The sequence below is a fragment of the Enhydra lutris genome, unplaced genomic scaffold, assembly GCF_002288905.1.
Source record: "Enhydra lutris kenyoni isolate GAN:26980312 unplaced genomic scaffold, ASM228890v2 scaffoldscaffold2, whole genome shotgun sequence".
In the NCBI taxonomy this organism is placed as follows: Eukaryota; Metazoa; Chordata; class Mammalia; order Carnivora; family Mustelidae; genus Enhydra; species Enhydra lutris.
The window spans coordinates 46,664,877-46,797,886 of NW_019154086.1; the positions used below are offsets into that span (position 1 = coordinate 46,664,877).

Below are 133,010 nucleotides of genomic sequence, written 5' to 3' on the forward strand. Positions count from 1 at the left end.
TAAAACAATAAATAGCATGATACTCAGAGGATCCATCCAACTTCATAGATGGATTTCACCAGGTGTCTCTAACGTTTGATTTAACCCGGCAGGATATCTACATTATTGTAACACATTGTTGTGCCCCAGAAGAAAAGGCCTGATTTGGACTGGGGCACAGGAATGTGCAGATGGGCTGGCAACTAGGGATAGAAATCGTTATCCAGTAGGAGGAGATGCTGTTCCAAATGCCGAGGCTCACTGGAACTCCCAACAGGACAGACCTGTCAGGGAAAGATGGGACCATATGGTCACCTGTTTACTGGGGGGAATGAAAAGAGGATTTTCTAAACCTGTCAATTTTTATAAAATTAAGGAAGTGACCAAGGAAAATGTTGAAACCCTAGCTTTACTTCAGGGGCGTTTAATAGAAGCAATATATAAATATACAAATATAGACCCAACCGCACCAGAAGGGATGCTATCCTGAACATACATTTTATGAACCAGTCAGCACCAGGCATTCACTGTAAACTGGAAAAGATGGCCCTAGGCCCTCAAACTCCAACCCAATGGCTGCTGCAAATGGCCCCTGGAGTCTTTAAAAACAGAGATACGGCTCTAAAACAGGAGAAGGACTGCAGGGCAAAAACACGGGCAGAATGAAGGCTCAAACACTGGCTGCTGCTACTGCAGATCCCCCATAAGGCCAGGCTAACCAGGGGCAGCCAAAGAAGCTGGTATCAGATGGAAGTTCAGGTAAGACCCCATGTTATAGGTGCAGCCAAACTGGACACTGGAGTAAAGAATGTCTGAATAAATGCTCTCAACCAGGGACACTTCCGGTCTGCAAGGCAAAGGGACATTGGAAAAGAGACAGTCCTGGTCTCCAGAGAGAGAGAGGGAGAGGAAGACAGGAACTCATTTCCCAACCCAAGAGCAACAACCTGAAGAGATGGCATGATAGGGCTGAGGCTGGTCTGGCTCCGCTGAACATCAAGATGGCCAAGCCTCAGATGTGGGAGGTAAATTCGCTGATTTTCTTATTGATATGGGAGCCACTCACTCTGTCCTTGTTCAGCACTCCAGCCTGACCTTTCTAAAATTACTGGAATAGAAGCAGAACCTAAATCGTGTTTACAAACATCTCCTTTAACTTGCCAACATGAAAACCAATTAATTACCCACTCTTTTCTTGTTTTCTGTTCCTGTCCCACTCCCCTACTGCAAAAGGACTTCATGTTTAAGTTGGGAAGCCAGTTCAAACTAACTGGACAGGAGGATGGTCTCTTCTCCCTGAGGGTCAAAGAAAAACCAGGCATTCATCCTTGAATTCTCCCTAATGTTTTAGGAACAAGTAGATGGATAAGCTTGGAAATGTGATATCCCAGAGAAGGCAATACAGGTCCATCCCATCAAAATAGGCCTAAAGGATCTTGCTACTATTCTACATAAAAAACAATACCCTCTTAACACAAAAGCCAGGACTGGACTCGTCCCTTGGATAAGCCAAATCCTTATACTATACTGACTCCAGTTCTGGGCAATACAGAAAGGTTTACAGTGCCTTCTTTTGTATCCCCTTAAGCAAAAAGGCCCAGCCTCTATCTGCCTTGGAATTGACTCCACTGGGAGAACATCAACCATTCCAGCTTACATAGACTGTCCCCCCACAGGGATTTAGAGATAGTCCCCATTTGTTTGGCAATGCACTCAGTAGAGAACTTAGAGCTCTCACAAGGCCTCAGGGGACAATAGCACAATATGTTGATGATATTTTAATATGTTGCCTCATGAAATAGGCCTCAGACTATAATTTTATTGTATTAAACAGAGGATACTGAGTGTCATCCAAAAAGGCTCAAATTTCCAAACAGAAGGTACAATACTTAGGATATGAATTAACTCCTGGACATCGTTTCCTGTCAATTGAGAGAAAAAGAGCAATAACAGAATGGGACCTCCTGCCATAAAGAACCAACTCCGAACCTTAGGAAAGGCTGCATTTTGCTGCCTATGGATTCCAGGGTTCTGAGTCTTAGCCACTAGGGGGCAAATGAAGAGCCTTTAAAATGGACAAAGAACAAGAGGACTTTTAACAACTAAAAACGAAACTATTCTCAGCCAGGCTCTGGCTCTACGGAACTAGAAAAGCCATTGTACCCTACTCTGGGCAGGAAAAGCAGGACCAACCTCTAGGAGTACGAACACAAAAACTAGGGCATGAGTTGAGACCTGTAGAATGTTTTTCCAAAGCTACTGACAGGGTAGCACAAAGATGGCCAGCATGCCTCTGAGCAGCAGTACTAGTAGAAGCATCTAGACTTTTAATGGGAGAGCCATTGACAGGGATGACTCATCAGGTTCAAGGAGATTTAGAAAGTAAAGGACCTCATGGATGACAGGGGGACGACTGACTAAATATCAAGCTCTACTTTTGGACTCCAGTGATACTGTTCTCCAAACTTGTCAAACCCTAAACCCGGCATGCCTCATGCCTGGACCAGACCACGCTACTATTGTGTGTGAACATGGCTGTAAAGAGGTAATAGAATTAGTATATTCCAGGGGCGCCTGGGTGGCTCAGTGGGTTAAAGCCTCTGCCTTCGGCTCAGGTCATGATCCCAGAGTCCTGGGATCGAGCCCTGCGTCGGGCTCTCTGCTCTGCGGGGAGCCTGCTTCCTCCTCTCTCTCTCTGCCTACTTGAAATCTCTGTCTTTCAAAAAAAAAAAAAAAATCTTAAAAAAAAAAAAAAAAAGAATTAGTATATTCCAGCTACCTGGATCTGAGAGATCAAGTCACAGACAATGCCACCAATAGCTGGTTTATAGATGGTAGTAGTTTTTGTTTGTTTGTTTGTTTGTTTTGTTTTTTTTTTTTAAGATTTCATTTATGTATTTGACAGAGAGATCACAAGTAGGCAGAGAGGCAGGCGGCGGGGGGGTGGAGGTGGGGGTGGGAACAGGCTCACTGCTGAGCAGAGAGAATGATTCGGGGCTTGATCCCAGGACCCTGAGATCATGACCTGAGCTGAAGGCAGAGGCTTAACCCACTGAGCCACCCAGGTGCCCCAGATGGTAGTAGTTTTACAGAAGGACAGGAAAGGCTGCCTATACAATTGTTAGTTTAACGAAAACTACCGAAGCCACCTCGTTACCGACCAATAATTCAGCTCCAAAGGCAAAACTGATAGCTCTCACTCAAGGTCTTTGGTTAGTGAAAGGCCTAAGAGTCAGTATAAATACAGATACAAAATATGTCTTCCTTGTTCCTCATACACATGGTGCCACCTGGAAGGAGAAGAGGATATTAACCAGTCATAATTCCCCTATTAAATACAGACCCGAAATCGTAACTCTATCACAGGCGTTCATCTCCCTGAAGAAGTTGCTGTGATCCATCTTAGAGGACATCACAAGGGAAAAAAATTAGAATCTAAAGGAAATAATTTAGACGATGAGGCAGCAAAACTGTCTGCTCCAACTAGCTATGAGTCTTATACCAGTGCTTAAATCCCTTAAGCACTGTTGTTCCCACTTTTACTATGGAGGAGAACAATGGGGCGCTTGGGAAGGATATACTAAAAATGCTAAGGGATGGTATAAAAATGATAATGGAGAAATCTTTGGCCCTAAGGAAAAACAAAAGAAATTAGCAACAGGCCTGCACCAGGCTACTCATATTGGAAGAGAAACTTTATGGAATTTCACCAAACCCTTATTTGATGGAATAGGAATTAGAGCCATCTTACAAAAGGCACATAAATCTTGTGCAATACATGCCCAGGTTAACCCTGAAGATGCGCTCTGACCACCCCCTCTTTTAACACCTGTCCAAAGATGAGGAACATACCCCGGGGAAGACTGGCAAATTGATTTCACACAAATGCACCTTACAAGGATATAAATATTTATTCGTCTAGATAGTTACTTCTACTGGATGGGTGGATGCCTTCCCATGTAAGGCAGAAAAGGCTACTTAAGTAACAAAGACTTTATTAAGGGAAATCATCCCTGGGTATGGGTTCCTTCAATCTCTTCAAAGTGATAATGGCTCCTCCTTTACAGTGCAAATAACTCAACAGGCAGCCCAATCCCTTAAAATTAAATATTTTGTATATCCAGCCTGACATCTTCAATCATCAGGCAAAGTTGAAAAGGCTAATCATAATTTATTTTTTTAAAAGGTTTATTTATTTTAGAGAGAGAGTGAGCAGGGGCAGGGCAGAAGGAGACAGAGGAGAAGGAGAGAAGCAGACAACCCACTGAACGTAGAGCCTAAAGTGCGTCTCCATCTCATGACCCTGAGATCATGACCTGAGCCAAAATCAAGAATCGGAGGCTTAACCGACTACACCACCCAGGTGCCCAAGGCTAACCATAATTTAAAAAGACCTCTCACTAAGATAAGCATAGAAACACAAGAAAACTGAGTAACTTTTTACCAATAGGTGTCTTAAGCATAAGAACCACCCCACAGAAAAGATTAGGGGTAAACCCTTTTGAATTAATATATGGTAGGCCCTTCCTTAACTATTAACTTAACCTCGAACCCAGATTATAATAATCTGTTACCTTTTTCATTAGAAGCTGGATTAATCCATAAAACTCTTAACATATATGCCAATAAGGTACTGCCAAAACCGGACCCAAAGGAAATTCAAAATCCTTTGCAGAGAACTAGTCTATTTAAAATATTGGAGGGCAAACAATTCAGGAAAACTAATTCCTAAATGGGAAGGACCTTACAGGATCATATTAAGCACTCCCACTATGGCAAATCTACAAGGTCACTTGACATGGAGTCTCATTTCTAGAATTAAATTTATATCCCTTTCAACAAGAATGACAATGAACTGGACAATGTGTCCTCATATTCCTGTGACCAGCAAAAGAGCTCAAATTCCTCTCAAACAAGGAGATAAGCAAAAACAAACGTCTTTTTTCTTTTACTTGCTATCTCCACACCATAACCAAGTGGTGAGTATTTTCTACAATGGGTACAATGTTGGGCTAAGCTACAAAACCAATCTTCATGCTGAATTTGTGGCTTATGGTCCATATCAAGCACTTCAGGCCTCTGTTGGTGGGTTTTTCCATTACAAAGTACAGATTGGCATTATTTACATCAATACATAGCCAATACGATACATCACCCCAATACCAGCACATATAGAGATATTTCTAATACTGAAAAGGATGTTTCTTCCCGGCCTATGGTAAATGTTACATGTGACTCTCCAGGCCATATGAGGCCTTTCTCTTATCCTCAAACTACCAAAATTTTAACTGAATATGTGAATCTACAGATTGGGGCTTACAACAACGAATTCCCCAACTACTAGTCCTTCCTATTGACAAACCGGGAAGGATTATATCAAATATGGAATAAATATATGTGGCTTACTCCCACAGTAGGACAACTAAGCCCTTCCATGCTGGGAACAGAAAGAACCATATCCTTGATTTACGCCCAATGGTACTCACCAAATCAGATGGCTCTTCCCAGAAGCCTGTGACCATACCATTACTTTATAGGCAACTGGTTTGCTAGTGACTAGACTAGGTGACCAGGCTTCACACATCTAGCACCTAATGAAACACAATGGTTATGTGGGCCAAATTTGAGGCCATGGCTTCCACCACGCTGGACTGGAAGATGTACTGTAGGCTATGCCCGAATGCATGGGCATTGCACTACAAGTATCACAAGTTCAGCTAATCTTCCACAACTAAAACAATGATGGACAAGATCTGTGTTCCATTGGCATGACCATTTGATGTCTACTGTTCTTCCATCAGTAGGTTTAGAAGATGTCATTTAGCACATGGAGGCCCCTGATAAATCCACAATTAAGGCCTTAAATGACTCCTGAAATAGGATTATGGTATTAAACACTAAAATAACTCAAGTGTGTAAAGCAGTTCTACAAAACAGAATGGCATTAGATGTTGTAACAGCAGCACAAGGAGGAACATGTGCGATGATTAAAGTGGAATGCTGCCTCTGCGTTCAAGATTATGACCAAAATGTAACAAGATTACTTACTGATATGAATAATCAAATTGGTGCTCTTAAAAACCTTACATTGCCACTTAAGGACTGGCTACATTCCTGGTCAGGAGGGGGACTAAGGCTCACATTAAAGGGTCTTCTCATTGCTTTTCTTATTTTCATTATAATAATCCTAATGTGTTTTGTCACTTTGTTCTCTATTGTTGAAATATATGCAAGCAATTCCTGACTCCTTTGCCCAGCTGGCAGATGACCCATACTACTTGAAACAAATATTTCCCAATATCTTCTGGGGACTCTATAGCAATGGCCTTCCACAGCAGTTACTTGTAGGGACAGATAGTTAGCAATTTTGGTCCATAGGTAGGGACATCTCTATAAATCCTGTGAGCTTGAAGAAGTCACAGAAGATGAGGCCTTCACCCTTCAACAACCCTAAAGATTTAAGGACGGCACATTGGTCAGGGGGGAAATGATAAGGGATAAAAGCAGAAAAACATTCACTTTTGGCTCAAAAGGCTGGCCTATAGCCTGCATCCTTCCAATAAGGGTCACATATGCGCTGGTTGCTACATTCTTAAAAGGTCTCATGACTACCTGTATATCTCACTGATCGTTAATATTGAACTGAAAGATAAGCACCAGAGAAATCTTGCAAAAGGTAGTTTTACGAGTAGAAATTCGAAGAAAACATTTATAATCTAATACTCCCTGCACCCCCACCCCCAGCACTAAGCATACAAACACCAGCTTCATACAGCAAAAAATGAAGCACTTTCTGCCCATGGGTCCAGTCTCTATGTTACTTAAATAAAATTACTAAGTTGCATCATACAAAGTTTCAAGAATTCTTTCTTGACCCTTGTGTTTGAAGACTCCATTAACATACCTAGGAACTTTTAAGGCCCTGTAAGAGCAAGCTCCACGTTTCCGGAACAAAAAGTAAATATGTGTGTGGGAGTGCAGCAAGGGATTCTTCCATACTCAAAGGAATTGCTTCCAAATAATTCCCAGCAATAGTTAACTGGAGGACTTGAATTAATTTTTATTTTCCGAGGCCACTGAAGGACCCTGGGTTCGTTTTCTAGGGATGGCATGACAAAAAACCACAGACAAGTCTGTCTAAACAGCAAGTGTTCATTTTCTCACAGTTCTGGAGGATGTTAATCCAGGATCAAGATACCAGCAAGGGTTGGTGTCCTCTGAGGCCTGTCTCCTTGGTTTGCAGGTGGCTGCCCTCCTGCGGTATCCTTACATGGCCTTTTCTCTGTGTGTGCAAATCCCTGGTGGGTTTTTGTGTGTGTCCAAATTTACTATTCATATAAGGAGAGCAGTCAGATTGGATTAGGGTCCACCTAAAATGGTCTCATTTTAACTTAAACACTTTAAAGGCCCTATCTCCAAATACAGTCATATTTAAGTATGACTTTTTAGGGACAAAAATCAGCCCTTTACAGACCTCTCCCTTTGTTGATTCTTGCTGTCTGGATGCCCTGTGATTCACTGTGTGGAAAACAGCATGAACCACAGAGAGAGCCAGTGACCTCTACTTCCTCAAAGAATGCTTGCCTCAAACCAAGAGAGAAATGGAAGAGTCTTGGGATCTGTACCCCTTTATGGATACTTGCCCTCTATTAGAGACCCATCATTCATGCACTCCCAGGATTTAGGGGATTTCCCTGCATTTTCAGGGGTGACTAAGTTTCTGCTTGAAGCAGCTGAAATATCTATTTTGTACCTGAGGATCACTCGAGAAAAGAACACGCCACTCAACATCAGAGGTTTCAGACTCAGGAGTCTTTAAAATCTCAGGTTGCTTTTGGAAACAAACTACAATTTGGTAACAGAGCCAAGATGAGAGGAAGTAAAAGAACTCTGCAAGGCACAGTTAGTAGCACTCTGAAAGTCAGTGTTTCCTGTTTGCTAGCAAACCTCATTCTTCCACAGGGGCCTTTTTGCATGTTAGTAAGTGTTGTAATGCCAGTGGCTGAGGTCAACTCATTGAAGGGCGGGTGTTTCCATTTTACCTTCCTAATCCCTGCCTGTCCCTCTCATCAAGTTTCTTCCTTTCTAATCCCTCTTAATCCTCCTCCTGCCATTTGTTCTCACTTCCTCCCCCATCCTCTCAAGTGCCTCAGTTCCTCCAAACCTTGGTCCCTTCCCCTATCAATCCCAGTCCTTCTACATCACTCCCCACTCTACAGATCCCTCCCTTCACAGCCCAGTCATTTACCCTTTCCTTTTACGCCTGTTACGCCAGCTCCGTTCATTAGGCCTAGTCCTCTAGCTCCTCCCATTCCGCCTAGCCCCTCCTCCTGCCCCACCTCCCCATCTGCTCCTCCCCACCTCAAAGGGAATGCAGACATTTTAATAGTAATATACAGCTCAGTTGCCTACGGAAAAACAGTGTACCAATTTACTCACGTCAGTGCTGAATTCTATGAACGGGCTTTATATCAGAAACCCTATGACTCTTTTTAACTATTTGATAGCTTTTTTTTTGGTGAAAACAAACATCTTACTCCTGTCTTATCTTGTATTTTGATTACTAGTAAATCTTAAAGCTGTTTTTTTTTGTCGTTGTTGTTAAGTGTATTTCTGATTCTGTTAATTGCCTGTTCTTATCTTTGTCCGTTTTTCAATTGAGGTGCCTTTGTCTTACTGATTTATATTTGGATTATTAGTCTTTTATGTATCTCACGAATCTTTTCGCTGTCCCTTGTCTTCTAACTGGGCTGAGACGGACTGCATATTCCTTAAAATGCTGTTATGTAGATACAACGGGATACTGACCAACTAAGATTTTGCAGAAATGGTCAACGTTGTTAAAAGAATTCCATCCAGTCTGAATTCCCAGCGGCAGACAGGCAATGCACGGAACAGAGAGTATCCGGGGCTGCATAGCTGTGGGCCTCTAGCTTCAGAAACGCCCGGAGGTGGGCACCGAGTGTGGAGCCGCAGCAGGCCGGCCAAGCCCAAACAGGCCGGGAAAGCGCCCTGCGGAGACCGGAGGGCAGAAGGACCGCAACACTGCAGAGAGAAGCGCGGCAAGGCTGTGGCCAGGTCCTTTTCCCCCAAAGTCCCGGTTTCTCCGACTCAAGAACGACCTCTGGAGGTAAATACTCTACGAAACTCCGCTCCGTACTACCCATTATGAAACCACCTCCACAGCCTGGCTCGCCCCTCCCTTTTCGCTTCCGAGAAGACTCGCAGTTCCGGGGCGGGGACCCCACGGGCCTTTCTGGAAAATGAGGTCTCTCAGGAGGATTCTGGGAATCGTAGTTCCAACCCTCACTTTGCGCAAGCGCACTTCTGTTTTCACCTTGCGGTTCTTGCTCTGCCCACCGCGGTTAAGAGACGAGTGCGCGTGTGTTTCGCTGGCCTTCGAACTGAGTTTTCTTCGGCTCCTTGTCCCATGGGGTCCCGGGTTAGAACGGGCTTGGGTCTTCTGTCACTTTTAATTGCAAACTGTAATTGGGCAATTACAGCGGTTTGTGAGAATCTCCAAGATGCTAGATGCTGGGGCAGTGCATTAGGGCATGGAGGGAGAGGCATCAGAGCCAAAACCTTGGGGTGTGATTTAGGACTAGAACGAGGCCATACGTCCAAATACTGGGGCCTCGAAAGCCCAGAGACCCCAATGATCACGGCAACGACCTTGAAAGGACCCTTGAGTTACTGAGGAGATGGTGTTGTCCTCTGACAGTCTATAGGTGTTCTCCCTTTCAGGCAGCCGTGCGCTGCGTCCCTTATTTTATTTATGTCACTTGTGGCTGTGGTTGGGAAGGGTCGCCAAGAGAGTGTATTGCGGACCAAGCTATGTCCAGGGAGATGTGATAAGAGCTCTTGGTGGAGACGCCTGGTGGCTCGGTTGGTTAAGCGTCTGCCATCTGCTCAGGTCATGATCCCAGGGTCCTGGGATCAGTCCCATATCCCGTTCCTTGCTCAGCGGGGAGCCTGGTTTTTCTGCCTGCCACTCCCCTTGCTTGTGCTCTCTCTCTGTGACAAGTAAATAATCTTTTTTTTTTTTTTTTTTAAAGCTCATGGTGGCAGTGGTAGTCTGGACTGAAGTGGATGATAAGGGTTCAGGGTGAGGGAGGAGTTGAGGATTCCCAGATTTTGGTGTGGGCTGCTGTCATGTCTGCAGATGATTTCGCTTTGTGAAATTCTTACTCCTAATCTGTTTCAACTCCAAAAAAACACTCAAGGAGTCCTCGACTGAGCACATGTGCAAATTTATTGTCAAAACAATTCAGATGCATGCTTTGACCCAAAGGACATTCATTCACATACTCACACAGCTCTGTTAGACCCACCCTTTTGAGCACACTTGATGTGAAAATACACACAGTTATATAGTTACCCATGATCATATACTCACATATACTACATGACCCAGACAAGGGCCCTGGTAAATGCCCAAGATGCCCTGCCATCTTGGGCTATGTGTGGCCTCCAGACCAAACGGACACACAATGATTCTTTGTGCTTCTCTGGAAACTTCACACTGCTCTGTCTTTATCCTTCCTACTACATCATGTCCTTTTCCTAGTTATCTTCCTGCCACCCTGGCCTGGTAGGAGGGATAAATGGGGTTTTGAATTCAGGTAAGGGTTTTGCTTATCTGAATGTTTGCTGAAGCTTTTCCCAGAGCAGTAATTCTAAACATGTCTGTGTGAGCTGGACTGTTAAGATTCCGATGAAATCTGTGAATTCTCTTCTTAGATAAACACAGCTATATATCCATACTATTTTGAGAACAAAATTGAGACCCATCTATTAATCCCTGGTTAAGAACCTCACTAGAGGTAGATCAGAAGGTCAGTTTTCCTCTCTGTAGTTTTCAAGCAGTGCTAGAGGGGAGAAAAGTAGGACCCCAAGCCTCTAAAGGAGTCAGGGTATGAGGAAGGGGCAGCCTCTCTTCCCATCTTTCTGTTACCCTTAGTTATGGAGTTACACTGTCAGTCTGCAAGTTCTCTGCTGGGCTGTCATTCAGCTGGTTAGTGGAAGAGTCAGCAGGCAGCTAGTTCAAGCCTATCAGATGTTTGGTTATTTAGTGTTAGTAGGTCATTTAAAAAGCCAGTAGGTCAGTCAAATGATTTGTGGTTTAGAAACTTAATCAGCCAACTGGCCAGTCATTTAGGGGTAGTTTTTCAGATGGACAGTAGTCCATCAGTATCCATCAGTTGAAGGTCGATTTAATGATCAGCCCATTCATCAGGGAGCCAGTTGTTGAGAATGCCAAACAGCTGGGTCGCCAGTGGGACAAAAGGGCAGCTGGGGTGAAACCATCTGGATGCAAAGTGTGTTTCTATTTGCTACATCCTGATGACGACATTACAGTAACACACACACCCCTGTGTTTGCCATTTTGCTTTGCATGGTTTCAGCTACCTGTGGTTGTGGTCTGTGGTTGGGAAGCATATGATCCTTCTTCTGGGTTATCATCAGGAGGTCAGTAGTAGCCTGACACTACATCACAGTGCCTACATTGTTCACTCACTTCATCTCATCATGTCGGCATTTTATGATCTCACATCATCATAAGGAGGAGGGTGAGTGCAGTACAAGAAGATATTTTGAGGGAAGAAGAGGTGAGGGAGAGAGACCTCATTCACAGAACTTCTATTATAGTATATTGTCATAATTGTTCTGTTTCATCATTAATATTGTTAATTCTTACTGTGCCTAATTTATTAATTAAACTCTGCCATAGGTTCCTATGTATAGGAAAAAACATCATCTATGTAATGTTCGATACTACCTGCATTTTGAGGCGTGCACTGGGGGTCTTGGAATGTTCCCTCAAGGTTAAGTGTAGACTCCTGTATAGGCAAGCGGAGAGAAGAGTTGACTCCGAGGCCACCAGAGGGAGCTTTAGGTCTCTGGGAAGGAGGCGTCCTTTGGTGTGGGGAGCGGGGAAAGAAAAAGCTGTAGGACAAGGGCCATGCCGAGTTGCCAGTAGAGGGCAGTGTGGTTCCCCAGTCACGTCCACACTAGGCCCCCTTCAGAGCTAAACTTCAGGCTTGTGGGAGTCCAATCTCTGGCCAGCAGGCTCCTGAAAGGATTTCTCCCCCAGGAAGTGCTCAACCAAGATATGCTTGACTCCTGAGCTAAGAGAAAGCCGGGCAGCTGCTGACTAGGAGGACTTGCCAATCCCAGGCCCTGCTGCCAGGAGCATACCAGCCATGGCGGAGGAGGGAGAATGGAGGAGAAACCCCTTTCCCCTCTCTCTCCCAGAGTACAGAGGGGAGCAACTCCCCAAAGCTGAGGGCAGGATCTGTCTTCTGTCCAGGTGCATTTCACTTCCTGGGCTGCTTCTTCAGCTTCTCTAGGGGCCCAGGAGGGGCTAGGCCAACGGACCTAAGCCAGTGACTCCCATTTCTTTGCTGGGCTCCCTGACAGCGGCTGCTTCTGCAATGGCCAGTAACTAAGACACAGAGATGGAGGTTAGATATAGACAATGAAGGCAATGTGGGGAAAGGATGAGCTATGAGCTTGATTTCCCCTTGGGAATGGCTGAGATGTTTATATAAAGTGTCAGATATGGCCCTGGGTACCAAGGCAGGGCTCAGAAGATTGGAGTTCTTTTCTCCCCCAAAGGGAAGTGCATGGGCCCAGGTAGTTGTGTCTCCTGGTTATGCATGGAGCATGAGGTTATGCCCTGAGATGGGCTTCCTGGGTTAATGGGCAAGGGCATAGTCTGGCTGCAGCTGGTTTGCTTGTCAGAGCAGTTAAAAGAGAGAATAACTCGGGGACAGTAGTGACGGTAGAGGTGTCCTGTGTGCCTGGTGCTTTATGTACACTCTCCCAGGAGGTGTACACTTTACAGATGGGGCATCTGAGGTCTCACAGCTGGGAAGTGGTGTGGAACTGCTTTTGAACTCAGTCTATGTGGTTCCACGTCTCTTTCCCTTTCTGGGAAACCCAACTCCAGATACAATTGGGGAAGGAGAAGAAAGTGAAAGACTGGGAGGTTGTTAGGTCCTGAGGAAGATTTGCTGGGGGTGGGGATGGGCTCTGGACAGGAGAGGACTGTCCCCTTCAGAGATTCTGCAAACCTGGCCACCCACATAGTGACATTAAAACCCTTTTCCTCTCTCCCAGGCACACACAAAATGTGTCAACAATGGCAGTCTGGGCACAACCACTTCGGCCTTGCAAGTAACAAAGCTGGTGAGGTAAGTGGGAGTCAGACCATGAAAGGCCTCGTGAGTCACCTTAAGGAGCTTGGATTTCATCTAGAAGGTAGAGGAGGACAAGGGGTTTTAACAAGGAGGGGCACAGTTTGATCTGTGCAGTCCAGACGTCAGAGAGGAATCCTGAGTAAGGAGTTAGTGTGTGAGTAAGCACTCACACATACTTTATATTGGACCTGGGGGGAATGTTTACTATGATGGTGTCGTGATGAGGAGCAAGGGCTTGGGAATCAGCTGCTTTGACTCCTACTTCTGCCACTTCCCTGCTGTGGGGCCTTGGTGGGGGACCTCTCCTCTCGATTTCTTTCTCCATCTGAAAACTGGGAGACAGTAAGGATGACTTCCAAGTCACAGTATGGTTTTGAGGCTGAAACAAGGTTTTGCTTCTAAAGCACAGCGCAGTGCCTAAGACGCTAAGGCCTGTTAGGTCCGTGGTCAAAGGAACGAGACTGATACAAAGCGAAGGTCAAGCAAAGCTTTATTTCACGCCAAGCATCGAGAATCAAACTGACCATTCAGGGCTGCCTCTTACAGAGAGAGCGACCACCCCCAACCTCACAGACTAACTTTTATAGAGCAAAGGCCATGTGGTTAAGCCTGGCCACACACAGGTGACCAGTGAGATTGTAACACACAGAGAAAGCTGCACAGTCGTGCTAGGTCACACACGAGTGGCCAACTGGATTACAGTTCACCCCATAGTAGCTATTTGAACTAGCCTATCACCTTGGTCAGAACTGGCGCCCAAAACGCGCCCAAAGGCGGGGCCCACACTCCTTGGTAGCTAGGGAGTCAGTATGCGTGCTGCACTGATTGGATGTCTCCACCTGGCCCAGCTCATCCCCGGATTCTGGCTCTGTTGTCTCCACCTGACCTGACCCGCCCTTGTATTTGGGCTCTGTTATCGGGGACTGGTCGACCACATTCTACTGGTTTCCCGGACTTGCTTTTAAGTAAGTTCCCCGGGGTTGGGGGTGCAGGGTCAATTTAAGTTTTACTGCATAAACAACAAAATCACTGTTTAACTGGATGGAATCGCTCTGGCTAAACAGGCCCTTACAAGGCCCTCAGTGAATGCCGACTCACCCTCACATCAAACACATCCCCTGCTCCACTCCCTATCCTCTTGGCCTTGTGTCTTTGTGGGCCACTGTTGCAGTGACTGGGCCCAGGACCTGACAGGATCTCATTCTCTTGATTTCCACCCCAGGGGTTCTCAGATGCCAGAGAGCCCAGGTGAGCCCTCTGCCCTGATGCATGTTCAACCCAGTGTGTGGGGTAGAGAGCACAGGATGGGAGTGAGGGATAAATATCCCCCCCTTCCCCAGTCTTCCTCCAGGTGAACCATTCAGGTGTGTCTCAGGTTTCTTAGGCGGTCCTGACTAGAACAACCAGTCACCGTATCAGCTCAGTATGCAGCTTCCCTGTAGCTTTCCCTCTCCCCTTTGTCCCCTTCCCTGTAGCTTTCCCTCTCCCCTTTGTCCCCTTCCCTGTCTTTTGCTTCTGCTCCTTGGGACCACATTCCCTGATAAACATCTACACTTAAGATTTTGTTCTCAGGCAGCTTTCAGAACCCAGGCTAAAACAACCCACTGTAAGGTGATCCTACTTCCTTGGAAGTGTTGCATTAGAAAAAAGTGGGAAGAGGGGTACCTGGGTGGCTCAGTTGGTTAAGCATCTGCCTTCAGCTCAGGTCATGATTTCAGGGTCCTGGGATTGAGTCCCAGTTTGGGGTCCCTGCTCAGTGGGGAGTCTGCTTCTCCCTTTCCCTCTTCCCTCCCTCCTGCTCATGCGCTCTCTCTCTCTCTCTCTCTCAAATAAATACAGTCTTTATTAAAAATGGGAAGAGAAAGGAAAGGAGCTAGAAAGATGAATGTAGCAGAGATCATTCCCTGGGCTAGGGTCCACTCTGCTATATCCCCCGTTTCAGGTTCTGCTAATTTGCCCTTTTCTTTTTGAACTCATTGAGTTGTTGTTGTTTTTAAAGATTTTATTTATTTATTTAAACAAACAGGCAGAATGGTAGGCAGAGGCAGAGAGAGAAGCAGGGTCCCCGCTGAGCAAGGAGCCCAGTGTGGGACTCGATCCCAGGACCCTGGGATCATGACCTGAGCCAAGGGCAGAGGCTTAACCAACTAAGCCACCCAGGTGTCCCTGCTAATTTGCTTTTATAAGGGTGGTGGAGTAAGGGGGCAGAGGAAGCGGTGCGCCAGGGAGCTGGAAGGACTTTGTAGTCTGGGATGAGCCATGTTCCAGCCCTGGATCTGCCACCTTCTACTGACTGTGGGATCCTGGGCAGATGTCCTCCTCTGAGCCTCAGTCTCCTCACCAACACAGTGAAGATAAAAAATGCTTACACATCTTGTAAGACATAAAGTCTAGGTCAGTTGAGTGCTTATTTAGCCCAGTGTCCAGCCCCTGGTGTGTGTTCAGTAAATGGGAAATCTTGGTATAACAGCTCTCTGTAATCAGTTTTGGGCTGTTCAGGATCAAGTTTCTCCTACCGCTTCTTGTGTGCTTACTTAACTTCCACAATAAAATAAGCCCCTCAAAGGCAGTGATAGAAGAAATTTGTAATCAGTAGATATGTTATCCCTTTCAAGTAAATGACACTAGTTTTTCTGCCCTGACTTGCAGAGGCCTCAGGCCCTAGGATTTGCTTGCCCTCTGCTGCAAGTTGTTTCCCAGGAGCAGACTCAGATAGGGATGGGTGTGGGAAGTGTACCAGGGAATGTTCTTGGGGCCAACACTGCGGAGGAATGGAAGACAGCAGGGGAGGCAGAAGTGCACTGTGCTGACCCTGTGGGGAACACTGAAGTTGGGGTGGCCCTTCAGGGTTCTCCCTGGGCCGGATTGGAGACAGCAATGTGCCCAACAAAAATACTTTCCTAGATTCCTTTGCAGTGGAGGTGGGCCAAGGGACACTCTCCTGGCCAGTAAGATGTAAACAGCAGTCTGGTTTCCTGATGAAATGGTAGGGCCACTGGAGAAAACGAAAGGCTTAGTTTGCTTAACTACTGTATTCAGGTTTCTGTCGCATGGAACCCCAGAGTCCTAAATAGTTCTGAGAGCCACCGTCAAGTCCTGCTTAAGAACATGGACAGTAGCTTTGGAGTCCCATCCCCGGCGCACACTCGCTAGGCACGGGAAACCTTGGCTGAGTCACTCCGTCAGACTTAACCTGTCTCTCAGAATTGGGAATGGTGGTACTTCCTAAAACGCGTCTCATGTCACACCACGCAACCAGCCCATCCCAGTGTGCCTGGATCTTGCTTGGTTTTAGCAAGGAGAGTCCTGCATGCTGAGACACTCATCAGTCCCAGGCAAACAGCTGGCCTCCCTATTAAAACACAGCCCCAAACTACCCTATCTCCTTTATAGATACCAGACTGGGTCCTGAAGGCTAAAAATGATGTTTCATGCTATCTCCTAAAGGCTGAATATAATACAGCATCACAGCCAAAATTAGTTTTACATTATATAAGTGGTTTTTTCTTAACAAAAACAGCAACCACAGATGGTCAGGGGCACCTTTGGAATAGTCTCCTGTTCATTTAGATTTAAATTTATAACAGTTGTAACCCCACTCTGTTTTAGTACTACTTGATATTCATCAGCAAAGATGGTATCTTGTAGGGTGGTTAGGAGGATTAAATTAGTCTAAGAAAAGCTCCGGTGGGTCACGCAGCACACACACTGTCAAATTCATGGGGGTCATAGACGCTTGGGTTAGTTAGCCTCTAGGCTTTGAGTTTTCCTTTGGAAAAGTGACTTCATCCCCTGCCCCCCTCTCACCAACTTCAGCCTCTTTCCTCATTTGTATGAGGGGTAATAGGAACTTCTGGAGAGGGTTGTTGGGACTGATAAAGAAATGCTTGTGGGGCCCCTCAAGGGAAGCAGAGCCCACAGCAGTGCTGTTATTCAGATGCCAGGCCTCAGGCTGCCCCCATGCTGAGGGGCTCTGCAGCTCTGGGTGGAGCCAAGCTGACCCTCCAGGGCCACCCGCTGCTCCTCAAGGCCAGGCTCAGCTGGCAGATGGACTGTAGAGGCCAGGAAAGCCTGAGCAGACTCTAGGCATTCAGTGGGTTCCTCTTAAGCAGAAGCTGTTATTATTCATGAGACGGTCACAGGACAGACAGTATACAGGGGTGCAAGCCCAGCATTTAGTCCAGTGGCTTTGGGCAATGGCGGCTAACTGGCGCCCGGGCTAGAACTCTGGCCACTGTCCAAGCCAGAACCGCACTAAAAACCCTGGCTGTTCTTGGCTTTCGACTTGTGGCTATGTTTAAACACACAGGGCTACACCCACACTAGCTGGGCTGCTGCATCCGTGCAGGCTTCCTGAAGATGGAAGCACGCATCCCCGCCTCTCCTGTCTCAGTATAGGGGTCCTAGAGAGAGGAATCAGTCACATCTTTCCAAAGCCCAATTCTGCTGTGGCTTCAAAGACCCTCAAGCAGGCTTAATAGCAGTATAGAGTTCTTCAATTCTGTTTATAAGTGAAAGTGGACAAATAATACTCTAGTATATTAATAATTATCTCGCAGTACTGAAAAAGGGTTAACTACTCAGTTGGGCTACAAAATTAACACACATAGCTGCTAGCTTCTGCTCCTTCTGTGTACCTCAAAAGCATGTGGCCCCATTCTAGTACCTTGGTTTTAAGTTTCAGTTTCACTCATTTTTAATGATATTTAAAGATTTATTTACTTGAGAGAAAGGGAGAGAGTCTTAAGCAGACTCCACCCTAAGCTTGGAGCCTGATGCCGAACTCAATCTCACATCTGCGTGGAAAATTTCTGGAGGAATATCTGTCAAATATCCCACAGTGTTGTCTCTGGAGGTGGGAATAGAAGAGAACTTCACTTTTGAAGTTGTTTTCAGTATAGTCTGATTGTTTTCCAGTGTGCGTGTATTAATTTTAATCATAAAAACAAGAAAGCTGAATGTGCACATGTACACACCCACACCTGCCATGAACTAAGCCATCAAGACCACTGTCCAGAAACCAAGAACTGGATGCATTAATCTCAGCTCAGTGATCAGTGTTTGTTTATGGAGTGAGAGGTCTTGGAACTTAATACTGAGGAAGATATGTAAATGATGTGCACACCTGAGGTCTTGGGAGGCGAAACCTTTAGCTACGCTTTTAATATCCAACATATTTACCTTTACCAATAGCTGTTTCAAACGGATTCTTTTTTTTTTTTTTTTTTAAGATTTATTTATTTGACAGACAGAGATCACAAGCAGGCAGACAGACAGGCAGAAAGAGAGGGGGAAGCAGGCTCCCCGCTGAGCAGAGAGCTCGACGCAGGGCTCAATCCCAGGACCCTGGGATCATCACCTGAGCTGAGAGCAGAGGCTTTAACCCACTGAGCCACCCAGGTGCCCCCAAACTGATTCTTTTTAAAGATTTATTTGAGAGACAGCGAGTGAGAGAGGGGTCCTCCTCCCACAAGAGCAGGGGGTGGGGTAGGGAAAGGATGGTGGGGGCGGGTGGGAGAGAATCTCAAGCAGACTCCCTGCTGAACCCAGGGCCTGAGAGCCTGATGTACATGGCAGGGCTCCATCTCACAACTCTTGAGATCATGACCTGGGCCAAAACCAAGAGGCAGATGCTTAACTGACTGAGCCACCCAGGTGCCCCTCAATCTGATTTTTAAAATATCTTCTGATCCACTTTTAGTTTTACATTTTCAAGCTGTGTTTAGCAGTTCTAATTCGGATATACTGAGAGTGGGATCAAAAAACAACAGTTTTAACTATTCAAGAGACAACACGTGATTTTCAGCAATAAAAGGAAGAGTTAAGATAGATTTTAAACCACGCCAAGGCTGCTATCTGTGCACGGCCTCCCAACCCACGGAGCCCGGATGCTGCTGTCAGAGCTGGAAGCCCTGGCCCTCCAGGCCCAACACTGCTGTCCCTTTCCTCCATCTCTGGTGGGCCAGCATGGCCTGGCCTCCCTTTTCCACGCATACCAGGGAGTTCTTTAATTTAAACATTTTTACTTATACTAAATAAATAAATAAATAAGTTTCTAAAATTTGGGAACTTACTTGAAGAGAACTAGAATGCCTTGTAGGTACAAACCATGACTTACATGTACGAGTATTCTTCAAAAATTTATTTATAGAAACAGACGTATCCAAAGGCAACATTAGACAAAAACAAAGAGGAAAGTATGGAATACCAAAGACACTTCAGAATCTCACTTGCACTTTACATTTCTTCACATGGAACTAGCACCATTTTAGTTCAGAAACCACAGATTTAATTACAATTGCTTCTAATATATAAAATATCTTAGAAAGATTATTTAGCTATCTATAACAAAGTTCTCCCAAAAGCTTATTTAAAAATCAATTAGAATTTACCATTTGAAATTGATGCAGACGGTTTAAAAATTGATCCAATTCTACAGCTTGTCAGAGGGAATAAGCCATAATTAGTTTTATTGGAAGAAAGTGCCTGAATTCAGCTTCTAGCTTCCTTCTAACCACCAAGCAGGTATGGTAAATTGAATTTTACCTAGGACTAAGAGCACATCTAAAACCGGTCTTAGAAAATAGTTCCCTAGACTATAAAAATACTAAATGGAATACAAAAATTTCAGCCTATACAGCAAATAGACTACAGCAGACAGATATTTAAAACATAACTACCATAATCATCGTGAACATCAAGTATTATTCTAATAATTTTTCTACGATTCATTCTGATTTTATTTCCCCTCAAGTTTTGTTATCACACCAGCTACAGAGCAAATTCGGTGTTTCTCGCAGAAGTTCTTGGAGGCACCACTGAATAATTTTTTGTACTCAACTGGTTCTCAAAGTGCTGGAAGTGCAAATGTAGCTGAGCCTGTGTTCTGAGCTAGGGGTCAGCAAACTCGGGCTGTGAATATAGCCACACTCGTTTGTTTCCATGCTGTCTATGGTTGCTTTCACGTCACATGACTGTATGTGGCCTCTGGGACCCCAGAGTCCACAGTCTTTACTATGGGGCCCTGTACGGGAAAAATGTACCAACCCCTATTTATAGATAAATCACTTTGGGAATGGTTTTGCTGAACAGGAACAAGGCAAAACCACCCCAAATGAAGAAAATTTTGGTTGAGGTTTGCTGGTTCCATCATATGCTACCCCTGCAGATCGAAATACTACACATATGGACTGGCAGCTCTGGGTATTGACATACCCTGTGGCATCATGAGCAAAGTCAGGCTACGACGGAAGTACCTTCCTCTTTCTATGAACTGGCCGTGATGTACCAAGTAACCCACGAACCCAATTATAGCAATGTGCTTCCCGTTCAACCCAATCATCCACATGGCTCAAACATGATTTCTAGCCTTTATAAATCAATAGTCTTATACCCTTGACAATGGACAGATCTAGAAGTGGACCCTTCCCATCCCTCTGTATTGGCATAGATTCTATCAGCCCTGCACTGCCTCCCTTCTAGAATCCTTCCCTGTGACATGCGTCGTAATAATTAGTACTACCGCTACTCCCCAGGGCCACAAACATGTCCCGCTTGACAAAGCGGACTAAGTTTTCGAGGGGGCACATGGGCTTGGAGGAATGCTTGTGGTGGTCCTGGCAAAAAGAGGTGTGGAATGTGACATCGACGCCATTATAAAGAATCCGGACAGAATGCTCACTTGGCTTTTCTCGGTCTTGCCAGAGCTCCAAGATCAACCTAGCTGCAAACCTTGGGAATCTGGCTTCCATCAGGCCCAAGGCGCTAAGAACCGGTGACAGAGTGACATCATGAGCAGAGTAGAGGGCAAAGACCTCCTCTCTCCTGCCCTCCGCGGCACGCTGCATCCGGTTGACAGTCTGGTTCAGGATGGGGTGGGCGCCCAGGAGCGCATAGCCCAAATAGAGCTTCTTCTCCCGCCTCTCTCTCTCATCCTCTATCTGATGCGTCTTGATCACCTTGAAGTGCTCCATGTCGATACAGCCGTTCCTCGTGCATGGGAAGCTGACGTTGTGGCAGAAGCGGCACAGCATGGAGTCTATGGGGTTGGCAGCGCGAAGTTGCTTGGTGGGGACGTCCACGATCCTGGCCATGTCCTCGTAGGTCCTCTCCAGCTGGCTGTTTTTCAGACGTAAGAGGTACTGCCGACGCTGCTCCTTTTCCAGGTACTGGTTTCTCATGGGGCAATAGCAGTTTCCGGAGCAGAACAGAGCGCTTGGCTGATGCCTGAAATGAATCCTCTTCCAGTCAAAATCTGGGAGAAAGCCATAAAGCAAGGCCAGCCCACTTTGTAGGGTCCGGCTTTTCCCAGTGGTCTCCAAGTAGAGGTGGTCTGGGGACCAGTCACTCGGCAGGAGTTTGTGTTTCTTTAGATAGATGTCCCTCAGCAGCTGGCCGTTCTGCAAATGCTGCACAACTCCTGAAACACAGGGACACAAACTGTCCTCACTACCAGCTCAGCAGGAGCAGTAGCAAAGGGAGACCGAGTCAGGGGCCGACTCTGCAGTGCTTTCCATTGTGCATGGGAATATAATCAAAACCAGCATGTGGAAGCTACAGGAATGGGTTTGTGTGAACTCACGAGGGGAGCCCCTTGGGATTATCCAGGAAGGAATGAGCAGAGGGGAGCACTAGAACCATCTGCTCAATCCCTCCCTTCCCTGGGAGGAGGCGTTGTGACCGGGGGACCTCAGACGGCAGCTGTTGAGCCTCCTGGCAGATGTCAAGGCTGTAACTGGCATGGGCTTAAGAAGAGCTTTCTTCCTCCTCCCCAGGGACACAGTATTCTTCAGTGTGCAGGAAGGGCCCACAGAAATCAGAGAGCTAAAGAGAAAAAGGTGCTGCTGGCTGCTTAGTCCTCTCACTGTTGGGGGGTTCTCTCCTTTGCCTCATTCTCCATACTCTCCCAAGTGAAGGCTTGCTGCTAACCTTCTAGGTACATTCTGCCTAAGCCTCCTGGGGCATTACCTGCTCATCAAGGACATTCTGTCTGTGGAGATATGGAATGCTCTTTCAGACTCCTGGATAGAGTATTTGGGAAAAACAAAGTGCAGAATAGTACATTTATTATACTCCTTTTAAATAAAAATGAGGGACAAATAAGAATGTGTATTTGCAGTTGTTTGTGTTTTACATAAAGAAACTTTGGAAGGATGCATAAGAAACTGGTATTACCTGGGGAGATAGGGGTACAGAAATGGCAAATAGAACATGGATAGGAACAAGAATTTTAAATTTACCTGCCAACTAAAAGTTTAAAAAGTTTTAGTCTTGAACTACCCCAGTATGGTAACAAATTATCTTGGGGAAACAAAAAAAAAAAAAAAAGAAAGAAAGAAAGAAAGAAAAACCTTATCTGCAAGTAGGAGAAGGCAATCCCAGATGAAAGCAAGCTTACCCTCCAGGCAGCAGGATGTGGGGGATGGAATCCCAGTAACAGATCTGCATTCTCTGAGGGTCAACCACACACAGCCCCCAACCCCGACCAGGTCATGACCAATGTTGCTTATTCAGATGTCCAAACTGTGTGAAAACCCAGGACAACTCGAGGCTGAGATGTGTGAGACAGAAGGCACGGCACTGGCCCAGGAAGGGGAACAGCTCAGGAAAACATTACAAAGGACGTCTGCATCCCATTCTGAAGGAAGTTTATCGAGCACAGAATTCCTTCAGAGATCTGGGCCGACACAGGTCTTACGCATTTCCAAAATGGTTTGCAAAAAGAGACAAAACCTGATGACAAACATTAAGAATCTATGTCTGGCCCCCATTGGCCTCTGGGCCTGCCTTATATCTCCAGGTTGCATATCTTAGGGTTGAGTGCTTCCCATGTTCAGACCTTTTTCCATTCAACCTCATAAAAACCCAATAAAGTAGGCATATTATTATTTCTATTTTCTTTATTTTACAGCCAAGGAAACCGAGGCCCTGAGCCAATCACTGTTAAGAGGTCGCAGAGCTGGCACTCAGCACCATGTGGGCCCAACATTGCCCTCCTAGTCCCTGCTCGTAGCACCTTCTCCCCTGTCTTTTCAGGCAGAAATATAAAGTTCTAGCCATTTTGGGCCTCTTGATGTCTCCAAACCCAGCCTGCATCTTTAGGACCTTGGTCATGCCCTTCGCCTTTCTCAGCTTAGAGAAATCCTTACCTGGTGCCTGGCTCCAATATGGGCCTGCTCTGTGGCCTTCCTTCTTCCTCCCCCAGGTCAGACCAAGAATTCCTTCCTGTTCCGGTTCCACGGGCTCTCCAGGACTTGGGCTGTGAATGCCCAGCCCAGCACATGCTAGCACCATGACAGGCACTTGACACACGCTAATCTCACTCACCACCAGCCCTGGGGGGAGGGGGCATCTGCAGTCCGTCCCATGGGCCCCTTCTACTCCACAGCCTGGGTTTCTTCCACAGGCCTGCAGTAGCATGATGAGTCGCCTCCACCTCCATGCCCGCTGTCCCGCAGCAGCTGCGTGCGGGCTCCTTTGGGACAAGGCGGGGAGCATCTGTTCATCCCGCCGCTCCCCACCCCTCCACACTCAGCAGCTGCCAAAGCATCTTGAATAAGAGTAGGCACTAATGATCAGGCCTCCACAGTTACTGCGGGGCGCCAAAAGTGTTTCAGTTATAAATGGTTATTCTAACAGCTATGCATTTTTAATGAAATTTAAAATAGAAGATAAAAGTGAGCATTAAAAGAGAATTAGGGAACAGGAGCAAATAGTACCGTGAAAGTGATTTCTTGAGTAATGTTGATTTAGAAAGCGATGTAGATAATAGAATGACTGAGAAGGTAGGAATGAATGAGCGTCTCTAAATGTGTGAGGGCCAGCTTCCCCCAACTCTTCTCGGGGAACAGCCCCTGGATTGAGAGGCTGGGTAGGCCCCCACTGCTCAGTGCACAGTCCCCATGACCTCTGAGCCAGCTGATGGACACTGACCCCTGAAGGACCCTGCCAGATTTTCTTTCTCTCACTGTCTCTCAAGAATTTGGACTTGCCGTTCGTTTCTAGGTAAGGCTAGGACGGTCCGACTGTAGAGAGACACAAAGCAAAACTACAGGGCTGGGACAGACAGATTTCTTATTCCTGGTTCCAGTCTCTGGAGGCCTGGTCATATTCTTGCCTTTAGAGTCTGGAGTCACCCTGAATCCATATAATAAATGTCCATCTTTTGCTGGAGTTGGTTTCTGTCGCTTGCTACCAGAGGGTCTAACCAGTGGTTCTCAACCAGCGTGGCTCTGCTGTCAGGGAGGGTTTGGGGTTGAGTTGTCACAGTGATACAGGGAGGAACATTCCGAACACCTACTGGGTGGGGGCCACGGAGCTAGACAGTCTCCCCAAAGAACTGTTTTCTGACCCACTTTTGACAGTACTACAAGATATTACCACATGTGAAAAACCTGTTTAAATACTTTAGCCTAGAACTTGTGTCATAAATACAAAATCATTTTTACACAACATTAACGCCCACTGATTTTTTTCCAGAAATACAAGAGAAATTAAGGGACATCTGTATTTTATTTTGATCAGAACTTGTCAAAAAAATCATGTCCCCAAATGTGGTGTTAGAGTCCCCAATATAATATCCCTTGGTCTGCATTTGTAATAGTCACAGTTGTTAATCTACATTTAAGCATAAACAACCAACTGTGTCATTTTGTTTCCTACTGAGAGTGTGCTCAAACTTCTATACTGAAACATACAGCATTGTATAATAAATTCATTTCCTTTTGTTTCTCCTTTATATTATAGTTAGAGTACCTGATATAACTGCTCTTCTTTACAATTTTGTAACTAGAAAGGTTCTAATTATATTTGAATTTCACTTCAGGAGGGTTAAGGGAGCACCACAAGATACTTGTTACAGAACGGGGGTGGTTGGTCTGGTTGGATGCAAAACTCCTGTTTTAAACTACTGCAGACCTTGAGCACCTGGAACTGATAATCAAAAGCTTTTGACAAAACTCCTTATTCAAGGCTAGTCTTCCAGAGCCTTCAGTTCAGCCCAGTCTGTCACCATATTCTCCCCAATAATAATGGCTTCTAAAACATGGCAAAACTCTGCAGGGCCAACTACAGAACACAGACCTCCCTTTCATCGGAGCTGAGGTCCCATGGTACTGGTGGGACGAGGAAACAACATGGCCAATAGGTCCTCCCGATTCTCCCAAAAAGGCTGGTGACCACACAAAGGTCCTTTGAGGTCCCAGACTGAAGTAGGAAGAAGCTAGGACCTACTGGGGGCCTCCCAGTTCCTTCTCTTCCTAACGGAGGCAGCCCCACGGTTAACTTGCCAACCTGCCCCGACAGGGGACTGGCTGTGTGAGGGTACGAGCAGGGCTGCAGAGGGAAAGCTGGGCTTCTGGGAGGGACACACTCAGCCCAACTCTATGCTCACTAGGGATCCACCCCACGCGTTTGCTTCTGAGATCTTGCACACGAAAACTTATCAGGTCATTTTCTTTGGAGTTTCTAAGAACATGGGATTGGTTATATCAATTATAGTCCAGCAATAATGGGATAATTAATATGTAGACCCCAGAAATGATGCTGTTAACCAATGTTTATCAATAGGGAAAGATGATCAGAATGTACTGTTTAATGAAAAAGTGGGTTATCAAAGAGTGTGCTTAGTAAAATGCTACTGTGTGTGCATGTGTGCATGCACATAAATGAAAAAGGATGACTGATTTCTTCAGTGGATTGGGATTATGGGTACTTTAAGCTCTTCTTCCTTTTGCTCAACTGTCTCCTAATTTCTCTTCCATGGCCATATACTGCTCTTGCACTAAGAAAAAGGGTTATTTTTAATTTTTAGAAATTGGAGGTTTACTTAGATACCTTGGTGGACTCAGGTGCTTGACTCTGGCCTGAGGTGCCAGTCCTCAGTTGTCCCTGTAAGCCCACAGTGCCTTGCCCAGGAGCATTCACTCCAATGTATGCCACATGGAGGAGGGCACAGGAGACAGGGTAAGCCGAGGCTGTCACACGTACCTGTCTGAGTGAGCTCTCCCATCTCACACAGTGGATGATTGGGGTAAAGAGGCAGGGAGTGTAAGGGGCTTTCGAAAGAGGCTCCAGATCCTTTCGACATGTGACTAACGAAAGCTTCCAGTTTCGGGTGATACGGTTTCCTACAGAGAGAACACAGAGAATCATTGGTCACTATGCTTCCAAACAGCCCACAAGGATTTCCACTTCAGCCAGTAGAAACCCTGCTCATCCATAACAACAGGTCCTGGCTCGGTCACTTTGATTTTTTTTTTTTTTAAGATTTTATTTATTTATTTTGAGAAAGAGCATGCACAGGAGCAGGGGGAGAGACAGAGGGAGAGGAAGGAGAGCAGCAGATCCCCTGCTGAGCACAGAGCCTGCCAGGCCAGCGCCACCAGGCTGGATCTCAGGACCCCAAGGTCATGACATGAGCCAAAATTAAGAGTCTGAAGCTTAACTGACTGACTCACCCAGGCGCCCTTGGCACAATCACCTTTTTTTTTTTTTAAAAGGCCTTATTTATTTGTGTGTGAGAGAGTGCGCAAGTCAGCACACAAGCTGGGGGAGTGACAGGCAGAAGGAAAGGGAGAAGCAGGCTTCCCGATGAACAGGGAGCCTGATGTGGGGCTTGATCCTGGGACTATGACCTGAGCTGAAGGCAGACACTTAACCAACTGAGCCACTCAGGAACCCTTGAAATTCCAGTATCAATACTGCCCGACCCCTGACATTCGATGGGGCCAACATGGGCCTCTAACCTCTGCTACAGCATCCATCATCCTGGGTGCTGGGGGAGTCAGCTTTGCCCTCCACCTCCCACATCCCCAACCTGCACCCCCTCCTGTTTTTCCCTCCTCGGGAGGCTACCCACTGCCCCCAGACAGTCACGCCCAGGCCGGGAGTCCTCCTTGATTTCTCCCTCCCCTGCTCCCACGCATGCCATCTGCCACCCAATCTTGTAGCTGTGTCCTCCTGGGGCTTCTCTGCCCCTCTCTCCTGCACCCCTGCAGCCACTGCCCGGGTTCTGGCACAGGCAGCTTTTGTCTGGAAGGCATGGGCTCCTTTCTGGCCTACCTGTGGCCTAATCTTGCCTTCTCCACAGCCTGACATCTACCTAAAAGCCAGGCCGGCTCTCCCTGCTCCTGTGCACCGCCCCCTGCTCCCAGGACTGGTGCGTGGCCTAGTACTCTGTCCTGGCCCCACCTCACTTTGAGGCTAGGGACCCCCTCCCTTTCCTTTCTAATGTTGGGCTCTAGTCCCACATAACCAAGTGCCTTCTGTCCCCCCAACACACCTTATTCTTTATTGTGTCCAAGACTTTCCCCACGCTGCCCCTTCCTCCTAGCAAACCCACCTCAGACTTCACCCTCAGGAATTTTTAACTCACCTCGGAGAAATCTCCTTTGAAGAAAACTGTGAACCAAGATCTCTACAGCTCTCTACAGTTCACTCTGCTTTTTGCACATACAGTATCTCATTTTATGTGGGGTGGTAACAAAGATGTAACAAAGATGTAAAAAAAACTTTAATAATACCTATTAAATACCTATTAAAAATAATACTTATATTTCTGCCATGAAATACAGGGGGTAAATCAAGATTTAATTCATCTTTCTGATTGCTAATATACACTTTCCCTGAATAATGAAATGACTTATAAATACGTACACATTTTCTCCAAATAATGAGATGACCTATGAATATACACACCTTTTCTTTGAATAATGAAATGGCCTATGATGAATGTATACACATTTTCCAGCTGAACAGAAGTGAGCAGATAAGATGAGTTCCCAGGTAAGCTAAATCAGCATGAAAAGAAGCTAAGACTAATTGTTCTAATGGCAGACCTCTCCTGTTTGAAAGCCCGGTTAACTCTGGCTGCTAAAATGCTCTATCTTTCCAAAACATAATGCTAAAAAAGAGCCCATCTTTAAAAAAAAAATGTTTTAAAATTAGAGAATGCTTACCCGGACACAGTGTAGTCTAATCATCCTGGATTGCTGCAGGGCACTGGTTCTCTCCATAAAAACAGAGGGTCTGTTATTATTCCTGGGGCTAAATCACATAAATATTTGCAAACTGGGGACTAAGAGTTCCAGACTGACAATGAGGCTGCCAATATGAATCCACGTTAACAAAGCTATCTATCAATAGGAGTCAAATGTTCTGCTCCAGGCCATTATTTCAGGTTGGTGATTTTTGAGGCTCTGAGAAGGCTTTGCTGCCAATTTCAGGAATGAAATTTCACTACAGGAAGTGTTTGCTGAGCTATTCCAGCTTTTCAGCACATCTGACTGCTTAATGATATGCTAACATCTAACTGTATATATGACAATTTGGTTTTGGTCTGGAAAGATGGTGATTCATGGAAGAAAAACTTCACTTACAGGAGAGAGCAAATGGCCGGATCTTTTTAACAAGAAGAGGACGAGGTAACCTGAGTCCCTGGGCCTGTCCTGGATCGAAATGACCAGGTCCTACCTGCCGAGTCCTCAGCTCCACCCCCCAGCCAAGAGGGTACGGGGCACAAGGCAGATAATCCAAAAACACGTGTGAATGAATTCGACTGGGAAGTACCCCATCCTAAGATGCTTCACGAAAAGGCCAAGCTTCCCATAGCAGTGAATATGGCAAGGTCCTATCCTGGTTTATTAGAATATTCATATTTCAATGGAAATATGAACAGAACTGCTAATTGTGACAAAGACTCTCTTTGAGTAAACTATAGTTAGGCTCCTCTGAACCCTCTTTCCAACTAGGCTTCAACCTTTGGACTTTCATATTCTTTGGACTTGTGCACTTGGTTTTAGCAAAAATCCTGCTAAGTGGGAGTTAGCCAGAATCTCTCGCTCTTGGTATCTGATCTTCATCTAAAGAAAAAAATTCCTCATCCCCCAGGTGGGATCTGCTCACCCCGGCCTGCCTTTAGCAATCTCCTCACCCTTGAGGTCTCCTCTCCGTCATTTTCCATCCACTGACCTCCACCCTGCTCCTTGGCTATAAATTCCCACCGCCCATGTTGTATTTGGAATTGAGCCCAGTTCTACACGCAGATCTCTTTTCCCCTACTGCATTAGTTCCTGAATACAATCTGTTTTGACTGCTACTAACTACTGTCCAGCTCTGGTTTTTCTTTAACAGTGGTATGCTAAAATCTATTCTCCTCTGGGGCGCCCGGGTGATTCAGTTGGTTAAGCATGTGACCCTTGATTTCGGCTCAAGTCATGATCTCAGGGTCCTGAGATGGAGCCTCATGTTGGGCTGCATGCTCAGTGGAGAATCTACTGGAGATTCTCTTCCTCTCCCCTCTGCCCCCCTCCACTTGCGTGTGCTTTCCCTCTTTCAAATAAATAAATCTTAAAAAAAGAATCTATTCTCTTCTTGGGAAATGGGTTAGATCCCACTTCTGAGGCCCTACATGGTATCACTAATAGAATGGAAGGATGTATCCCTCTACTAGGTTTAGGATTTCAGGTCACGGGGTGCCCCATGCATTCTTTTCCCTCCCAGTGCCTACTAGGTAGACATAGCAGCAATCAGGTTCAGTCATGTAGACATCCCTAGGGCATGATGGAAGCCATGACTGGAAGGGACCTGGGGACCAAAACGACCAAGTGGAGCCACTTCATATGACCTGGATCACTCATCTCAGACCCTCACACAAGGCAAAGATAAACTTTGTTATTTGAGGCAATGTGTTCTTCAGTCTCTTTGTTACCAAAGGCTAGCCTTAGTCTGACTAACACAGATGATCATGTCTGTCATGATGATTTTTTTTTTCCAGGAAAAATTCATGTCATTGCAGCCTCATTGGAAATCCACTTGCCTACTGAACATTGAAAGAATTAAAGGTGCTACTATCTTAAGGCTTCATACAATTCACTTCCAGAGTTTTTATTTACATTTTTGTACACATCATTTACATCCCTCTGTGCCACGAAGCTTGACACAGAACCCCGGGGCTAATCTATACAAACATGAGAAAATTTACTGTGCTTTAGCTATAACCGGAGCAATTACTGAGTCCTGCCAGAACATTAAAACAGAGAAGAGGTATAACACCAGTGATACTCTTATCAGAAGACACAATTCAAAAAAGCTTACATGGCTGGAAACTGGAATGAGTTCATACCATACATTTTTAGAATTTATGTGAAAGAATTTACTTTATATTATTAATGAAATGAAATTCTAAAAAGATCAGCTCAATATACCTTTCTTGGTCGTTGGCTTTCTGGACCTCTGTGCACTACCTTAGATTAATTGCCCCTCATCCTTTCTTCAAACTTTTTCCTTTCTTAACTCTCCTAACATTGCCTCCTGTTTGCAAAGTCACCGTGTCTCCTCCTGGGATCCTCCTTTCTCTCTGTGCTACGTTCTAGGTTGGTGCTTGCCAGGACCCTGTTTTAGCCTTCCCTTGCTCCATAGGCTCTATGATACCAGTCACCCATGGCATCAGCTGCCATGGACACGTGACCTCTCAAATGAACCCCTATCTCCAAGCAGGACAATGTATCTGAAATCAGGACCTGAGCGAAAGGCAGAGGCTTAACCCACTGAACTACCCAGGCGCCCAGGAACAGCCTCTCTTGTATGAATCTTTAGCCTCCTGCTCTCCCACTTCCTCCTCCCATCTGGTTACATACTGGGGTCCTACTGTTCTCATACTGAGCAGCTCTTCCAGCCCCAGGATCTTTGCACTTGCCGTTCCCTCTATCTGGAACACTCTTCCACCAGATCTGTACAGGGCAGGCTCCTTCATTTTTTTTTTTTTTTTTAAGATTTTATTTATTTGACAGTGAGAGAGAGGGTCACAAGTAGGCAGAGAGGCAGGCGGGGGACAGGGGGAAGCAGGCTCCCCGCTGACCAGAGAGCCCGACGCGGGGCTCGATCCCAGGACCCTGAGATCATGACCTGAGCTGAAGGCAGAGGCTTCACCCACTGAGCCACACAGGTGCCCCCAGGCTCCTTCATTTTATTTAGGTGCTGGCCCACATCCCATCTCCTGGTATGTGGGCCCACCACGTCACAATACCTGATGCATAACAGGTGTTTGAAAATAAAACATATTGAATAAATAGGGACTGAAGTGAATATTCTTTTCTTCCTTGGATGTAGAAAAGAGTATCTAATTCATATCCGTGAATGTAAATTTTATTTTTTACATTTAATAAACACGGTGTATCTATGACTAATAACCTTACTGCTGGCTAAATGCCGTTCTAGGAAAGTGAAAATCGCACCCTTGTCATGAGGCACAAGGCATTCAAAGTCTTCCACTGCAAAGACTTGGGAGAGCCACGGAACGTGTCACCGTGAAGGGAAACACCGGGGCCACCAACCTGCATGGGTGTCAGCTCCTATATTCTCAGCTCACTGAAAACCTGCCTGCTGGCTCAGATACCCCCTCTCACTAGATTAGCGCAGCAGGCACAATCTAGGACCCATGGCCTTTCAGAGGTCATAAAAATTAATGATTAGTGAAGCTGAACTAGTAACTGGGAAGGCAGCAGGTGCGGCTAGTGACCAAGACCCCACAGTCCCAGGGGATTCAGGAGCCCAAAGTGGCGCCACGTCCTGGGAGTCCTGCTCACTCTAAGTGTGCATTTATAAGGACAAGTCAACTTCATGCTTTTAAAGATGGACTAAAGGACAATAATTAATTAAACAAGCATACTCTTTCCTCTTTCCACCGATGTCTTCAAGCAGCTCCTAAAGACACAGAATGTGCAGTAAAATAGAAGTAGGTCAAAAGATCAAGGCCAGGGAAAATGAGGGCAGAGGTAGCCAGAGCAGCTGGTCCCTGCAGGAACTGTGTCTCTCAAATGGGAACTCCAAAAATGGCCATGTCAGGGGATCCTGCCATGGCTGTGATGGAATAAGGGGCCCTGGGACCTGGCCTCATGACCGCGACCTTGCAGGGGAGAAAGGAGGCCGGGCCCAGCAAGCCTGCAGGCCACTGTAGGAAATGAAACACCATCACGGGTCCACCTCTCAGTATGACCAGCTCAGTGCTTCAGTCCTTCCCCTTAGTTCGACTTCACAAGGCTGTGATCAGGGATGGACTACTTTCCCCACATTCCAGGATAGAGTACTGAGGCTCACAAAGGTGAAGGGATTTGCCTTCTATCAGAAATGTTACGAGGGCCTCAGAGGGTTCCACAGCAGAGGCTGAAATCTATCATGAGGCACCTGATTGGTTATTTTGACTCATGATTTACACGAAGGTCCTGAATTCACTCTGCAACCAAGCTAGCCCAACAACTATTTCATGCCAGGGCACCATTGATAAGGGAGCAAGACGCAATGCCCTTGAGGAGCCTCTTGGTGTGGGAAGGGCAGAAGCGATCATGCTAGAAGACACACTGCAAAGAATGGAAGTGCACAGGGGAGGCCCTGCATGCTGGCGGGCAGCCGTCCCCAATGGGCGCCTTCTCTAGGAACAGCTAGGGTAACCTCCAGAGCCTCGAAGTGCTCAGGGACACGACTGGTCTGAGGACAGACCCCCGGTCGGAACCAAGCCACCGGAATTCTCACATCTGGGAATGGGAAGCCCAGTGAGAGAAAGGGGAGAGAAGCCACGAGCCGCCAGGGCTAACACATGGTACTGTCCACAGAGTCCTTGAGGTTGCCCCGAGTCTGGCCAACCAAGAGGCCTTTTGGCCTATCCATTCCTGGGCAGTTCAAAGGGCAGATACCCACAGTCTGTGCTGGTGGAGCAAAGCCACTTCTCTGAGCTGCCTTCCCTGCACCCCACCCCATGTCCTCCTGCCATCCCGGACACTCCGGACCATCCCCCGATCCAGCCACCAGAGGATTAATCCCCAGCACAGCAAGGAGCCTCCATCCTTGCTCATCCTAAAGCCAGTTCAGGACTGGTCATTAAATATTTTGTTCTGAGACCCTTGCCGTAATCTCCCTTATTAGTGGCAGTGCCTGATACAACCAGAGAAGCCATCCTCACACACCAGGAGAGGTTCCCCGAGGCGGCAATATCTCAGGGGAGTGTCTGAGGAGCTGTAGGAGTGGGTCACGTGGGGATGGGGCGAGCAAGCTAAACAGCAGGGGCAAAGGCCTGAAGGGGTAGGCGGCTGGCGAGAAGGGCCAGAGCAGGAGTAGAAGGTCCCAGCAGGAAGGCAGGCACAGAAGGCTAGAGGTCAGAGGAAGAAAGCCAGTGTCTGTGTGGCCTTCGACCCAGAGGCTTTTCTGACCCATGGGACACTGGGACATGTGCCCAGGCTTCCTAAATATAGACAGGACACAAGTACCCAGACTGTGAGCTCTGTGACCTCCAGCAGGAAAGGAGCACAGGAAAGCCTACAGTCAGACGCTAGTTCAGGATGTGTTTCTATTCATGGGTTCACTTTCTCTTCTCCATAATCCTGGATGGTGAGAAGCCTAGAGATGCTAAGAGTCACTCTGAGACCCCTTCCCTGGGGTTCACACCGCCATCCACTAGAAGGAACAGACCTTGGCAACAGGAAGGCAACCCACGGTTCCCCCAGACTGGCTCTGCGCGGAGCAGGCTGGCATCCAGAAGCATTCCATCTGCATGATGTCTTCCTCACTGAGCACTCCCCTCCGTCTCCTCCGCTCATTCATTCTGCCCTGTGAAGGGTGTTAGGTGCTCCCAGACATGGCGCTGAGGCTTGGCCCGTCATTTCAGTGCCAACCCTGCCTCTCGTTTTAAAACTGTACCTTTTCCATATGCAATCTGTTGAATTATTTTTCATCCTAAGGGCTCTCAACCAAGAACGTGCTATTCCTACCCCACGAAAAATGAAAAGGTGGAATTCCATGTATATGACTCTGCAGCTGGTGTGCACGCTCTCCTCTATCATTTCACTCCCTCCTGACCCAGCACCGGTCCATGGCAGCATCCCCGCGGCAGAGATGAGGGAGGAGGCCCAGAGACTGAGAGACCTCCCTGCTGCCCCAAACCCCACAGCTGCCCCAGGGTCTGAGGACATCTGGCCCAGTGTTCACTGCACCATGTCACAGCTCTTTCTCAGACTGTAGAACACAGGAGGGGACAGGAGACCTCACGCTGGCCTGGACCCAAATCTCACTTTCTCTGCTGTGTGGCCTTACACAGCTGTCCTTGCTTCTCTGGGCCTCCTCTTTCTCCACTGGGAAATGACAATTAACATGCAGGATTGTTCTGAAGATCAGGCTCCCAGCAAACAGGATGCGCTCGACAAGTGGCTCAGTCCCCTTTTCTGTTATTCTCCAGCCAGTGTTTTGACTGGGACACAGAAAACAGATTCTTAAAAACAACTTGTAGAAAAAGTGCAATTTACCTGTTGGCCACCAGAGTGCAGTCAATTTCTGGTCGCTTGGTTTTGGGAATGACATACAGTGGGTACCTGTCCCCATGTCGAATGAACACATGCACCGAGACCAGCTTAAAATGATGTGGAGCGTGACCTGTAGGAGAGGAGCAGATTGCCTGGTTAGCATTCAGGAGGTGTGGACCCTGTCCACTCTGCAGAAGAGCACGGATGAGCGTGGCAGCAGGGTGCCATGGAGGGGGGTGCTCACAAGGAAGGTTGAGGAAGGGAGACAGGGCCAGTTAGGTCTCAGACACCCCCACCCCCAAAGTAACAGGGAGGCTCTGGGAGTGTAGCTGGGAGCTGGCGGCCAGTAAAATGGGGACCCGATGATTCATGCAGCCCCTCTCACACCCACAGCCTGGGGGAGGCCTACGAAGGGCTGGAAACAATGACTTCTGCTTTGAAGCTCCATGAAACAGGGGCTCCTAACTGGCTCAGTCGACAGCATGCAACTCTTAATCTCAGGGTTGTGAGTTCAAGCCCCACATTGGGTGTGGAGCCTACTTAAAAAAATAAAATAAAGCTCCATAAAACAAATCAGGGCACAATATGATAAAAATATTCAATATCATTCTTTGATACATTTAAAGAAAAAAAACAGAAGTCAACACAGAAATCCTATTTTCCTACACCTTTACTGCAAGATACCAACAGAGCAGCCTGCATCCTGTGGATGTCCAAAGCCCTGAGAAAGTGTACTGGAAAGGGGGGTGGACAAGGGTGATGCCCTTGAGTCCATAAAGCCTGCCTTTCCATCTCTGGTATCTCAACAGAAACCATGATGGCGAATGTGTGCAGAGTCTCTCTCGTGAGCCATGTGTTATTCCAGAGTGGTTATGGAAGCCTCTGGGCAGCCTTGTGAGTAAGGACTGCTACTTATGCCCATTTCACAGATGAGGAAGCTAAGACCTGGGAACTCATTCAAGGGCACAGCCTACAGGGTGTGAGCAGCTACAGGATGTGAGCCCAGGCCACCTGCTCCTTCCTACCACGCTGTGCTGCTTGAAGAACTACTAGAACTACCAGTCCCCAGGTGCCACACTGGGCGGCGCAGGCAGGCCTACCTTCCATGCTGCGCTCAGCCACGCTGGGAATGTTGCAGTACAAGAGAGCTTCGTAAATGGGGTCCGTCACGGGGGGCTCAGTCACCGGCTCAGGCATGACTCTCTTTCGACTCTTGCTACTCACTCCATTTTTAGCTGTGGACACTGGGGTCAGGTGGACTGCAAGGGAAGCAAAGCAGGTCATGACACGTGCAGTCACGGCGGGGTGGGGTACCAGGCCAGCCCCAGGGGCCCAGAGCACAGCTGGATTTTCACTGAGTAACTCTTCTCCCTCAGCACTGGGGTGGACTTCAGTCCAGCCAGAGGTCAGCTTCTCATCAAGAACTGTTTCTTGAGCCCCCACTTTGCCCTGTCTCTTTCTCAAGGCCATTACCTCTTCCCGACCAGTAATGAGCTGTGCAAAGGCAGGTGGGCCACCCTGGAGAAAGGGGCTTTGCTCCGATGGTAAAGGAAGAACTTCGTGCAGCCTGGTTACCTTATTCTTAACACCCTTTGAATTCTAGTAAATACCAGAGAGGAAAACTATCACCTCTTGAGTGCCTAGGAAGTACCAGATGTGCTGACAGATCTCATTTGGTATCACTGGCTTTGTACCTTGAGGTCCCCAGGAGCCCGATGACAGGCATCACTCATTAATCCTCACAAGACCACTTTACAGAGGAGGGAGCCTGGTACTAAGTGGGAAGTTGAGGCAGCCGCCCAAGGCGGAGGTGGTGGACAAAGCCCCATGCCAAGCTCATTCCTCTGCCTCCAGGCCAGGTTTTCCCCACCAGTCTTCCGGATGTCATGTGTGGGCCCTGCAATCTATCTGTCATCTAGCACCCCTCTTTTTGTGGGTGAACCGCTCCTTCCGCATGTCCCTGTCCCCAGCTGTGGATGGACATGTGACCAAGTCAATGAGGACAGTGATGGGGCAATTAGTTTCCTTTTGCTTGACAGAGGCACTGTGCACACACTAGAAAAGGGTCTCTTTTGTATACCGATCTCTAAGAACAGAAACCCGGGGCTGCCCCAGCTACCTGTCCCTCCTCAGAGAGCCTCTGTCTGCAGTGGGAGAAAATGATGCTGAGTAGAGACAAGGCAGACCAAGACATGCAGAGACTTAATCAGAGAGAGAGAGAGAGCTGAGGACATCTATTCTTGGAGACCTTGAGTTCAGATGTGGCTGAAGCCAGACCTCTCTTAGATGTCCCAGTTATAAACATTGTATATAACCCTTGTTGCTTAAGCTAGTTTGAATTGGGCTTTAGTTACTTTCAACCAAATGAGTCCTGACTAATAGACTTTATCAATTACTTATAAGCAGATGTAAGTCCATCTTCTGGGTCAATGGTCCCCAACTTTTCCATGTATGGGGGACCTCTTTGCAGCATCGCAGATTTTCTGGAACTCTCTACACAATGATAGTTGTATTTTTAGTATCCACCAGCTGAGGAAATGTACAGAAATCGTTGTGCCCATGTATCATTTAATTTCTAAAAGATTTATTAACCACCAGAATATACATGCATACATTTGAACGATAGCTAAAACAGGGCCCAACCACCAGTTTAAATCCATTTAAATTCCCTAATTCCTTCTACAGATTTTTCCAAATAAGTACTTAAGACTTCCCTTGGGCAAACAGATGTCATAAAAAAAGGTAAAAGACAAACAGTCCACTCACTGAAAGGAAAATATTTGCAACCTACATAACAGACAAATTATTAATATCCAAAATACATATGGGATCCTACAACTAAAAAATTGGCAGGGGACATGAGCAGGCTGATTACAGAAAAACAAATGCCAGTGGCAATGAACATACAAAAAGATATCCAACGTTATTCATACTTAAATGCAGTTTCTGATCCCGCCTATCAGACTAGAATATCATGTTTTAATAATAATAGCAGTACTGACAAGGGTGTGAAAACCCACTTCCACACCACAGGTAAGAGTAGAAATAGAAACCATCCATAAACATTTGGCAGTATCTACTAAATGTTCTATGTGCGTTATCCCCGATTCCATTACTCCGCATTTTGGAATTTACTCATCGGACATCAAACCCAATCACAAAGCTGTGTGGCCAAGGAGATTCGCTGTAAGGCTACTTGTAGTAACGGAAAAAGGGCAACGACTAAATATCCCTCGTTAACAGAACAGAACATTACATTCATTTTGGGAATATTCTGCTACAGTTAAAGAGAATGGAAAAGAATCAAAGATAAATGAAACAAGGTGAAAATACCAAGTTATTGGATAAGAAAAAAACAAACTATAAATATACGCATATATAAGCATCAGTTTATTATGTAAGTGCATAGAAAAATGTCTATAAGGACATCCATTATAATGCAGCAGTGGTTTCCTCGGGGAAATGGGTGGAACAGGGTATGAACAAGTATTTTTATTGTTTTTCTCCGAAATATCTATATTGTTTTACAGATCTACATACACATTTACGGTAAGCACGTGTTACATACCTCCTCTACGTATAGACATAAACGTGTCTTTCCATAACATCTAGATACACTTCTCTTATCAGCACATTTTCATTCCTTACTTGTATTAAAACAACCATCATAGAGCTATAGAACTGGTCCTTCACCAATTCAAATTAGTCTTTTGGTTGGCCCTACAGCCACTTTCTTCCCAGCAGCTGGAAATGGCCAGAACTGCTAAAACACAAGCTCAGGTGTCCAGAGGTAATTTACCATTGTGGGGTTTGGGCCAGAGCAAGGGAAGGAGAAAAGGATATGGCTGAAGGCAGCATCTTAATGACCCAGCAATTCTGGCCGTGTGGTAACCCTCAGTTCTAAACTCTGCTCTTTCATGAAATGTACCAGATTCTGGCCCCTTGGCCATGCCTGTGGGCACATTTCCTTTGAGTCTGGGCCAGGCAGAGGTGAAGCTAAGGACATGTGAACGTATGAGGGACACAGGAACACTGGGACACAGGTTTGCAAGCTTACCCATAAGCACGTGGGGTAAGGCCTATGGGGGCCACCACTTGGGAACTGCTAGACTGAATGTGTCCCCCTAAAATTCACATGCTGAAACCCTAACCCTCAATGTGATAGTATTGGGAGGGGAGGCCTTTGGAAGATGATTAGGTCAAATGGGATTAGCATCCCCATAACTGAGACCCCAAAGAGTAACCCCCCTGCCTGGCCTTCCACCATATGAGTTTACAGAGAAAAGATACCTTCTGAGAAGTGGGTCTTCACAGACATTGAATCTTTGGGTGCTTTGATCCAGGACTTCCCAGTCTTTAGAATGGAAAAAAATAAATTTCTGTTGTTTATAAGCTACCTCATTAATGGTATTTTTATTAAGCTGCCCAGTGGAATAGGGAGGAACGATGGTGGTTGTGCGACCCAAGGAAGCAGTGGTTTGAAAGACACAGATAGAGACTGGGTGATAATCAGAGGCCTTCGGTCCAGAAAGATTTCATCTACTACTTTCCCGGCATCTGGACCTATCAGCCTCACCCATGCTACTGAGATCACCCCATGCTGTTTGCACCCTCCTGAGTCACCAGAATGCAGGGTGGGTCCACACAGGGCCCTTCAGTAGGCCCTCCAGATGCTAGACATTTGGGGGAGCTTCTGATGCACAGAAGCCAGGGGGCGAGACGTCTCCTCCAGATCCACCCTCCTACCTCCTCACCCCCAACTTAGTTTTCACTGTCCTGAACTGCTCGGAGCTGCCCCCACTGCCACATGGTGTTTCTTCTCCACACCCCTCCTTTTGTGTTTAACTACCCTCATTCCACCACTGTTCCCCAAATCTGGCCAACTCCATTATGATCCTGGTGTCACCGCTCTGGGAAGCCCATTTCAACATCCCTCTTCCATTGGCCCCCCTGACTCCTGGTCCTTGCTGCCATCTTGGCTCACAACACAGTACCCATAAACAGGGTTGTCCACAGTTGCTCAACAGGCCACCCCAAATATCGAGGGAGTCAGGGCTGTATCTTTTTCATCTTTATATTCCCTGTCCGACCAGCACAGGGCAGGTGCCCTACATGGCTTGGCTTGTTGAACTGGAGGCCCATTCTGAGCCAGGCGCTGGGCTCCACGCTTTTGAGGAAGTGTTTCACTGGACAGAGAAAAGACGGGCAAGGGCCTGGGTCAGGAGCAGATTGTTACTTAACAGCACAGGCCCCTGGGCCATAAGCTCCTGTGTGGCCTTGGGCCTCAGGCCACCTCAGTTACTTGGACAGACTCAGTGACCCACAGGATCAGCAGGTGGTCCTACAGCCAGGTGTCTGCTGCCAGCTCATTACCAGGGAGGCTCTGACTTGCACACGACAAGTTAGAGTCCCTCCACTAGGTGTGGGCTCGAAGCCCATGCCCATGGTCTCTAGCTCATCTCCCCATATCAGGGCTCTGGTCAAGGACAGACGACACACATCTACCTGCACACCTGGCTTTCCTCCACTAGCTTTAGCCTGTATGCAAGCCCTTCACAGGTGCCTCAAATCTGACTTGCCTGAGCGTTGTGGGGGCTCCCATCCCGGGGTCAGATCACCGCCCCTCCCTTCCTTCTCTGGAGGGGCACTCCCTGCCCCCACCCCATGCCAACACTGTGGCCAGGTAGGGGGCTGCCATGCTGCTCCTCTAAGATCCCACCCATGCCTTACTGACAGGGACCTGAGTCTAGCCACTTGTGCCAACGAGGGCCCTTTCGAGGAAAGAAAAGCAGCAATTTCATAAGAAGTGAGGTGGCCTCCTGCCATCCCTACCTGAGGCTATAGGCCACTTCCTATTGTCCCTGCGCCTATGTGGTTCAGTTGTCAGCTCCTCCTCTCCTTACATTGATATCCTGGCAGATCCAAATCACGTGTTAGGGATCCACAGGTATCCTGGTGAAGGCAAACACGACAGGCAAAAGTGTTGGCTCACCTAGCCATTGCTGGCTCAGCTGCCTGAGTCACATCACTGACCATGCCAGCAAAGACCCTCATGGGGCCAAAGGCACGGCCCCACCATGTGCCTTTTACCTTCCTCGCTCCAGGGCCTACCTCACCCTCAGCACTGGGCTGGTCATCTTCCCAGGGGACGGTAGTAACCTCTTGGGACTTGTCATTTCTGGGGCCGCTAAAGTCTGTCCTCCGTCATGTGTGCTGCCATGGCTGACCATGGTTCTGAATGCAGGGAGGTGGTAGGGAGCTGCGGGCTACTGAGTCACAAATGTGGGTTCAAGCCCCGACTTTGTTACTTCCCAGCTGCATGACCTTGGGCAAATCCTCCTGCCTCACTATGCTTCATGCCCTTCCCCTATAAAACGAAGATGATGGCATCTCCACCAGACTGGGGTCGTGGATGGCCCAAGACATCCCCTGTAGGACACTGAGCTGTGCCTGCTGTGTAGTTAGGGATAAAGAAGTGCTATTTGCATGGGGTGCCTGGGTGGCTCAGTGGGTTAAGCCTCTGCCTTCGGCTCAGTGGGTTAAGCCTCTGCCTTCAGCTCAGGTCATGATCTCAGGGTCCTGGGATTGAGCCCCACATCGGACTCTCTGCTCAGCAGGGAGCCTGCTTCCTCCTCTCTCTATGCCTGCCTCTCTGCCTACTTGTGATCTCTGTCAAATAAATAAAATCTTAAAAAAAAGAAGTGCTATTTGCACGTCTGTCCCCTTGAGTGATTATTCTGGCTACTTCCAGGCTCTCAGAAGGTGCTCCCTTCAACTCGGGATCTGGAAGGGATGCTGCCCCTCTGTGTCCACACCTTTCACAGAAACACAATGAACCAGTCTCCTGTCCCCTCTCAACCACCCAATTTTAGCAGCTTTTCTGACTCCTTTAAATACATCCAGCTTATCTAAGATGGCACCTTTTTTTTTTAAGCTCCACACCCAGTGAGGGCTCGATCTCAGGACCCTGATATCAAGAGTCACATGCTCTACTGACTGAGCCCATAAGATGCCCCCAAGATGCCACCTTCTTATAAGCTAAAATACCCCTAGTTCTAGTATCCCCCAATAATCCAAAGGCTCTTGAATTCTGTCTCCTTCACTGGCCTGCCAAAGAATAATGATTTGCTCTACAGGCAGTTCCCACAATTCCTTCAGTGCCCCTCCACCCACCGAGTTGTCTTAAAGGTCCATCGTGCCTCTGCCCTGCACTGAATATAAAAATGTCTGTGAGTAATTCTCAAATATAAACCAAATGGAGACCCATTCTGTTATTGCCTTTGGCCATGTGCTTTTAGAGGCAGGAGGAGAAATCACGCTTAGGGGTGCAAGGCGGAAATCAAGTCCATCTTTGCATACTTTGAGAAACTTGGTTTTACATGGGCAAGATTGATCAAACAGCTGAATCTACCCTTTCTGAACCATCCACTTTGGACCACAAAACAATACCAACCTTTCCTGTTCTCCTTGTTCTCAACTATTCTTCATTCCTTATTCTTGTTGCCTCATGGTGAACCACTATTAGGTAAGAATCTAGTAAGTGCTTTTGGTGCCAGTGATAAGCCTGGTCCCATTTAGGGAGCCAGCAAACCACAGGAGGTATGGCTCATGGGGCTGGGACTCAGTACATAGAACAGGCTGGAGGTTTTGACCTGGGCTATTCCCAAGCTCTTATCTCCCCTGTGTCTGACCTTCCCTGTGTCTGACCCTCCCTCTGACGTTAGCCACTGAGCCATCAGTGCAAGGACTGCCAGAACATAGGGCCAGGGTTCCCACGGTGGCCTGAGCTTGAGCCCAGCTGTGGCCTCCCAGAGGGGACAGGAAACCTCACTGTCTTCTTAAGCAACTGATAACTGGCCTGGCCCAAACAGAGTCCTTTGGATTAGATGACAGAAGTCCCAAGGACTCCAAATAATTACAGAAACTAGAAATCAGAGAGAAATCCAAGGACAGGCCCCCAGAAAGAATTGAGAGAAGAACCTCAGCCATCCTTAACCACTTAGAGAACCTTAACCACTTGAAAGAACCTTAGCCATCCTTAACTCGTAGCCTGAATCCCCTCTGCCTCCCCTTTGGGAATCTGACAAAAGTTACTGCTCCTCAACCCTGAAAACGGGCTGCACACACAAGCTTCTGAATTTGCATTCTGAGGGTTCACAGGAACCCCCAAAGCCACACGAGATGATGCTGACAGCTGTGGACTCAGGATAACAACCCAATGTGCCTGGAAATAGGTTTCTGATTTTGACACCCTTGATAGATTTTTTTTTCCCAAAATGAAAAGGGAGCTTTACAACTCACATAAACATGTGTTCATCCTAAAATAGTCATTCAACACTAAGGTATAAAAAGAAGTGAAAATCACCCATAATCTTATCACCCGGAACAACCCACAGTCTATATTTTAGTGCATACGTATGGCTGGATGTCCTGCCCGAGGTGTCTGTGCTTCTGTCCCTGCTCTGAGGAGAGTCACTAAGGCCCAAGAGCATCATTTCCCTTCCCCTCAAGAAACAAGTAAGTTTTCCGGGTCTCAAAGGCCTATCTTTTGGGAGCACTAAACCCCACGGAGCCACCAAACCAACTGCCCAGGAAGGCGGCTGGTCATCTGCCTTCTGCGGAAAGGATCATGAGGAAGAGACAGCCAGGAATGAGGGTGCACTTTCGGGAAGCCCCCGCACTGAAAGACAATGCTGAGGGGGGGCACTCACCCTCAGGTGCCTGGATGGACCGGCCAGCCCACCCTCCAGTGGATGCCTAGGGTGGGGGAGAGGCAGAGCTCTGGTTGGCTTCCAGGTTCCCCAGAGGACACCCCCGGGGAGTGGGGTTCCACCCCTTAGATGACACAGGAAAGCCAGCGAGGGAGGCAGGCAGGGGCATGAGGTGATGCTGCGGCCCAGGCCCGACAGGTCAGAGGGTCCATGGGTCGTGGTGACTCCTGGTCCCTTCCGCCCAGAGGCAGCCTGGGTCTGCGGGGCGCATGAGGCACTGGCTGAAGACAGGGCTCTGTCTGGGTGTGGCCTGGCTCCCTCAGATTCCAGATTCAGATTCGGCCCTCCAGACCTCATTTCTGGTAGTTTCAGGAACCCCCGGGCCACCCTCCCCTCGGGGCGGAGCCGCTCCTAAGACCAGGGGCTCCACCTCTGATTACCACTGACCTCAAGTCAAGGTGGACCTTCTCAGGTTTTTTGTTTTTTAATGTCATCCAGCTTGGAGCAGGTGCGCTGTTGCCAAGACAACCCATCGAGGGGGGGGCAAGTTCATCAGTGCAGTTGGAGCAAATTCCCTCCACCTGGGCAAACTCCCACTGTGTCCTTGGCTCCCCTCCACAGTGGTTAATCCAATGTAAACATCCTCCCGCTTTCTCTCCTATTTTGTCCCTCTCCTCACACAGTCTTGGCATAGGCAGATGCTCTCCCTGAGTTCACTGGCTACTTTTACTAACATTCTCTTGTTTTACTAACTAGCCCCGATAGTCTCCTCTTCTCTAAAATGGGAGATTTCCTTCTTGCCGATACTGTTGACATACACACGAGTCTTCCCGTGTAAAATACCGTATGTACTTTTAGTTCCTCCATTATGGACAACCTTGCAGGTGACTACAGATAGGTCTGTGTAACCAGAGCATAGTGGCTGCAAGAGGATTTACTGTTGGACGCTCTGGCTGCCTTCCCCCCTTTTGCCTCTTGTAAGCAATGCTGCACTAAATACCTTTAAACATACATTTCTATCCTCTCGTCTAATTATCCTTCGGAGAAATTCTCTAAGATCAGAAACTGGGAAGGAAGGAAAGAAGGAGGGACGGAGAGAGAGAGGAAGGGGAAAGAGAGAGAGGAGAGAAACAATGTCCTCCCCATCCCCAAGGGATATTAGAAAGTCCATTTTTAGCTCATGGAAGGGCCTGCTACATGATACTCTGCCCCCCGCAACAAGGTAACTAAGACATAAACTTAAGACATAGGATGAGGGGCGTCTGGGTGGCTCAGTGGGTTAAAGCCTCTGCCTCCAGCTCTGGTCGTGATCCCAGGGTCCTCGGATCGGGCCCCGCATCGGGTTCTCTGCTCAGCGGGGAGCTTGCTTCCCTTCCTCTCTCTCTCTCTCTCTCTCTCTGCCTGCCTCTCTGCCTATTTGTGATCTCTGTCAAATAAGTTTAAAAAAAAAAAATCTAAAAAAAAAAGACATAGGATGAAAGCTGATCTGTCACACTTAATTTTGACACCTACAGAATATTTTCACTCACAGATATTTATTTAACTCTATGGGGTAGTTGGACAGGAAGGATTCAGAGAAAAAGCAAAATTAAAACTCTCAGAAATCAGGGGCGCCTGCGTGGTTCAGCTGTTAAGTATCTGCCTTCGGCTCAGGTCATGATCCCAGGGTCCTGGGATCGAGTCCCACACTGGGTTACCTGCTCAGTGGGAAGCCTGCTTCTCCCTCTCCCTCTGCAGCTCCCCTTGCTTGTGTTCCCTCTCTCACTATATCTATCTCTGTCAAATAAATAAAAATCTTAAAAAGAAAAACAAAAAACTCTCAGAAATCAAACAGAAAATAAACCTCCAAGAAAAGAACTGAAATAAAAACAAAATACTAAATGTAAAACTTAAGTGATAATGATGAGATTAGGATATTATATACAGAACTTCTTGGGTTAAAAATGCAAGCCATCATGGGGCATCTGGGTGGCTCAGTGGGTTAAGCCTCTGCCTTCAGCTCAGGTCATGATCTCAGGGTCCTGAGATCGAGTCCTGCATCTGGCTCTCTGCTCAGCAGGGAGCCTGCTTCCCCCTCTCTCTCTGCCTGCCTCTCTGCCTACTTGTGATCTCTCTGTCTATCAAATAAATAAATAAAAATCTTTAAAAAATTTTTAAAAATGCAAGCCATCATATTTAATTCCTCATTTTTAAAGAAGATTTTATTTATTTGATAGAAAGAGATAGCCAGAGAGGGAACACAAGCAGGGGGAGTGGGAGAGGGACAAGCAGGCTCCCTGCTGAGCCCGGAGCCCGATGCAGGACTCAGTCCTAGGACCCTGGGATCATGACCTGGGCTGAAGGCAGCTGCTTAAGGACTGAGCCATCCAGGTGCCCTAATTCCTCATTCTTTCTGACTCCAATTCACCAAAATAAAATCCCAGGAGGAATCTTACCATGGCTTTTAAAATAGAGTACACTGGGATGCCTGGGTAGCTCAGTTAGTTGGGCATCCGACTCTTGGTTTCAGCTCAGGTCATGATCTCAGGGTCCTGAGATAGAGCCCCACTTCACTGTGTTTGGCTCTGTGTTCAGCAGGGAGTCTGCTTGAGTTTCTCTCTCCCTCTGCCCCTCTCCCTGCTTGTGCACTATTTCTCTCTCTAAAATAAATAAATAAAAGTTTTTAAAAAAAACAAATAATAGAGTACACAGTACTCAAGACCTTTGGCATTCTAAGAGTTGCATCCCCAAACCTTTGCCATGAAAACATTAAAATCTTCGTGAATCCCCAGTTCACACATACCCCTGGGGTACCTGCTTTTCTCCATAAAACAGACACAGAATAAAGAGCAGGAGTGACAAAACACCCTGGCTGGCTGCCAGGGCCAGGCCTGCCCAGCAGCCAGGACCTCACTCCCGGCTGTTAGTATCCAAATTTGTGCCTCAGCAAAATCCCTGGCGCCATCTACCACGGAGTTAGGGCGGCTGCAGAGAGTGGGAGCCGTGAATGCCAACAGCCAACTACGGAGAGTAGGCTGAAGCCAAGGTCTGAATGACCACAGCGAATGTGACAACACCCACATCTTTCTTGCACCCACATCTTGCTTGCACATCTTTCAGGGGCTCCTCACTCTCCTTCTCAGAGGCAATTTTCTTCTAATTTACACACTGTTCTACCAAAGCTTGGTTATGCTCCTTCTCAGAGGACAAGGGATCCAAAGCAGCATATAAGGGGGGGGGTGCTGTGGGGGCTGCAGGAAAATGCTGGCTCTGTGGGAAGGGAGATACCAGGGAAACTACTAAAGACACACACACACCACTCATACACCACTCACACGTACCACATACACACCACTCACATACTCCATTACATGCACCACACATATCACATACACACACTGCCACTCATACACACTAAACACACCCACCACTCACATATCACATACGTACAACTCACACACACTAAGGTGGTTCAGCTGGGGTGCCTATCGAACATACACACACACCACACCCATACTACCTTTCACACACTAATTTGGCCCCGATGGGTTACCTACTGAACACACACGGCACTCATACCACATACACAACACCACCACTCACACCACATAAACACAACTCACACAGGCTGGGTTGGCTGGGGTGCCTACTGAACACACTCACAGACACACATAGAGAGAGCTGATTAAGCTGAGGCTCCTCGGGGCCTACCTGTTTCCCTCGCCTTTGGGGCCCCACCTCTCTGCTGCCATTCTGTCTCCTTCATGGCCTCCCTCCCCTGGTCTGCCAAGATCTCATCCTTCCTTTGTCCTCTTCTTCCTCCAACCTGTACCAGGGGTACAAACTCCCAAGGTGACAGGGTTCAGCAAGCAGAGACCACGGAGAAAGGAAGAGCTTGCACTCCCCTCAACGGGGGCAGCCAGAACCCAGCTGCTGGCTCCAGGCACTGTCCCTGAAGGGACCATGGGTCTTGGCATGCTGGACAGTCTGGTTTTTGTTTTGTTTTTTTCAAGAGGGGCTTGAAGTTTACATGAAACTGCCTAAGTTCCAAAACACTGGTAAATAAATACAAAAATGTGAAAACACTGGTTGGGCCAAATAAAACCGTTGGTCTGGAGTGGCTTCCACATGCTGCTGGGAGACCTGGTCTCCCCAGGTCATGGCTTCAGGAAGAGTGAACACAAAGTCCTCCAGCAGGGTCTTTCTTAGGCTCAGATCCTGAAACCACTTTCCAGCATGACACGGTACTGAGAGAGCCCTCAGATACCTCATCGGCACCTCCAACCCCTTGTCCTGCTCTACACCTGGCTTGTCCACGTGCTGGGGCCTTATCCAGACCCAGGGAGCCATCAACCCCACACGGTTACCTCCCAGGCCATGTTCTGGGCATTTCCTTTAGCCTTTGGTATATTTTACCCCGGTGGAGATGAGACGTTTATGTGAATGAGGCATCTGCTGAACTACCCACGCCAGACTCCTCTGTGTGTCATGATGAGGTATTCCCCTCCTCTTTTCACCCCGGCCCACTCTACCACCCAGTTGGCTCAGAGTCCCACAGCATCCTCTGCCACTTTGGCTGCACAGATCCTTCTTCCAGGGCCAATACCTTCAAGGTGCCCCCTCAGCCTTTTATGGAGGGAAACCTGCCTGAGTTGCCACCCAGCTTCACCCTGCCATCAGCCTCTGAACAGGGAGTGCCCAGGATTTGTGCTTATCAGACTCGCCCAGGGAGTATGTCAAAAGTGCAGATTTCTGGGTCCCCACGCCTGCCAAGATTCTGGTTCTATAGGGAGGGGCACAAAATGAGCTCTTTTTTAGTTGTGGAGCAGGCATTCTTTACAAGTTTCCAGAGCCACTCTCCTCAAGGTGCTCAGGAGACCACACATGGCAGACTTTGTCCTGGTCTATGGTCCTTCCAAGCCATCCGTCTTCTGGTGTGTTCCCTGCTTCCAGTGGCTCCCCATAGCCTTCAGGATATAATGTAGAGATGGAGGTGGCCCCAGCATTTGTCCACCTTAATAGCTACAGGCAGGTGACTACCAGGGTCCTACTCTCTTTCACTCTGTCTCTGCACACCCATGTCATTCTGCAGGAATGCCCCTCCCACTTTCCTTCACGGCCAACTCCTACTCACCCCTCAAGGACGAAGCTCAGATGTTACCTCTGCTGGGGAGTCTTCCGTGAATTCTCAGACTAGATTGGCTTCTTGTCCTCTTTCCTCCCATATCACCCTGCTGTAAAGGATCCCTAAATCATTTTAGTTAACTAACACTCCTACAGAGATCACTACATGCCAGACATTGTTCTGGGTGTCTTGAAATAAGAGCTCACCAAATCCTTTACTAACCCTGTGAAATAGGGACTATCGTTATCCCCATTCTACAGATGAGTAAACTGAGGCAGGGAGAGGGTAAATAACATGGGTGAGGTCACCTAGCTGCTAAGTGGCAGGACAAGGATTCAATCCAAGCAGTCTAGGTTTTCCTTAGAGCCATGTTCTCCACCCCCCCCACCCCCACCTTACATGCTATCCTCTCTTACCTGTCCTAGCACATCACACACTGTATTCGAAGGGTCGCTCATGATTTTCCTCCAGTAAGACAGACAGCTCCTGTAGTCTTTGAGGGGTTGAACTCCCAGCCCAGGACCTAACCTATGGTGGAAACTCGGGAAACATTTACTGAAGGACAAAGCTGTACATACTCATGGCACTGGGTTAACAAGAAAAGATAAAATTCCTAAAACCTCAGACTTTGAAGATACTTTAAATGGAATCAGGCCCAATGACCTGCCTAAAATTCTGCCCTTCACAGAGCAACGCTCCCGAGTTTGCATGCCACGCTTTCCACCTCTGCACAACACTGACTTTTAGGACGCTCCACCTTATGCTTCACTGGACTGTGTCCCCACAGTCACCTGGGCCACAGAGAACAAGTCTGACCCCTGCAGAAAGGGCTCTTCAGATCCTGAAGACAACCCTGGTTTTCACTGCTGGAGGGTAACCTTCCCTCTTCCGCCTGGGGATCTGAACCCCCGTCCATCTTTGGTACTTTCCTTAGAAGCTGCTCTGGTCAACTGGGGCCCTGCCCAGGAATATCACCCCCAGATACAGAGCCACGTGCACAGTATAGACTGACCACTTTCATGGCCAATGAACTCTGATCAGAAACAAATAAAAGTATGATATATTTCAGAAACCTCCTCCCTGACAAGTGGCTGAAGGAACACAAGCCTCGGCAGCCTTTGGGACCCCAAGAGCCCTCGTTTCTTAGGACGGTAGCCGGTGAGGGCATCTGTGCTGTTGCTTACTAGGTTTACACGGACTATATTTCCACAAGCCAAGGGCTTTCCCACAAGGTTCCTGTTCTCACACCAACGCTGGAGCAGCCACAGCTCGTTCCACTTTCTAGAAGAAGAAACACAGAGGTCTGACTTGCCCCAGGGTACACAGCTGGCAAGTGGCAGAGCAGCATTCACACCCAAGGCTGTCATTCCAGGGCCTGTGCGCTCCTGAGCGCCGCCATTTTGGGAATGCTGGTTGGAACATGGTGAAAGGAGCACAAAATACGCATTAAGGAAAGGCTGGGTTGAAGGTAGTTGCATGGGCAATTACAAAAAAACAGAAAAAGCTGCACAACAACTAATCCAGTCTTGACATACTGTTGGTCTTTGTCCTGTTGCCCTAAAGCAGTCCCTTAATCTGAGAAGTAATTTTTACACACATACACATTTTAACTAGAATAACTAAAGATAGCCATGTCTTACTTGTTCCCTTCTACAATTTGAACACCAGGAATTTCAGCGTTTCCCTATTTCCAAACTCAAAAATATCCAGGACTTAAAAATACAAAATGAATGATTTTCATTAAAGGCTGTTAGCCTAGAGCAAGTCATTAGTACCACTTAAAATAAACATATTTTGAGAAACTATGAACTGTATCTTAACCTTTTTTACATCCTTTCCCTCCACCTCCACCCTGACACTAGAAAAATGCCCGACACACATATGCACTTAATGAATATATATGGGTTCACAGACCCACTTTCTGTACCAAGGAGAAATGCTTCCTTAAATTACAACCTGGTTTTTAAATTATAAGCCGGGTCATAACTTTCTCATATTCAAAACATCATAAAAAGCCAACAAGACAAAATAAAATACATGATCGTTGCAGAAAGCAAATAGAACTATACTGGTTTACTTAAAGCCTGAGAAAAACCAAGTTATATTGGATCGCCTCACATATATTACCTAAAGTAATTACATGTGCTAATCTGGTATTTATTCAAAAATTAGTCAAAAGAAATGATGAAAAAAAAGCCCATATATTTTAGGGTAAGAATGAAAACACAAATGTTAGTTAAATGTATACTTTTGTATTACCAATTAGTGCAATGCCTTACACTGTAATAACTAGCAAGCCACAATGCAATTAAATAAATAAAGCAATTAAACTCCACATCTACAGAAATGGGTAAGTTCCAAAGTTACAGTTTACCTAGAAGTAGAAGAGCAGTAAGGACATCCATATCTTAATAGCTTTCCGAACTCCAACGTATCCAAGAATAAAGAGCTCCAACCCAGGCAGGCTAATTTACCCTGCAAAATTTTCCTTAAAAAAAAGTATGGCTGAAAATTGGCTCTCCTAAAACAGAAGGTACTTTCAGAGGAGTTATATAAGCAAAACACACTGGCCAATTCAGTGACGTGGAAACCACCTCATGCAAGAGAAACGCAGCAAACACAAGTAACCCACATTCACGTCTCAGATCCTGTCAGCTTCACAGAAGAAAAAACCAAGGTTGACTGTAACCTCCGACCTCCCCAGTCAAAGGATGGAAAATTTTTAATGAAAAATTATTAATTATTTTAAACTATTAAACTACCGAAAGTCCTAACACACTTTTTGGAAAGGATTCGTATTTTATGGTTCATTAACCATCTGGAGTATCTTTAAATTTCCTATGCCCACCTACTCTTGACCTAGTTTCCTATTCTGGAGGGATAAAATGAGTATTTTTAATTGTCTTTCGTATTAGAAACAGCCTTTCATGGGTACCAGACGTGTGCACGGAGTATGTCACAAACTGGAGGTGTACCAGGGGAAATATGCTCAAAGCCTCCTCTCTTCAAACCACTTATTCCAGAAGCCAAGTCTTTCCCACATTCCTCAGCGCTCACAGAACCTCCCTCTTGCTGAGCCACCTGCTCTTCTTTCCATCACTCAAACTGTGACAGAAGTGTCACGTCCTCACAGAGCTGTTCTATGCAGTGACGGGTGCCAACCGCGTACTTCCCATCCATCAGGGTGTGGTGGTAAAATGGAGGGAAGGCCGGTGACAGCAAAGCCAAAGTTCCCAGTGTCATACAGATACTCTCGACTTCGGGTATACAGCACCAGAAGGAGAGGGAATTTTGGGTCAGCCTGCTTTTCACAACAGGTGGAGATTCATTCATTCATTTAATAAACAGTCATGAAACCCCTACTGTGTGGTAGGCAGTGCAGTTCCCAGGACAGGGAGGGAAACAGAACATGGTCCCTGGTCTCGGAGAACAGTGTGATGGGAGGAAGAGACATGAGAACTGAACATTAGAATACTACATGGTTAGTGTGAGGAGGGGAATGGGTTTAGGGCATTCTGGAAGTACAACAAAGAAGCATCAGATCTGGCTGAAGGGTAGGTGGGGGGAGTTCTGGAAGGCTCCTAGAGGAGGAGAAGACTGAGTGATGCACGTGGAGGAAAGGATGGGAGGGACATGAGGAGGATGGCGCTCTAGGCAGAGGGGCCGGTGGGATCTGGGCACAGAGAAGAGGGTAAATGTATAGAGAACACCAAGCAATTTAGAGTGAGACAGGGACCACTGGAGGACAGAGAGCCTCCCCCGGACACCATGGGCCACCCCTGTAAGGTCACAACCAAGGAGCTGCCAGGGCCAGATCTGTGTTTGAGAATGGCCACTCTTGGGGGAGCAGTGGGGCATGCAGCTCGGGGACCGAACCTGAACACAGGCGCCAAGTGGAGGACAAAGTGCTGGGCGGTGAGATCTGTGGACTGGCTTCATCGGCCTGCCCTTGCCTCACCAGACAAGAAACCCTGTGCATGGTCCTCACTGCCCAGGAAACAGAGTTTGGTACCTAGTCCCCCTACCCTCCCAACGACTGCAGCCCCATAGCTCACTGAACAGAAAACAGACACCAACCCTCAAAGAACGAACCAGCAGGCTGAACACCCCAGCCCCTGCTGGGCCACTCGGTGTCTCCCCCAGGGGAATCCAAGAATCTGGGAATAACCAGGCCAGTCAGGAATCTCTGCGGAAGCCAGAAACGTTTCAGGAGGCCTGGTGAGCACTCTTGTTCCTTATGGCCGAAAAAGACACTCAGCACAAAGCTCAGCGGTTTTAGGATCTGTACGCACAACCGTCTACTCTCAGTACCAATAATAAAAACACTCAGTTGTTTTAAAACTGCCTTGTTCATTTGAAAAACAAAGGCTTTGGGGCCTGCTTGTTTCCTCCCCACAAGGGCCCTCTCTCTCAGGAGGAAGGCTCCCCCCCCCCCCAACCCCCTGTCCCAGCGGCGCCAGGCGACACTCACAGAACTGCAGGCTGAGGCTCACGAAGGCCAGCACGGCAGCCAGGGCCAGCAGCAGCAAGAAGCGACTGCGGAAAAGCATTATTATTTGCTCTATTTTCTCTTCATGGTTTCACCTCCGAACAGGAACACATCCTGTGAACAAAACAGAGGCAATAAACATGTGTTCCGAGGTGGAAAACTGAGTTTGTCAACTGAAAAGAATCCAATTAGCCCGGTCTTCCAGCAGGGGAGCGTGAATCCTGGTCGCAGAACAATCGTGGGTTATGGCATTGCCCCCAGACAAGCCCAAATGAGAATGTTCCCTTCAACTTAAGAAGAAGGGACCGGTTCCAGAATGCTTCGTTTATCTGACATCCACACAGAAAGAGACACTTCCCAGCAGGACCTTTCCAAAGAAAAATGTAAGGAGCTTCATCCAGTGCTAGACAATGAAGTCTTTCCAGACCAGCTCGTGCTCAGCCCATTCTGACAAGCAACTTCCTCACCTTCAGCGTTCTCTGGTGAATATTTTGCGGATACAATTCTGGTCTTTTAAAAATGTTCATCATTCACCTGAATGCCAATCCCTGCCACGTGTCCCACAGTCATGCCTTTAGGGATGGCTGGAGTATGCCAGGGGATCTGTCTCTACACTCAGTGGCCCCATCTGCTAACTGAAGACCTTCTCCCATCTGGACTGGTGACCCTATTTCTGCTGTGTCCACTGGTCTTCCTCTCACCATTCTCATTTCCTTTCACCATGTTAGAGCTGCGCAGAAGGATTTCAGAAATGCTGAATGAGGCCCTTCTGGGAGAAAACTGAATGGCTGCTCGACGGTGTAACCTATCAGCCAAGTTTCTCTCCTGGTTCTCTCTGGGGCTTGAACTAGAACTTGAAGACCACTCTCTCCTCAGAAAAGGTCCAACCTGTGACAGTATGAGGACAACAATAATTTCAGACCTGATTTTAGTAGTGGCATCTTTTCCTCCTTCAAATACAATCACCTTCAGAGCCCCAACAGACAATCAGACAAAAGCTCATTTGCTCACATGGTGAGGGTTAGAGCTGCCCAACTTTGTGAATACATATACCAGAGGCTGTATACCAGAGGCACCTGGGTGGCTCCGTGGGGTAAGTGCCTGGCCCTTGATTTCACCTCAGGTCTTGATCTCAGTGTCGTGAGATCGAGTCCCACTGCAGGCTCTGAGCTCAGCGTGGAGTCCGCTTGGGATTCTCTCCTTTCCCTCTGCCCCTTCCCACCCTGTGTATGCACATGCACTCTCAAATAAGTAGGTAAATAAATAAATCTTTAAGAGATTTTGAATTGTGCACTTTGGGTGAACTGGATGGTATGAGAATTCTATCTTATATCATCTTTTTTTTTTTTTTTTAAACCTATCTATACGGAATGAAGCAGGACCCGGAGCCTAGAGTCCCTTGTTTCCCAGTCCTTAACCCCAGAAGGACCCTGAAAGGGAGTTTGAGAAGCATTCCTTTAAAGGGATTTGTCAGACTGTCTACAAATAGAGAACATTTGCTGAAAGACTAACAAAAGTGTATTTGTACCTCACAATGGCACCTGTACACTGGCCACCAGTGTCTCTGTCGACAAACAGATCCCAAATTCACACCTTCAAATACTCACTGCTTCTGTCCCTTCAGTCACCACCCCTAAGCAGGGACCAGTGCCTAGTGTCCCAAGATGGCCTGTGACTGTTCCTGTGGACACCCTCCTTGCCCTGGGAAGGGCACTTGCTAGCCTGGCAAGCTCTCTAGCATCCTGGCCAAGACAGCATACCACCCTCCCACCCAGGACTTCATGTATTTGGGATCCCAAACAAATGTTTTGTTTCCAAAATTCCAATTCCTCATAAGCTCCAGTTGGAAGTGTTTGAAAAGACACACACACATATCTGAAAGCAGATCAGCAGACTCTGTGCTTGAAGAGGGACAATGGCTTCTACACTGAGCACCCAAGGAGGCTGAGGTCACAGTTTGAGACAGAACATGGGTCCACCAGACAGTGGCACTGTAGGTCAACCCTTCTGTGCTGACAGTGAAGGTGAACCTTGATGCTGATAAACCCGATCCCAGATACAAAATGCTAAACCTGGGTGGCTCTGGGCCACCTTGACCTTGGGGGTGTCCTTGGTAATGCTCATCTGATGGCTCAACAGTAAACCTCCCCCTAGGGACCAAACAACCTAAGTAAAATCCAGGTCACAGTTGCTTTCTTTTCTTTTCCTTCTTTTTTTCTTTCAGATTTTACTCATTTATTTGAGAGAGAGAGAGAAAGAACAGGACCTTGGAGGAGAAGCAGAAGCAGGACCCACTGAGCAGGGAGCCTGACAAGGGGCTCCATCCCAGGACCCTGGGATCATGAACTGAGCTGAAGGCAGATGCTTAACCAACCAAGCCACCCAGCCTCCCGGAGTCACAGTTTCTGTCCTCCACCCTAGACAGCCTCTACTGCCTGGCTCAGCTCCCCAGGGGATGAGCATGGAAGGCAACAATATTCACTTGTGAACACTGGCCACAGTGCTTTCAAAACATACCCAACTTGGGCAGAGTAACAATGCTCAGCTACCCCCGCACCTCCCCTTGGCAGCTTTCTTTTTTTTCTTTTTTTAAAGATTTTATTTATTTATTTGACAGACAGAGATCACAAGTAGGCAGAGAGGCAGGCAGAGAGAGTGTGGGGAAGCAGGCATCCCGCTGAGCAGAGAGCCTGATGTGGGGCTCGATCCCAGGATCCTGAGATCATGACCTGAGCAGAAGGCAGAGGCTTAACCCACTGAGCCACCCAGGCGCCCCCCCCCCGCCCTTGGCAGCTTTCTACTTTTGCTCTGCTTCTCCAGGGAACAGGAACTTCTAACTGCTCAAAACCATCATTCCCAAGGTTTCCATTCACAGAGTGCAGTGTAAACCAGCCCCCATGCGGGGTCCTTGACACAACCTCTTTCACGCTCTGCAGGGCAGACATGTGCATCTCTAATATGCAGGCAGAAAACCAAAACTCAAGAGCACAGGTTATGAAGTCATGGTGACAAGATACAAAACAGGATCTCTGTGCCTCTACAGTTGGTTTTTCCATGTTGTGGTGGTGTCTCCCCGACAGGTCTGCATGCTGACTCTAGCTCCAAGCTGTGGATCAACAAAGAACAAGTTAGCTCTTGGCATGTGCCAGTTTCTTAGGTACTAGAAGACGGCTGACAGCTCCTCGCTAGATAGCCTTTGGGTTTCAGAAGCCTCTCATTACCTAGGTCATTCTTTTTTTTTTTTTTTTTTTTAAGATTTTTATTTATTTGACAGAGAGAGATCACAAGTAGGCAGAGAGGAAGGCAGAGAGAGAGGAAGAGAAGCAGGCTCCCTGCTGAGAAAGCCCGATGCGGAGCTCGATCCCAGGACCCCGGGATCATGACCTGAGCCGAAGGCAGAGGCTTAAACCACTGAGCCACCCAGGCGCCCCTACCTAGGTCATTCTTGATTGAATTTATTCTACTTTATCAATGACCTCCTTACTGAGTGGAGTGTGTGGGTAGAGACTGGGTCACAGAATGGGGAGGGGGTTCAGTGGCTATGTCTCCTTTGGGGTATCTCTCTTTCTTAAAAATTTTATTTGACAGAGAGAGTAAGCACAAGCAGGAAGAGTGGCAGAAGGAGAGGGAGAAGTAGGCTCCCTGCTGAGCAAAGAGCCTGGCACAGGGCTCGATCCCAGGACCCTGGGATCATGCCCTCAGCTGAAAGCAGATGCTTAACCAACTGAGCCACCCATGTGACCCTCCTTTGGGGTATCTCTGTACTCCAGATGAAAAAAAGTGATGGGTTTTTTCTTTATGCCTTCCTCACCTTTCTGTCACCCTGCCACCATCTGAGGCTGCCATCTTTTTATCATGAACATTTTCCAGTGTTCCTGCCTGGGAGATGGCTTTTTGGGTCCTTGAGAACTCTCCTGTTAGGAGGGCTCTGCAGTCCTTGCTACCTGAAGATGCTTTCTTGCGGACCACATCAGCAGCACGGTGGGGAAAAGACAGAAGCAGCCCTATGGAAGCAGACAGGCCTGGGCCAGAACATTGAGCTCAGTGACATAGGTCCAGTTCCTTAACCTCTCTGAGACTCAGTTTCCTCATCTGTAAATTGGAGCTAGTCACCGCAGGATGCTGTGAGGACTAAAAGTCTACATACCATCCCCAGCACATGACAGACATTCAAAAGACAAAGGTTGTTACTAGCATTATTCCCTCCTCATCTTCTCTCAGTTCTCTTTGCCAATTCTTCCCTCCTCCTGGGAGACAGGAAGAGTTTCTTCACCTGTTTGTAGGTTTCTCCAGGTAGGCAAATACTGAAGATTCACATGTTATTGCTCACCTCTCCCTCTCCAGCTCAAGTGCTGTCTTCAGCCTCTGTCTCCCTCAGGGCATGGGAAACAATCTTGCTGCCTCTGGGAAGTCACCCACCTCTGACTTCTAAGCCCAGCGGTGTCTTTTGCTTCAGTATGTCAGAGAGCAGACCTGCCACTTGGTTGCTCTGTGTTTGGGTTTGGGAGGTGAGGATCTTTCTTCTCGTCTGGCTCTTCAACTGCTTCCTGCCTCCGGCCTCTTGGGGCATTTTCCACCATACTTACTGGCAGGTGAGGCCACCAGAACAACGACCACGTTCTCTGCCTATGGTTTTAGCTGACACTGCCTTTTTACACAAGGATGAACCACAAGACTGTTCAGGGTCGTCTTCTGTGGGGGTGGAAACAACTACTACTTACTGAGTTAGACCTCAGGCTTATAGCATGGCGGATCTGTAGTCTTTCTGTATCCAGAGCCTGTGTAGTTTCCTCCCACATGGACTCTAAGTTTGGACAAGGTATTGACCTTGTCTTATGGGGACAACAGTAGCTGAGCAGAGGCTTGAAAAATACTTATGCATTGGGGCCTGTCCTCCTCTGCTGCTTCTGGAACACTGAGACCACCATGGGAAGACACCCAAGCTAGCTGGCGAAGGATGGGAGACCACACGGAGCCAAAGCAAGCAGTCCCTGCTGAGGCTCTCATTAGCCAGTCTGCCCATCACCACACATGTGAGCAAGGCCATCCCAGACCATTCCAGCCCGGTCATGCCACCAGCAGATGGGGACCAGGAAAGTCAGCCCAGACTTAAAAGAACTGCGTGGCCAAACCACAGATCACAAGCAAGTGTAATGGTTGCTGTTTAAAGCCAGTAAGTTTAGGAGCTTGCTACAAAATGAAAGCTAACTGATATAACAAAGTGGAAGTGGCTTACATCTTTACTAGGAATTCCTAAGTCAGGATCTGGAGCTCCATACCACCCTCTGCAGAAAGCACAGGCAAAGCTCTACTTTTCTACGTTCCTTAATAAGCTAAGTGCTTTTTTGGAAAGGAGCTATATTTAGCTCCAGATTTAAAATACTGGGGATGTGTTGGGTTAACCAGATGGCAGGGACCATGTACCTGCCTGACTGCTTCTAGTTTTTGGGCTACTGACATCTCTACACGTCTGTAGTTTTTTCATCTCACATGGGCTTCAGTCTGGGAACACCCAACCTTTTCCCCTTAATACTCTCAGGATTTCTGCACCCTCCACTTTCTGGCCCTGCTTTGGTACCACCAAACACCAAATGGTAGGGATGTGGTCAGAGTCTCATTATTTCCACTTGTGCTAGGGACGGACCTGGTGTGATCACAGCCCCGGAGCGGTGCTCACAGCCTGGAGTGGGTGGTGACCTCAGGCCCCAGGAAACACACACACACGCTTTCTTCTGGAGCCTATTTTCCTAGAAAACTTGGAAAGGAGGTCATGCTTTGTTCTTAAATTTTTTTTCTTAATGGCTAGATAAACATGGTATTTAAAATACACATGGATTTGAAGACATTTGTGTTTGCAGCTGGAGCTAGGATCCCCATGGGTGTGTGTGAGCGCCCAAGAGTAGGTCCCACAGTGGGACGTGGGGTGCACGGGTCAGAGAAAAGATGTCTTCAGCAGACACACCTCCTCACTGCGAGAGGTGGAGAGGAGCCCTGACATGGTGACAAAGAGGCAGCTCCAGAGGCCGACAGATCTGGGCCAGCTCCCTGCTCTGCTGCTTAGTTTCTGTGTGCCCCTCTGACAACTAACTAACTTCATTTGTCTAAGCCCAGGGTCTCGATCTTTAAACGAGAGTGGAAATCAGTGTATGAGAGAGCAGGAAGGCAGGGGAGAGCACCACAGAGGCAGCAGGCACGCTTCCTGTGCTTTCCCAGCTCTGGAGGAATCATACAGATCCCTGCACCATCATCTAAACACAAAGACTTGCCCTTTCCCCCAGGCTACTGCTTCTTCCCCACGCTGTGGTTCTTCTTCCAAATCCTGGCCACTGGCCATGTCTCTACTTGCCAGCCCCAGCCGTTGGGGCAGGAAGCCACGTTTGCAGCCTCGTTCCTGCCTCCCCCGGCATGGCAAGTCTTCCCTTGGCTGACTCATCCGTGGTGGCCCAGCCACTGCGACAGGTTTTTCCAGCCTGGAACATCTGTGTCAGCTTCTGTCGGGCCCCATCCTAAGAAGACGAGGTTTACCAACCAATGGGCTCTGTCTCTGTGGCCCAAGCTCTGGCCTATTCTCCACAGAGTCCATTCTCGTGCAGCACTCAAGAAGTCATGTAGTTGTGGGTTCCCTCCAGGGATCTTCCCGCAACTTCCTTCCATGGGCGCTCTGTGCGCACGCTCCTCCAGACACTCTCTCACACTTGTCCAAGTCATGCCAAGTGACAGCCAGAGACCCAAGGTCTCTGGGTCCACAGCAGAAGCCCCAAAGCCTGCTCCCTCACAGCCCAGAAAATAATGTGTGTGGGAAGTCACCGTGACAGCCGCTGGATGAGAGGCTGGGACTATGACCTACTTCAGCATGGTACTCACATCTCCTTGTCCTCTGACATCTCTCAAGGCCCACCACCTTCCAAAGAAAAGGCACTCTAGACACAATATGGCATCACAACCCAATCCAACTCCTATAAATACAACTGTAGAAACAACTGTTTTATGTTCCAGGCTGAACTGGTAGTCATCAGATGTCTACTGGGCATAGCCTTAGTCCCAGAGCTAAACCCACACAGTAAAAATATCTTAAATCCAGAAATAGAATTATTACTCCGAATTCCTGATGAAACAGTAAAAAATAAAACAAATAGAAAACCCAGCCAACTTTAACTTTACAGTAGATTTGAGTGGTGAAAGGAAATATTTTAGAATACAATTTTGATAAAGGACTAGTTGATAGGTTCTTCCCGTTATGGTAAGTACCATTTCTGAATTAAGAGGAAAAGGGAACATGTTAAAGGTGTTTTTACAAACAACATTCTACCCCCAGAGATTTCCAAAAGCCCAAGGTCTGGCCTGATTTTTACCTCGTAAGAGTGGGAAATGCCATGTCTAATGACTCTAGTCTCAGGGTCTCCTTCAAAGTGTACAGAATTTAGGGTTCTAAACGTGACCACAACTGCTTGGAAGAAAAATATGTATTTAATTATCTCTTACTTGTGTAGTTAAAATGCTATTACCAGGAATAGAAAGATGTTATTAAAGAAAACACTTTAGATGTATTCTATACTTTGATTTTTGGGGTCTTAATCACCTTGGCCTAAGTAAATATGTTGTTCTAATTTTTTTAAAAACCCCAAGGCTATAATTGTGAACTAAATATGAACCAAGCAAAGGTAAAAGCTACGTCATAACAGTCCTCTCTATCCAATGTCACCTCAACGTAGAGTTTAATTGCAAAATCAAAGATGCTTGTCTCAAAATAAACCAACCTTAAAAGTCTGAGGACTGATGGACAGATTTCAGAACCTCTTAGAAACTCCCAGGCAGCAGGGCAGACACTAAGGAGGCTGTGGGTTCCTAGCAGTTACACACATTCCAGTTACTCAAATTCCAGCTAGGACGCATGCTCAGTTCTAAAGGCTGAAACCAATTCACACCCTTAGTCAGTCAGTCGATTCAAGCAACATTATTTCTGGGGCGCCTGGGTGGCTCAGTGGGTTAAAGCCTCTTTCTTCGGCTCAGGTCATGATCTCAGGGTCCTGGGATCGAGCCCCGCATCGGGTTTTCTGCTCAGCAGGGAGCCTGCTTCCTCGTCTCTCTCTCTCTGCCTGCCTTTCTGCCTACTTGTGATCTCTGTCAAATAAATAAATAAAATTAAAAACAAACAAACATTATTTCTTTTCTTAAGATCAGTATGTGTCAGGCATCAGCCACACTGAGTGGGCACAGAACACAGGATTCAGGATGCAGTTCCGCCATCTTGAAGCTCACAGCTGAAATGTTCAAAAGTATATATGGGAGAATGACACAAGATCTAGGAAATGCTTTAAAATATTCAGCAGGGGGGGCAGGAAGGGGAATTAATAAATCGAGAGTGGCAAAAGGCTGACAACTGCTGGCAAAACTGACAACTAGTTGATGGATTCTTGAGGATGTCTTGTATGATCCTCTCTGCTCTTGTGAATGTTTGAAAGTAAAAGTTAAAAAAAAAATAAAGAAAGGACGCTCACAGTCTGGTCAGTGGGACCACGAGTGAAAGGACCATTACACCACATGAAAGCAGTGCCACGAGGCATAAGCAGGAGCGAGATGGGGAGGAGACCCACCTAGGCCCAGAGAGGGAGGATAGCTCTCTTGAAGAGGCTCAGCTAGAGCTCAGCCTTGAATAGCAGACTGGAGCTGGTGTATTTATAATTGCATTTTAGGAAAACAGAATGAACCAAAGAGACAGCACCAAGTGAGACTGTATTGACTGCTGGGGGGGTAATGAGGAAGGGGGGGTGCTGTTTGTGTCAGGAGCCACAGTAGAGAAGTGGGCTGCTGTGCCCGGGGAAAAGCTATCTACCCAGGGGCAAGGGTCTCACTCCCCCTGCCCAGGCCAACCTCCCTGATGACCCCAAGGAGGCCTATCACCAAGCGCACCAGAAAATACATGCACTGATGCCTACTCCCTCCCTGGAGGCCCCTCTGGGCACAGAGCCACTGACTTCCAGGTTGGAGCAGGAGGATGTCATCCCAGGATCCCTGCCACCAATCAGTGCCAGCTTAAGGGACAGGCCGACTTCCTGAAAATGACCCTCATTTTCTGGAGCAAGGGCTCTGTGTCTTCCCAGCCCCAGCCTCTTTTGGGAGGACAGGAGCAGGTCAGAGGCCTCTGTGCTCCTTGCACAGGGGCAATAGCTTAAAGGATGCCAATAGAGTACATGGTGTGTCTCCCCTTGAACATTCCGTACATTGCCCCACGGCTGACCTTCCCAGGGCTCCTTTCTCACCAGGGTACTCTCTCCTAAAGAACAGCCTGTCTTCTCCCCTGGGGTAGTGAAAAGGTGATGTAACCCATGACAACGTCCTGCCTAGATGTGACAGAAGTGGCAGTAGCCATCTCCTGGCTCTGGGGTAATGGTGTGGGGGGCCATCCAATGCTACAGATCGATCCCCAAACTGGCCCTGGATAAAGGCAAGCATCAAGCCCAAAGCTCTTTGGCCTTCCTTGCACGGTTCGCTATGATCAGGCCACACCCCACAAATCCCACGTCATGTCCCAGCCCTCCCCACAACACGCAGTTAAGCATGTGGGCTCAGGGATCAGTTGGCTGGGGCTCAAGCCTTTCTTAAACCCTTATGGAGCCACAGTTTCCCCATCTATGAAATGGGAACAACCACAGGCTCCACGTCACATGTTGGGTTAGGGTTAGTGAGGTTAGCAGGTGTATGGGACCCAGCACAGTACCTGGCTCCTAAAAGCCAAGTGAGTCAGCAGTGACTTCTCTCATGGTTTTAATACTCACAACCCACATATGAGGTACTGACCCTGCTTCCCCTTCATCTCTGCTCCCACTCTAGAAGCAGCATGCCTGTGGGACCCTGCCAGAGAAGGTCAGAGTTGGGCGAGGTTTTAAATATCACCTGATTCAAGTCTTTTGGTTGACTAGGAGAGAGGCCAGAGAAGGTGAGAACTGGTAAAGGCTCCAGGCTGCTCCGGGAGACTGGCTCTTGTGACTCAAATCCTTGCTTCACAATCAGAGAGGCACCCAGCCTGCTCTCCTTGTTCCGTGCTGCCTCTCTCCTGCTGAGGACACACTATGTGGCAGATATCTCTGTCTCCCGCTGTCTATTTGCTCTTTTTTCTTCCTAAGGGAATCCTCTAGATTTTAGCTGGATACACGGCCACCCAGCTAGAGAGGATATTCTCCAGAGTCCCTTGCAACCAGCTGTTGCCATATGATCAAATCTGGGCCAATGAGTTGTGATTGGAAGTACCAGAAGCAATTCTGGGTCAAAAAGAGGCTGTCTGCCCCACCTCATTCTGACCTTCCTCCTTTGCCATTTCCCATGCTCTAAATCGCTGGTGGAGAGCTAAGCCAGCTTTCTTGACACCCATGGAGACAACATCCTAGTGCATATCAGAGAAGAACCCTGGATGGCCTCATGGGGCAGACTACCCATTTCCTTGACTGTCTACCAGCCCAAACTGTTTTGGGAGAGAAAAAACAATCTCACAACCTTTTAAAATCATTGTTATTTCACTTCTGTTAAAGCAGTCAAACCCATATCCTAACTAGAACCTGCCATGAGCCCTAGATGACATCAGTCCTCTTCATGGCGGCTGCCTCTGTAGGCAGTGATGAATAAACATAAGCCAATTCATGACAAACTGCACTAGGCAGAAAAATCTCCTCACATACTCTAAAATGTCACCTTAGATATGATAGAGATGAGTTGTGATAACCTTAGTTCTTTTTGAGCTTTATTTTTTATTTTATCTTAAATTATTTATTCATCTGTGAAGATGGCTTGGCTGCAGGTAACAGAAAACCCTCTTGAACACAAAGAGACTCAGTCATATTCTCATATGATGAGTCAGAGTGTGAGGAAGGGCGGCTCCAAGGTTAGTTAATTCAGGGCCCCAGAAGCATCATCAGGAAGCCAGCACCTTTCCATCTCTGGACTCTGCCATCCTGTCCTTGTTCCATCCCTAGGATGACTTCCCCTTAGGGATTTAAGATGGTGGCCACGCTCTCGGGCATCACGTCACCTTGGGCAATCTGCAGATGGGAAAGGGACAATCCTGCGCATGCTTACTGGAAGCAAGGAAGGCCTTCCCAGAAATCCTCCAGCAGACCTCCCCTAACGGCTAACTGGCAGGACGGTGTCACGAGCCCGTGCGCAAACTCATCACCGGCACCGGGAATGGACCACCACGATGGAGTGAAACCAACTGGGGCTCACCTCCTTTCTGGCAGAGGTCCATGGAGGAAGGGAGACGGTGGAGAACTGCACAGAATCAGAGTTCTGTTACAAACAAGGAGTGAGGGGGTATCTGTAATAACCCACAACTGGAGAAGATTTGACAACACACACGATTATTCTAAAAAATAATGGCAGTACCAGGACTTTTCAGATTTAGCAGTCAAAGCACATACAGTCCTAATTCTATGTTTAAGAAACACCAGTGTTGGTACACTCAGGTATAATTCGCAGTGACAAACAGCAGAGCGGCACCCTCATGTGGCATGTGTCCTACCAACAAGACCGTTTGTTCCATATTTTATGTGTTTAAATATGCAACATGAATTATTTACCTACCATTTCTTTCCAGAAAGGATCTAGGCAGATAATCTACAGATTTAGTACTTTTTATCCCTGAAATATTAAAGACCTCACCCCCCCACTTCTGAACTCTACTTTCCTGCCACTCTCTCCTTTGAGGTTTTTTCCCGAGCTCTACAAAGGATAAACTTGTCAAGGGGTCTGATCACTTCTCAGGACCGGAAAAGACTGAAATAACTAATTCGTCAAGCCAGGATCTCCAATCTTACGTACTTCTTAGTGGTCTCTTTCCGACACTGTGGGAGAGGCCTGGGTTCCATCCAGCTTCACCACTTAGTTCCTTCTTAAAGTTGCAGCGGCAGCGACATCTGAAATTGGCTTATTCTGACTTAGAATGTCAAGAGCAGCTGTAAGTACCTCAACAAAAAAAAGGGAGAACATGCAGTTGGCACGATTTATTCATCACAAAGCCACTTAAAAAAATACATCTGATTCTTTTTTTTTTTTTTAAGATTTTATTTATTTATTTGATAGAGATCACAAGTAGGCAGAGAGGCAGGCAGACAGAGATCGGAAGAGAAGCAGGCTCCCCGATGAACACAGAGCCTGATGCGGGGGTCAATCCCAGGACCCGGGGATTATGACCTGAGCTGAAGGCAGAGGCTTTAACTCACTGAGCCACGCAGGTGCCCCAAAATATAGCTGATTTATTTATTTTGCAAGCAAACTGTGTCAATTAAAAGTCTGTTACAGGGGTGCCTGGGTGGTGCTTGGTGGGCCTGTTTCTCCTTCTCCCTCTGCCTGCTGCTCCCCCTGCTATGCTCTCTCTCTCTCTGTACATCAAATAAATAAAATCTTTAAAAAAAAAAAAAAACTTCCTTTAAAAGTTTGTTGCGGTGTCAAGGAAAGCACAAAACATTCAACGGGCAGGGCTGTAAAATGAGAAATACATATGTACAATAAAGGTTTGCATGGTAAAAGCCAAATTTTATAGACAAAAAAAATAAAAAGAGCTTCGGAGGGCCTGCAAATCCCAGCAATGTGAATCAGGCCCCCTGAGAGTGCAGTTTGCCACAGCCCCTTCGCTTTCTGAAATCTGTGTTTTCCAGGTTAACAATACTACACAGAAACGGGGTTTTGTTCTGGATAGACACGTGAATGGGGGCACTGATGTATGCTACAGATCAAGGTGTTTTGCCCAACGAGGCCTTTTTCAGGCTCGAAGCACACTTGCCTACAAAGCTTTGACCATATCCGGTGCTCAATGCCAGCTCATCCCATGACTCGCTCATGATGAGGCACAGAGTTTCAGGTCCCCTGTGGACCATCACTGCCAGCGCCCAGGGCAGGAACTCCATGCCCTTAAAATATGTTTTAGAAAATTTCTGGATGGTTCAGTGGGAGGTTGGCAGCCTCCGTGTCAGTACAGAACGAGCCCTCCTGCTCAAGGAGATGGTCAAGGTGGGTAGTTACCTGCTGGCGATGCTCCATGTACCTGAAATCCAAGGATTCTCTGGTTCAAGCTCTCAAAACTTTTTTTTGGGGGGGGTGTTCCTTTGCACTTGCATTTTGCAAAGTGCAAACTCACTTGCACTTGCAAACTCTACAAAAACAGAGCTAAGAGCACTGTCACACACAATCAGACATTTAGCTTGGGAAGGAATCTGAATTGCTATTAGTCCAAACTCCCTTCTAGTAAAGCAGGGACTAACACTGTTCTAAGCTCCAAAACTTTGATTCAGCTTAGGTTAAAACCGTAATTAAATAATGCCTCAAAGTCAATGGTATTCATCATACACAACGGTGAGAAGCTGAGAGCTTTTCCTCTTAGACCAGAACAAGACAAGGATGCCCACTTTCACTTTTATTCAATATAGTACTAGAAACCCTACCCACAGCAATTAGGTAAGAAAATGAAATGAATGATACCCAAATGAGAATGCAAGAAGTAACACTACACACTACCTCTATTTGCAGGGATAACAACCTAACCACCAAAAAGCTGTCAGACCTAATAAATGAACTGAATAAAACTGCAGGATACAAAATCTATGTAAGAAAATCAGTTGCATTCCTATATACGAATAACAAATTCTCAGAAAGTGAAATTAAGAAAACAATCCCATTTACAATTTCATCAAAAAGAATAAAATATCCAAAATATATAAAGAACTCATACAACTCGACAGCAAGAACAAACAAAAACAAACCCAATTTGATTAAAAAAAAATTGTGCAGAGGGACTGCATAAACATTTTTCCAAAGATGTACAAATGGCTAACAGGTACATAAAGATGCTCAACATTACTGATCTCCAGAGAAATAAAAAATACAATTCAAAAACACACTGAGGTATTACTTCACATCTATTAGAACAGCTATCATCAAGACAATGGCTATATTACAAGAGGTAGCAAGTGTTGGTGAGAATACAGAGAAGAGGAACGCTTGTGTACTGTTGGAGGGAATGCAAACTGGTGCAGCCACTGTGGAAAACTGTATGGCGGTCCCTCAAAAAAATTAAAAATAGAACTACTCTATGATCCAGTAATCCCACTTCTGGGTATAGTCTGGAGGAAACAAAAACAGTATCTTGAAGAGATATCTGTACCCCACGTTCATGACAGCATTATTTATAGTAGCTAAAGCACGGAAACAACTTAAGTGTCCATCGACAGATAAACAGATAAAGTGTGGAATATATATATAATGAGATATTATTCAGTCATTAAAAAAAGAAGGAAATTCTATCACTTGCAACAACACGGATGCCCCTTGAAGGCATTACGCTAAGTGAAACAAGTCAGGGAAAAACAAATAATGTATGATCTCACTTATATGTGGCATCTAAAAAAGCCAAACTCATAGAAAGAGAGAAGAGTTTGGCAGCTGTCAGAGGCAGGGGTGGGGATTAGGGGAAATGGGTGAAGGTGGTCAAAAGGTATGAACTTCTGGTTATGAGATTAATAAGTCCTGGGGATGTAATGGATAGCACAATGACCATAGTTAACAATATTCTATTGTATATTTGAAAGGTGCTGAGAGAGTAAATCTGGAGGGGTCCCGGGGTTGGCTCAGTCAGTTCACCAGCTGCCTTCCGCTCAGGTCATGATCCCAGAGTCCTGGGATCAAGCCCCACATCGGCCTCCCTGTTCAGTCTGCTTCTCCCTCTCTCTCTGCTGCTCCCCTTTGCTTGTTTGTTATAAGCTTTCTCTCTTTCTGTGTCAAATAAAAAAAAAAAAAGAAGTAAATCTTGAAAGTTCTCATCACAAGAAAAAATATCGTAAGCGTGTAAGGAGATGGATGATAACCAAACTTGTGGTGATCATTTCACAATACAGACATATACCAAATCTTTATGTTGCACGCCTTAGTACAGTGCTCTATGTCAATTATATCTCAATAAAACTGGAAAGCAAAGAAAATGGGACATAACTTAATGTCAAGGAAACAAAAATATGCAGTGTTAATAAAATAATCCAAAGGAAAAAAAGCCCATGTGGGAGCAGCATACCACAGAAGACTGAGTTTCCAGCAGCCTGGGTCCCCAAATCTCTATATGGAGCAGAGGTCCCACCTCTTTCATGAACCCCCACCTCAATACCACTGTCTTGGAGCCAAGCTGGACTGCTTTTATATAGGAAAAATAATCTATTGTGCCAAGCCATTGCAATTTAGGAATTTGTTACAGCAGCTTAACATAAATCCTAATGCTTCTCTGTATATACAGGCTTTTGAAAAGTATTAAACAAAATAATATATATAAAACACCCAAGTTGGGGCGCCTGGGTGGCTCAGTGGGTTAAAGCCTCTGCCTTTGGCTCAGGTCATGATCCCGGGGTCCTGGGATTAAGCCCCGCATCGCATCGCATTGGGCTCTCTCCTCAGCAGGGAGCCTGCTTCCCTTCCTCTCTGTCTGCCTCTCTGCCTACTTGTCATCTCTCTCTGTCAAATAAATAAATAAAAATCTTTAAAAAAAAAATACCCAAGTCATAATAGCTCAAAAATGCTTAATTTCTTTTTGCTTTGGAGCAAGAGTTTTCTAGGAATATTCACATGCACAGATTGGGGCTAGTCCCATAAACTTATTACCAAGCAACATTTTCAGGAGTTCTGGTCATTTGCATCTTTAAATCACTCTGTCATTGGGAATACGGTACTTACCTTGAAACCTAACTTGAAGCTGGGAGAGGCAGAGACCTTGAAACAAAGATGTCACTTGGTAGATGGTAGGCCCTTTCAAGTCTTCCAGAGGGGGCCATGCTTACCTGTAAACCACTAGGCATTCTTAAAACAAAAATAAAAACAAAACAAAAAAACAAGGTCAGTGGTACTTAATGAGAAACGTGGGGGAAGAAGCTGTTCACACCTGTGCTTCTGAGAATGCCAAGCACTGGGGTGGCCACAGTCTTTGTTTACACATCAGTTTCCACAAACTTAAGCTAAATGAACGAATACTTATTCTGTATTGTCCTCATAAAATTGAGTTTCTAACTTGAGATTCTGAGTATGTCTACTAAAAAGAGCAAAGAGCTATCCTGTAATAGTCATCTTCCAAAGCTTCCTGGTTATCCACTGGCCACTATTCATCTGTGACTGTCGCACTATCAGTTGGGTGTTACGGGACCTCACGATGGTAGGAACGTTTTCTGCAGACGGTGGTTCCACTGACAGTGTTGTGGGCCCTGTTGGCTACAGAAGATCGGCTCCGCCCACCAACTCTGTGATAACTAACCCCAGACTGCGGAATCACTGACGTTATTATAACGTGCTTAACCAGATCAAGACTGATGCTTCCTCTTCTGAAATTAGCAACACACCTGAAAGTCTTCGATAAGCAAAAGAAATCATTCTAACTGGTTACTTTAAAAACACGGTGCAAAATCTTGTTCTTCCCAGAAGTCTGTTGTCTTCTTTTCACTGAGGTATAATTTATATATAACATTATATTAGTTTCAGACACAAGACGTAATGATTTGGTATTTGCACATATTACAAAAGGATCACCACAATAAGCCCAGTTAACGTTCCTCACCATAGTTAACATTCATCACCACACATAGTTACAATTATTTTCTGATATGAGAACCTTTAAGATCCACTCTAAGCATCTCCATGACTTAATGATTTTATAACCTTAAGTTTGTACCTTTTGACCCCCTTCACCCCTGTTGCCCATCCCCACCTGGCAACCACTTATCTGTTTCTCCATATCTATGATCTCATCTTTTTTTTCTTTTAAGATTCCACATATAAGTGAGATCATAGTGTCTTCTATAATCTCCCTAGCAGGTGATGATCAAAACTTTGGGCCTTTAGCAGTTTCCTCTAATGCCCTTAGGAGGCTGACCAAACCCTGCCCGTGGCCTCCAAGGCCCCAGTGTTAGTCCAGGTGCACCTCAGCCCCACACTATAGCCCTCCAGTCATCCTAGCCATCTCTTAGCCCCACAAAAGTGCCTTGCTCTGGGGGCCTTGGTGTCTGTGTCCACATATGTCCTCCAATGACCCTATTAGGAGGAAAGTCAGCTTGGCAAATGCTTGGAGTGCCAGTCCACGAGGGGCACCAACATCCCTCCCCGCAAGAAAGAGCCAGAGATAAAGAAAACTATACCTTTCTGGAGCTATTTGGGGCAGGGGAGGAAGGTGGGACCCCTAAGGGGCATGCTGGAGCTAGGATGCAAGCCATAAGACTATCTCTTCTGGAGGGCTCTGGTGAGCTCAGGCACGCAGGTAAGTTTAAAGCCAAGGATGAAGGCTGTCTGGGTGACCCACTGGTTAAGTGTCTGACTCTTGGTCTTGGCTTGATCATGAACAAGGTTGTGAGGGTTGTGAGATGAAGCCCTGTGTCAGGCTCCCTATTCAGCATGGAGCCTGCTTGAAGATTCTCTCTCTCTCCCCTTCCTCACACGTGTGTGTGTGTGTGTGTGTGCTTTCTCTCTCTCTCTTTCAAATAAATAAATCTTTTTTTTTTTTAAGATTTTATTTATTTATTTGACAGACAGAGATCACAAGCAGGCAGAGAAGCAGGCAGAGAGGGGTAGGGGAAGCAGGCTTCCTGCTGAGCAGAGAGCCCGATGTGGGGCTCGATCCCAGGACCCTGGGATCATGACCTGAGCCGAAGGCAGAGGCTTTAACCCACTGAGCCACCCAAGCACCCCTAAATACATCTTAAAAAAAAAATAAGCCAAGTGTGAAAAGCTAGGGAGAGCAGAGCATGAGGGTGTAGTGGTTCTAGAGCACATCTACAAATCTTCTGTCCCATCTTCCATCAAGAGGGGGTTCTGGGTCCCCTGAGTAGGCCTCAGGACTACCTTAATAGAATGGGACAGAAATGATGCTGTGTGACCTCAGAGACCAGGTTGGAAGAGTCCATGAGATTCTACCTGGCTCAGTCTTTCTTAGGTTACTGGCTTTGGAGCCCTGAAGTGATCACACTAGAAATCCTGCATGAGAGGCCACCCAGAGACAGGTATGCCCAAGAAGCCCCAAATGTCCGAGGCTTCCCAGCCCAGGCTTCAGACATGTGAATGAGGGAACATTTGGGTGATTCCAGACTGGCCAGTGCCTGAATAACTGTGTGGGACCCAAGTGATAAATACGAGCAGGCCCTGTCCACCTCCAGATCACAAGGATAACAGTAAAATGACGGCAGTTTTAAGTCACCAAGTTTGGGAATGACTTGTTACCCAGCAGGAGTGATGAGGCTTGAGACTTTGTCAGTCTTGCTCCTAACTCTTCTGTCCTCAGTACCAAGAACAGTACTTGGCCCAGACCAGGTAATCAGTCAAGGTTTGTTGGATGACTGAATGAATGGACAGATGAATGTATGAATGAATAGGGGAGAGGCTCACCATACCCACCAGCAATTCACCCTTTCTGCCTTCCCCCAGCGGGCACGTTGCCATCTCTCTTCTGTCCCAGGGGAAACAGAGGCAGAAGAAAAATTATTAAATTTCCTTACTACTTACAGCCCACTGACAAGTCCTTGAAACAGGCAGAGTGACATTCTTCTAGGGACTCAACTGCCTTGATGTTGACACTTTGCTAAGGGCAACAGGCAATCCTAACCCACCATCTCTCCCCTCCCCCCACTGGCCCCAGGATTCTGTAAGCCCACTTTAACATATAAAAATTCTTTCGGAATCTTCATCTCTATTCCCCAAGATACATGTTGGCAACCACGCTCCAAGCATATGACCTCCTAAGGTCCTGGAAACCTTGCCTTCAAATTCCTTTGAGATTTATGCTATCCCTAACCCCCTCCCAACTTGAAAGTATATAATGGGCCACTCCTCATGACCCCAGTGCGGCTCTTTCTGCCACATGTCCTGTCCCTGTGCTTTAATAAAATCACCTTTTTGCACCAAAGACGTCTCAAGAATTCTTTCTTGGCCATCGGCTTTGAACCCTAATGTTCTTTCCTATATCACCTCCACCTTTCCCAGCTAGCTAACTCATGACTGGCCCTCAGATCCCAGCTCCAAGATCAATTTCTCAGGGAGCTGCCCTTGAACTCCTGTCTAGATCAGATCCTGTCTGACACTCTCAAGTCACCCTGTCCTCCTTCATGACACGTCTTAGGGCTATCCTTACATAATCAAATAATCACGCTGAAATTCTGGCTGTCTCCTGTGACTGACTGTAAGCAACGGGGTCTGTTCACAAGCCTGTCTCCAGTGCTGGACAAAGCCTGGCCCAGAGCTGGCTGACTAGGTATCAGAACATTTCTTAAGACTGGAAGCGTACAGCTCAGCTGTTTTTATTCACAAGGCTTCTGACACCAAAAGTGTAGTTTTTTCCTCAAGCCAACCAATTTTTCAACTCTGTGGACACCAGCTGGGTGTCCTACAATTCAATTCAATTCCAGCACTGACTACTCTGAGTTAGTATCAGACTACACGGGCAGAAGGGCTCAGTCCCAAAGACTGCCCCCACTTGAGTTGTCAGTTACAAGCACCAGGTCCCCAAATTACCCACTTTTGTCAGACCTGGCTACCAAGACGGGGCGGGGGGGGTGTTCCTCTAAAAACGCTTACCCCTTTCTGCTTTGATAATGTGCTCCAACAGCTCACAAAACTGGAAAACACTTTACTTGCTGTTACTATAGATTTATTATAAAGACTAAAACTCAGGAACAGCCCAATGGAAGGAATGCATCGGGCAAGGGCACAGGGTTTCCATGCTCTCTCCAGGCATGCTGCCTTCCTAGCACCCTGATGTGCTGCCAGTCTGAAAGTCCTCTGAACCCTCTGAGCAACCCCCCTTTTTTTTAGGTTCCAGACTGAGTCACAATTGACCCTTGGTGACTGATCTCAACCTCTGGCCTCTCTCCCCTCCCTGGAGGTCAGAGGGTGGGGCTGAAAGTCCAACCCTCCAATGGTGCTCTGGCCTTTCAGGCAACCAGCGGCCATCCGGCAGCCACTTACCCACCGCCCCCACCCCACAGTCATTACCATATAAAAGACGTTCTTAGCACTCTGGAGATTCCCAGGGTGTCAGGAGCTGTGTACCAGGAACTGGGGAAAAACAACCGAATATTTATTTTTTATGATACTCTCCTGTTTTTAGGTGGTGCTTATTTTCACTCATTAATATTGAGCTAGAATTGGCCTCTAACTGCTAGCCCACCCACTACCGGGCTGTCCAAACCCACTCAAACCCTGGTCATTCTCACCACACACACTCCAGGAAACCAAGAAGTTGAACGTTTTCTTCAGGTTTACGGGGCAGTCTGGGGAAGAGGTGGAACCTGAGGCCAACTCTCCAGACTCCCAGTTCCACATGGTGTCCTTCACAACACACCGCCTCCTGGATGTTCTCTCCCTGCTGTGGAAAACTCTGGGAGAATCATAACCCATCCCTCCAAACAACGACAAACAAGCCCGGGCACTTTCCACAATGGAACACTTGAAGCAGGCGAAGCTTCTTCATATTTAACATACAGGCTTCAGTGTCTCTACAGAACAAGAGCCCACGCTGATATTTACCTCGGCACCTCCTCAAACACCTAAGGGATGAGCTCCTCAGCAAATATCTATTTCGGATTTGAATTTGCTTCTTTTATTGGACAGACCGCTGCACAAGGTGTTGATTCTGCTTTCCTTTCTTTTCCATTACTTGTCATTCCCCAGGTCATTGGAGATTAAGGACATAAATAAATGAAGATAAAGAATATTTCAGGTGGGCGCACCTGGGTGCCTCAGTTGGTTAAGCATCTGCTTTTGGCTCAGGTCATGATCCTAGAGTCCAGGGATCAAGTCTCCTGCATTCCCCCATATTGGGCTCCTTGCTCAGCGGGGAGTCTGCTTCTCCTTCTACCCCTCACCCCACTCATGCTCTCTCTCAAATAAATAAGAAAAATACTAAAAAAAAAAAAAAAAATACTCCAGGTAATCTGCAATAGTTCAGTAAGATAGAACTCCTGAAACTGAGCTTTTGAAGACAATGCAATGACCCAGAAAAGAAAATGTGAACATTTTTAATGTGACTTAATGTGAAAAACTAAAAAAAGATACAGAGCCATGCATTGCATGACTCTAAAATTTTATTTAAATGTGTGTGTGTATATATATATATATATATATATATATATATACTTGGAAAAGCTGGATGGAAAGAAATACAAATTTAAAAATGACACGGCATGTCTCACCATTTCGATTGGCAAAAAAAAATTAATTAACTAATACTCTTCACCCCGGGGAATTTGTATTCTGGGTCTCTATTCTCAAAAAACGCTCGTTCACAGGTGCAAAGCGGCAAAAGGAATAAATACAAATGTCTGAAAACCGAAATGTTTGCCCATAGGGCAATGGTTGGAAAATTACAGTTTTTCATACAATGGAATATGATTCTGCCTTTAAAAAGGAAGAGAGGGACACTTGGCTGGCTCAATCAGGAGAGCATGTGAATTTTGATCTCAGGGTTGTGAGTTTGAGCCCCACATTGGGTATAAAGATTGCTTAAAAATAGAACGTTAAAAAAAAAAAAAACAAGGAAAAGAAAAAAGAAAGGAAGGGAGGAAGGAAGACAAAGAGGTAGACAGGCTTAGCTGTGGATGTGGACAAACCTCCAGATTCTACGAGTTAAAAATGAATGAGACAGTGTGTGAGTGGCGGCGTCACAGATCCAGTGCGTATCTGCTGTGTAGGTATCTCACGTAGGTAAGACATCTACACAGCTCAGCATATACAAGGAAATCTGAAGAGAATATGTAAACTCACAGAATAAGGTCTGGAAGGAGACAGCCTCTGTTGAGAGCCACATGGAGTCTCTCATGTCAAGCAGTGATGCAAGCAGTTAAGGAGATAGCCCTGGGACTTACGTCAGCTGACACCCCAGAACTGATCACTGGCAAAACCAGAGGGGGTTCTGCAGAGACCCACAACTGATTAAAGCCCTTTAGAAAGGGGAGGATTTGGGCAGCAAACTGTCAGATTTCAGACACAACCCTTCCATGTCCGACCACTTAAAAAGGGCAACTGCCGAGAAGGCTCTGCCAGATGGATCTCTAAACAGACCCCAGATGCTTCACTGCTCGGACATCAGAAGCAGCGAGTGCCAGACCAGCACTGGGCCTTATCTCAGGCGTGCGCCCCCAGAATGACGTCGTGGTTGGTTCCTCAACATCCTGCACCCTTCTGTCAGCTTGTTCGCTGTGTGGCGTGTCTTCTGTCCTGCCTTGTGTGCTGTGTAGGAAGACAAGTTTAATCACACGGGGACTTGCAACAGAGTCTGGAATCGTGAACCGGCAATTTGTGATTTAACCTTCCTTTATCACTGAATAAAGCGGACACTGTGAAAAGACACAACTCGTGTGTGCGCCTTCACTGTGTGCTCATGACAGCCTCCAAATTAACAGTGGTCATCTCAATTGCAGACTTTTCAAAATTTACTCATACATTTAATGCTTTGTTTTTACAATGTATTATGTACAAATAACAAAAAAGATTAATAATGACAGCAGGAAATGTGATGTTGTTAAGTCAAAAAAGCAAGCTATAGGGGTGCCTGGGTGGCTCAGTGGGTTGAGCCTCTGCCTTCAACTCAGGACATAATCTTGGTGTCCTGGGATCGAGCCCCCTGTCGGGCTCTCTGCTCCACGGGAAGCCTGTTTCCCCCCGCCCCGCGCCCCCTGCCTGCCTCTGTCTACTTGTGATCTCTCGCTCTGTCAAATAAATAAAATCTTAAAAAAAAAAAAATTAAGTAAGCTACAGCAGCTTTTTACAGCTTTTTACAAATACAGCAGCTACAGTTTGAGCTCAATTATGTTATAAACAATATATATTATAAAACTGGACTGAGTGGTTTGAAACAGGGCTGGGAGTGGGACTTTTTACTGTTATACTCTTTAGAATTTTGAACCTATTGCTATTTTTAAAAATCACTAAAAGAGACAATTTTTAAAGGAACGCCAGAAAGAGAAAAATAGACCCTTAATGTTATGAGTGGTTATGGCTGGGATTACAAGTACTCTTTTCTTTGAAACAAACTGTAAGGATGAAAGAATGGTTTACAATTCTTTAAGTAGGTGGTGAGATCCTGCAAGACTTCTCTCATTTATAGTTTTCTGTATTTTCCAAACTTTCTTAAACACTTGCTACTTTCAAAATTAGAAAAAAAGGAAGCTGCAGAACTTATTTATTTTTTAGGGGCACCTGGGTAGCTCAGCCTTCAGCTCGGGTCATGGTCTCAGGGTCCTGGGATTGAGCCCTGCATTGGGCTCCCTGCTCAGCGGCCAGCCTGCTCCACACCCCCACCCCCTCTACCCCCACCATGTGCTGCTCTGCCTACTTGTGATCTCTCTCTCTCTGTCAAATAAATAAATAAAATCTTTGAAAAAATAATAATAACAAATTATTTTTTAAACAACATAGTTGATGGGGCGCCCGGGTGGCTCAGGCAGCTAAGTGTCTGCCTTCAGCTCAGGTCATGATCTCAGAGTCTTGGGATCTGGACAACCCCCTGGTTGGGCTCCCTGCTCAGCAGGGAGTTTGCTTCTCCTTCTGCCTCTGCCCCTCTCCTGCTTCGTGCTCTCCATCTTGCATGGCAGGCCTGTTCGCACGTTCTCTCTCAAATAAATAAAATCTTTAAAAACAAAAAACAAAAAAACAAAACAAAACCAAAACCCAACAGGGCAGTTAAGCAAGAAGTCACAAGACTTCTTGGGTATGCAGTAAGTTATAAAGAGACCAGTGGTTTTGAAAGAGCACCTCCTTTCAAAACTAATGCAACACTAAACCTGATGTGTAACAAGATAAAATCAGAGTTCATCAGGAGGGGCGGGGTGTCCGACTCCGCAGAAGCCCCATCTCTCCCAGAAACCAGGACTCTGGGAAGGCCATTAGGAGACACACTGTATAGACAGATGGCGGCTGCAGGAGCCCGGGAAGAGGCTAGCTGGTCATTGGGAGGCTTCAAGGAAGAGGCAGAAACTGCTAAAGCTCCAAGGGCAGGATGGACGTCTGTGGGCATGCATGATGTGAGCTGGCATTTCAGAGAGGATAAACCATGTACACAGTGGTACCTGGGTGGAGCAGAGTACACACCTCTCTCCATTGCTGACTGGTGACAGGTTTTATGCAGTCAGTCATCAGGGAAGAGGGTGGAGAGTGATTGGGGCCAGACTAGGCTCTTGTAGGAGGAAGGAGCCACAGAAGGTTCCTGAATACATGCATGACAGGATGAAGGCATCAACCCAAAAACATCACTCTTGAGCGGCTGACAGATACACTCCTGCATATTCATCCCAGCCTTGAGTTTACAGCAAGGCCCTGACAGCCAAGAAGCAGACAACCTTGTGGGCCTTGGCATTTGGGGGCTCGCGGCTCATTGCCATACAAATGCTGGTTTTTGCCAAGCTTCTGCTGCATTTGGTCAGAATGTCAGCCAGACAGGCTATGGGCCCTCCTCCGGGGTTATCCTGGAAGCCAACCACATTTCAATGGCAAGGGGCTGGGACCCCGAGGTCACAGCTCATGGTGCCTTCCGGGGACTGAGATCCAGGCCTTTTCTTCCACCACTTACCAGTGGCACCTGAGGCAGCTTACTTCATCTCTCTGAGCTGGATTCCTCACCTGTGAACGGTGATTCGATTATTCATTCAACAAACATTTCCTGAGCATCTGCTATACGCCAAGCACAGTTCTTGAAGCTTGGGATCAGCAGTGACCAAATCAGCCCAAAATTCTTCCCTCGTGGAGCTTATTTTCTTGTGGAATGTAAAACTACCTATTTCATGGGGGTTGTGGAAAGGATTAGGTACTCCATGGAAAGCATTTAGGGTATCAAGGATTCTGTATCTAATTCCTAAGTGTGTATGGGTTTTTGCCCCACACCACCCAGCAGTTCTCTGACAGCAACTGGCTGTCCCAGATCAACTCAATCCCACCCCACCTAGCTGGAGATAGCATCAGATTCCACAGGTTAAGGGCTCAGTCCCACAAAACTGCCCCCCCACCCCCCAGCCCCCACCACTTCAGAGGCCAACTGCAAATCCAGCTTGTCACCTATGCTTCTGACCAACTGGCAGACTGGATGTTCCAACAACCCCCCCTTGGGTTCGATTAATTTGCTAGGGTGGCCCGTGGGACTCAGAGAAACATTTGACTCACTAGATCAGGAATAGCCAGATGGGAGAAGTGTGGCAAGCCATGCACATGGGAAAGGTCACCTAGCTTTCATGTCCTCTCCTAGGGTGCCGGTTTGCCCTAGAAACTCTTGGAACCCATCCTTTTGTGTTTTCATGGAGGCTTCATTAGATAGGCATGACTGATTGAATCGTTGGCCACTGAAAACTGATTTGACCTCCAATCCCCCTCGGGTCCGGGAAGGTCTGGGGTGGGGACTGAGAGTTCCAACCTGCTAAAGGCCCAGCTGGTTCTCCGGGCAACCAGCCCCTACCCTTAGGTTACTTGAGGGCTTTCAAAAACATCACCTCGTTAGCATAACAAAAGACACCTTTGGGGCGCCTGGGTGGCTCAGTGGGTTAAGCCGCTGCCTTCGGCTCAGGTCATGATCTCAGGGTCCTGGGATGGAGTCCCGCGTCGGGCTCTCTGCTCAGCAGGGAGCCTGCTTCTCTCTCTCTCTCTCTCTCTGCCTGCCTCTCTGTCTACTTGTGATCTCTCTGTCAGATAAATAAATAATCTTAAAAAAAAAAAGACATCTTTGGTTCAATTGCAGGAAATTCTAAAGGTCTTAGGGGCTGTGTGTCAGAAACAGGGATGAACACATCTCTATTTCTTATTATAAATCACATCACAGGTTGTAAGGATCCTCCTTTTTCCATTTTGTTATTATGCACATTCCCTACAGCCCTTAGCACCAAGAAGGCACGCAGTAAACACCAGGGCACTGGTCTGTGTTTCCTTCTATGGATTGACATTTCCTTTCCCGGAGACAAGGAGACAAAGTGCCATCCATTCAGCCCTGGACTTTGATGAGCATGAAGGTTCCTCTCTGCATCTCACCCCCAGCACTGTCAATTCCACCTTAACAAAGAGGCTGGGTATAGAGAGAAGGAAACCACCCTGGGGCCATTCGTCTCCATGAAGGCAGCTGACAGCTCTGCTAAACCCTGGCACAGCCCTCATCTCCTCAGGGAGCTGAGCATACCCACTGGCCGTGAGAGCGGACCCCTCCCCAGGCAGTGCTCACATCTTCCTTGTCTGCACGGAAACCCCTCGTGGACTGCATGGCAGCACGTCACGGACCCACAGAGATGACCTGGCCCCTCCCAACAGGCCAGCCCACAGCAAGGCCAAACCTCACTTGGTGGGCTTCAGTCTGCCCTCGGGGTTGGAAACAGGCACAACCAGGCCAGGTTCTGAGCCAGGTGGCCAGAAGTATTGGTCTGAGTTGAAAGGAGAGGACAAAAATTGTAAACCAACTTTTAGAACCTCATCGTTGGAGCTCTAAGAAAGGGCTTCATCAAAGACCTAGCTGGCACACATCTTGATATGTAATGACAGTTTCAACTTTCCCCACCAACTACATGCTGGTGATCTGTGCCAGCCTCTATCTTTATAGCCTGAGTAATTCCTGGGCAAAGGACCAGACAAGAATCGGAAACAGAGGGATGGGGCAGAAGAGGGGATGGTACAAGTAATGGGCCCATATCCTACTCAACCTCCAACAGCAAACCCTGCAGGGCAGAGGCTGGGACAGCAGCCAGGCCCTCCTCAGATTCCTACCCACCCTCCCCATAGCCTCATACCCTCCTACCGCCCAGATCCCAAGCTCCTCTGGGGGTAGGACCTTATCTCCTTTGTTCACCACTGTATTAAATAAGCAAATGATCACACTGCCCTATCCCAAGTGTGGCACACTGGACCTACTCACCAGTCCCTCTGAAGCCCCATATGCCCCCTCTTATAATTCAGTGTCTGTGCCCATTTCATTCTCTCCACCCAGGTACCTTCTTGACCTGCTTAATTCCTGCTCATCCTTTTTGTTTTGCTTTTAAAAAATTTTATTTATCTGAGAGAGGGAGACAGAGAGCAGAAGCAGGGGAGAAGCAGGCTCCCTGCTAAGCAGGGAGCCTGATGCGGGACTTGATCCCAGGACGCTGGGATCATGACCTGAGTCGAAGGTAGACACCTAACCACCTGAGTCCCCCAGGCATCCCATCTCCTGCTCATCCTTAAATTCAGCTCAAAAGCCAGCTCCTCCGGGAAGCTCTCCCTGACCCCAACGCTAGGTGAGGACCCCCCGTATTGGTCAACCAGAGCCTTCTCATAGTATTCATTGACACATAGGCTCATGTCAGCTTCCCTGCCTATCTAACTCCAATGCTAGGTGGACACAGAGCTGAGTAAACAGCAGGTGCTCAGCAGGCATAAGTTTGTGTGGAAGAAAGGAAGGGAGGGAGGAAAGAAGGGAATCAAGAAAGATGCTGTGGAAGGAGAGGCACCTGTCACAGAAACCTACAACAAACCAAACAAGAACGCTAAAACCCATTAGATCAACGGATCATTCATTAATGTTGATGGAGAAAAAAAGAGAAGGAAGTGGCTGGGAAAATACATCTCAGATCACTGGAATGGGAAGCAGAGGTCTCTCTCTCTCCTGCATCCTCTCCTCCCTTCTGGAAGTGGGCTCTTGTGGGGGCTGAAGAGGAAGAAAAACTTTGGAAGGCTAGGTGAGTGGGGGCACTTGAAAGGCTCATAGGCCAGAAGCTCTCAGAGGCTCAGAGCTCCTCTGGCCTAGGGGTGCTGAGGGCCATTTCTTCTGGGGGTAATCTTCAACTGCTGAGGGGGGATCAATTATGACTCATTCCTAAAAAGCTGCTAAGAACATGCCCTGGGTCAAGAAAAAGGGATAATGAGGACCTGCCAGTGCCCTGCTGGCCCAGTTCCCAAAGGTAGGAACAGAAGCAGGGATTTAAGACAGATGATCCAGAAAGAAAAGACTATTTTTGGCTGGAGCCTTCTTAGCACAGTATTTCCTTGTAAGACAGATACCCCCAGTTGTCCCACAATATTCATTCCTCCTTCCTTCCTAGGAGAGCTCTGATTTTGGAAAAGGGTGGGGAGGGGGACAGTGTGGCAGAGATTGCCAGCTAATCGTGAAACCTAACGCCTCTTCCTGGACTAAGTTCCCCAGCCTCTCTTGCAGGAGGTGTGGCCATGTGTCTAAGCATATGCCACCCCGCCACCCCCATGGAAAATCAGTGGAATTAATTCACCACCTCTAAGCCTGGCCCATAAAATTCTCCCACACACCATCTTCCATCCTCCTTTCTCTTGATTAATGTAAGCAAGCATGGCCATCTTAAGATCCTGGGTCCCTTTGTCACCTCTCAGAGAATTAGGAACAGCCATTTTGGATTTTGTGTGAGCGAAAAGTAAATGTCTGCCCTGTTTGAGTCATTAAGTCTATCTGGGTTGTTTGCTTAGCAGTGAGCCCACATAACTCTTCTTGTCAGGATTGTGCCCTGCCAGATACTCACATGGCCCTTTAAATTGGGAGTGGTCTGCTAGGCGTTTTGGGGAAAACGTCTGCTTTCCTGGGGCGCCTGGGTAACTCAGTCGGTTAAGCGTCTGCCTTCGGCTCAGGTCATGATCCCAGGGTCCTGGGATCGAGCCTCACATCGGGGTCTCTGCTTGTGGGAAGCCTGCTTCTCCCTCTCCTCCCCTCTCTGCTCTCTCTCTCAGATAAATGAAAAAATCTTAAAAAAAAGAGAAAAAGAAAAGAAAATGTCTGCTTTCCTGATAAAAGGTACCCATGCTGCTGGCGCCTCCTTCCTGCTGCAGTCATCTTGCCACCATGAAGGAAAGGCCAAGAAAAGAACAGAAGTATCGGTCCAGACAGACATCAGCTGTTGAAACTAATGCTAGCAACCACCTACCTTCAGACATCTTGTTACATGAGAAAAAGAAATCATTATTTGCTTAAGCACTGAAGTAGGGCTTTCTGTTACTTGTAGTCAAAAGCCCAACTGACTGCTTTGCAACCAACCAGGCATTCATTCACCCAGCCTTTACCGATGCATATTTCTTGCCAGTCCTTGTGCTAAGCGGTGAAGAGTCAGAGACAAGCTGGATGAGGCCACTGGGCCTCCAGGAGCCCCTAGGCAAGCCGGGGAGACGGGCCCATGAGCAGATAATCTGAATGCAGCAGGCACAGATGCTATCATGGCACACAGTGTCCCAGGGGAGTGTGAGTATGAAGTGGTGGGAGGATATGGGGGCAAGGAGTTCCCAACTCCCTTTCTGGCCTTCAGCACACAGAGGAAACACTCCTCAAACTCAAAGGGAAGTAAAAAGAATGAGCTAGGCTCAGCCAAGCCAACTGCAATTACTTACTGTATGTTGAGCAGTTAAACACCATCAATTAATGCAGCTGTTCCAAGATAATCAGCACTCATTAAAGCAAGATGCACAAGAGGAGAAAATAAAAAATCATATGCCACTAACTTAGAGAAGCTGTAAATGAGATGAACCAAGAACGAGGCAGCCTTGCCAACATCTTCCTGCTTGCTGGTGTTAGTCATCTCCGGATATACACCTTCTTTCTCAAAAAAGACACAGTAATTTTTCACCTTGAAGACAGAGCCAAAACAAAATCAACTGTCCGTGCCATGACCTTCGACCAGAAATGTCCAAGCTTTGATTTCCAGGTCTGTGTTTCCATTAGGAACTGTGATGGAGACAGACAAATTGGCGACGAGATGACTTGATCTGGGAAATCAAGAGGCACCCATGACCAGAAAACTTAGAGCACTCTGTTTAACTTTGTTCTGCCTACATACAAATAAATGTGTGTTTTTTTTAAAAAGGAATGATATTATTTGCCATGTCTTTATCTTCCAAGCATGGGGCAAGTATTAAAAAAAAAAAAATACAGCAGAACCTCATTTGCTTCAAATTCCAGTAGTTTAAAAATGAATAAAAATAAGCAGGCTCGTCATTAAGAGAGCTATCACGTTTCCAGTCTGCCTGCCAACTTATTAACAGAAGTGCTCCAGCCTAGAGCCAAGGGCATACCAATCACACTTAAACAGGGCAGAGAGGCGCTCATGTTCCTAAGGCAGCAGCAATCCCAGGCTCTCTCATCCACGGCCCATAGCTAGAGTCCCTCGCTAGGCCTTGATGGCGGGGGCTGGTCGGCAGGCTTCCAGTGGGAGTTTCTTTGTAAGGCACACAGAGCAAGGGAGGACCTCCCTTCTCCAGGGCCAGTTATTAAACCCAAGCCTATCAACACGGTTTCCCAGAGATCTTCCATATGCAGATGGTTCTGGCTAGGGGAGACACAGGAAGCACAGGAGTCTGGTCTTCTGCCTCTGGCAAGTCCCCTACTCAACCTTGGGAGCAGCTGTGCCAGTTCTCACTGAGAACTGGGTCCCTTATGGTATTATAGGCTTCCAGGGCTGCTGAAAGACCAGTCCAAAGCAGTGGCCAGGGCAGTGTGCTGTCCACTGGGACTAGGAACACCGCTGGCAAAGCAAGTGTGCAAACACTGAGTTTATGGTCTCTTATCACACTTCCCACTAACAACTCGAGGCCAAGTGTTACGGTGAAAACATTAACAACCAGTGGGTGTCGGACACAGACCGATCTTTCGAGTGCCTACCTGAAACAGCCGGCAAGGCCAAGTCACACCAGTGTGTACCTGCTGAAGGTCATCAGCTCCTCCTCCTGCCGTGGTCAACCCTTTACAGGCCCACCCTAGGTTCTCATGACCACGATAGGTGGCCAAGAGCCAGGTGAATGCCTGGGAAATGTCTCAACTACCCTTCGTGTCCTTCGCTGTGAACTTAAGCATGGTGTCCTCTGTTCCAGAGGGACAGAGACTATGTGTGTCTTATCCATTCTCCTATCTATCAACTCAGTGCAGCTGGTTGGAACCAAAATCCTATTTTTAAGGAATGAATGAACAGTAGTAACAGCTAACATTTTTAAAGCACACCATGTGCTAGGGCACCGTTCGAAGTCTTCATCATGGTATTTCACTTCAGCCTTACAATAACAGCATCTCAATTTTCATCATCATCATCATCATCATCATCATCTCAATTTTACAGATGAAGAAACTGAGGCACAGAGAGGTTAAGTAACTAGCCCAAGTGTACAGGACCAGTAATGGCAGATCCAGGATTCAAAGCCAGCCTGGCTTCAGAGCCTACATTCTTCACTACTGTACTATGCTGAATATACAAACTCAGGTACTCTAGTATTAGAAAGTCATTGGCAGAGAACCTCTGAAACTTACAAACCCTGAGAAATCCTTCCAGGTGGTTTCTGGGGGTGCTAATCATAGTTTTCGTGACCTGCAGAACATTTTAAAGAAGGCCTACTTTTACCTCTAAACAAGAGACTACCTATAATTTTCAAATAACTATGTAGCCACATTTGGTTATCAAGCAGCTGTAGCAGGAATATCGAGGTTTACATAGTATTTCCCTGCTTAAGAGTTCTGAGTTCTAGAAGCCTTTGAAACCCCCCCGGTGTTCCCCTGTTCCCATGATCCCAAACATGCTGGAAGGACTGAACGAGATCATGGACTCAGTTGCCCATTTATTTGGTAAAGTACTGCACAAGCCTAATGTATAATCATATTAATATATTTCAGCAAAATGAAAGATTAAAATTTCTATACTCATCAGTCACTACTCACCAAAATTCTTTTTTTATTTTATTTATTTATTTGACAGATAGAGATCACAAGTAGGCAGGGAGGCAGGCCGAGAGAGGGGGAAGCAGACTCCCTGCCAAGCAGAGAGCCCGATGTGGGGCTCATTCCCGGGACCCTGGGATCATGACCTGAGCAGAAGCAGAGGCTTTAACCCACTGAGCCACCCAGGCACCCAATACTCACCAACATTCTATACTTGCCTACATACTTCTATGGATGTTCCTATTTATATCTCTGCACATTTCAGTAACAATGTTCAAAACCCAATTTATTTTTTTGTGAGACTACGTCCCTGCATTATTATTTTTGAGCTTCCAGACATTTCTACGATAATAACGTTCTTCCACCTTAATCCACCTGCTTCTTTCACTTGAGAAGCATAGGAGTTAACAAGGCAGTAAATGTTCTATTCTAACATCAGATTCTTCTGTATTAGTTGACAAAATTAGCAAAAAAGAGCTTCATTTTATAATTTAAAAGCTCAAAATGATACGGCATATCTCTGAAGGCCTAATGTTGGGTATTGCATCCAAGAATGAGGTAGGTCTAGGAAAGTAAACTGTGGTTTTGTTATTTGGGAAGACACATGTCTCCTTCTAATTGAGGGGTAGGGCAGATAGTATTCAAACTATTTGTAAATTCGGTATAAATTATGACTCCAACCACAAATGAGCAGAGAGGAAGGGGCAGGCGGGGGAGAGTGTCAAACCAGGTGCAATAATTTTCATCTTAGTTTGTTTTTTAAAGGTCTGGTTTCAATGCTGTGGATTACAGCTCTCTCTAAGGAAGTCGGTTATACACAGAGGCACAATGTGGTAACATGACAAAGGCTAGCCCATAATATGGAAACATGAATGTATGTGTACATTGGGGAAGTGACTGGGCAAATAGAATTTTCAAGTTCCTACAGATGTTGAGTTCCCCAAATTTTCTCCCACCCCACAGGACCAGCACAGAGGCAGCTTCACTGTTGTGTGTGGTGTGCGGAAGGATGAGACTGGGGACTAGGGATTGGACAGAGGAGGGAGGGGCAGAGGAAGGGAGGGAGAGTACATAGATGACCCCTCCCCCAAGAGCACACACTCAAGGCTGCCTCCTGGGTGCAGGAGCTATTCCACAAGGCCCCTCTAAGTCCATTTTTCAATCACTTTATCTTTTTAACCATTTATCTTCTTCCATGCACCTAGGACTATTCCTCCCTTCGTTACTGATGGAGCGGTTCCTTTCCAAAAAACGGGTTTGTCCAACCAAGGCCCAAGAACATTCAGAGCAGCCTGTTGGTTCTGGGGATGGAGGCTAGCAGGCCGGAAGTTGAACCCTGATCCTCCTGCCTTTCGAACTCAGGGCAGACTCTGCGATTCATTTCCTGGTTCCCAGGTGCCTCCTCATGGCTGGCCTGCAGGATCTGCAAGGTGAAGGGGCTTCAGCAGGCCCTAACCCATCTGCCAGGCTGCCCAGCAGGTTCAAGGAGCGTCCCTGGAAGATTGCTTCTGTTAAAAGGCCCACCATCGGGGCGCCTGGGTGGCTCAGTGGGTTAAAGCCTCTGCTTTCGGCTCAGGTCATGATCCCAGGGTCCTGGGATCGAGCCCTGCATCGGGCTCTCTGCTCAGCGGGGAGCCTGCTTCCTCCTCTCTTTCTGCCTGCTTCTCTGCCTACTTGTGATCTCTGTCTGTCAAATAAATAAATAAAATCTTAAAAAAAAAAAAAAAAAGGCCCACCATCCTACCAGAAGGTAACTATTGCCTCTTCTTCACCCCTAAGTGTGTGTGCACAGACTCTGCTAGCTGCTTCTCCTTTTCCACTCCCCTGTGCTCTCCCCTCAGCATCTCAGGTGTGAGGTGACTCCCCAGGGCCAGATCCCAGACCAACATCACTCAAGCCATTTCCAAAGGAGCACAACCTCCCTCAAAAACTTATAAGAGCTCCAGACTCTCCCACTTTGCTAAACCCAGCTCTCAGCTGTTCTTCAGGGCCTTCTAGAAACCAGAACAGTGAGCCCAGCAAACCATATTTCAGGTTACTGTTGGGGCTAGACTTCCTGTCTCAGTGACTCTGCTCCTAAAGGTAACCCCTATACCAGAATGTGGGCACATGTCCTTATCCACCAACCAGAAGCCTTGATGCAGAGCAAACCTTGGGGCTGAAGTCTACCCCTTCTGTTTTTCCAGGACCCTGGATAGTCTCCCCTCTTTTTCCTCCCCACCTTGAGATAGCAGGCACCACCACCCCTCCCAGTCTCTTCTTCTCTGTCTCATTCACAAACTGCAGGCATTAATTAAACCTCTTGGAGAAAACAGATTTTCACCAGCTGCAGGAATTCTGGGTAAGAGCCAGATCCAGAGACAGAGACAGTCTGTGTAAGAAAGATAAGCCCATGACAGCCCTGAACCTGTGGGCAGTGCAGGGAATTCCCACATCCAGGTAACATTCTGAATGCCAGCCCTTCCCAGATTCCTGGAAAAAGACAGCTCAGGGCACGGCTCGCTCAGCCTCTGGCTGTATTCTCCAGCGCTAGCCTTTGACAGGGGCAGAAAAGCCAGCCTTTGCTTGGTCTATCAGTGGGTCATAGCCACCTCCAACAGACAACCATCTTCATAAAACAGCAGCCTCCCTCCCCCACTGCAGAGCTGCAAACTATACTGCCAGAAATGTGTAAGAAGCCGCACTGCCCGCTCTCCGTGGGGAAGTTATTTGGAGCGGCCAGCAAACACCAGACTGAAGATGGTGGCATCTAAAGCAGCCAGTAGGGCTCCGCCAATGGCACTCGGTCTACCTGAATGCCTCTTCCCATCACAGAAAGGGATGAGGGACTCCTGAGGTGGGGGGGGTGGGGGGACTGCAGCCACAGCTCAGGGCCCTATAGGTTAAGCCACGCAGGACTCATTCCCTCAGCCAAAAGCCTTAGCTCCCCAGAGTGCCCGTCACTTCATCATCCCAGTTCTATGGTAAGGACAACCAATTTCCTTCATGGAAATTCTGGAGTCCCCACGGAGGTCAGAGATACAGCTCTAAGAGCCTGACCCATAAACTGAGCTCTCTGCTCCATATAAACATGAAAATGAGTTTCTCTCAAAAAAAAAAAAAAAAAAAAAGTTTGCCTCCAGTGACATGTACTTTTAAAAAATTGATGAATTTAAGGATAGTATTTATTTATTTCCTGGATAAACTCTGAGGACCTCTCACTTAGAGGGTGCCAGGCTGGGTGCTGACAGAGATGCACCCACCGTGAAGGCCCTCCAGGCTGGCAGGGCATCTGACAGCCAACAACTCACCATCCAGCAGTGCGGTGGGGACTGAGCAGACACTCGCAGCATTCTGTGGGCACTCAGAGGGAGCCCCACTGAGCCCCTGTGTGACCTTGGGCTAATTACTTATTAATTCATTCTTCAATGCTGAAAGAATATTGAACTAATTACCATTCGGGCCAATCAATAGGAAAAAAAAATTACTGATCCCACGGTTACACAAAAGTTCAGAGGGTTGTGCTTCAAAGGCCAAATGGCCCATCCTGTCCCCAGTGCCCCAAAGCATCCTCTCCAAGCAGGAGCAAGGATGGGCTGGCCAGCAGCTAATCCCTCAAAGAGAAGTCTCCCCTACATGTCCTTTCTCTGAAATAGACAATTAATTAATTTAAGCCAAGACTTAATGAAAGCCAGGAGAAGGGACGGGGCAGATCCAGGCACTGGCTTCTAGGCTGTAACGGATACATCTCCACCTCTCTCGAGGGAACATGAGGCTTTTCATACCATCTGCTTTCAACTCTCTTCCCACAGATGTCCAGACTGAGTACCAGCACCTCTAAGGAGAAGGAGTTGCTGCCAAGCCCCGTTGGCAGTCACGTCACGTTTGTAAGGCTGGGCTGGGCACGGTCTGCTTTACACTCGGGTTCAGCCAGGGGCCCTCCGCAAATACCAACAAATGTCCCCAAGTTGTGAAGCCCTCTTGGGGGCCCCGGGGCCATCCACCCGACGTTTCCCCATTCACGCGGATCTAACTCCACATCTTTCCTGATTTTCACTTTTTGAAAGCCTTCGAAGCATACTAGCCTTCCCAGGAAGGCACTAGCCACCCAGGCGGTGAGAGCCTCGCTGAGCGCCCAGCGGAGCGGGAAAATATGGCTCCACATATTCGGCCCCGCTAATCCACAGGTACAACTTGAAACCAGGCTGCTGCCACAAAGAAAGCCACCAGCTCTAAGCCAATTCCATTGCTACGTGTGACAAAGCTGGCTTCTTCAGAACGTCGCGAAAGACTAGCAAAAGCAACGCCGTGGGGTCTGAGTCACGCAGTCCCAACCCGAACACCCAGGCATGACCGCCCGCGCACGCACTGGCCCCTGGGTTGGGTCCTCGCACCCCACAGGCGCGCGGCGCAGGCAGCTGCGGGGGAAACCAGTCCCACCCCCAAGAAAAGCCGCGAAGTTGCCGCCGCCTTCTCACCTGGAGACCCGCAGGTTCAGAAGTGCCGCGGGGTCCCAGATCTTGGGAGCCCGAGTTCGGGGTGGAATTAGGCGCAGGGGTGAGGGCGCCCGGCGGTAGCGGGTGGCAGGGGCGGGGACGCGCGGTGGAGGGCGGCGCAGGAGAGGCGCGGGGCTGGAGGAGGAGAAGCTCGAGGCAGCGGGGTTGGGGGAGGCGCCCGCCGGGAGGTAGGGGCGCAGGAGAGGGCGCCGGAATCGTCTGCAGAGTTGGAGGGTGCTGAGGCTTGGGGATAGGGGGCGGCGGAGCGGAGGGCTGGGTAGCTTGGGAAGAAAGCGCAAGTCGGGGGGCTGGGGTTTTGGGGAGGGAGCGAGAACGGAGGGAGGGAACTCAGGCGCGGGCTTCAAACCCTGGTTTCGGAAGCCCGCCCCAGCACACCTCTCCCACCGGAGACTCTGCCCCATCGTCCCGGCCTCGGAGCGTCCCCAGGATCCCCTCGGGCTTTCAATCCCGGACCCCAGGACGCCTGTCCGCCTCGCGCCTCCACGCCGCTCGGCCGCAACGGCAACCAGCCCGATCCCGGCCCGTTCCCACTCACCGTGCATAGTCCCGGCCCGGCTCCGGCCCCGGCTCCGCCGCTACGCGCCGGGTCCAGCGCTGGCCCCCTGCTCCAGCGCTGGCCGCCTGCTCAGCTGGGGGCGGAGGGGAAGCGAAGGGGGCGAGGGGAGGGGAGGGCGGCGCGCAAGGACCGCCTGGCCGCACTGCATGCCGCAGCGCCCCCTGCTGGTCCCGCCCCGCGCCGGGCTCGGCCCGCCCCGCGCCCGGCCCCCTCGAGCTCCGCCCCGGAGGCGGTGGTGCGGAGCGGTCCGGCCCAGGAGAAGGGCGCGGGAGGGTTTGCGGTGAGGACGCTGGCCCGGGGAGGCCAAACAGTCCCCAGAGGCGGGACAGCCCGCAGAGTTTCCAGCGTGCCTAAGCCACGGTCACGGGCATCCTGAGGGCACCGGGACCGCGGCCACAGGCGCTCAGGGTTGCCGCGCGCCTCACAAAGCCGGACTTAGGATCAGGGACTACGCAGATGCACGTCCCGGCCAGGGTACACGGACCCTGCCAGGACCCCGGGTCCCACTGAGGGTGCCTTTGGGCGGTGTGCCCGGCCAGGTGCCGCCCAGATCCCCGTGCTGGGATGGGCAAGCGTGTTTGGGGTCCACCGCGGGCGAATGCTGACGCGTGGCCGCAAATTGTCACTATGCTTGCCACCGTGCCCCCGCCCCCTTTCAGCCTTCCTCACGTTTCCCTTCCGGCACCGACCACATCCGGCTCCGTGCGCGGACCGTAGACCTGCGGCTGCTGGGTGTGGTGATGGCCCGCAGGCGCCCTGGGCAGGTCACGGCCCCCAGGCCTCACCCTCAGCCCTGCCCGGTTCCGGGACTTCTGAGTAGCCGGCCCCTGAGGAGTCAGCCAGCACTTGAAGTGGATTTGTGTTGTGCTGTTAGACAGCCGCGTGGTGTGCGATTGAACTTGATTTGACACCGCATTTGTGGGTCATTTCTTTCCAATGTTGGGCTCCAGCTGAGGGAATTTCCTACATGATTTCTCTGTGGGAGATGATCTCAACTACGACTGTTGGGCTTTTGGTGTCAGTGACCCCTATGTGCCCTAGCATACTGGCCTTGAACAAAATAGACACTGTGTTTAGCTATGACTTACCTTCGGGAAGCATGTTCTGGAGAAGGGCATCACTTGGCCTCGTCTTTCACTCGTGTATTAATGGTTCCTACACTATACTACACCCAGATATTTTACCCATGTTTCTGCCGGCTCTCTAGTTTTCTGCTTAGAACTTCCTCCACCAAAGTTGTCTGCTCCCAGCTCCCAACCCCATCCACCCATGCAGTCTCATCATTCTCCCAGCCAATTCGGATGCCTTCTTCCCCTGAAGGCTCAAGGTGCCTCAAACCCTGGTAGCCTGCCCTCACCGCATTCCTGTGATGTGATGCCCTGCCCTCCTAAGCTCCTTCTTGCCCTGACACACAACCCCTTCCAGTCATGAAGCCGGATCATGTGTCCCTCACAACAAAATATTTTCACTGTGCCTGTAGCATCGCCCCTGACTCTCACCTGGTTCTCAGTCTACCCATCCCACCCAGCCCTCCTCCTTCTCACTGTCTTTTCACTGATTCCTGGCTCCACCCCTCTGCTGGTGCTGCCTCCCTCTAACTTACATGGGTTCAGCACTTTCTGCTGTGAATGACAGAAGGTGCAATTACTACTTCCTTAAACAAACAAAAAACAAAACTATTGGTTGACTTATACAAATGAAAATCCCGGGCACGTCTGTTCAGATCTGGATTTAGTTCCAGAGACTGAAGATTGCCGAGATTCTCCATCTCTCAGCTTTGCTTCCTTCAGCGTGACGCTCTAGCAGATCCAGGCTGATAACCTCATAGCAGTTAAGTCCAGTGGAGAAATAGCTTCTCCTTGTCAACCATTCTACCGGATCTTGGGCCTGACTGTCCTCAGCAGGAGTGGGTCACCTGTCCGTCCTGTTCTCTCAGCCACTGTTACCTCAGGGTAGATTGGTTTCTTCTCTCTCTGAGCTGCCTTCTCATCCCCTACAGGGAACATGTGGGTGCTCCTGGATCCCTCCCTTGTTACAGGGGACTAAAGGTCACTCAGCGGCCCCATCGGGAGCCATTTCTCATGAAATATGCCACACCACCACTTCACATGGCGGCAGTCCTCCTGTGTTGGCACATGACCTTCTGGGGCAGAGTCCCAGACAGGAAGTGGGCACAGACTCTCTCTGCTCTCAGCTTTCTCCTCAACCTGCTAGGACTTCTGTTGTTGTACTATACCCCCTCCTAGGGCAAGACTTGGGACAGAGGTGGCGTCAGGCCCCTCAGGAAACTTGGGTGTCATACTATCCCTAGACTCATCCTCTCCTATCTCTTTCCTCATGTTGCCTATTCCCTGAGAGCTTCTATGCTGCCTTCCATTCAAGAAGAGGTATCCCCTTCCTCCTCTCTGTGGACTTTAGCTCTGAGAGGTACCTGGATTTTTTTTTCAGGTACATTGTCCAGAAAATTCCCTACATCCCCCCAAAAATTAGAATTGGTTTTTCTGTCACCTGCAAGCAAGAGAGTCCTGAGTAGGACCAGCCCATAGCCCAGTGCCTGGCACATTGCTTCCTACAAAATAGGAACTGTCATCATCGTTATTCATCAGATGGAGGAGCAAGTGATGCCCACCGACGACAGTGAAACAGAGCAGAAATGAAAATGTGCCATGCCATCAGCTCCCAGCCTTGGTCTCCCCTTTTTTTCCCAGCCTGTTCCTTTGTCCTCTCCACACACATCTTGGCCCCCCAGGGAAACTATCAAAATTCAGTGAAAGCAGAACCCATCCGTCTTACAAAAAAACATTCCCAGGCTCGCCCAAGTTATGAATATTCTGCTAGGCAGCTGCCATTTGCTGAATGAATATTCTGCTGACATTTGCTGCCATTTCACACAAGCAGTCTCTGCCTAGACCGAGAACAGCTAGGAGCAGGTGCCCATCTTCAATTCAGTTCCAATCCATTAAGCAAAAATTGAACAAATATTTGTCCAGCCTTCTTTGTCATGACCTGTAGACTCAGAGGAACAATGGGCTGCTGCTTCACCCTTAAGGGAACTTCACTACAGGGGAAGAAGACAAGCAGTCCAGGACAGAAACTGAGGAAACATAACAATACTGGGGAAGCTTCTAGAGGAGGGGGTGGGGCAGTTTATTTGCATCAGGCTCTAAGTTCCAAAGGTCTGTGCCCGCAATCCTGCCTTACAACAAAATTATATATCCACACAAAATATTTCTTTTGTGCCCACCACATACCTAGGTACATATATTATCTTTAAATTCCATTTACCGTGGGTTTTGGTTCTCTGATTATTAGAGGAGTGCCCATTCACTGTAGAAACTTGGAAAAATACACAGTACACAAAAATAAACATGAAAATAAAAATTCTCCATCATAAATTTCTGTCGATTCATATGGTACAGAATATCAAACTAAGCTCTCAAGAGAGATCGGTCCACCTCACTGCTGAAGACACAGGGCCTCAGGACATAAAAGTCTTACAAATGTCATTTCAGAGGTTCTTGCAAAAATGTGTACTCGCCCTAACACTTGCGTATTTAGAAAAAATGCGATGAGAGCCTCTCAGCTTCAGGGTGGTCTATTCTCTATTATTTATGTATGCGTGATTCATTTTACCATCTGTAATGCCTTCTCACTGCCTCAGGCTTATTCTTTAAGCCCCTTCCCCTCCTGAGAGCAACTAGGGAGGGCAAATTCATTTTACCATCCATCAGGATTAAATTTAATTAGAAAGTCAAATCTGGAAGAACAGAACACAAAATAACCACATTAAATAAAAATAAAAGATGGCTCTGAACCTGACCTAGAGCCAAAAAGGATCACAAAGAACTGAAGTAATTTGCTGAATCATAGATCTAAATATTCATTTTCATCCTCTAAACTCGGAGCTCAACTGAAAGATGTTTCTGAGAAAAAAGAAACAAACAAGCACTAGATGAACTCACTAATATCATTTAGAAATCATAAAGGGACAACAAAGATTCTGGAAATCTATTTCATCTGCCGCAGTACCTAGCACATACTTTATAAAAATTGGATGAATGGATCAAGAGTCCCTCCCTCTCAGTTAGAAGCCAATCAGAAAGGGGACAAGAAAAAATGAGAACCCCAAAAATGAGCTCCCATGGAGCTTTCTGCAGTCTCATGGGATTCATGTTCATGAACGTAACCTCAGACTTCAGTTAGCACCCAAAACAGAAAAGATGGAAGCTCAAAGAAAGCAGCTTTAAAATGCAGAAAGAGGGGTGCCCGGGTGGCTCAGTCTATTGACTGAAGCTTGGTTTTGTCTTAGGCTTGTGATCTCGGGGTTGTGGGGCTGAGTCTTCTGGCAGGCTCTGTGCTCAGACGGAGATTCTCTCCCTCTCCCTCCTCCTCTGCTTACCATCCTCTCCTGCCCACTGCCACTCTATCTCTTGCTCAAATTAAAAAAAAAAAAAAAAAAAAAAGCCAAAAGAAAGTCATTGCCAATGCAGAATTCTGTGCCAGAGAAAACAGGGGACAGAGAACAGTCAGTTTGTCCAAAATCAGAGAAAAGGGGAGATCTGGGGGCATCTTGAACATTTCAGGGTCCTTTTCACTGAACTAAGGGGATTTCTTTACTTCGTATATATGTTTTAAACCGCCGAATGAAAAGAAAATGAAACATCTCAGTATTATCCAGAAAGGAGCTGAACAAATTTATCTTCTAGTCACTTTGAATTTTTTTTTTTGGAAATTGCATTCCAAAGCCAGCTGGAGTCACCCATACTTTCGATGTGCTCAGGTTACTTATATTTTTTAACACTGGCTGAGTTGACTTGGGTTGTGAGATCCTCTGCCTCCAGCCCAGTTCTCTCTGATGAGCAACAGACAACAATATCTACTTACCTGCTCAGTGATTCCACCTGAACCTCCACGAGCTCCACCATGTGAAACTGAACACTTTATCTGATGTCCAACCTAGTGTTTCCTATCCTATGGAGCAGCACATCAGACACTTTCCCTAATCTGGAAACTAGAGACTGGGAGACGTCCTCTCTCCCTCATCCCTTACATCTATCTTTCCCAACTCTTGCTAATCACTACCTGTTTAAATATTCCCCCAATTTGCCCACTTTGCTTCTCCCTATCACTGCCATACCCCAAACCACAGATCTGCTTGCTGTCACTAGTGAGTACTTTGCGTTTTCTGGAATTTTATATAAATGAAATCACACAGAATGCATGCTTTTTGTTTTGTTGCTGGCTTTTTTCACTTACTTAACATAATTATTTTGACATTCATCCATGCTAATATGTGTACTAAAAATTCATTCTTTTTCTTGTTGAGTATTATTCCATTTTAAAGATATACCACAATTTGTTTATCAAGTCACCTGTTGATGGACATTTGGGTTGTTCCCAGTTTGGGCTGTTAAAAAGACACCTGCTATGAACATTTGTGTACAAGTATTGGTACTTGCATTAGTGAGCTCATGTTCTCATTGCCTTTAGGTAACTAGATATGGTCTGGCTGGGTCATATGGTAGGCATATGTAGACCTTTTTTTTTTTTAAGTAATCTCTGCACCCATCGTGGGGCTCGAACTGACAACCCCAAGATCAAAAGCTTCATGCTCTGCCGACTGAGGTAGCCAGGCCCCCCCATGTTTAACCTTTTAGGAAGCTGTCAAATTGTTTTCTAGGGTGCTTATATCATATTACATTATCTCCAGCAGTGTATGACAATTCCTGTTGCTCTATAACCTTACCCATACTTGATACATACAGTCAGTACTTTAAATTTTAGCCATCTTGGTGGGTGTGTAGAATATCTTACTGGAGTTTAAATTTGCATATCACCTCTGTTTAATGACCTTGAGCATCTTTTCATGTGCTTATCTGCCATCTGTATATCTTCCTTGGTGAAGTGTCTGTTCAAACCTTTTAACCATTTTTTGCCTTCTTATTGAGTCATGAGTGTTTTTTATATATTTTAGAAACAACTCTTTGTCGGACATACATTTTACAAATAATTTCTCCCAGCCTGTTTGCATTTTTGTTTTCATAACCATGTTTTTGAAGAGCAAAAAGTTTTAATTTTGGGGCGCCTGGGTGGCTCAGTGGGTTAAGCCGCTGCCTTCGGCTCAGGTCATGATCTCAGAGTCCTGGGATCGAGTCCCACATCGGGCTCTCTGCTCAGCAAGAAGCCTGCTTCCTCCTCTCTCTCTCTCTCTGCCTGCCTCTCCATCTACTTGTGATCTCTCTCTGTCAAATAAATAAATAAAATCTTTAAAAAAAAAAAAAAAGTTTTAATTTTGATGAAGCTTAATTTGTTGATTTTTTACTTCTACAGTTCTTGATTTTTGTGTTTTCTTTAAGAAATCTTTGTCGGGGCACCTGGGTGGTTCAGTGGGTTACGCCTCTGCCTTTGGCCCAGGTCATGGTCTCAGGGTCCTGGGATGGAGCCCCACATTGGGCTCTCTGCTCAGCGGTGAGCCTGCTTCCCCTCCTCTCTCTGCCTGCGGCTCTGCCTGCTTGTGATCTCTCTCCCTCTGTCAAATAAATAAATAAAATATTAAAAAAAAAAAGAAATTTTTGTCAAACCCAATGCCAATTAGGATTTTCTCCTACCCTCTTCAGAAGTTTTAGCTCTTACATTTAGGTCTATGATCCAATTCAAGTTAATTTTAGAGAGAGTGAGAGGTCAGGGTGGAGGTCCAAGTTTTTGCATATGATTTCTAATTATTTTGTCATCATGTGTAAACATTATCCTTTCCCTATTGATTTGCCTGAGCTCCTTTGTTGAAATCAATTGCTTTATTCATGTTTGTCTATTTGTGACCTCTCTACTCCGTTCCATTAATCTGTGTATCTCTCCTCATGGCAGTACCACATGGTCTTGATTATAGTAGCTTTGTAATAAGTTGTAATACCACATAGCACAATCCTCTGATTTTGTTCTTTGTTTTTCAGAATTGTTTTGTTTTAGGTCTTTTCCATTTCCACATAAATTTTAGACTCAGCTTGTGAATTTCTACAAATACTTGCTGGGAATTTGATTGGGATTGCATCAAATCTATAGATCACTTTGAGGAGGTTAGTGAACTTAACAACAGTAGGTCTTTGAAATATGTACACCATATAGGTCTATTGCAACTTTCTGTTGCAATGTTTTGCTGTTTTCATTGTACAGGTGTTGCACACTTTTTGTTGAATTTACCCCCAATAGTTCCTTATTTTTGATGCCTTTTTAATGGTGTTATTTCTAAAGTGTCCAGTTGTTCATTGACAGTAGGTATAAATACAATTGATTTTTGTATATTGCTCTTGTATCCTGCAAACTTGCTAACCTCTTTTATTCTAGCAGCTTTTGGGAGGTCCCTTTAAAATTTTCTATGGAGATGATTATATCATGTGTGGATAGAGTTCTTCTTCTTCTTCTTTTTTTTAAGATTTTATTTATTTGACAGAGAGAGACAGTGGGAGAGGAAACACAATCAGGGGGAAGCTGGAGAGTGAGAAGTAGGGGGAAGCAGGTTCCCTTGTGAGCAGGGAGCCTGACAGGATCCTGGGATCATGACCTGAGCTGAAGGCAGAGGCTTAACGACTCTGTCACCCAGGTACCCCTAGAGTTCTTCTTCTGTCCCAACTGGATGTCTTTTATCTCTTGTTCTTACTGTACCAGTTTAAACTTCTAGTAAAATGCTAAACAAGAGTGGGGAGAATGTTTATGATTTTACAGTATCTTTAAATCTTTCACCATTGAGTATGATGTTAGCTGTGGGCTTTTCATAGGTCCCTTTTATGAGAATGAAGATGCTCCTTTCTATTTCTAATTTGCTGAGTTTTCATTGATAATGATGTTGGATTCTGTCCGATGCTTTTTTTCTAAATTATTTTTAATTAACATATATTATTTGTTTCAGGGCTGCAGGTCTGTGAATCATCAGGCTTACTCTTTTGCAGCACTCACCATAGCACATACCCTCCCCAATGTCCATAACCCAACCACCCTATCCCTACCTCCCCACCCCCCAGCAACCCTCATTTTGTTTTGTGAGATTAAGAGTCTCTTATGGTTTGTCTCCCTCCCATCCCATCTTGTTCATTTTTTTTCTTTTTTCTTTTTTTTTAATTCCCTACTGTCAGATGCTTTTTATCCATCTACTGAGAAGACCAAACAATTTTTTCTCTTATCTCTGTTAACATGGTATATTATACTCACTTTTTAAAAATGTTAAGCCAGCCTTGGATTCCTAGGATAAATTCCACTTGGTCATGATACATTCTCCTTTTAATACACTGTTGTATTTGATTTGCTAAAATTTTGTTTCAAATGTTTGTATCTATGTTCACAAGTGATATTAATGTATAGTTTTCTTGTAAAGTAATTTTCTGTTTCTGGTGTCAGGGCTGGCTTCATCGAATGAGTTAGGAAGTATATATTCCTATTTTAGTTTCTGGAAAATTTTGTGTAGGACAGGTGTTATTCCTTTCTTAAATTTTTGGTAGATATTGCCATGAAAGCCATCTAGACCTGGAGTCTCCTTTATAGGAATTTTTAAACCACGAATTTTATTTCATAAATGGATGTGACTGTCCAAAATATCTATTTCTTTTCCAGTAAGATTTGGTAATTTGTGTCTTTTTTTTTTTTTTTTAAGATTTTTACTTATTTATTTGACTGAGAGAGATATCACAAGCAGGTAGAGAGGCAGGCAGAGAGAGAGGGGGAAGCAGGCTTCCCGCTGAGCAGAGAGCCTGATGCGTGGCTCAATCCCAGGACCCTGAGACCATGACCTGAGCCGAAAGCAGAGGCTTAACCCACTGAGCCACCCAGGCACCCCGGTAATTTGTGTCTTTGAAGTAATTTGTCAATTTCATCTAAGTTGTCAAACATATTAGCATAAACTTGTTCACAATATTCCCTTATCTTTGTAATATCTATAGAATCTGTAGTGATTTCTCCTCTTTCATTTCTGTTGTTGGTAGTCTGTGTATTTTATCTGTCTCTTCTTTCTGCTAGAGTTTATAAATTTTATTGAGCATTTCAAAAATGAGTTTTTGATTTCACTGGTTTTCTCTGTTGGTTTTTTGTTTTCTATTTCATCCATTTCTGCTCTTATATTTATTATTTACTTTCCCCCTTTTCCCTCTGATTACTTGAGGTAAAATTTTAGGTTGTTGATTTCAGACCTTCCTTATTTTCTAATATAGGCTTTTAGTGCTACATAAATTTCCTTTTTAATCATTGCTTTAACTGCATCTCACAAATTCTGATACATTGGTTTCATTTACATTCAGTTCAAAATATTTTCTGATTGCTCTTTGAGCTGTGAGTTATTTAATAGTCTGTTTAGCTTATAAATATGTGGGGATTTTCCAGGTATATTTCTGTTACAGATTTTTAATTTTATTCCTCTGTGGTCAAAGAATATGCTTTGTATGATTTGATTGTTTTAAAATTTATTAAGACTTATTTATGGCCCACAATACAGTTTAACATTAACAGTTTTGAAACAGAATATACATTCTGCTGTTGTTGTGTAGAGTGTCATATAGATATGAATTAAATCAAGCTGGTTGATAGTATTTTTCGACTTTTCCTATCCTCACTGATTTTCTGTTTGTTCCATCAATTATTGAATGATTCCATATTTGTTTATTTCTCCTTTCAGTTCTATTAATTTTTGTTTCATGTATTTTTTTTAAGATTTTGTTTATTTATTTGACAGACAGAGATCACAAGTAGGCAGAGAGGCAGGCAGAGAGAGAGAGAGAGAGAGGAGGAAGCAGGCTCCCTGCAGAGCACAGAGCCCCATGTGGGGCTCGATCCCAAGATCCTGGGATCATGACCTGAGCCGAAGGCAGAGGCTTTAACCCACTGAGCCACCCAGGCGCCCATTTCATGTATTTTTAAGTTGTTACTAGATGCATACATGTTTTGGTCTGTTATGTGTAACTAATAGGTTGTCCCTTTATCATTGTGAAAAGACCTTTTCTATCCCTTCAAATATTCTTTGATCTGAAATATACTTAGTATATTAACACAGCCACTGCAGCTTTCTTTTGGTTAGAAAAGAAAGGATGTATTTTGGTACATCCTTTTCTATACCTTTTCTTTTAATCTATTGATGTCTTTATATTTAAAGTAGTTTTTTGGTAAGCATCATAAAGTTGTATGTTGCTTTTTTTAAAAGATGTTGTCTTATTTATTTGAGAGAGAGTGTGTGTGTGTGAGAGAGAGAGAGAGAGAGAGCACAAGCAGGGAGGAAGGGCAGAGGGAGAGGGAGAAGCAGACTCCCCTGCTGAGCCGGGAGCTCTACTCGAGGCTCCATGCCTGGACCCTGAGATCATGACTGGAGCTGAAGACAGAGGCTTAACTGACTGAGCCACTCAGGTGCCCCTTTATGTTGCTTTTTTATTCAGTCTGACAATCTGCCTTTTATTTGAAGTGTTTAAACTATTTTTGTTCAAAAAGATTAATAATTTCATTGGGTTTGACACTAACATTTTACTACTTGCTTTTTATTTGTCCCATCCTGCTTTTTGTTTGTTCATTTTGCTGAGTACAGAGGTGCTCCCTCACTGCACAGAGCCCCCAACATATTCTCACACATTCTATAGGGAGCAAGAAGCCAAATAATCCTGACTTGTCCCTCTTCTGCTCCCTTCTCCCTATCCATTAGACATGGCTTCAATACCCTATCCCATTCCTTTGGACACTTCCTGGGTTGCAAAATGATCCAAAGCAGAAAAGTTGAGTTGAGCCATAAGTTGGGGTGGCGGGGGAAGCAGGCCTGGGACAACTGGGGTGCTCTCTGTTGTCCTGGAGAACCAAAGGTGTATCCACCCAAGTCCCTTTGAAAAAGTGACAGACCAGCATAATGGCAGCATGGAGAGGTGGGCAAAGAATGGAATGGTTACAAGAAGGCTCCAATTCTTGTTCATTCATTTACTGAGTGCTAGGATATGCCCTGCGCCCAGTGCCCAGCACTGAGTTGGGCATCACTCAAGCAAGGCAACACTGAATCTTCACTGCTTGAGCAGTTTCAAAAGCCTATCTGGGAAGCTGTATTGTCCAACAAGCAACAGCGCATGATGTGACCACTTTGGGTTCCGCAGGAAGAAAAGCAATCCTATTTCATGTAAGGGACAAAAGTAATGGCTAGAGAGGTCCAGTGATGTGCCCAAGGTGACCCAAGAATCTGGTGTTTGAGTTTGTATAAAATTAAGGCCCAGGGTTAGTTTTCATCCACTGTCTCGGGGCTCTCATCCATCCAACTGTACTCCACAGATCAAGAAAGCCCTCACAGGTCAGAACTGTCCAGGGTGCACATCATGATACCACAGTTCTTCACCAGGGCCCTGTGTGCAGATCCCAGGTCCTTGAGCAGGGTCTGTACTCCCCAGAGTTCCCCCACATGGCTCCTGCTGCCTCAAGGGGCTGGAACTTGTCACGCGGCAGACATGTCAGCTGGTCAGACAGTTAAGTCTCTGAATCCTCCAGAGTGTCTTGCACAGGCCTGGCGATCGATAAATGTCTGCTGATCAAGTCTCTGTTAATGAATGGCAACGACTTCATCAGTGAATATGGATGGCTTTGAGACTCCTGCTTACTCTGGACTATAAGCCAGGGCTTTTGCCAAAGAAGACAGAAAAGAATTCCCAATAAGCTGGATGTATTCCAGTCCCCTACATGGACAAATCTGTAATCAATTCAGGGGAAGTAGGGCTCTCTCTGTTGTCATGGTGACTCTTTAAAAAAATCTTCTTTAACAGCATCCCAGACATCAAGACTCTGAAGTAATGGCCCTTTTAAAATGGAATCATATTAATAATATCTACCTGATGGAACAATGTATTTCTTTCTTTCTCTTTATTAGATGCATTATTAACTTGGCTAGCAGCGAGACCTCATAAATGCAAAGTGCCCATTCAAGAACACCACTTTCAAGTTGTCATACATAAGGATGCAACTCACCTATTCCAGAGATCCTCCTGGAGAAGGAATGAGCTCTGTGAATGGTTATCTTCAGACTGTAGATTCTCAAAGGGTCTGAATTGTGTGTGGGTCTCTTCCCTTGGGTGAATCCTCAAAACCTGGGGCACTTCGCGCAGATAGGCAGACCACACTGGTCACAGAACATCGGAGGGAAGTTGGGAAAAGAATAGGTACATTTCAAAGAAGTTCTACATTGCGCAAGAAATAAATTGCAAGAATCTTGAATCTAACAGCTTTCCTCCCCCAGTATCAACCTTGGACATTGGATTAAAAATATTTAGTATTTATTGAGCAAATAATAAATCGCTTCTCGGCCATTCGGCTAAGATCAAGTGTATTGAGCAAGGAATGAGGCAGATAGACTCTAAAACAGCCTCCAGGGATCTCCATCTCTTGGTATTCAAACCCTTGTGTAACCCCCTCACTTTGAATGTGAGCAGGACCTTCAAGCTTCTCTTAGCCAATATGGCAAAGGTGATAAGATGACCCTCCTGTGATTACATTACATAGAATGTAATTTGTTTTGTTAACTGACTCTCTCCCTTGATGGTTTTAATGAAGCAAGGCACCATATTGTGGGCTAAGTTATGGAGAGACCCTCTGGCAGACAACTGAAGGCGGACTCTAGCCAACGGCCAGAAAGGAACTGAGACCATAAGTCCATCAACCCCAAGGAACTGAATTCTCCCAGCAACCGTATGAGCTTTGAGGTAGATTCTTTCCCCGGTCAGATCTTCAGGTGAGACTCTAACCCTAGCCAACTCCTTAATTGCAGCCTCATGAGAAATCCTGAAGCAGAGGACTCCGCTAAGCCATGCCCCGATTCTTGATTCACGCTAACTCTGAGATAACAACTGAGTGTTGTTTTAAGCCACTACCTTTGTGTTTACAGCAATCGATAACTAATACAATCACCTGCTAATATTCTTCTTCTTCTTTTTTCTTCTGATTTCTTTTTTTAAAATTTAAAGTCAATTAATTAACTATAATGTATTATTAGTTTCAGAGACAGAGTTCAGTGATTCATCGGTTGTATATAACACCCAGTTCTCATTACATCAAGTGCCCTCCATAATGCCCATCACCCAGTTAGCCCATCCCCCCACCCACATCCCCTCCAGCAACCCTCAGTTTGTTTCCTATTGTTACGAATCTCTTACAGTGGAATGCCTGGGTGGCTCAGTGGTCTGGGCTTCTGCCTTCAGCTCAGGTCATGGTCTCAGGGTCCTGGGATCGAGCCCCATGTCAGGCTCTCTGCTCAGCAGGGAGCCTGCTTCCCCCCCACCCCGCCCCTCTGCCTGCCTCTCTGCCTGCTTGTGATCTCTTCTCTGTCTGTCAGATAAATAAATAATAGAAAATCTTAAAAAAAAAATCTCTTACAGTTTGTCTCCCTCTCTGATTTTGTCTTATTTTTCCCTCCATTCCCCTATTATCCTGTTTTGTTTCTTAAATTCCACATATGAGTGAAATCATGTAGTTGTCTTCTCTGATTGACTTATTTAGCTTACCATAATACCCTCCATTGAAAATGGTAAGATTTCATGGTTTGATGGCTGAGTAATATTCCATTGTGTATATATACACCATATCTTCTTTATGCATTCATCTATCAATGGACCTCTGGGCTCTTTCCATAGTTTGGCTATTGTGGACATTGCTGCTATAAACACTGGCGTGGATGTGCCCCTTCGGATCACTGTTTGTATCCTTTGGGTAAATACCCAATAGTGTGATTGCTGGGTCGTAGGATAGCTTCATTTTTAATTTTTTGAGGAACCTCCATACTGTTTTCCAGAGTGACTGCACCAGCTTGCATTTCCACCAGCTGTACAGAAGGGGTCCCCTTTCTCTGCATCCTCGCCAATATCTGTTGTTTCCTGACTTGTTAATTTTAGCTGTTCTGACTGAACACCTACTAATGTTCTCAGCACCATGCAGACACATGGCAGACAACTTCCTGCCTTTGTGGATATTCCCTCCCAGTTGAGGAGAGAGAAAACAAACAAATAAACAAATCATTGCCATGGAGGAAAAGAAATCAGGGCAAGGGAATAGAACAGGAGGTGGATGGTATTTTAAAAGCTTTTTTTTTTTTTTTTTTTTAGTAATTTCTACACCCAGTGTGAGGTTCAAACTCATAACTTCAAGATCAAGAGCCATTTGCACCACAGACTGAGCCTCCATGGATGGTATTTTAGATAGGGTTGGTGAGGAAACTTCTCTGTGCAGAGGAAACATATGTACAGAGAATGAAAGAAGTGAGAATATCTGAAGGAAGATCAGTCTAGGCAGAGGGAATGGCAAATCCAAAGGTCCTGGGGTGGATTCAGGTTTCTCAAGTTGAATCGTGACATGCTCTGACCTATGAGAGTCTCCCTGGAAGGATGATCCTTTTCTAATACAGTAGGAATTGGCTGAAGCTACACAGAGCCTGGAAAGTCACAAAGAGCCTCTCACCTATTTTTTCAGGGATTCTCCCAGAAAGCCTGTGAAGTAGTTGGGGCAGGTACAGGAAGTTCCTCCCCAGCTTTGCATCCCTCTAACTGAAAATGCTGGTCTCTGTGGTTGGACTTCTGGGTCTTTTGCACATTCAGGAGCCATTATAATGGAAGCAGGACAAAGAGTGAGTCACTCCAGTCACGACTTAGGGACCCTAGATAGTAATGTCAGAAAGTCTTTGAATATTTGCGTGGAGATGACAAATATGCATGGTATTTGCAGTAAGGCAAGTGGACATACAGGAATCCTTCCACTCCCACTTTTTATTTATTTATTTGTTTGTTTGTTTTTTACATTTTAGAGAAGGAAGATCCTGAAAATATTTTTTGTGAATTAATTATATAGGGCACATTATTACTAATATAAATGTATTTTTAAAAAGATTTTATTTATTTATTTGACAGAAAGAGAGAGAAAGACAGCAAGAGAGAGAACACAAGCAGAGGGAGTGGGAGAGGGAGAAGCAGGCTTCCTGCTGAGCAGGGAGCCCAATGCAGGGCTCAATCCCAGGACCCCGGGATCATGACCTGAGCCAAAGGTGGACGCTTAATGACTGAGCCACCCAGGTGCCGCCTGAAATGTTTTAAATGCCATTAAGACGGTAGTTTCTTTCTTTCTTCCTTTTTTTTAATGGTACTCTATGTATTGTGTTTTTGTAGAGGCCACTTAGATACAATAGAAGTTTTATATATTCACATATATTAATCCCTCAATCTTATTTTCTGGTAAGGTTTGAGTCCACATGTACAACATCTTTGTTAAGCAAACATAAGCCTCAGGTTTGAAAGAGAAATCTGTATTACTACCCCTGAAATTGGAGAGATTAAGTAAAAGAACTCTGTGTTTCCTCAGAGGGGTCCTGGTGGTGTGGGCCCCGGGAGAGGGGGAGTGCAGCAAACCTAATGACATTGGGAAACAGGTGACTGAAACCTCACCCTACTCTCCATTCATCCGCTCATCACCCACCCATTCATTTCCCTATCCACCCACACATCCATTCAACAAATACTTACTGAGCACCTGACAGAGCCAAGCATTGCAATAGAAAAGTCGAGGTCAGGCAGCCAAGGCCACTGTCCTCATAGAGTTTAATCTTCATTCTCCACACGAAGTTGGGTACCATCCCTAAATTACAATCTCCTCCACTACCCTGAGCTCTCATTTCTGTAGTCACACATCTCACACTGGCTGGGGGATGTCCAGATAAATGTTGCTCCCCAGTCTTACGGAAGCAGAACCCAAGAGATTCCCTCAAAGCACTCTCTGAGATGGATGTGGTCAGAGTAGACAATCAGAGATCTCAGAATCTGGTGCAAAGTCCTTCTGGTACCTAATTCATGGGAAGCTCTTCTAGGTTGTAATACTAATAGCACAAAGCCTTCTGAAATAAATATTCAAATCTGTTGAATACTATTACAGGCTGGCAGGATTGAGGAATATGTTACTTTCAAAAAAATACGTGTTTCTTTTTCTTGTTTTAAGATTTTATTTATTCATTTGAGAAACAGGAAATGAGAGAGAGCACAAGCAGGGGGAGTGGCAGACAGAGGGAGATACAGGCTCCCCACTGAGCAGGAATCCTGACGTGGGGCTTGATCCCAGGACCCTGGGATCATGACCTGAGCCAAAGGCAGATGCTTAACTGACTGAGCTACTCAGGTGCCCCCAAAAGGTATGTGTTTCTTTCTAGATCCTGCTCCTCTGTTCCCTCTGTCCTAAAATTTTGATGTGTTCCCCAAGGTTAACTTCTTTGCCTTCTGCTTTATGTACCTTGAGTGAGTTCAAACATTTCTTTTTTACCAAATCTGAATCCTGGTCCAGTAAGTTCTCCTAAGCTCATGACCTGTGTGTCTATTTTCCTGCTGAACTCACATATCCCAAAGGGCACAGATACTCAGTCTGTCCTAAACCAAACTTGAAGGCAAGTATAATAGCAAGGCCTCCGGACTTTAAGATGTGATGAATGAAACCTGCAGGGGATGTCTCCTGGACTAAGCAGAGTAGGACAGAGAGGCTACCCCTAGTTCAGGAACATGAACCCCCCTCAAGAACCATATAGCAGAGGGGTGCCTGGGTGGCTCAGTGGGTTAAAGCCTCTGCCTTCGGCTCAGGTCATGATCTCAGGGTCCTGGGATCGAGCCCCATATCAGAGAGCCCCGTATCAGAGTCTTTGCTCAGCGGGGAGCCTGTTTCCCCCCCCCCGCCGCCTGCCTCTCTGCCTATTTGTGATCTCTGTCTGTCAAGTAAATAAATAAAATATTTTAAAAAAAAGTACAGCAGAGAAATCCTGGGGTTCAGAGAGAAAACTGTGTTACTGTCTGAGGAGGAGAGTACCTGGAGAGAGGGGTTCTAGTAGCAGTCGTGCTGCTAGAGAGGGACCTTAGTCCTGGAGTAGGAGACTGTTTAACACGTTCTGGTTCAGGGTCCATGGCTCCTAAACAGCTGAATGATTAAGACCTTAACATCTTAGCATACTGACACATTCAGAACTTTCCTGACTCCAGATCAGGGCCCCAGTGCTGGGACTACACTGCCTTTTGGGAGAAGGGGTACATCAGTCTCCTGTGGGTATGGTTAGTATGAGCAAAACACTGAAAGACTTAATTCTGAGTGGCCTGTGAGCCCCAGCCCAGGCCTGGATTCCCCGGGTTCTGGTGGGCCAGAGAGGCACCGTCCATTCTGTGTGCAATTAATGACATCCTGTTGATCCATACTGCCACCAGTTGGACACAACCAGCATTTCTAGGACTTTTGGGTCTGGCATTTCCTCTATTTACTCACTAACACCAGAAAGTTCACTTTTAGGAAGCATCACTCCAATAACTAAGGCTTTCTTACTATTTAAATGCAATCTGTACATCGGTATATGCTGATTCAATTTTGGAAAACTGTCGGGTGCCTGGGTGGCTCAGTCGTTAAGTGTCTGCCTTCACTCAGGTCATGATCCCAGGTTCCTGAGGTCGAGCCTCTTTTCGGGCTCCCTGCTCGGCGGGAAGCCTGCTTCTCCCTCTCCCACTCCCACTGCTTATGTTCTGTCTCTCGCTGTCTCTGTCAAATAAATAAATAAAAACTTTAAAAAAGATTTTGGAAAACTGTCTGGGAATATTTACTAAAGATGAACACCTACTCCATGATCCAGAAATTCCATTCTTGGGCATATACTCAAGAGAAATGAATGCATACATCTAGCAAAAGACATATATATGAATGTTCATCACCACCTTTTCCATTATAGCCACAAACTAAAAAAAAAAAAAAAAAAAAAAAGACAACTGTGCATCAATAGAAGAATGGATTTAAAAAACTGTGGAGAGAATGGCTAACATTAACAACATAGGAAACAATAAATGTCTGCAAGAATGCAGACAAAGGGGAACCCTCCTACACTGTTGTTGGGAAGGCAAGCTGGTACAGCCACTCTGGAAAACATTATGGAGGTTCCTCAAAAAGTTGAAAATAGAGCTACCCTATGACCCAGCAATCACACTACTGGGTATTTACCCTAAAGATGCAAATGTAGTGATCCGAAGGGGCACGTGCACCCGAATGTTTATAGTAGCAATGTCCACAACAGCCAAACTATGGAAGGAACCTAGATGCCCTTCAACAGATGAATGGGGAATATGAATACACACACACACACACACACACACACACACACACGAATACTATGCAGCCATCAAAACCCCAAAATCTTGTCATTTGCAACAATGTGGATGGAACTAGAGGGTATTATGCTAAGCAAAAAATGTCAATCATCATATGATCTCTCTGGTATGGGGAATTTGAGAGGTAGGGCAGGGAGTTGTGCGGGGAAGGGAGGGAAAAGATGAAACAAGATGGGATCCGGAGAGAGACAAACTATAAGAGACTCTTAATCTCAGGAAACAAACTGAGGGTTGGGGGGGGTGGAAGAGGATGGCTGGGTTATGGACAGTGGGGAGGGTATGTGCTACGGTGAGTGCTGTAAAAGTGTAAGCCTGATGATTCATAGACCTGTACTCCTGAAGCAAATAACACATTGTTTAAAAAAAAAAAAAAAGAGTCAAACGCTTAACTAACTGAGCTGCCTAGGCACCCCTCAAATGCTTTTATTTTAAAATAATCTTTATACCAACACTGGGACTCCCAGAGTCCCTCAAGTCCCAATTACCTCTTATCCACCAGTCTCTGCCAGGAGGAGGGAAAGTAGAGAAATTACTTTCCCCTTTGACCCTCTGATCCAAGAGTGTGGTGGTAGGGAAGAAACCACCATTAGCTTTTATTTAAAAAATGATTCTTTCCTCTGTCACATCTGTGTCCCATGTCCCCCTGCCCCCCACTCCCCAGTGGAGAGGTGCCCTCCTTTCTAGCAGCAAACGGAGTCTGGAATTCTCCCCTCCCGCCTTCTTGAGGCTCCACTCTTGTACTTTTTCTCCTCTTTCTCTAGGTTTTAACTCTTTTCTCCACCGGCTTTTTTTTTTTTTTTTTAAGATTTTATTTATTTATTTTCCAGAGAGAGCGCACAAGCAGGAGGAGCAGCAGGCAGAGGTAGAGGGAGAAGCAGGCTCCCCGGTGACCAGGGAGCCCGTCTCAGCACTGGATCCCAGGACCCCGGGATCATGAACTGAGCCAAAGGCAGACGCTTAACCAACTGAGCCACTCCGGTGTCCCTCTCCACTGGCTTCTTTCCACAGGCATGTAAATACTGTCAATTCTCTTTTAGTCCGGGGTGGGGGGGCGGAGGGACCCTCCCCCGCAAATCCTCTTTAAATCTTCCATCTGCAACTGCTGTCCTACCTTTTCCTCTCATTCACCCCCTAAGATCTGGAAAAGTGCAGGCATTCTCCGTTGGGGCTCCTCCAGCCCGCCTGCTCTGGTGTCACCTCACCGAAACCTGCTCAGGTTGCCCTCTGGGGTCACCGCTCTGTAGTGAAATCCAGCTTCCGCTGGAAGCTCCTGCGTCTCCAGGTCTGCGTGCGTTTCACGCTGGAAACCTGCCCTTCCCTCCGGGCGGGCTCCTCCCCCCATCGCTAGCTCTGCGGATGTCCCTCCTGCCCCTCCAGCCGCTCCTCCTCAGGCTCTTCCTCACGCTCCCCTGCAGCTCTCCGTGAACCTGTCCTTCCGCAGGACTCTGTGTCCAGGCACCTTCTTGCTCTGCTTGCTCTGCCAGAGCAAGGTCGCAGTCAGTTACCGTTTCTCAAGCCCCACCCTCCCCAGAAAGTTCTGGGCATGTCTGGGGTGATGATGATAGCAGGGACTGCCAAGTTGCCTCCTCGAATCTATTCTCCCCTTTATACATAGTGGCAGACCCCTGCTATTCAGCGGGGTACGTGGCTGTCCGCAGTAAAGAAGGTAGTTCCCCGCCTCCGTCGCAGGTGGTTGGGGCCATGGGACTCGGTTCTGGCCAGTAGGTGTGAACACGTCACGGAGAACTTCTGAGAGAAGTACTTAGAAGAAGCTCCCTGAACTCGGGGTTGGATCCCGCGTTCCTTTCCCCCTTGCTCCCGTCCACTGACTGGAGGGAGATGTAATGCCTGACTCCAGGGCTATCTTGGACCTGGAGGCGGTATTAAGGATAGCTGTCCCATGTGGTGGGGCAAGAGACAGGAACTGTCTGGGTCCCGGAGAGCTTGCCAGAGCCTCAACGCCTGCCCTCAGCGCCCACCTGGACTTCTTCTGGAGGAAGAAAACCATACACAACGGAGCACTGCTGTGTGTCTAAGCCACTGTCGAGTCTGGCAGCTGAAATGAGCCCTGATACATCTCTTGACCTCCCAATGGATGTAGGACATGTCATGGTTTGGAGCCAACGGCCATAAAGAAATTCTTGAGATGTCTTCGGTGCCAAAAGGTGGTTTTATTAAAGTACAGGGACAGGACTCAAGGGCAGAAACAACTTGGGAAGGATCTAGGGATAGCATAAGTCTCTAGGGAATTTTGGAAGCAAGGTTTCTAGGACCTTGAGGGGGCTAGCCATTGTTAGGAAAAGATAATTTTTTAAAAAATATTTTGATTATTTATTTGACAGAGCACAAGTAGGAGGAGTGGCAGGCAGAGAGAGGGAGAAGCAGACTCCCCACTGAGCAGGGACCCTGGGATCATAACCTGAGCTGAAGGCAGATGCTTAACAACTGAGCCATCCAGGTGCCCCTGGAAAATGTCATTTATTGCTGTCTAGTAAAACCCTAGTCATGAGACTTCAGATGTATATCAGTGGCCCATATATTGGGGGGGGATGATTGCTAACATGTATTTTGGGGGAGTAGAGATAAAGGAAGTTTCCAAAGGAATTTTTATACATTAAAGTAGATTTACAGGATCCTGGGGGTCAGGCTAAGATTGCCTTTTGCCCTCAGCAAAGTATTAACATCGAAACTGCTGAGTTCCTAGAGGAGTGTCACTCTGCCTTTTCAAGGACCTGTCAATGGGCTGTAAGTAGTAAGGAAATTTAAGTTTTTTTTCTTTTGCCTGTTTCCCACATGACTGACCATTAAGAAATTGGCGATCTTCTGTCTACCTGCTCCTCCCTCTGTGTGTCCAACCACAGGTAAAGGTGCACTCCTCCCTCTGGCTTTCTCTCAATCAGAAACCAGGAGTCACCTTTGACTGCCGAGTGTCTCCTTACACACGCCCAGTGATAGAACCCTGTCATCCCTATCTCCTCACCGCATCTCAGGATCCATGCTCTGCCTCTAGGCCCTGGTTGAGGCCAGCATAAACCATCACCCCACAACCACTCATAGACCTAGGAGCCCCAGGGGGCCGGGGAATCCCCAAATGCCCTCAGTAATCCTGGGAGCTAGGTCCTGCTTGCCTGAGACAAAAGGCAAAGGGGGAGGTGAGGGTGCCTGGATGGAGGGAGAAAGAGAGCCCTGAAGGGACGAGAGCCCCAGGGACAAGCCCTGGATGCCCCACCCTTCCATCTAGTGCCAGCTGGCTGGGATGGTGTCGTTGGCAAGGGAAGAAGATCCAGGCCTAATCTCAACATTTACTTTTTGGGACTGCTATAGCAGTGCCTTCCTGGGGACTTCCCTTTCCCCCCAAAGCCATTTCTAGCCACTTCTTGGGGAGGCTTAGTTATCAACTCACAGTTTGTGTGTGTGGAGCTCGGGTAAGGACAACTGGGGACCCCAGGCATCCCTGGGCTTAGTCTTCTGTCTACTCAGCCCCTGCTGTGTGCTTGGCACTGTCCTAGAAGCCTCCACCATCCTTTGGGGAGATTTTCTCATGCCTGTTTTCTAGGCTGAAGAGTGGAACTCACAGAGGTAAAGTGATTGGCCCAGGGCAATACAGCTGAAAAGGAATGGGCTTGGAATTTACCCTGGGTCTGTCTGACTCCAAATCCCTGCTCTTTCCCTGCTCACCAGTACCCTTAAGCCTGGATAACTATCTCCATCACCTGCAGAGCTATTAAAAAGTCTGTGTTGGGGCACCTGGGTGGCTCAGTGGGTTAAGCCTCGCCTTCAGCTCGGGTCATGATCCCAGGGTCCTAGGATTGAGCCCCGCATCAGGCTCTCTGCTCAGTGGGGAGCCTGCTTCCTCCTCTCTCTCTTTCTGCCTGCCTCTCTGCCTACTTGTGATCTCTGTCTGTCAAATAAATAAATAAATGAATAAATAAAATAAAAATAAAAAGTCTGTGTCTTGGGGGCACCTGGGTGTTTCAGTCAGTTAAGCAACTAAACCTTGATTTCAGCTTGGGTCATGGTCTTAGGGTCATGGGATCAAGCCCTGCACTAGGCTCTGAGCTCGGCATGGAGTCTGCTTGTCCCTCTCCCTGTGTTCCTCCTCTCCACGACTCATGTTTTCTCTCTAAAATAAATAAATGAATAAAATCTTTGAAAAAAAAATTCTGATTCTAGGGTCAAACCCAAAAGATTGTCTCCCAGCTGTTCTGGGCTGGAGCTAGGGAGTTTTTTTGTTTGTTTTGGTTTTTTTCACATGTGCCCCGGATTCCCAGGTAATTCTGATGCTCACCAGGTCTAAGGTTGGAGCTGCACCAAGTCCTGCTGCCTCTTGGATCTAGGAACTGCCGCTAACCGCCACACACCTCCCGTCCCCCAAGTAGGGAAGAGGGACTACTGGATGAGGCAGCTGCAGCCCTGCACAGGGGTCCAGCCGAGCATGAAAGAATCGCACTCTGCTGAAGGCCCAGCAGAGCCTGCTGAAGAGCACTGGTGCCAGGAGACAGCTGTTCCCGCCTAATACCAGTTTCAGGGACCATTGCTTTGAATTCTTTGTGCAGTTGACCAATCTAATTGTTCTTGCCATTCACCTTGCACAGGATGCCAAGTTTGTGCACAGCATCTGCCTATGTCAGTCTGTATTCGAGTATCTTCATGGGCTCCTCCCATTCCACAGGGTCCTTGTGAAGCTCCTGGCCCCATTGCAGTCTGGCCTGACTTCTTGCTTCTGCTTCCCTCTGGCTGCTGTCCTTCACAAAGCCCCTTTGCTGTGCTTCTCCTTTCTCCCTTTCCCTGATCTAGAACCAGCATCCCCTTCCCCAAACTATTCCTCACTCTCCAGATCCTACCCTATCCTTTCCTCCAGGGAGCCCTCCTTGATTGGCCCGGGCCACAGTCCTTCCTGGTCCCCCTGGAACTTCCCTGTTGTTCATGTCTTCTGCTGCTTTGTGCTGTGACCTCCACACATCTGCAGCCTAAGGACACAGCACAGGTTGTTTCTCAGGGTCATCAGCTGGGTCTTGAATGTCTTCTTGACTCCACATCTGTACTCCCGAGCCATGGCCCCAGCCCTGCGTTGTCCTAGCAATTCCATTTGCCCTTTCCTCCCTGCCCTCAGAACTGACCTGCCTTATGTCCTTTTACTCTGCTGAGAAACCAATGATCCAGTTTGTAATAATCTAATCATGCGATTTAATTTTTCATTTTGTTAGGAGAGGAGCTACATTTTATGCAGCATTGTCCCTGGCTAGGTGTTTTACCCCGGTTTTCTCATTTACTGCAAAAACTCTTTGAGGTAGGTGCATTAGCTGTTTTACCAATACGGAAACAAACGTGCAGGGAAGTTAAGCGATATGCTCGATATGCTCAAGATCGGGCGGTGGGAGTGAGGTCCAGCCCAGGCGTTTTCAATCATTTCCTCAGCTCCTGGTAGCCCTTTCTTGCTCTGCAGTGTTAACAATAGTCACTAGATGGTGTCGCGAGGCAGCGGCGAGCCGGGCTCCCCGGGCTCCCCGGGAAGGACTCAGCGGGAGGCCGAGGCTGTGGTGCCCACCTTTACCACCAGGGGGCAGGAGGGGGAAATAAATGGCGCCTGGGGCCCGCACAAGAGGCGGCGTCGCTCTAAATGACTAGGGAGCCCCCTTACCTTAGGGCTGGGGAAGGCCACCGCAGGGCACTGATTACTTTAGTTCTGCTAAACATTACAAGTTCCAAAATGCGTTATTGAAATCTTCCTTACAGATAGCAAAGCACCCTAGCCTAAGCAGAACTTTAATCTTTTTTGTTCACTAGAAGTTATCACCATGACGGATAGAATGAACAGCATTCCCCTCCGCAGCCCCTCTGTTGCTCGGGGCTTGAGCAACAAAGAGAATCACCACCAAGTACCTTGTGTGTGCGGATGCTTTACATGCTTTATCGCATTTGATCTTCACGTCTTCGAGAGGTTCTGAGAGGGGAAGTGACTTGCTCAAGTTTACAAGACTGCAATCCCAATCAAACCAACTTCAAAGTTTCACAGGCTCTCTGAGCCTCAGTAGCCTCATCTGCTAAATGGACATAATGATAACAAGACCTATGCCAGTGTTGAATAGGGTCATGCCCATGGAGCAGCACAGGTGGGAGCACTCAAGTGGGTGAAGTAAAAGATGCGACGGCGGTACCTGAGGTCTGTCACAGAGCGAAGTCTAAAACGAGCCCCAAGGGCAGTCTCCTTGCAGCACCAGCTTATACATTCTGGTGGTGGGTATTTTCATATTTGACCTACATGGAAAGATTGAGACTCCCCAAAGGGGAAGAGAGTTAGCTGAACTTTCCCAACTGGCTGGTGTTCGTTGCTTTTCACTGATGCACATACTTGACAAACATTTATGGAATAGTCACTGTGTATCAGGATTCTGTCAGGCACAGGAAAACAGGGATGACTCAGATATTTCCCTCATATCTCAGGTGTTCACAGTCCAGGGAAAGGATGATTGCTCCACTCAGGACTGTGTTGTCATTCCCCACTGCCTTACGTGATGTCACCTCACCCATATATCACTCACAGACCCACCTACCAGCTCCCCCATTCATCTACTCATCCATCCAAACAACCACCCACCTATCTACCCACATATTCATCCCCTCATTCATCCACCCACCTGTCCACTCATCCATCCATCATCCACCCATCCACCCACCCACTTATCAGCACATCCATTTAACCAGTTGTTTAGACCATCTTTCCTCTGGGTGGAGTCTCTTCCCTGTTCCCCCGCGGCCATTCATGTTCTCTCTATCATAGCGCCTGTCGCTCTGGGTGTAATGGTCTCTTCTCTTACCTGTACGCCCTTCTCAAAGGTGAGCTCACTGAGAACAGGAGACTGGAGTGTAGAGACTCAGCAAATGCTTGTTGAATAAAACAGTGATGCCCAAAGTGGGAGCTGGTCACCTCAGGGTTTGTGCAAGACGATCCCACCGGAATGCAGCCTTCTGCAATTTTAGAACTTCCATTTGTGGGGCCCCTGAGGGGCTCAGTCAGTTAAGCATCTGCCCTTGGCTCAGTCATGATCCAGGGTCCCGGGATCAAGCTCCACATCAAGCTCCACATCAGGCTCCTTGCACAGTAGGGAGTCTGCTTCCCCCACCCCCGCCTCCTGCTCCCCCAGCTTGTGGTCTCTCTTTTTGTGTCATATAAATAAATAAAATCTTGAAAAAGGAACTTCTACTTACATTTATTTTTAAATTAATAAGAATGGAATTAATTACCTCTAGCTGGATCCTGATGCAGCTGATGTATTAGACAATCGAGCATTGCTCCCGATTGTGTCGAGTGACAAAAATTTTGAGTTAGTTGGTATTTAAATATAGTTAATCTCATCCACTGAATTTAAGCTCAGTTGCAAAGCTGGGTATTATAGTTAGCAAAACAAGGGGGTAAAACAAGAAAGAACACATGGGATCTAGGACCCAGGGGATCTCACAGCACAGCCAGGTGGAGAAGGTCTAGAATGGTTGAGCGGCAGCAGGTCCAGAAACAGGCAGGTCCAATGAAACTGAGGGCTGAATGACTCAGAGGAAAATGACTTGTTAGCAGGCCTGATGTTTAGCCAAGATGTGCCACTGCAGTACTTCTTAAGTGCTTATTAAATAGCAGCTAACATGAGCCACACTCTTTCCACTGCCCAGTCGGATCCTCTGGACCTCATCATGGCCCAGACCTTTAGGAGTTGATGCCTGGCACAACAGAGGACTTCCAGTACCTGCCCTGTGCTTTGATGGCTTTGTCCATTTTGATTGCTCTCTGCTATGAATCATGCCCACATATTGAATTAAATTAGGTTGGTTTTTGATTAAATATTTTTAGTGTAATTCTCTGCTTATTAGACTATCTGATATGATCGAAAATTTGAAAGAAAACTAGGATATGATATAAGCAAATGGGACAAAGAAAAGAAAGGCAAACAGAAACTCCTGAACAAACAAAAGACTTTCAAGAAAGAGAAGGTGCTTATAGTATGTTATCATAATTGGCTGAGCCACCATCAATATTTGCCTAGTAATAATCATGTAAACACTGTTGCCTGATTTTCAATTTTTAGATTCAGCCTGTAAACAAAGAACAGGAAATCTTATTTGTAGTTGTAAAACAGAACACCAGTCCTGAAAACATAAAGTAAAGCTGACCAGTGTTAGGAGGAAGGAATAAGGAGAGAAGTTAATATCTTCAGATGACTAACAGAGAGTCAGAATACACTGTGGAGGGCTGGGGGGCCTACGAGTAAACATATAAAGGTAGTATTTATATTTACAAAGACATCCAAATGAGGAATGCATATGATTATCTAAATTCAGGTTAATTAGGAAGGTAAGAGATAATGTCTAAAATGGATAAGTCTAGAAAGTTAAAGTCATACTGTCTGGAAGAGGCTTGGAAAGATGGCAGAGTAAGCTCATGTCTCCCATGTTTACAACTAGGTATCACTCACATCTGAGTAAATAAACTGGAAAGCAATCTGAAGACTGGCAGACAAACTCCACAATTAAATATAGAGAAGAGAATCAAACTGTCTGAAGATATGAAAAGAACTCCCAAAAGTACTTGCCAGAGTTTAGAATGGTCCCACTGGGAACAGCTGGGAAGGGTGGCTGGACCTTCCCTTCCAAGCTCTTCTGTTCTCCTTGACATTTTACCAACCACGTGCATCTGCTAAAAACTTAAAGCCAGCAAAAGGAGTTTTCTCCTGATTAAAGTGGAAGAGGTGGGAACTTCTTGAAAGCTGTCCCCTAAGTGGTGGTTCTTGAAATTAAAAAATGTATTGATAGATATGTTTTGCTTAGAAATCTGTTGTGATGCGGACTCTCTAAAAAACCTCCCCTCTTGAGAGAAAAATGAAACAAGACAAAACCAGAGAGGGAGACAAACCATAAGAGACTCTTAATCTCAGGAAACAAACTGAGGGTTGCTGGAAGGGAGGCTGGGGGATGGACATTGGGGAGGGTATGTGCTATGGTGAGTGCTGTGAATTGTGTAGGACTGGTGATTCACAGACATGTACCCCTGAAACAAATAATATATTATATGTTAATTAAAAACAAAAACAAAACAAAAACAAAAACCTCCCCTCTCTCTCGTGTTGGATCTCATCAGGTGAGGTCTGAGAGAGGCGACCAGGTGGGTCCCCAAAGCTGGAAGGTTGCTGCTGAGCTCAGAAGTGGATTGAGGGTCCTTCTCTGGATGGGGCATGTATGCTGTCTGTGGGTGGCAGAGCAGGGACCAGATCACAGCCCAGAGAGCAGGAGCTCAGCACTCCAGGGGCCCCACAGCTCCTGCATAGCCCTAGTTGTGTTGTAGGGTTGGGGAACCCCAGGGCAGGGTCATACTTCCTCCTTGAGTAGGAACCCAGGGCTACTTGCATGGTGGACCAGCTGCCCCTAGCCCCTGGGCCATTCTGCAGGGCTAGCACCCCTCTCCGAGGACAGATGGAGGTAGCAGTTGGCAGGCAGACACTCACACAGGTGGGACAAAGGCAGTCCATCTGTTGCGGGGAGGGCAGGCCCCAGGAAGGGAAGCCGGATCCTTTTCTCCTCCCCTCTGCCCTGATCTGTAGAGCTGAAGATACCAGTGTGCAGGGCCCCCTCCTGCCCCTCCTCCTACTCCCCTTTCTGCCCACAGCAACCCCGGTGTAGTTCCCCAGATTCCTCTCACCTTGGGCAGAGCGCCTAATTCCAAAATAATATACTACTCGCCCTTAGTCAAACCCAGAGTCTCAAGGTCCTGCTCCTCCCTGACCGGCAACCTTGCTAATCAAAGGCTGGTTCTTGGGCCAGAAGCTCAGGCATCGCCAGGGAGCTTATTGGAAATGCTGGATCGTGGGTTCCTGCTTCAGAAGCTGCATTTTTAAGGAAACCCCCAAGAGGGGGGTGCCTCGGTGGCTATGTCAGTTGAGGGTCCGACTCTTGGTTTCAACTCAGGTCATAATCTCATCTGTGGCTAGATCAAGGCTGGAGTCAGGCTTTGCGCTCAGCGGGGTGTCTGTTGAGGACTCTCCCTCTGCAACACCCCATAAGCGGTCGCTCTCTTGCTCTCTCTAAGATAAATACATCTTAAAAAAGAAAAAAGACAACCCCAAGTGACTCATATGCACATTAACATTGAGAAGCAGCGAGTTAGAATACACTATCTGATCATACAACTGATCTGATTACTACGAGCTAACATTTAAAAATATTCTTCCTGCGACATAGGCTGCGGGCTAAGACTTTGCATGTCTTGTCTTATCGAACTACCTTTGACAAGGTAGGGACTTTATTGAGCCCATTTTACAGATGAAGAATCTAAAGTTCAGAGAGATCAATCAACTTGCCTAAGATTACTGGGACCCACCTGGGATTTGAAGCCAGGCAATCTGACTCCAGAAAATTCTTAGGTTTCAAGACTGAGGTTAACAATGATGTTATCCATCTGGGGGAGGGTTTGTTCTTATTCTAAAAGATCTTAGAAAACCATTCAAGCAGGAGAAGCTGTCTGGGAGCTGGGAAGAGCTGAGGACAGGGTGGGAGGGATATGGATTCAAGAGCCACTCTTTAAGTGGGTGACTCGGAGCAAGTCACTTAGCCACATCTGTGGAATGAGAATGGTAACGATGATTTCTGCTACGAAGGATTAGCTGATTATCCTGTGAGAAGGTATGTGCATCCTTTTACTAACAGTGAGCTTTGGATGTTATTTGCTCTCCCTGTTTGAGGCCAGTACCAAACCGGGAGCTGACCCTCTGAGAGTTCAGGGCCCTGGGGGCGGGGGCAACTGATCTATCTTGGGTGATTTACAACAATACAGCATGTCTGTTACTCCAGAGAAGCCTGGGGGCTATGGGAGCCACAGGAGAGATGTACAATCCCCGCTGTGGAAAAGGAAATGCTTCCCTAGAGGAGGCCACCCCTGGGTTGAGGGCTGAGGAAGTTAGGCCGGTGGATGAGAGTGATCTAGATGAAGGGAATGGCATAACACCAAGGCTGGAATGGCAGTTGGTACACAACACCATCCAGCAGCCAGAGAGCAAGAGGCCTGGGGAAGGCAGTCACAACACAGAGCAGGGCAGGCGAAGGCCTGGGCATAGGTCAGACAGAGAGCAAAGGCAAGGTTTACCTGCCCCTCCCTAGCAGATTGCTCCAGGCCTTCGCCCACCACCTGCTTCCCCTGACTTTCCATTGTCTCTCTTGGCTTCCAGGCTCTTTCTGACTAAGGCTTTTACTGTCTTCACTGACACACGATTGCTCTCTCCTCTCCCTGATGCTGGGTTTGCAAGCCCAGTTTTTTGGCTAACACCTCAGACCTCCACAATTCTTCCCAGCTTCCTCCTCAGATCTAACCCAGGTCTTGGCATCATGGTACCCCTCCTACACCCACTAGTGAACATATGGGTTTTGTGCCTCTGCCTCTAGGCAGACACAGCCCTATGGGGTGGGGGTGGGGGCGTCACAGATAAGCAAGCAGAGTGCTGACTGGGCTTCAGCTTCATTCACCCCCTCAGGTACCTTTGTGCAGTGCTCAACCTGCACAACCATACTGGATGATCCTGATGCTTAAGAACCTTCCCTGTTCTCTGCTCATCTTGGGTGCAAAGACACTATCATACTCATCTTTGACACCCACTGTCCAGGAACAGGGCTTGCCACTCAGGAGGATGAATGGATGGCCTCACACTCAGGTCCTTCAGCTCAACTGTCAGGGTTAGGGAAAAGAGATGCACTGCATAGCCTGGCTGGTGGGGTAAAGCTAAATTTGTTTCAGCCTCTAGCTCTCTCCCGTTTGGACTCAGAGCTACTTGACTATGCCATTTCTGATCTCCAGTGGGACCTAGTCTTGGCAAAGTACCTGAGGCCAGAGGTAGGAGTGGGGCCTTCTAGGCCCTTCCACCCAAAGGAAGATCTGCTCCCTGCAGCTGAGGAGGGATAAAGGACAGACAGGGCCGTCAGGGAGTGATAGCCAGGGTGGGGGAGATATTAGATCCATCATGAGAACAAATAATGAATAATTCAAGCCTGCAGATCATTTCAGGGCCAGACCCTGTGTTCAGGCTTCGCAGACTCCACCAGTGAGCGTGTCCACTGAACTCTTGCCTGGGGCCCCTGGGAGTCTGGGGTGAGCCTTAGCCGCCTGCTACAAGCTCGAGGGCTCTTTGAAATTACCTGTTCATCTTAAAAATTCATGAGAATTTTGCATGCTACTCCTGGGCTTGTTTTAATGTACCATCGTGTGTGAAATTACTTTTTGTGAGTAAAACAGAAGCTGCAGAGAGATGCCTGAGTTTCCCGGTTGACTTCGCATTCTGTTGGTGCCATCTTGGTCATGGTGAGGAGACAGCTGTTCTGTAGTTTTTCCTGTCCTGCCTCCATCCCTTTCTGCTGCCAGTGGCTCAGTTTCTGTTGGGGGACCCATTCCCCTCATGCTCCCTCTACAGTCAGACTCTGCCCTCTGTCACAGGGGTGGACCCAAAACTTAGGTTACATTCTTCTGACCCACAGTGATTGCTTTGGGAGTGGACGTGTGGCCCATGGTGAACCAATGAGCATCACCCTGGGGGCTTTGGCTGCTGCTGTTGGGACAGAGAAGGCCTATTTCGGCTGGGATGGCTAAGTTGCTGGGAGAGAGCCTGGAAGCTTCAAGGTCACTTAGTAGAGGAAAGCTGCCTGGAAATGAACCAACCCAAGGGAAGCAGAGCTGAAACATGGAAAGAGCCCAAGTCCCAGTGGGCTGTGTAAGTTCCTGGATCTAGCTATACCTGAAGCCGTGTAATTTTTTGGTGAAACTGGTTTGCATCAGGTTTTTTTCACTTGTAACTGAAAGAGTTCTGACTAATTTAACCTGTGGGAACATGCTCCAGTTTAGAGGCCAGGCATATTGGAAAGAATTTCAGAGCTTTGGCGTGGAAGCAAGAAGACTGGATTTGGGTCCTAGCATTCCCACAAACTTGCTATGTGATTTTAAGGGTTGAATGAGGTCATCTCCAGGGGTTCTTCCAACTCTAAGATCTTCTGCCTAAAAAATCTTGTAGAGATTTAATGAAAGGCAAGTTTACCATGGACTTGGGATGGGATTCATGGGCTGCATATCTGGAGATTCTGACTCTGTGTCTGGGTGGGGCTTACATGTCTGTATTTTTAATGCGATGTCCGGGTGGTTTTGTTACACAGCCAGGTTTGGAAACCACTCAGACTTCTGAATTCTTTTCCCTGAGGCAGCCATTTAAAGATTTGCCCAAAAAGGATTCGTCGAGCACCTACTATGTGCCAGTGGCCCCTTCTTCTGACAATGGCCTTCTTGTTGGGCAGGGAGGGTGACCTCGCTCCTCACGCTGACTTTCTGTAAAATCCCAAAGCTGGCTCTGAGAAGGAACATACATTACTGGCAACACACTTCCTCCAGTCATTCAAGTGCTTCATAAATAGCATTTAAAACTTTTATTGATGAATAAGCTATTCACTGTCCAGTTCGTTCATTTATAAACAGCAAGTAGGTAAACGTGTACATTTATGTGGCTGTTGCTGTTGACGTCTCATTTAAAAACTTAACAAGACCAGGCCATGGCAACCGTAACTCCCACATTACTAGAATTCAAATGGCTTATTATCAAGATAAACATTTATTATATTAAGGTATGCAATATTAGTGTCATATTTTATACATGGTTACTTGTAGCATAGTTCAGCTCAGGGCCAACACCATATTGAATTATTTAAAGCCATCTCTCCCTGGGTTATTAAAAAGTTCAGTAAAATATATATTAGTGTATAAAATTTTAATGCATCATTCACATTGCAGTGTTTGCAAGCTCTTGGCCTTTAGAAGAGGAAGCCAGGGAAACCGAGCTCCAAACAGACTGTGCCTTTGAGAAGGTGCCCGGTGTGAAAACAAACACAGCTTGCACTTTGTCTCAGCAATGACTTCCAACCACGCCAGGCTCTCTTATACAAGCTCTGGCAAGGAGGCCAGAATAAGGTGACCGCCACCAATCACAGCTCTGGGAGGCCTTTATGTCCTTAACTGCAGTGATTTGTGACCCTGTTGGCTTAAATACAGAGAGAGTGGCCCCCTATTCTCTCTGCTCCATGTGACCCCTAGTAACGCCTGGGTCGCTGGGGTGGGCGATGAAGCAGGCATTCCCCACACTGCCGTCCACCCATTTCCTGAGCATTGATTCTGTCTCCCTGCGCCACACCTTCCCTCCTGGCAGGAGTAGATGGGGCTGGAGTACTTGGTTTTTAGAACACTTAGTCAAGGCCGAGAAGCCCTGTCAAATGTCAAATGTCAATCCTCTTGGCCCAGATCCCCCATATCAGGGCGGGAGGCTCTGCTGACCAATGTCTTGTCACACCAAGGTCAGACCGTGTGAACTTCAGCTTGAACAAATCAGTGCAGGCCTCCGAGCCCCAATTTCCCCCATAAACACCCGTGTCTGTGAGCATGACACATGACCCAAACCAGGTGCGTTCCCATCCTTGAATGCTGATTTTCTTCTCCTGAGATCTGTGTTGTCAGTACCTTCTAATCTTTCTTCTTTCTCCACCTCAACTCCATGGCTATGGATCAGGCTGGGCACCGCGTTCAGTATGTGATTGTTCTGTGGCAGGAAAATGGATGGCAGCATTCATTGCTCATATTCTCTTTGTGGTAGGAGACTCTCCCAAGGAAGAAGAGGTCATTTTTCTCTCTTCTTTTGCCTCTCTTTTAACAGGTAAGGGCAGACTGGGTCTGGACTCCTTTGCCTCTGGAGATGTTGAGAGCTTTTGGGTTCTAGAGCCCAGAACAGAAGCTACCAAGAGCCTCAGGCTGGGGTCCCCGGAAGCAATCCCCAAGATGAGGATTTGCAAGCATTCTGGGAGGTGATCCCAGGAGTCACAGGTAAGGGAGTGGAGGGAAAGGGAACGAAAGTTGATGTGCTGATGAGCACTTGGGCTCAATCCTACTTGGACATCTGGGAGATTGTGGGAAACACAGATGTGCGCTGTCCCACCCTAGGGTCCAGAACTGGCATATTTATCCCCAGAGTCCTATTCATCCCCAGTTAAATTTGCTCCCAGGGCACTAGATTTTGGGTACTTCAGGCCTTCACCCTGGGCCAGGCATCCTCCTGCAGCAGGAGCAGTCCTCGAGCAGGATGTCAGGGGTCTGCAGGAAAACGCTGTTGGCTTCCCCAGAAAGGTGAGCTCGGGGTGAGGAGCAGGGTACCTATAGTGACAGCTCCATCTGACATCTAGAAGACAGCTCCTCCACACTGAGGGCGGTAAGCTTGGTTCTCCTTGAGGGGAAGGAATGGAGGCTAGAGCTTGGGGCTTCGGGTGACCTCTGGGGATGGAGGGGAAGAAGGTGAGTCCATGCAAGACAAGAATGACACCTCACTTTCATAAAAGGGCCTCCGAGAGATGGCACACAGATGGCCAGTCTTGGATAGTAAGGGGGTATGACTCCGGGAAAGAGCAGCAAACAAACACTGTGCCCAAGCTGGAGAGGAGGTAACACCATCCATTTTAAATGGGCAGCTTGGGGGGCACCTGAGTGGCTCAGTTGGTTGAGCGTCCGGCTTTTGGTTTTGGCTCAGGTCCTGTTCTTGTGGCTCCTGAGATCGAGCCCCGCCTCCGGGTTCATGCTCAGCAGGAGTCTGCTTGGAAAAATCTCTCCCTCTGCCCCTTCCCCTGCTTGCCCACTCTCAATCTCTCTCTCTCTCTCAAATAAATAAATAACTCTTTAAAAACAAACAAACAAACAAATAAAAAAGTGGGCAATATGGGTGATGAGAATCTTGTTGGTGACTGTGATGGCTTGAAGACCAGAGATACTGCCTCAGGTTTTCAGGACTCTGCAAGTTCCACCAGCTCCTTGGGTGACCCTGGGGAGGAGAGAGGGTCCCCAGTAATGGGTTCTATTGAGCATCTCACTGCCCTGGTAAGTGGGGGCTGAGATTCTGATGGAACTTGAATGAGGAAAAGAGAAGTAATATGAAGCTTCTTGCTCTTGAGTGTTGTGGAGCAAATGCAAACCTATTTCAGGGTTGCAGTGAATAAAATTTTAAAATCAGATGGGAGAGAAACCAGAACCGTGGGGCCCTGATCTAAGGACGAGCAGCTATAGTTAAAGGGTGTGTGTCGTGCCTAGGCACATGAAAGGAAGCTGTCCCCTCTGCATCCTTAGGCTAGAACACAGAGCATCCTTAGGCTAGAACTAGCATCCTTAGGCTAGAACACAGAGCAAAGTGGTTTTTAAGTGACAGAGACCAAAAAAAAAAAAAAAGTGCTTCTTTCTCCTTAAAGACTCAGGAAGTAGGTGAGGTCATGGAGAAGATGAAGAATAAGGCTTGGATCTTGGGACAAAGTCTAGACCCTCAGGGGAACTTTAAAACACAGAGCAGGACATCCTGTTTCCCTAAGGGCAGCTTGTCACTTTGAGAGGTGGTGCAGGTTTAAGAAAGCCGGGAGGAATTCACAAAATTGACAAAGGCCAGCGTGTTCCTTGAGGAATGCAAAGTTTAGGGCCACCTGGCCTGATGGAAGGACATTCCTGGCCTTCACAAACCCATCGCAGCCAGCAGAGCCACAGGGAATGGCAGGCCAGTGGGCCCCGGGCACCAATCTATAGAGATATCCCTCCATAGCCCTGCTAAGATGTCCGTGGAATAATTGAAAACATGACACCAGGGACACGTGCACCCGAATATTTATAGCAGCAATGTCTACAATAGCCAAACTATGGAAAGAACCTAGATGTCCATCAACAGACGAATGGATAAAGAAGATGTGGTATATATACACAATAGAATACTACGCAGCCATCAAAAGAAATGAAATCTTGCCATTTGCGACGACGTGGATGGAACTAGAGGGTATCATGCTTAGCGAAATAAGCCAATTGGAGAAAGACAACTATCATATGATCTCCCTGATATGAGGAAGTGGAGATGCAACATGGGGGGTTAAGGGGGTGGGAGAAGAATAAATGAAACAAGATGGGATTGGGAGGGAGACAAACCATAAGTGACTCTTAATCTCACAAAACAAACTGAGGGTTGCTGGGGGGGAGAGGGGTTGGGAGAGGGGGGTGGGGTTTTGGACATTGGGGAGGGTATGTGCTATGATGAGTGCTGTGAAGTGTGTAAACCTGGCGATCCACAGACCTGTACCCCTGGGGATAAAAATACATTATATGTTTATGAAAAATAATAATAATAAATAAATTTTAAAAAAAAGAAAACATGACACAGGTAACTCAGATGTCCCCGCTTGAGAAGATGTACTGTAGTCCAGCTTTTGTTGAGGCCCACAGTGTCCTGGAGGGGAAATTAAAAATACCCAAGGAATGCACCTGCCTACTACATGTGGAACGATTACTGTGAAAATATCAAAGCAGCCCCTACTTGTCAGCCTGTCGGAGACACACACGTATCCCAGGCCACAGCAGAGATAGTAATTCCAGCCCCTGGATGAGGGAGGTATCTCTCTGGAAGCAGGCTCTGGAAGGCACCCATGTTTCTAGCAGAGGCACGGCGGAGCAGAGCAGACCTCTAGGAGCAGGTGGGACCTGCTGGGGGAGACTGGGGGTGCCCCAGCAGTTCTGTGTGGCTGGAAAGACAAGTTGGAAGTTTCAGGATGTGAAGTTGGAGACCTAAAACAAAGGTCCGATCACAGCGGGCCCTGCAGTATGAGAACCATATACTACTATCTTTGGGATGCTTTTCAAAAATTAAATTTTTAATTTTGAGGTAATTATCTATTTGTATGCAGTTGTGACAGATAATACAGGGAGGTGCTGAGTACCTTTATCCATTTTCCCCCAATGGTAATGTTTATAAAACTATAGTACAACATCACAAATCAGTTAGAGACACTAAGACCGTGAAGCTCAGAGCATCCCCATCACCACGAGGGTCCCCGATACTGCCTTTTTGAGCTAGGTCTGGTTCCCTTCCACGTACTGTCTCTTTCACTTCTGACAACCATTAGTCTGTTCTCCATTTCTATAATTCTGCCATTTTGAGAATGTTCCACAGATGAAGTCAGACAGTGTGTAACTTTGGGATTGGCTCTTTGAGCTCAGCACCATTCTCTCGAGATTCATCCTGGTCATCACATGTAGCAACCGTTCATCTTGATTTCTTGCTGCATAGTATTCCGTTGTGTGGGGGAGCCAGATTGTTCACCCGTTCATCTCTTGAAGGACATCTGGATTGTTTCCAAGTTTGGACTGTTATGACCACAGCAGCCATAAACACTCATGTATGTGAATAGGGGTCTTTATTTCTCTGGAATCTATACCCAGAAGTGCAACTACCAAATCTTATGGACGTTGCATGTCTAGTATTTGGAGAAACTGCCTAAACTATGTCCCAGAGTTCAAGGAACTCTGTGCTATTTTACATTCCTAATAGCATGCAAGTGATCTAGCCCTTCGGCATCCTCACAGTATTTGGTATTGTCCTTATAATTATTTTTTTGATTGAGAAATAATTGACATATAGCATTGTGTAAGTCTAAGGCATAAAACCCATTGATTTGATACATTTATATTGTACTATGATTGCCACAGTAGTGTTAGCTAACACCTCTATGAGGTCACATAATTATCATTTCTTTTAGTAGTGATAATTAAGTAAACAATTAAGATGAGATTTAGGTGAATGGATTGGCAGGGTCAAACTCAAAGGAGGGACCCCTTTAAGTGGAGGGTGTGGGGGTTTCTAAAACTCAAAGAACCACAAGATGTCAGGGTAGGAAGAGGCCTCAAAAAACGTTGAGTCCAACCTTCTTGATATGTGGGTGAATATACTGGGGCACAGGGGTGTGCTCCATCAACAGATTCTTTAAAAAAAAAAAAAAGATTATTTACTTACTTATTTGAGAGAGAGAAACAGAGAGAGAGAGAGAGAGAGAGCACGCATGAGTCGGGAGGAGTAGAAGGAGAGGGAGAAGCAGACTGACGCAGAGCTCGACACCAGGACGCCGAGATCGTGACCTGAGCAGAAGGTAGATGTTTAATGGACTGAGGCAGCCAGGTGCCTCTCACCAGCAGATTCTTTATCACAAATGATGGAAAATTTCTATGGATAGTTGAGAAATCTGTTAGTGCTTTATAACTTTAATCCAAATTCAGGCCACTGGGGATCTTGTTAAAATACACGCTGTCTCAGTAAGGTGGGGGGTAAGGCCAAGAGTCTGCATTTTTACTAAGTTCCCAAGTGATGTCCATCTGCTGGTCTATGGGTCACACAGAGAGGAGCAAAACTCAGAAAATGTTTAATAGCTCACAGAATTTCCAGGGGAACTGGAAAACCAGGCAAGGTGGCGTCATGGTCAAGTGGAATCACCCTGGGGAGCAGGCACAGGAGCTATGGGGAGCCTGCTGGGAACGCTGGCACTGAGCCCTGCACTCTGCCCCCAGTCTCCTGTTGCTGCTATGAACTTCAGTTTCACAGTCTGGCATGGGGCATCTGACTGGCGGAGTGAGAGTCAGGCTGATCCCTTGTTTCAAAGGAAGCTGGGAATGAGAGCTTCCCTAGCTCTTCTAGTCAGGAAGCCCTGACCCACACATGGAGGATCTCATAAACTCAGCTCAAAGGGGCTGCATGGCCAGAAAGAATGACATCTCCCTCTTGGGTGTAAAGTGTACAGTCCCCTAGCAACCAATACGATTTAAAACTCTGAAACTTCTACGAGAAGGAACACATCAACTCAAATGTGTGAGGGCCAATAGTAAGTTTTTATTACTCCATTAAAGAAGCATGTGGATATTTACTGAGTGTTTACTATAAGCAAATCACTAAGGGGGGTAGTATCCTATGTCATCTTACCATCTGGTCAGGAACTAGGCTCCAAATATCGCTCTATAATTTTTTCCAGGCTTATGATTTTTCTCTGACCTGCAAAAATCATGGGAATGGTCTCTTTCAGGAAAGAAAAGTTTCCCTGGCATCTGTGATCTCTTTGAACTTCTGCTCAAACGTCAATTCATTTGCACCAAATTGTTAAACTCCATTTATTCATTTTATCAGCAGCAGGCTCCTGGCACATTCTCTTCCATACAGAGGATAGAATGGGCTATCTTTCCAAAACATTTCAAAGCATACTTGAATAAAATGGTGTTCTTATAGAAATCAGAGAGGGACAAGACACACCACAGATGGAAAGAGCCTCAAGATGTTCAAAGCTTGCAAAGCAACAAACAATAGAAAGGATGAAAGGCAGAAATGGGATTTGCTAACAGATGGTCAGTATGAAAATATGCAATTCTAATTCAGATACGCAGATCTGTACCTTTATGAAGAAAACTGGAAATGGTAACTAAAAAGGTAAATATATAAGATTTTTTTATTATTTACCTCATTGAAAAGATAATTATCTAAACAACAACAACAACAACAATAATGACAAAACACAATGGTTTGTGAGATTTATAATATGTGTATAAATAAAACACATGACAACAAAAGCAGAAAAGCTAGGATGGGTGAAATGAGAGCATATGATTGCAAGGTTCTCATACAATGTAAGTAGTAGTAAAATACCACTTGGAGGTATAGCATAAGTTAAAAATGTATAAACCTTAGAGCAACTACTAACATAACAAGACAAAAAGCTATAGTTTATAAGCCAAAAAAAATGAGATAAAATGAAGCATAAACAATACTCAGCTCATACGAAAGAAGGCAGAAAAAAGAAGAAAAAGGGAATAAAGAACAGATGGAACATGAACTCCCTTAAAAAAAAAGAAAAGAAAGCAACACATATTTCTTGTAGGCAGTATAATGTTTAAAGTTGGACTTGCTTTTTTACCCACAAAGAAGAATCCAGGCACAGATGAATTCACTGATAAATTTTATGAAACATTTCATAAAATGAAAGAATATCAATTCTACACAAAATTTTCAAGATAGGTGAAAAGGAGAGAATCATTTCCAACTCATTCTATGAAGTCACCAAAACCAGAGAAAAGACATTACAAGAAAAAAAAAAAGTTACAGAGTATACCCCTCAGAAAATGAATGCAAAAATCTAAAATAAAAATGTTAGTAAATCAAATTCAAAAGTAATTAAGAAGGGATAATATATCACTGGTGAGTTTATCCCAGGAATGCATGTGTCAACTGATCAGTGCAATTAACCATATTAATAAACTAAAAAAGAAAAACCACATAATCATCTCACTACATGTGGAAAAACATTTGACAAAATCTAACATCCACTCCACATAAAAACTCACAGCAAATAGCAATTATTTCCAAGGGAACTTTTTCAACATATTAAAGAACATTTATGAAAAATCTATAGCTGACATCTTGGTTAAAGGTGAAAAACTGAATACTTAAGCCCTTAAGATCAGGAACAAAACAAAAATTTCTGTTCTCACTGCTTCTATTCAACCTTGTACTGGAGGGCCTAGCCAATGCAATAAGTTAAGAAATAAAAATAAAAGGAAGCCAGATTAGTAATTAAGAAGTAGGGTTGTTTTACCTGCAGACAGCATGATCCATTAGGTAGGAAGTCAAATGAAATTTACAGAAGACACTGGAACCAGTGTGTGAGTATAGCAATGTTTCAGGATACAAGATTTATATGCAAAAATCAATTGTATTTCTATACACCAGGTACCAATGATCTGAAGCAGAAATCTTTTTAAACATTACAACACATCAACAAATAAATACTGAAGGGGTGAATCTCACAAAAGATGTGCAAGATTTATCCACTAAAAGTATCAAACACTTTTGAGAAAAATTAAAGAGGACCTAAATAAATGGACAGATATATGTTTTTCATGAGTTGGAAGACTCAATATTGTTAATATGTCATTTATTTCCCAAATGGTCTACAGATTCAATGCAATCTCTATTAAAATCAAGCACATTTTCTTTTTGGGAGAAATTAATAAGCTGATTTTAAAATTTATGTGGAAATAAGATAGCCAAAATGAACTTCATGAAGAACAATGTTGGGAGATTAATAATGATTGCAAGACTTATTATAAAGCTATAGTAGTCAACACAGTGTAGTATTGGCATCAAGATAAACAGATTAATGGAACAGAATACAGAGTTCAGAAAAACACCACACATATATGAACACTACACTTCTACAAAGATGCAAAGGAAATTGGGTGGAGAAAGGATAATGTTTTCAAGAAATGGTGCTAAAACATTTGGATATCTATATGCAACACCATGGCTTTGGTAAATGACTTACCCAACATATAAAAATTAACTCAAAGTGCATCAAAACCTAAATGTAAAATCTAAAACTATAAAACTTCTAGAAGAAAACATGGAAGAAAATCTTTGTGAGTGTGGTTAAGCCAAGATTTTTAAATAAGACACCAACAGCACAGTGTGTAAAAGAAAAAACTAATGATTTAGACTGCATTGAAGTTTAAAAATTCTGCTCTTAAAGGACACTGCTAAGGGAATGAAAAGATAAGCTGCACACTGGGAGAAAATAAAGCATATATCTGATAAAGAGTGTGCATCCAGAATATGTAAAGAACTCTCAAAATTAAATAATAAAAACCAAACAAGTCAATTAAGAATGTGCAAAAGATTGGAACAGATACTTCAGTTAAGAAGATGTATGGATGGTAAATAAGCATATGAAAAGATGCTCAATGTCTTTGGTCATTAGAAATCTGCTAATTAAAACCTTAATGAGGGAGCCTGGGTGGCTCAGTTGGTTAAGCAATGGCCTTTGGCTCAGGTCATGACCCTGGAGTCCCTGGATTGAGTCCCACATCAGGCTCCCTGCTTGGCAGGGAGTCTGCTTCTCCCTCTGACCTTCCCCCCCTCATGCTTTCTCTCTTTCTCTCTTTCTCTTCCCCCCATTCTTTCTTAAATAAATAAATAAAATCTAAAAAAAGCACAAAACCTTAATAAGATAGCACTTCACACCTAAAGTTAAAAAGGCTGATGATATCAAATGTTAGCAATCACATGAAGGAACTGGAACTCACACACTGGGAATGTAAAATGATCCAACAAACTTAAAAAAGAATTTGGCAATTTCTTAAAAAGTTCAACATACTCCTACCATATGGTCTAGCATTCTTCTCGTATGTATTTACCCAAGAGAAATGAGCATATACCCACAGATGAATATTCATGGCAGCTTTATTTGTAATTGCCCCAATCCAGAAGCATCCCAAATGTCCATCAATGGTGAATGAATAAACAAATTGTGATGTATTCATCCAATGGAATGCTACTCAGCAGGAAAAAGGAATGAACTATTGCTGCGCAAAAAACCATGGATGCATCTTTTAAAAATTTTTTTTCTAATTAATTTTTTTATTAACATATAATGTATTATTAGCCCCAAGGGTACAGGTCTGTGAATCACCAGGTTTACCATGGATGCATCTTAAAAAGAATTAGGCAAATGAAAGAATCCAGATTGAAAAAGAGCACATAAAAACAAAATATATCTGCACAATCAAAAAGGAAAGCAATAAGCTCTTCAACCCCAAGCTTAGATTCTAGTTAATGAAGGACACATTGATGATAGAAAATTATTAGTGACCTAGAGGGCAAATCAGGAAATTTTATTTTCATTTTCTAAGGTGGATGAGAAATGGCAATCAAATGTTGATTTCAACAGTCAGAATCTCCCTGATTATCAATCTACGTGACTGGATATAAACGCTCATCCTTCCAAATCAATTCATCTGCAGAGAATCTATTCTTTTTTATTATTATTGTGGACAATTTCAAACAATAAGAGTAGAATGGACGGTATAATAAACTCTCATGTCCCCATTACTCAACTCCAATAATTTTCAACTCATTGCCTATTTTGTTTCATCCATATATCCCCATTCACTGCCTGTGACTCCAGCCCCAACATCATGCCATTCCATCTGGAACTATTTGTTTGTATTTCCACAAAAAAAGATTATTTTCAGTTTCCGTTTTAAATTTCTAAGAATTCAGAACCAGTCCTGGCAACTCATCTGAAAATCTTGGAGGAGTTTGGGAGGAATATAGGACTGCCCACACATTGATAAAGGAGAAGCGATTTACTGGCCAAGACAGTTTTCTCAAGAAAATGCTTGTCTTCTCTTCTCTGTTTAAAAAAAAAAAGAAAAAAAAAAGTTGGTTTTTCTGTAACTGGTGGGCAGTGCTATCCCATTAGGCTCAATGTGACAGTCCCAGGGGCTGCTGTGTAATATGACCATTATCCAGGAAAGAAATGTGCATTTTTAGATGGAAACATGAAACCTCTCCCCTGTGTACAATCAGGCTCATGAGGACATCTACACTTGCTTTATAGGAGGCCACTTGAATGGGAAATCACCAAACAGATGTTGCACTCCTGGGAGTGCTTCTACGACCTCAGCTCTCTTGTAATGTTTTCATGAGACAATGGGATTCTTTGTTCTTTGAAAAAAACCTTCAAATCTCTCAGTCTTCTTTCCTCCTCCTCCTCCTTCCTTCTCCTTCCTTCTCTCCCTCCTCTTCCTTCCTCCTCCTTCCTCCTCCTTCTTCCTTTTCCTCCTCCTCCCTTCTTCCTCACCTCCCCCTTCTTTCTTCTTCCTCCTGCTCCTCCTCTTCCTCCTTCCTTCTTCTTCTCCTTCTTCTTCTTCCTCCTCCTCCTTCTCTGGAACCATCTCCCTTTTCAGATGTCATAACTACTAATTGTGGTCAAGAGTAATACCTCATTGAATCCAAAGCATTTCCAGTGAGAAGGAAGTGACTTTTGAAGGAATATGCTCCCCTCTCTCTTTTTTTTTAAATTTAATTTTTTAAATATAGGTTTATATACAAAGTATGTGAACCTTAAGTGTATAGTTTGGTGAGTTTGTACATATGTATATATTCATGTAACCATCACCTAGGTGAAAAATGTGGATTTTTTCCGGGACCCTAGCGAGCTCCCTCATGTTTATCCCTGAGATCAGTGGCATGACCCCCTCACCTCCAAAGTAACACGCTTCTGACTTCTATAATCAGAGATACTTCTGCCCGTTCTTGAGCTCACCTACGTGGAATTACTCATTCTTTTAGGTCTAACTTCTTTCACTCGTCATTGTCATAAGATCCACTCAGGTCATGTGTAGCAATAGTCCCTTTCTTTTATTAAAAATTACTATATAGTACTTCACTGTATGAATATGCCACAATTTATTTTTCTCTTCTGGGGATAGACATTGGGGCTGTTTCCAATTTGGGCCTGTTAGGAATAGCTATGACATGTTCAGTTCTGTGTATTGCAACTAGCTTCTTCCAGCCTGTGCCTTGCCTTTCCACTCTCTTAACCTGTCCTTTGATGAAGAACAGTTAATTTTAATAAAGTGCTATATATTTATCTTTTTATAGTGACTTCATTTTGTGCCTTAAGAAAGCCTCACTTACTTTCTCTAGAAAACATATGTTG

The 133,010-nt window shown here is 46.4% G+C and overlaps 1 protein-coding gene across 1 annotated transcript; it reads right to left on the reverse strand.

The window, feature by feature from the left end:
- Positions 1 to 19,308: 19,308 nt before the first annotated feature.
- LOC111149806 (2-phosphoxylose phosphatase 1) lies at positions 19,309 to 68,521 on the reverse strand. Its single transcript, XM_022507090.1, has 7 exons — positions 68,475 to 68,521; positions 64,584 to 64,727; positions 52,755 to 52,886; positions 35,569 to 35,727; positions 34,472 to 34,598; positions 26,169 to 26,308; positions 19,309 to 21,600 (listed from the first exon to the last, which is right to left on the reverse strand). Exons 3-7 carry the CDS (start codon positions 52,831 to 52,833, stop codon positions 20,660 to 20,662), a joined length of 1,446 nt encoding a protein of 481 aa, XP_022362798.1. The 5' UTR covers positions 52,834 to 52,886; positions 64,584 to 64,727; positions 68,475 to 68,521; the 3' UTR covers positions 19,309 to 20,659.
- Between the last annotated feature and the right edge of the window lie 64,489 nt (positions 68,522 to 133,010).

Excerpts from the sequence above, each read along its gene's own strand:
- LOC111149806 (XM_022507090.1), bottom strand. The coding sequence starts at position 52,833 with ATGCTTTTCCGCAGTCGCTTCTTGCTGCTGCTGGCCCTGGCTGCCGTG. Across the intron at positions 35,728-52,754 it reads GAGCCTCAGCCTGCAGTTCT|TCCACCTGACCCCAGTGTCC; the intron begins GTGAGTGTCGCC and ends CTTCCCTTGCAG. Across the intron at positions 21,601-26,168 it reads GGGAGAGCTCACTCAGACAG|GAGTTGTGCAGCATTTGCAG; the intron begins GTACGTGTGACA and ends CCTGTGTTTCAG.